The sequence below is a fragment of the Dermacentor albipictus genome, chromosome 6 (genome assembly GCF_038994185.2).
Source record: "Dermacentor albipictus isolate Rhodes 1998 colony chromosome 6, USDA_Dalb.pri_finalv2, whole genome shotgun sequence".
NCBI classification, from domain to species: domain Eukaryota; kingdom Metazoa; phylum Arthropoda; class Arachnida; order Ixodida; family Ixodidae; genus Dermacentor; species Dermacentor albipictus.
In genome coordinates, this window is record NC_091826.1 from 63,499,525 (window position 1) to 63,643,697 (window position 144,173).

Genomic DNA, 144,173 nt, shown 5'->3' on the forward strand with positions numbered 1-144,173 from the left:
GTCACTGTGTGTTTGCCAATAAGTGTGTGCCGCTCTTCACCGAACGTCTTTGTCGAGAACTGGGGTAACTAAATATGTGCCACTGGAAATGTGCCGCTCTAAAATTACACAAAGGTCCCTTAAATTTCTCCGGTGCTAAGCATAATTGAACCCACGACACAAGCGTTTCAAGGACAGCAACCCGACACATCAGCAGGCTGCGTCACCAATGGACTGGGTTCATGCTGCTTTTCAATTAATGCCTTTCACGCCAACGCTTTAGTGAACTGTGCTATCAATGCACGGAATAATTGCTGCTCTTTGATACTCGTGCCTACTTGCTTCACTTAGTATTTGCCACTAAGTTCAGTAATCAGTGGTTAAGTAATCATTTTCAGTGTTTCTAATTGGGCCATGAAAAGACAGACAGACACACAAAAAACTTCATTGAGGTCCTGAGGGGCTAGCAATTCAGTACTTTCCTGGCCGGCGCATAGACGAGTGAAAACGGAACGGAACTGGACAAGCACCACTTTATTTAATCTATTTCATAATACGAGGATGTTTCTTGCAAGGAGTGGCTGAGTGCAAGTGACAATTTAACTGAGGAGTGCTTTCGTCATAGGGCAAGTGCTTGAAGGTCCCGGGGGAGTCTCTAATCATGTCCTGCATTTAGCTCGGTTTATCGATTATTAAGGCTCTGTTCGCGATAACATTGACGCCTTAGAGATTCTCGAGCACTAATCTATCACTTTAGGTCCACTTGGTATTTTTTGTCTTTAGTGTCCCTTTAACTCTGCCTCCACTGTGCGACCTCCTCGCCTCCTCCTCGCCCCTTGCGCGTACTCTGCGCGGGAAGCAGTTTCGCGCCCGTTTTTCGGCGCGACGATTGATCTCCTTGCCGTTGCCCTTGGAAACGTAAGGATCTTGCCAGCGCCTCCTCTGTTTCTTTTCAATGCCAGGCTGATGTGCGGCCGATCCGGCCGTTCCTCACACTCTCCTATCGTGCTTTCCATAGAGTTTCTAAATAAATACTAATATGAAACTCTATGGTGCTTTCCTACTCTCCCCCGTCGGCTAAGGTTCGCATCTGCTTTACGGTAGTGGGGGGAGAGTACCATCTGGGTGGCGCCTCACGACGGAATTGGAAGACTGACCGACGTGTGATACCTGAAAGACGCAGAGAGGGAGCATCTACCGCTTTTCCACTGGAACGGCATCAGCGCACGCTCGGACTCTCGCGCGGCGTAAGCAGTCGTACCATCAAGGGTAGCGTACACTCTAAAAAAAGATTACACGCTTTGGGTTGTATTTTGTCCCCAAACAATAATCGTCATCTGTCTTGCCCGCATTTCTTTAAGAGGAAGCTTTAGCTCGGGTGCTCCTATCTAAATACATGTAAAAGGAGAATTCGTTTTTCTCGGCAACCACTACACCAAATTTGACGGAGTTTGTTGTATTTAAAAGAAAAACTTAAAAGCTAGTGACTGTTGGTCTCGAATTTTCGATTTAGCACGTCAATATTTTATTAAAATTGGCAAAAATTGCAAATTTTAAGAAAACGAAACTATCAAGTTTACAACTCCGTAACTCGGCAAGAAAAAATGATATCCCAATTATGTGAATTGTACCTAATACCACATCTAAAGCGGACAAATTCGACATCTTACACATGAATCTCAAAACATTTTTTAATATGTAATTACAACTTTTGCAGAACCCTCGTAAACAACGTAACAAATTCACGTAAGATGTAAAATGACCTATGAAATTTGTCCGTTTTGAATGATCTAATGGATGCCGTTTACAGAACCGCTATATCTGTTCTTGAGGCACGGCTATTAGTTTGTAAACTTCGTGCTTCTATTTTTTGCGAACTTTAAATTTTTGAAAATCTTTTAAACAATATTCAAGCCCTAAATCAAAATTCCGCTTCCAACAGTCACTAGAATTTAACTTTCTCTCTCAAACGCAACAAATTTCATTAAAATCGGTCCAGGGGTTATCTCACAAAAACGTTTTCGCGTTTTTACATGTATTCGAATATGCCGCGTCGGAGTTGGGCCCGAGCTAAAGCTTCCTTTTAACGCAGCGAGCCCGGTACTTCCTAGTCACGAACGGCTTGCGCGTTATCAGCTTGACACAGCATTCTCGACAGGAAAAAATAGCGAACGCCAAGTTTTCAAGAGACGAAACGCAAGCAAGACAGATAAGCCTCAAAGGGTGTAAACCTTTTTTTTTTTTAGAGTGTAACGGCTCCCATTGGGGAGCGAGCGATTGCACCGGCATTGACAAAATAGAGCAGGTAATGATCTTGCATTTTGCTCCTTCCTCCATGGTTTTGCTTATGTTTTTCTTTTTCGTTGCCGCCATTTTTGTCCTGGCTCAGCTGGCGCGGGGCAGCGAAAGTTGCACGCTGTGTTTCCTGCGGTGTTGTGCTAGCGCGATGCCCTGCTGTAGCGCATATAACTGCAGGAAGAAGCTTGAAGATGGTTGTGCAGTTTTTATGATACCACAAGGAAAGCGTGACGGCTTGCGCAAGAAGCAGTGGCTGCAGAACATTGGCCGAAAGAACTTTGTTCCGACAAAGAACAGCGTTGTTTGCGAGGTAAGGCGTATTTCTTATTGCTCGTATCAAAGCATCCCCTAATTCTTCACCTTTTTTTTTTTACTTCCGACCTGCTTATCAGCGTTTTTACTGCGACAATTTGTATGTTGCATAAAAATGAGGGTGTCCTCAGTATGCTGAATATTCCACGGGGACTCGTCACCTCATACGTCGTCAACTGTTATTCAGTCAGAAATGCAGCACTATAGATTCTGCTTTCCGCTAGGAACAGTTACGTGCGAAAATACAACCTCTCGATCGCGCACTTCGTGATTGTTAGGATCCGTTGCCTGTTTTACTGAAAATGGAAATGCGGCTTGTAGAGGAGCTTTCTTTCCAGCTTACTTCGATGTATGCTTCAGGCACTTAATTAGATGCAATTAATGCAGGCTTTGAAAAAATGAATGGTAAGTGTACCCGTGGTATTGCGGGTTATGAGCGCTAGTTAGTCCATAGAGAAAGGATTTCTCTATGGTTAGCCTGCATTATGTTTTTAATGCGTAAGGATTCCGTGGCGAGTACCACAGCTCCGTCACGCGAGAAGTGTAATGCCTTGTGTTTGCACAAAAATGCGTAATTTGCAAACTCAAGCCATTTAATCATTATAACAGTGCAAATGTACATAATTGGCAGTTTTATAAGCGATACAGAACAATTGAAACCCCACTCCCCACAAAAATATAATAAAACGAGAATGCCCATAGAGATGCATAGTGCTCCTTAGAAAACACATGGGAAAGCTTATAGTAGAGGTCGGCCAACTGAAATTTGGGGATAAGTCAAGTTGAAATCCGGGGCTGGGCCAACCTGAAATTTGGGGTGGGCCAACTTAATTTGCGGTGGTCCAACAGAAATTTGGGGTTGGGCCAACTTAAATTTGGTGGTTGGCCAAATTAAAATTTAGACGTAGGCGAACTAAAATTGGGGGTGGGCCGACTTAAATTTGGGAACAAGCCAAGTTGAAATCTGCGGGTGGGTCAAGTTGAAATTTGGACGTGGTCCAACCCGAAATTTGGGCGTGGGCCAACTTGAAATTTGGAGGCGGACCAACTGAAATTTGGTGTTACGTACGAACGTTTGGAAGGGAAGTGGAGGAAGGTTCGCAGCGAAGCGCGCAATATCACATGGGAGCATTGCATGCTGGGGACGTACTCTAGGACGATCACTTAATCACCTCCGCCATCAGGCGCGCGCTGACTGGCTGTTTGAGCACTTACTCACGCGAGGGCGTTAGTATCGCCGAAAGTGATCGTCCGCGAATGCGTACCCTATCTATGCTTACCCTTTCACCCTTGCCAGAAAGGTAGACGCGATGGCGCTGCAGTGCGTCGAGAAGCGAGCGTGATCGCCGCCGGCAGAATTTCTCGAATTTGTTAAGACGTGGCCTCCAAGATTGCGCGCGCTGGCAGGTTTTGCTCCGGCTGTCCCATTCGCGCGGAGGGAGCGAAAGTTCAGTGGTGGGCGTGGCCGGCTCCTGCTCCGCCCCGCGGCGCTCGCACCCGAGGGCTTTTAAAACCCCTTAAACTTCGTAAAGTAGCGACACTCTCCTCCTCCGCCTTAACTCCTCCTCGTTTCTCCTCTCTTTCACGCTCCCTCCTCGACCGTGGCGCCGCCTACGCTGCTCGAGCGTAGCAACGGCGCCAACATGAGCTCCTCGCCACTCCGTAGACGATTCTCGAGCAAAAATGACGCTGATGCACGGCGCGAGGGCCCACGTCATGCTATTAGGCCAATAGCGACGCGGCGGCGGCCTCGGCCAGAGCGCGCGAGGAGGAGGCGGCATTCTTCAAAGCGTGGCAGTACTTTACGAAGTGTAAGGGGGTTTTAAGGGCTTTTCATGAGTCGAGGAGGCTTTCGGACGCTCCGGTACTGTTGCTGCGGCTTGAATGAGGCGAGAAAAATGTTTTTTTTTTTTGCTGGTAAATGTCGCATATGCTATGGGAGTGCCCAGCACAGTACACCCAGACTAACACCACGACTCTCTCGTCGAGGTTGCATGAGGCTCTGCGGAGCTCCGCCCTCGACGACCAAACCTGGGCGACCCAGCACGCCCGCGAGGCGGCGGCGAGGCAAGCCCTCGACGTCCCTTCGTGGGAGGCTTAGGCCCGGCCATCATAAAGTGCTGGTTCTACAATAAAAGTTTATTCCTCCTCCTCCTCCTCCTGGTAAATGTGATTCCTTACTGACAGGAAATGAAAGCTATAGGTCCGCGAGGAGCAAAGTGCTTGCTTGCTCCGGTTTATTCTCAAATGCGTTTATTTTTTTTTCTGTACACACATTCCCACTACTTTCACTTGGGTATGCAGAACTGCATTTTCTGTGAAAGACTTCGTCATGTGTCGGAAACTCACTATACCTCAATTTTTTTGGCTTATATGTATGTTTACGATTTTGTGAGTTGATGGGTAGCTAACCGGAACTGCCTCTGGTTAACGTCCCTTCCTTTCTGTACATCATTTTCTCTCTCTCTTCTCTTGTGAGTTGATTTAAATGCTTTGATAACGAGTCGCCTGCTGGTGTCGGCACTTGCTTTCACATGTGCATTTTGCCGTCCTGATAGGGCATGGATTAAGCAAGACATCGCATGATCCGCCCACATATATCTGCCACAGTCACTCATGTACTTCGATTTATTTATTTATTTATTTATTTATTTACTTACATACCTACAGCGCCCAATGTTGGGCATTAGAGTAGGGGGAAGGAGTATACAAATGATGGAAATACAGATGATTGATGTTACAAAAGGATAGATCTAATACACAATACAACAAAATATTGATATTGAAAACACAGTACTTAACACAACATTACACTAGAGGTTATTATGAAATACAATATAAATACACTTTAGTACATAATACGACGCAATGATAATATTAATAATAATTATAATTAGAATAATGTAATGAAAAAAAAGAACAGCGAGTAAGGCAAAAAGCCGCGGACAGGAAAGGTTAATCTCCTATTCTGTCCGAAGCGAAACACATTTTAGAACTAAAGATATAAATGTTTCGACAACAAAGTTACGAACACAGATGGCGTTGCTGTAACAATTTCGAGCGGCAGTTTATTCCAATCATGTACAGTTTTTGGAAAGAAGGAATGCTTATACAGGTTGATACGGCATTTGTACTCTTGCACCTTTAGCGAATGATCTGTTCTAGGCGATATGTAGCTTGGGTTCTTTATGTATGTGTCCCTGCACAAACCAGTCTTGCCTGTGTAAATATTGAAGAAAAGTTTAAGCCGCAAATATTTCCGTCGGTTCTCGAGAAGTGGCCATCCCAAGTTAACACGTATTTGTGATGAGCTCTGAGTGAAATCATAGTTGGCAGTAACGAACCGGGCGGCGCGTTTTTGTATTCGTTCCAGTTGGTTAATGGCTGTGTTTGTCTCTGGGTCCCAGGCAGAGCTGCCGTACTCTAACATCGGACGAACGTTTGTTAAATAAAGCGTTTCCTTTACCTTATGGGGGGCTCTCCAGAAATTACGTTTTAGAAAATGTAACATACGACTAGCCTTTAACGCCACGCTCTCTATATGGTCATTCCAAGAAAGATTATATTTAAAGACAACGCCTAAGTACTTGTAACTATTTACCTCGATCAATGGTTCACTGTTTAGAAAGTAATCTTTAGCAAGTGGTACCCTCTTGTTAGTGAAGCGAATGACATTGCACTTGGCAGAGTTTAATTTCATGCTCCAGCTGTCGCACCACGTGGACACTGTTAGAAGGTCATTTTGTAAGATACATGAATCGGCAGGGGACGTAATGGTGCGATATATGCAACAATCATCAGCATACAGGCGTATGTGACTGGAAAGATGCGTTCCTATGTCATTTATAAATATTAGAAATAACAGTGGGCCCAAGACGGACCCCTGTGGAACGCCCGATAAGACTTCAGTCTCTGATGAGGTCAGTCCTTCAAGCACAACACGCTGCTTTCTACCAGTAAGATACGCCTCAAGCCATTTCATCAGTGATGCTGGAATTTTGATGGCAGACAATTTTATGAGTAGAAGGTTATGTGCAACAGAATCAAAAGCTTTCTGAAAATCCAGAAATACGCAGTCGACCTGGTGTCCGTTATTTATTGATGATGCGATATCATGGGTGAACTCGATTAGCTGAGTGTCACATGAGAATCCCCGGCGAAACCCATGTTGCGTGGGGCAAAAGAATCCGTTGCTCTGTAAGTGACTCATTAAGTTGGTATAAATTATATGCTCTAGTAGCTTACATGAGACGCTACTTAGTGAAATAGGTCTGTAATTTTTTGTCTTTGTCTTGTCGCCGCCTTTGAATACAGGTACTACGTTACCACTTTTCCAATCTTTAGGCAGGGACCCCTCTTCGATAGATGCCTGAAAAAGAATGACTAAAAATGGGGCGACAGATGCAGCACAGTTCTTTAAGACATAGTTTGGAATGTGGTCAGGACCAGATGCGGAGCTAACTTTAACGTTCTTGAGCAGTGAAGCAACTCCCTGTTCTGTTATTTCTATGTTTTCCATTTGTTCGAAGTCGGTAGGAATTGGTAAGTCTTTCACAATAGCAGCAGTGCCGGAAAATATTGATTGGAAGTAGTGATTGAAGTGCTCAGTTTTGCTGGTTACGTCATCACCGTAATTTACGTCATCTATAGTATCAGGCACAGTTACTTTGTTGTTCCCTTTACTTTTGACATACTTCCAGAGATCTTTCGGATTAGATTTTATTTTATCACCTAATGTGCGCAGGTATGTAGCCTCAGCGTTCCTCATCTCTTTGTTGATAGTCTTGCTTAGGTCTTTCATCTTAAGATACGTGTCGGAATCCGGGCATGTGCAATATTTGCGATATAATCGGTGCCTCCTGTTAATAATTGATCGAAGGTTGCGGTTCATCCATGGCTTATCAGATTGCCGTCGGGACGATACAATGCGTGATGGGACGTAAACTTGAACTAATGACAATAGCTTAGCTTTAAACAAACACCAGGCAGAATTAACGTCGATGTTTGAGGTGTGTCGACGAAATTCAGGTAGAAAGCCGTCAAGTTCCAGAGATAGCGATGAGTAATCTGCTTTATTATAAAAGAACACCTTCCGTGGCGGTGGGCTTTTTCGGCGCATAGCAGTACACGTTAGTTTTGCAGTAACGACTTCGTGGTCGCTTATACCGGGAATTACGGTGACGCTGGACACAAGATCTCGATCGTTACAGAGGAACAGATCAATTATGCTTTCATTAGCTGATCCTAACCTTGTTGAGCGCTCAACAAACTGGAACAGAGAGTTGGCTTTTATCAGCTCGCAAAATGCTGTGGAAATAAGAGACGAGGAATTGTTTTGCGGTTGAAAGTTTTCCCATTTAATATGGGGAAAGTTAAAGTCGCCACCAAGAATAATATATGTCGTGTTTAACGAGAGCATGATGTCATTAATTTGAAACAAAGGCTTCGGTGACCTGCAGTTTGGGGGCCTGTAGAACGATCCGATTGCTACAGAGTGGCCGTTTGCGAGCATCACCCTACACCAGACCGTTTCGCAAAGGCAGCTTTCTATGTTGATGGGAGTGCTGCTGAGACTGCTGTGGATCAAAACAAAAACGCCACCACCGTGGCAGTTGCGGTCTTTTCTGTAAACAGTGTAGTCTGACGGAAATAGTTCGCTGTTGTAGACTGAACTATCTAGCCATGACTCTGTGCCAATGACTACATGTGGTTTTGTCGATTCCAAAAGAGATTCAAACTCATGTTTTTTGTTTTTTAGACTTCGACAATTCACGACAATGAAATTCAGGTTGTGAGCCGTCTTCTGAGATGTAGCGAACTGTGATGGCTATCCGTCTAACTCGATTACGTTATCGGAATCAGCATTGTACTTGTATGTCTTTTTACCTATTTTGAGCTTATTGAAGATAAGCTTGAAATCACTGCCACGTGATTTAGCAAACTGAAGCAACTTCTTGCGCTCAAAGCAAACCTTCTTAGAGTAGTCTTCACTAATGCCAAATCCTGTTCCCTTTAGTCTTGAGGCGGCCTCAAGGACGCGTTGTCTTTCTTTAAATGATATGAATTTTACTATTAATGGTCTTTTCTTGTGCTCAGAGTACCGCCCTATTCTATGTGCTCTCTCCATAGATTGTAGTTCAAGTGACACATTTAATTTCTCTGCACAAAAGGACGTAATCTTTTCTTCTGATTCAGCCCATGTTTCCTTCGCGGTGTCGGGAAGGCCGAAAAAAATCAAGTTATTCCGTCGAGACCTATTTTCTAGGTCGTCTTGGCTATCACGCATTGAGGCAAGTGCAGAAGTGGCCGAGTCAACACGACATGAAATCCTTTCTATCGTGGCATGCAGTGATGTGACGCGTGATGCGGTTTCCTCAGCGAGTTGAACTTTGACACTCAAATCGTTTATCTTTTGTTCCATTGCTTGCTGATTAGCTCGAAGGCAGCGGATCTCATCTAGTATCTCGGACTGCCCTTGCATCATCAATGGAATTTTCATAATAGCTTGAAACATTTGCTGTTCTTGTTCAGTAGAAAGGGGTCCTGGATTTTGTTCTACATCTCCAGAGAGCAGTAAGTAAATCTTAGACAGACAACCAGGGCTAAAAATGCAACTTAACCCAAAATAACACAGTTTGCTTGCAGCGAACAGTAAGCATGCAATGGGATCTGACGCCGATTTTTTAAATGGCTTGCCATTCACGAAACGGTAGGAGTAACTAACCTGCATAAACAGTAGGCGTAAGTTTCTGGTGGCCATGTCGGCGCCAGATCCCAGAGTGGCATAGCGAGGCAGCTGCTTATGTAGTTTTCTGTCCGGGGCTGACCCCTGTTGCCAGCAGACGAGTTGTTCAACCATAGGTGTCGCTGTGGTGTCCAGTGTGCCTTGTGGATCCGAGAAGCGAAGAGTCGGGCAGGTGCCGTCAAAGTCGAAAGGTGTCGTGATCAGCGCTCCGCGTCCATCCGGAAAGCGAAGGGCCGTACTGTTGTCGGTCAATCCGGCGCTCTCGGCGCTCAGGGGACACGTCAAGTTGGCGAACACGTAAGCAGCGTACGTCATCTGCATAAACAGTAGGCGTAAGTTTCTGGTGGCCATGTCGGCGCCAGATCCCCTATTGGACAAATGGACAAGGACAAGGAGTCCGTTAGAGAACCTTGGGAGATTAAAATTACTCCGGAGTACCCCACTACGACATGCTTCAGTTTTTTGTTGTGCCGCAATTGCCGCAGTAACGCTTCGCCGTGCTACGCTACGGTGTTAAGCTGCTGAGCACAAGGTCGCGGGATCGAATCCCGGCCACGGCGGCCGCATTTCGATGGGTGCGAAATGCGAAAACACGCGTGTACTTAGATTTAGGTGCACGTTAGAGAACACCAGGTGGTCGAAATTTCCGGAGTCCACCACTACGGCGTGCCTCATAATCAGAAAGTGGATTTGGCACGTAAAACCCCATAATTTCAGTTCATCAACCGTAATGCGTGTCTCTGCCATATCAGTCTGAAATCTTGAACCCTGCTTACTGATAGAAACCAGTGCCATGCGTATTCACATGGCGTCAGGTAACAAGGTAAACCAATTATACGGGAGTATGGAAAGAAAAATTGTGTGCTTGCCTACATGTGTAGTGTTGGGTTTGTTAGCAAATGGACAAACCTGATCCGCTGGATTAGGTGTGTCATTCCAGAAGGAAATGTTCAACGTGAGCTGTCACTGAAATGTGCAAGCGCACAATAAGTGTTTCAGCCACGGCGCAATTATGAAGAAATATTTATTTGTAGATTAAAGAAATTTCGTGCGCTTTGCTGTCAATTTGCATACCATTGCCTGCTGCGGACCGCATTCTTAAGGCTCAAAGAAGCGAAAAATCTTGCATGAAGCGTGAAATTTGAAATAATGCAATTATTTCCTCATTTATTAGTACATGCAGATGGCCACCCACACAAGTATTAGCATAACTGTTATATAAACAGGAATGACTGAATTGTCAGTGGCACCAAATATTAAAGATGCACTAGTCGCTTGTTCGCTTGTCTGCTCAGGGCACGTTTATTTATTTCATTTATATTTATTCACAAATACCTTGCATGTAATTCATGACGGCATTGGATAAGGGTGAAACTTCGTTTATATGAACGTAAAGGAACCGTTATTTAACAAGGCAAGAAAAGCATAAACTTAACAAAACCATTGTTCGCACAACGCAATACCAGACATCAATACCGTTAATAATAATAAAAAATGCAGTTGAAATGAAGACTAAAAACAGAAAAATGTACTCTTCCGAAGGAAACCTCACGAATATCGCTTTGCTATAGGTAGTCGGCGTAAAAACGAAAAAAAAAAAGCCATATCAATTGCTGGATCACCGCAACGCTGAGAGACCGAGAGCGCGTGCGCGCGCGAGAGAGAGAGAGAGAGAGGGGGGGGGGGGCAGGCAGCAATAAACTCTGCCATTTACAATAAGTTACAAGTTCACAGACAACGAAATGTGTGTGAGCCCATGCATGATTCGTTTAGAAAAATAGCATAATTAACATACGCACCATAAGTGCGGACTATTGATGCTACAAAATCAGTCGATAACTATACAGGGTGTCTTTTTCTTAGCTGCATCAAAATTTTAATATTAGAAAAATAATAATCATGGTAACGTTATGTTTGCCATTCGAGTGTACGGATCGGCAGCCTCTAGATATAGTGCAATTTCCGCAATTACCTGCGTAATTAGCGACATTACGGCAGTTAACTTTCTAATTATCAACAATAGGTTGCTACTTTGTGGCCCGTCCTCGACACTACCTGTCTCAACAATCAAATTTTGAACAGCGGAATTCATGCGGGAGCTACGCGAACAATTAGTTCCCCTCGGAAGGCTCCTTGAAACCGAAACTGACTGGCACAAGAGCGCCTGTGTCGTCAATATTTTCCGTCAGCTTTCCCGGAGAAAGTGAATTTTGACTCAACGTCGTTCTGATCCACAAGCCTGAAACTTAAGTGCTATCTATGCTCTTGTTGTCACACAAAATGTAACATAAAACTGGTGCTACTGAGGAGCCGATGCATAAGCCCGATTTTTGCAAATAGCACAGGTCATTAAAGCTAATGGTTGCTGACTCAATGTAGAACTCAAGTATTGTAAGGAAGGCGTCGCTTCTTAGCCCCGGGGCGTTTTTGGAATCTGATTTCACCGTTCTCGTTAATCACCACACGCATTGCAAGGACAAGCGCCAGTCCTGTGTACTCTTCTCGTCCTTGTTTCTATCGCGCTTCTGTTTTCCTTCTTAATTATGGACCAACTACAGCAAGAAAATCTTTTGCTACGTCATATGACGTTTGCCCCGTGTCCTCGGTGAAATAGACAAGGCAGATTCCTAATGTTTGGTGACAGCAAGGGCCAGGTAATGGTCGATGTGTAGGTAAAGTTCAAAGGGCGTGGGTTGATTGTGGTTTTGGTAATATATTACGCACGCAAGTGCTCTGAACCGTTATGAGGGTGTTATATGAGCTACGCAGTTTTGCCTGTTGCGATGGGGGAACTAGAAATGCCGTCGAGGATGTTATATTTAGCGCAAATGTGCGTAACGCTATGACAAGTCTTTGTGCGAAGTGGATTAAATACAGTGTTTGAAAAAAAATACTCTTAATCAACTTTTAGAACGTGTCTACGGCCGCCATCAGCTATGTTTCTTTATGTCCAGACATAAATGTACCTTACACCAGCTTTATTTTTCACAGAGCAGGGATAATGCTTTCACGTTTCTCGCATGATAAGAAACCTTGGAAACAAGTGCCACACGCGCACACACACACACACACACACACACACACACACACACACACACACACACACACACACACACACACACACACACACACACATGCACACGCGCACACACACGAACACACACGTATTTAGCCGTTCGTTTTGAGTGTTCGCCGATCAGCCCCTGCTATGTATATATGCATAAAAACGGTTTGGATTAGCATAGCGAAATCACTTGAAATTGTTGTCTTCACGAACTTGGACGACCTCACCTGCATGATCAACTGTTCATTAGATGAGTTCCTACAGGGGAACAGTGCAGAAATCTGACACAAGAGGAAGAGCGGTACGGAAGGGACATACAACGCTGTGTGTATACGCTTCTCTTCGTCTTGTGTCAGATTTCTGGGCTGTTCCTCTCTACGATGAACGATCAACAAGCACAACTGGGAACACAGCTCAACCTTAAATAATTGACCTCTGAAATATACAGATTACAACTGCGTAGGGGGGGGAGGGACGGTATAGCTTGGCTTGAGGTCAAGCATAAAGGGGCCATGCCACGGCATTTTCGATGTTATATGACGCATTGCACGTTAAATGAAACGTGTCCAACAGCAAACTGACAAAATTTGAGCACATTCGATGATACAGAAAATTCGATTTTCAACATACCTATACTGCAGTTGAAGCATACAGCAGTCTGGCGACACTAACTGGCGACGAAATGAAATAACACTCCCAACATCACTTGGAGGGAAGCAAGCCAATTTCGAAGGCCATGCCTTTGTGTAGTGTAGGAGCCGGAAATACGTCATGTATAAGTCACCGTGCGCTGCTTTCTTTTCGTGTGTGGGTCTTGGCGGTCAGTCCGGGATAGACTCCGCTGGCGTTTTCTGGTTTGTGCGGCTCTGATCACGCGAGTGAGAGAATTTCGCGTGCAATTCAACGGGGATGCTTTTGCTGCGCTGTTGCGTAGTATATCCTACAGAACAGGACGTATATATGCGGTGGTTTCGCACTGCTTTCGTGCAGACGGCACAGCGGTATAGCGCCACACGCCCACACTTTCTGACATCACACGATTCAACCAAAAGTGACTGTCGCTGTAGGTGGCATGGTCCGAGAGGCAATATTTCGGGCTGAAATGTATATAGACTGAGAGCCTGGCCTATTTGTGTGTGTGTGTGTGTGTGCGCGTGTGTGTGCGTGCGTGCGTGCGTGTTTGTGTGTGTGACCATATATAGTGGACTCTCCATTCGCAGTTACAATGCTGAACCGAGGAAAATTTGACGACCGTGTCTGCCCCCCCTTTGAGCTGAAATGTACCTACGCAGAGTATACACCGAGTTCGGACTATACATGGGGGAAGATGCGGTATACTTTCGTTTGCGAGGCAACTGAAGGCCTGAATGAGAGCAGTTCGTTGAAGCGACGGATTGCACAGCTCATTCGAGGATGCGTCGTGAGGGGAAATTTGTCTGTGACACAGTAGGTTTTTAACTTCTATTTTGCACCGTGTTCCTAAATATTTTCTTTCGTTTTTCTTCGTTGAAAAGCTTGGCCAGCTACACAACGGCGCCGTTATGCGGAAGCGCAGCGCGAACTTAAAAGCGTCGGCGAACTTCCAGCGTAGTGAGGCTCGCTTAAACAGTGCAGCTGCAGCTCAACGTTTGTCGTTTGTCATACAGTTATGTACTCATTGCGCAAATTTATTAGATAGTTTTAGAACAGGGGCCCCAATAGTTTGAGGCCCCGAAGAGCTTTGCGGGTGTTATCGTTGGGGCACGCACGAGTGAAGAGTTTTAGAATAGGGCTTTGCGTTTGCGGATAGCGTCTTGCGCGACAGCGCCACTACGGCGTCAAAGAAAAGCTATTAGAAATAATTAAGTAAAATATGCCATTTTATGATAGGAATGCACTCTAAAAAAATCCTGGGGAGAACGGGAGTAACTGGGCCGTTAGTCCTAAAAAGGGCGCTTTCGTCCCTCAAAGGACTAACTGCATGAATGTGCGTGCCGTGTGCAAATTTCGGAGAATAAATCTTTAGTCCCTGGTCGGAAAGAGAGCAACGGGAGGACGAACGACAACAGTTACTCCCCATGCACTTCGCTGTTTTCGTCCGTGTCATGGAGCGATGCGGCGAAAACGGTATTGTCTATAAATCGTGAATAGTTCGAAGTTCGTGCACTGTCTATTGAACTACATGCATAGCAGCACCTTGCCTCTTCGTGAGAAAATTGCGTGAAACTGAAAAGCTCCAATGTGAAGAGCCATGCCCTCCGTGCGCACACCATAAGTGAGCGATACACATTAAACGCCTAAGTCACTGATAGACAGCTAGATTTTCTTGGTCAGTAGTACCTAAGTTCCTTCCGTTTCAAGGAGGTTACGAACTGAAGCGATGTGTAGCTCAAACAGGACACGCTAAGCGACAGAGAAATTATATAGCCTTCTCTGTCTTCTTGGGTGCCCCGTTTGAGCTCGCTACACGTATACATCGCGTAATGCCTCAGTTTAAATCAGCCTAAAAATACTCGGGCTGATTTCTGTTCGCAGTCGCCTATGGTTGCAAGTACACTCAACGTTAGACTCTCACTGCATAGCATGCATAAAATGCCAAGTTACTTTTATATTGCGGCACTTGCGTTCCGATGCTTAACTTCGTCTAAATATCCATTCCTGTCAACCATCAACCGAGCACCGTGGTGAAGTGCCAATAACGAAAAAAAAAGCACCGTGGTGATGTGGTTATAGAGTGCCTGTCTATATGAGTGAGAGGACGTGAGTTCGAATCCTACTTTAAGGCACGTTTTTCTTTTTTTCCAGCTCATTAATTTTTAGTAGGGTACAAATGCCTAATTTCATTAATTCTACCTTTGCGGAGCATCGGAAATAATTACCGTTACTCCGTTACTGTTAAACCACGCCCGGCTGCCCGTGGTGCGAGCACGAACGGGCCGATATGGCCCATGTGCTTTGGGAATGCCAACACCACGTGGAACGAGGACAAAGAGGAAGGGGGAAGACAACAGCAGAACCCTCTGAAGCGGGGCGCCTCGCTGAGAGATGGCAAGCCGCCCTCCTGAGCGAGGCACCCGAATACCAGGAGTGGGCCGTCCAGCAGGCCCGGCCGTTGCCGAGGATCTCGAAAGGTTTTCCTCGGGCGATGGACCCCTGGCAGCCTAGCCCCGGGCACCAACAGCAATAACCGTTGGACAAATAAAGTTTATTCCTATCCTATCCTGTGAGGAGCATCGGAAAAGGGCCACTGTTAGTCCTCGAAGGAGTAAGGGCATGGGGAGTAACAGTTCATACCGTGTCAGTTAGTCCCCAAAAGGACTAATGGTTGCGGCAAATCAGTTGGTACCCAAAAGGACCAACCTCTCTACCCCTTTTGCTCCTTTTTTCTTAGAGTGTAGTAATTTTGACTTGCGTGTATTCGCGTTTAGTTACAATTTAGAGGTTATTCTGTAAGCAGCAAACCATTAGTTGTGCTTAGTTTTGAGCAAATCAACTTTACGTGCCTTCACCAGCCAAGCTTAGCCGTGTTAGGCCTATGAGCCATAATATCCACAGTCGAATTCGTAATCAGCGGTGTCTAATGAATCAATCTTCATAACGCATGCTAGGTTAGAGAAAGCGATAACCACAGTCACTTCTCCTAGCTTGTGAACTTCACGCGTTACCAAGAATCGAACCCTGTTTGGTGCTAGGTTAGAGCCGTCGCTTCGATGGGTGTCGCCATGTTTGCTAACGCAAAGCTTTTGGGGCCGCTATTTGGGCTCCCGCTAAATCCCTGAAATGGCGTTTCCAACGCAAAACCCAAACGCAGTTCGCGTCTCGCGCATGCGCAGTGGCTTCGACGCTATTTCTTTGGGGCCCCAAAACATTTGGGACCGTTTTCTAAAGCTCCCTATTACTTATGGCACATTCGACCGGTCGTTTTTGAGCGATCCTGCTAAGCTGCAAAAGTGGTTTAGCAAAATACCTAAGTTATGTCGCACGCGCTGACGGTAAGCGCTTCTCTGTGGTGTTATTAAAGCCTGAATAATGCGACTAAGATACTTTCTGTCATGCAGCTGTTTTGTCACTCTACACGACAATATGTCGTGCATGGCCTACAGCGGCGCTGGAAACGGCGCTCCAGTGACGTCAGCTGGGGGACCCGCCTCTGTCGTCCGTGAAGAGCAGCGTCAACTGATTCGTTTTTCCGTCTGGGTCTAACAGGCGCGTCTGGTGGTATTTATTGAAGACCCCATTTCAATGTGGATAAACTGTTCTGCAGAGAACGAGTGTGTGTGTGTTTTTAAAATGTCGTTTAGGAAAGGACGCACGCATAAGAGCTACGGAGGAGCCAGACAAATGTTTACGACAGGCTGCAGCATTGGGCGCATGCCTACCAAATTTTGTTGGATTATTGTTTCATGAATGGAACACATACGTACAAAGCGGGGTACGCTGAAATGCTGGGCGCTTGTGTAGAACCCAAGTTTATTAGTCAGGTTTAGAGATCCAGGTCGACAAAAAAAGAAAGTGCAGCAGTACAGGAATTCAACTGTTATTCTTGGCTATAGTTGGTGACATGATCTACCGTGGTGTGCATTGGGATATACCGGCGCTGGGAACAGCCGTGTCATAGGAGGACGTATACAGTGTGATCGACTCTTAAAGGAAACGCGTAATTTGTAGTCTATCCTCGGTGGCAGCTTACTTTTGAGACGACCTGCCTGGATAATTATTTCTTTACCGAGTGGTTTCTACTCTAAAGAACAACAACAATCAACTCTTGGCAACGAATTTGCAGAAAGGTTGAAGATATGCCAGTTTGAGAACTAGTCCCATGCTTTCTTCGAAAGCGCATAACTCAGTACACTTCGCATATGAAGTGCAGCACCCCCCCCCCTCCCCCCGCTTTCATACTCTAGTGTTCCTTCTGTATCTGTAACGTTGTTAAAAGGAAGGCTTGCGTCGGGACCAACTCTAATTTTCCTATATTCAAGTACACGCGAAACGCAGAAACACTTTCGTTCGAAAAAAGCTGAACCGAGTTTGATAAAGGTTCTTGAATTCGAGAAAGAAAGCTACATTCCACCGGCTGCAGGAATAAAAATTTTGGTTCAGGGTTTAAGCTGTTTCACGATGTATGCCGAATGTCTGCAACATAATAATAATAAAAAATATACAAGGACAGAAGAAAGTAGTTTACAAATTTATAACACAGTACCAATAATAGCTATCGCAGTTCTAGAAACTTTGTCTGCAACAACGTCTTAACCGAATAAATTTATGAATGAGTTTGTTGCTTACGTGACATTGTTGGCGTCTACGAGGGGTTTTTCAAAAGTCGTGCTCACAAAGCATGCAGTGGTCTATATTATATTGCCATATAAATAATTAATTTTGTCCACTTTGGATGTCTCAATATATGCAGTTTAGGGAATCGTGGTATCGGCTTTTATTGAAATGTGACAGGGTCATAAATTATATGCTGAAGATTTTTGTAAACTTCGTGATATACAAGGATTTCTCTTAAAATATTGATTGCCGCTGTCAAAAGAGTACTTAATACAGTCAGTACATTTGAACATTTTCTTTTGAATTCAACAAATACAGTGAAATTCTGCGTATGTGGATGCCAAGAATATTGATTTCTTCATTCTCATGTACTTCTAAGAGCTTTTGGGGGTAATTCGCGTTGACGGGCTACTTGCTCTGGAAGATAATTTACACCTTTAAAATTAAGTAAGGATGCACATCGGTATACCCCCCCCCCCCCCCAACTGGCCTATAACTCACGCACTTACACCTAAGATGGTTAAAGGGTGTCAGTTACAGACCGATTTACACGCTTATCGCTTTTAAGGGTGTAAATTATTTTGCAGTATGATATTGATTCATGATTACAAATGCAGCTCTCCTGGACGAAGTCAGAGGAAGAAAACGACAGCGCTGTGTGTGTCATTTTCCTTTTCTGTCCTCGTCCAGTGGTGCTGCACTTGCAATCGGAGGTCAAATCTCCTACAAAGAAATTGAGCGCTGCTTTTTTGTCGGTTCCTTGGATGCCTATACGGTTGGCTACCCCGCGGAGGTGGTGAGCTGCTGCAGGATGACGCCGTACATGATGACCGATCCGAGCGTGTTCACGTAGAACCGGTCGTCCAGGTCGAACACGTCGAGCGCGGTGAGCGCGAACGCCTCGCCCGAGGAGGCGCAGCGCCGCAGTATTTTGACGGCGGCGCACACGGGGCCGTGCCGCGGGTCCGTGCGGCTGCTCAGCCCGGGGCCCAGCGTGGTCGCCATCTTTCGGGCCTCGGCGTGCACCGAGCACAGCCGGTGCGAGAGCAGCGCGTACACCGAGAGCAGGTAGAGGTTGCGGGGCAGGCCGGCGCCGTTCCACCAGAAGGAGCGGCTGTTTTCGACGAAGCTGCGTGACAGGGAAACGTGCATACACTTTGCTGGCATGAAGGACGTTAGAAGGCGCCGCGCCCGCTAGGTGTCTCCGCAATCACACGCGTGAGCCAGCCGAGCAGGGAGACGCTCAATGGTGTGTTCCAATTCTGGCCAGCATCGGAGACAATCTAAATAAAATAAATAAATTATGGGGTTTTACGTGCCAAAACCACTTCCTAATTATGAGGCACACCGTAGTGGAGGACTCCGGATATTTCGACCACCTGGGGTTCTTCATCGTGCACCTAAATCTAAGTACGCGGGTGTTTTCGCATTTCGCCCCCCATCGGAATGCGGCCGCCGTGGCCGGGATTTGATCCCGCGACCTCGTGCTCAGCAGCCTAACACCATAGCCAGGAGACAATCTACGCAGACAGCTTAAGGTGATAGCTTCGAAACCGTTCAATGGAATACGTCTGGAACCGTCTGGAAAGTGATGAGAAGGTTGGCTGGGTGGATTGATGCTATGAGCGTCCATATTGAAACGGGATGGTAGGTTGCGCCACCAACTTCCTTTTTCTTATTTTGCATAATGTCATCACTGTCCATTTTTTAGACTAAAAAGTACTTCGTTCGTGGTCTTCCTCTTAGTATTGAAAGGCAGTACACTTTTTTCTGTTATAGGTTTTTTTATAACTTACAATGGTGCAGATTGGCCGCCGTTTATAATGAGTAGAAAAGTCGCGCTGCGTACGCCTTCGTTTTCGATGAGTTGACTTGGCTCGTCTATCCACAGAACAACGATGACGGTGGCCAGGCAGCCATGTCATAGGCATGTGCTTGGGGAAGAACGTGGTACAAATACAAGAAATGCCTGTACAACAACGCGAACTTATTGTACCAGCTTTTTATTTTAAAAGGTGGCTAAAAAGATCAAAGTGTAGGTGGTTAACCATAGTTACACTCACTCCTGTGAACGCAGAACGATGGTAGACTTTCATAATTTGCGAGGGCGGTCTATTGACATCGCTCTCACTTCTCAGCATTGCTGGAGGAGGGACTCTTTTTAGAGGCTGGTCGAAAAATCCTGCCTACTAAATACCTACGCGCTTTTGGAAGTAACCACTGCATATGTAAACACTACCGAGGGTGAGCTTTGCGTTGCGCCATAAAAAAACCAAGCGCTTAAAATGAGGTTGTCACTCCCTTTAACACTGAACTTAGCAAACCTTTTCACAAACTGGCTCAGAACTATCTCTTTTCAGCAGATTAATGAGTGATTGGTTATCTAGTGATTCAATCATTCCAACGGATTTATTTTCGTGGCCAGGGTGACCGCCCCGCACAGTGGAGTTCAAAAGCAGACCGGACCCTCTCACCTGAGCCCTATGTGAACAGACGCCACGATGGCGAGCATGAGCTCCGCGTACCAGACGAGCACCAGAAGGGAGAAGGCCGCTTCCAGGGAGTGCACCTCCTTGAAGACGTCGAGCAGGGCAGCGCCGAACTCCTTGACTTCATGCGCGGTGACGGTCCCCACCCGTCGCGAGTTGAGGGCCAGACCGCGTATGGCCGCCTGAACATCTTCTACCAACCGCATGTAATTCAGCATGACCACCAGCTTGAGGAGTCCGGCGACGTAGAAGCAGGCGAGGTCTGCCAGCTGTCGGCTCGACAGGGAGAACATTCCGCCCGAGTTCATGGACCGCCCGGCCGAGAGCGCGAACGCGCGCATCAGGGCGTTGTTGCTGCTACTGGCTGGACTCGGGCGCCTGGACCGTGCTGCGCTTGCATACTTGAACGGCTTGAAGGACTGGGCGCAAACGTCGAGGACGGCGAAGACGATGAAGGAACAGATCAGGAGTGCTCTGCTGAGACTGGGCGTTCGGAACTGATGCTTAGCGGTGGGTTTGAGATCGGCGTGACTTTTCAGCTGGTGGGGCTGGAGCTTGCCCACCGACGACATGAAGATGTGGCCGCTTAATGTACTCGCCAGCAGGCTGGTGAGAAGCTGAAGGTGAGCGAAGGAAAGGTTAACTTTGGCGCTCTGGGAGAAAACGTCGACTGCCAGAAGGACCGCCTGGTACGCTGCCAGGACGTCGACGATTATGAGCACAAAGTAGCGTGGCCACGCTGCGGGTGCCGAGCGCTCTTGATGATCACCCATTGCTCACTGTTGTCGACCGTGTCTGGGTGGTGTCAGGAAAGGCTCACAGGGTTTTAAGCAAAACTCTTCCTAGTCACAGTTGCCGCGATGAGGCGCCTTATGTGGTATTGAGGGACTTTCTCCAGTCGCGTGATTTTAAACTGAGGCACACGGGCGAAGAATCCACACCTTCTTGAGAATGTCAGCCGGAAGAGCTCCTGTGTCCTGCGTACAAGGATTTCCTCTGTGTCCTTTCGAAAGTGTCGTCAGGGGCAACTGTGGGATCGAATAATTATGTTGAGCTAACTGAGCCAATAAGATCAACCAACCATCCCCGCGAAGGTCTAAGGGCTAGCACTCAGTGTCATGAAGAGCAGCAGTAAACAACGTGCGATGAAAGTGTGGAATCGACTACCACTAGTAAGACAGGCTGCGAATGCCTCACTCTCACTGTTATTTTCTTTTTTCCTTTCGATCGTTGTACCAGCGCCAGACATGCACTTCAGTTGTCGGACTTCCATGCTTGCTAATTATAAAATGAAATATGCAGATTCGGACATTATGGTGTGTAGGAGGATCAAAGTACAATCGATGACTACATTGTTGAGCTCATGAAGCTTCAGCAGTAATTTTTCCCAGGATGTGCAGCGGCAGCGGGCATAATGAATATGTACGCCAGATAATTAGAAGTGCCTTGTCGAGCGAAACACTCAGCGATCGGTCGCACAATTGCCCACTCGAACTAATTATTTACACGGTTTGAAGTGGGCGACCTGCATGTTCTTGACGACACTCCTTTGTTCGTTTGTTACTCACTTCGCAGCGATCATGGAGTCGATGCTTGAGCCTTTGAGCACCGTGGCATTGGTGTACTTTTCAATCGACACTGTTTTGCCACCCTACGTGCCTATCGTCGAGGCGACGGGCGCCTCCTTCCCGTCAGCACTCGCACCGCCTCGTTCCTGCCGACGATGGACCGTTAAAGGGATCCAATGCAGAACCGGTCCATCGTTGGACGAAGAGTCTCCACCGGGCGCCCCGTTGGTCTGGTGCGCTCTTACCGCTACATGCACGCTATTTTCTGCTATATGTGTACATGGTGTTACAAAGACTTTCGTTTCCTATTCGTCTGCTCCAAGACTCCGTTTCTCGTCCTCCGCCCCGAAGTCGTAACAATACATACTTCTTGAACTGTTGCGGGTCAAAGGCATAAATCTAACGCTCGGCCGCTTCACGAACTTTATCGTCGCACAGAAGTTACTCCCGCTCATCACTTTAACGAGGTCGCTGTGTCGACTTCGGCGTAGACCGTTTGTTCCTGACAGGTAGCTGATAAAGCCTGAATGTGGGCTGTTTCGTCGACTTTCTTCATTCGCTCGCTACAAGTATTGTTTCTTTTTCTTTGTTTTTTTTTTTGTTACCGCAAGCCGCAAATGTTCCACAGTTTACTAGCTCTGGTATATATGCGCTACATGCATCTTGTTACAAGCCCAAGGTGCCAAGAGGCCTTCGCATGAGCAGTCGAAGGTAACGCACACCATTAGAGTTCGTCGAACACACGATACCGACTTTTCGTAGCATAGACACAACTTACCGTCACATTCGTCACAGTTCTGGCTTCTTTTAATAGACTCAATTCACCGTTATCATTCTAGAAGCACGCCGCCTCTTCTATTACAGTTACCTCTTACTCAGCAGTGAAGAATGATGTCACACGTTTCGGAGCATTTCTTTCGCCTTTGCATCAATTCTGCATCCATCGGAATGCGGAATGGCCGATTTTCGAGTGTTTGTATCAAGTTGAACCGCACTTGTTATTCTGTTCACTTGGTGTGCTCCTATAGTGCTCAGTATTTTCGTGTTTGTTGTACCATATATATATACATATATATATATATCCTCTTGTTTTTGTCGTCGCATTTACTCTACGAACAGTGTAGCGATGTGCAGGTCATTCTAGCCACTTTTTTGGCCAGAGGCCAACTCCGCGAGTGGGCTGATCATGTCTGATTTTCTTAATTGCATGATCCACCTCCTGTTAGGCGGCTTCTTTTTTCTACTGCTGTGTATTGTTTTGCTTGATTCACGTATTGTCAAGCTGGCTCCTTATCCCGTAACCCATTTTTGCCTTTTTACTATGCACGTCCCACTCCTGCCTAAGACCTTCTGTGAGGCTGGCAGTAATTCTGAAATAAAGATTTAATAAAATACTGCTGTGGATTCGGCCGTAGTAAACAACGTCGTGTCGGGGCCAAGCTTGAATTTCCTTGCTAAGGAAAAAAAAGTGTGCACAGAGAATGTCAAGTTGAGCGTACGTGGTTACTGTATTTGGAAAGAAGCGTTTATCGCGTCACAATAAATGTTATGCAAATTACAGCACTAGCCATATCAACTGCCGCCGGAGTGCCAACATCCTTGAGATGGTTTGCTTTAGACTGCATGAACCATCCTTTGACTCAACACACTCAAAGTCGCATACCCGCCGTGGTTGCTTAGTGGCTATGGTGTTAGGCTGCTGAGTGCGAGGTCGCGGGATCGAATCCCGGCCACGGCGGCCGCATTTCGGTGGGGCCAAATGCGATAACACCCGTGTGCTTAGATTTAGGTGCACGTTAAAGAACCCCAGGTGGTCGAAGTTTCCAGAGTCCTCCACTACGGCGTACCTCATAATCAGAAAGTGGTTTTGGCACGCAAAACCCTTTTATTTAATTTTAACTCAAAGTCGCGTGCTCATTTTTTTTTTGGCATGTGCCGTGCATTGATCTCCCTATTAACACCATCAAAGTGGCCTGCGTTCCTCTACATAAGCAATCCTTTGATTTTATTTTCACTTTATTTAACAATAATAGCAAGAGATTGGTATTAACGTGGACGACCCGTCGTTCTCAATAAAAAGAAACGCAGAGAGAAAGGTACAAATATGAGGAGCAGGAACAAGAAATGATGATAACACAGATAACAATTATCACAGCTTCGCAGAACTTAGCGTCTGTCTTCGTTTCGTCGCCGGGCATGGTCGCTTGAACATCTGGCCATTGGCTCGAATCCATAGGTTCGCGACTGCAATAGCAAAGACAGTGCAACAGGCTATGGGAGCTAACTTCGATAAGCGGAACGAAATAGTTAAGGTTAGTAAACCATGCATTTTATTCCGACAGAAACGCCCGGGGAAGGATGTGCTGCCATTAAGTAGTTGGAGTAATCGTAGTACAGCACGTTACCAAATTAACAAGACACAAAAGGGTATCAGAGGGGCTCAGCGCTTTTAATGCTTTAACAACTGAAACAACGCTGCTTATTTTGATGAATATATGAATATGTGGCTGACTGGACACATTATGTTGACTTCTATGAATAAAAGGTAGTGTGCGTGTCTTCATGCTGTATTTATCTGTAATGGGTAGCCAAATAATGAACGGCACCTCGCTTTGTGGACCATGCGGTACACTTCGCGTACATTCACAATCAGTTATGACTTCCGCCAGCAAAAAAAATTTCATGTTTGCCTTTGCGTTTGAATTTTCCTGTTGAGATGCCACTTATTCACGATAATATGACGCAGCTGGTTCTGGAAGCACATAGTTGTAGTCGGCGTGAGAAGTTTGGGGATCGCGGGACTTGAGAAAAAGCTAAATTTCCGAGCTGTTTGCGAGCGCAAACAGTAAAACGGTACAGAACTATGCTGGTTGCATGTACACAATATTACAAATTGCAAATACGACTACCACGCTGCGTACATGCCCAGAATGCGGAAATGTTCAGTTCCTTTTTTTTTTGAGATTCCGTCGACTGTAACCATTTGACGAATGGCCGCGTGCCCTACGACTATTGCGAGAAGAGATGCGTTTGCAGCACGCGTAGGACGTACCGTGCTTTGTGCCGTGTAGCACGGAGCATGTGCCGTGCAGGGTGCGGACGTCGTAGCTGCCGTCCTCGTGCATGTTGTACCAGAAGGCAGCCGAGCCCTGCAGGAAGGGACGCGCACACACGAGTCGTGATTCCATTGTTCGGTTTGGCTTCATTCCATGTTGACTCAAGAACCTTTACTTGGTGAGCATAGCAGGGCGCAGTAAAACGTTAGTAAAGGCGTAATCTACTGGTGCATTTTCACTCTGACAGCAAATAGCGACCTCTCGATACTACGAACCACGCCTGTATCTCAGTGGCCAAGCCATCAAGCTGCTGAGCGCGAGTTCGCGTGTTCGATCTCAACCACGTAGGCCGCACTGCGAGAGGGTCGAGACAAAAGAACGCTCGCGTACCGTGCTGCGGGCTCACGTTAAAGAACCCCAGATGGTCAAATATTATCCGGACTCCTACCCTACGGTCACTGGCGTAGCTAGGTCGTCTGGTACCCGGGGCCCATAGGTCTTCTGTCACCCCCCCCCCCCCCGCCCCCGGCTGTAGTCGAGGATGGCGAGGATATCGACAATTTCCGGGTGTCTTCAGACGTATATGACACCCCCCCCCCCTTCTGGCCCTCTGCACCCGGGGCCCACGGCCCCCCGGCCCCCCCTGTTGCTACGCCACTGACTACGGCGTCCCTCCAGACCCACTGAGCAATTTCGGGACCTTAAATTATACAATTCACCTTTATTTTGACGTGAAACTATTTTAATATTAGTAAGAGAAGGGAATACATCTACTTACATCTACACCTACATCTACTACTGCATGTCTTTATCTGGGTGTGTCGGCCAGACCATGTTCCTCCTCTGATATATGTCACTTGCCGAGATATAGGGTGACTGTGAATGCGCCTTATCCTCTGCCGAGCGCGAACAAGGGTAATTCCTGGCTTTGGTACTTTATTCGAGCTTCGCCGCTTCTTCGATGCACGCTGTTATGAATAGCCTGGCCACATTTTCAGAGGTCTGTTCACCTTGCCGTCTTTTCCGATAAACCTTTTCTTGAATTGCTTCAGTTTCGCCTTCCGGCGTCGTTCAACTAGTCCTGTAGCCACTTTATTCTTTTCTTTACTTTGCACAATGTCCTTTCGTTTCTCTCCTTTGCAACAGGCATGCACGTCCTTCCAACGCTGCTTAGCGCCGTTTGGGTCTTTTCTTTGACACATAGCCGATGCCAAGTTTCGAGGCCCCGTACACATCGTACTGCGTTCCTAAATTAGCACATTCGTTCCTGCCCCTAACGTGGTGTACGAGTGGAAAGGGTGTATGAGGTAACAGATTACTTTTCTTCGGGACTCGTTTGTGGTGCCTGAACTTCCCATGGTTGCTGTGCACGTTTTTATGTACTTTCATGGTATTTGAAGATTTGTTGTAGAATGGTGGGCAGATTGTTATACAAAAACTGGCCACCCTGTATACGCAATGCCTCATGACTTTGAGCGTACCGGAATCTTGGAAGAACGCTAACATAATCCTAATCCATAAGAAAGGGGATGCCAAAAACTTGAAAAATTATAGACCGATCACCTTACTGTCCGTTGCCTACAAAGTATTTACTAAGGTAATCGCAAATAGAGTCAGGAACACCTTAGACTTCTGTCAACCAAAGGACCAGGCTGGATTCCGTAAAGGCTACTGAACAATAGACCTAAATCACACTATAAATCAGGTGATAGAGAAATGTGCGGAATATAACCTTTATATAGCTTTCATTGAGTAAGAGGAAGCGTTTGATTCAGTCGGAACCCCAGCAGTCATGGAGGCATTACGGAATCAGGGTGTAGACGAACCGTATGTAAAAATATTGAAAGATATCTACTGCGGCTCCACAGCCACCGTAGTCTTCCATAAAGCAAGCAACAAAATCCCAATAAAGGAAGCCGACAGGCAGGGAGATACGATCTCTCCAATGCTATTCGCAGAGTTTTTACAGGAGGTATTGAAAGACCTGGATTGGGAAGAATTGGGGATAAGAGTTAATGGAGAATACCTTAGTAACTTGCGATTCGCTGATGCTATTGCCTTACTTAGTAACTCAGGGGACCAATTGCAATGCATGCTCACTGACCTGGAGAGGCAAAGCAGAAGGGTGGGTCTAAAAATTATTCTGCAGAAAACTAAAGTAATGTTTAAAAGTCTCGGAAGAGAACAGCAGTTTACGATAGGTAGCGAGGCACTCGAAGTGGTAAAGGAATACATCTACTTGGGACAGGTAGTGACCGCGGATCCGGATCATGAGACTGAAATAATCCGAAGAATAAGAATGGGCTGGGGTGCGTTTGGCAGGCATTCTCAGATCATGAACAGCAGGTTGCCATTATCCCTCAAGAGAAAAGTGTATAACAGCTGTGTCTTACCAGTACTCACCAACGGGGCCGAAACCTGGAGGCTTACGAAAAGGGTTGTACTTAAATTGAGGACGATGCAACAAGCTATGGAAAGAAGAATGATGGGTGTAACGTTAAGGGATAAGAAAAGAGCAGATTGGGTGAGGGAACAAACGTGAGTTAATAATATCTTAGTTGAAATCAAGAAAAAGAAATGGGCATGGGCAGGACATGTAATGAGGCGGGAGGATAACCGATGGTCATTAAGGGTTACGGACTGGATTCCAAGGGAAGGGAAGCCTAGCAGGGGGTGGCAGAAAGTTAGGTGGGTGGATGAGATTAAGATGTTTGCAGGGACGACATGGCCACAATTGGTACATGACCGGGGTAATTGGAGAAATTTGGGAGAGGCCTTTGCCCTGCAGTGGGCGTAACCAGGCTGATGATGATTAGGATGATGATGATATTTGAATGGCAGTTTCTTCAATCAGCACACATCAGTCTCTTTAATTCTTGCGATAGCTTGACATTTTTTTTTTCATTCACATGCTGCGAATACTTACATGACACATCTATTGGCGGCAACGTTGACTCTGAGAGGCTCTTGAAACAACCATCCAAACTCTGAACCAAGAGCCACCAAGTTTGTGTTATGGCTGTAATGTTAAATTTCTCCTATCATAAATGGCCCCAGACTGTCCGCACCAATCGATAGGCTGATGCCATGTTTTAAATTGCTGAAGAAGCTTGTCAACAATTCTATGTCTGTTTCTTTCGATGGTCATTACAAACTCGCTCTGTGCTGGAACCTGCGTCAGGTCTTGACATATGCATGCCACTTCATTTTCTGCAACTCTATATACACAGTGTCGTCATAACGTCTGCGAACGCTAACTTCCAAAATTCGACGTTCTTGTGGATTTTAAGTCCTTTGGCTGAACATATTCAGATGCATAGCAGTGCAGCCAAGTGTTTTGAGGCCTAATGCTTTAGACACATCCTCTCGGATGGAAGTTCTCTGGCTCTCTTCATTAACGATGCCTCTAAAGCAGCCGCAACGCCGTCCAGAGATTACCCACCGCCGGAAGCTCTGCAACAAAGCTTTGGAGTCCACGCGAGGGAAGCTTGCGTACCAATAGTTGGCATGTTGTAGTTGATTACTACACTCTTAAGAAAAATTACATCCTTTGGGTCGTATCCTGTTACGCAACTATAATCGTCATCTTTTTAACGCTGCGAGCCCGTTACTTCCAATTCACGAGCGGCATGCGCGTTATCAGCATGACAAAGCGTTCCCGACAGGAAAGTAGCGAGCACAGCGCTTTCAAGGAAGGAAACGCAAGCAAGACAGATGACGATTATTGTTGTGTGGCAAATATACACCCCAAAGGGTGTACATTTGTTTAAGAGTGTACGTATTTATGTCTTGGTCGCCATGTCGGATCGCACGTGGGCCACACATGTCTTCCATTACACATATCGCAGTTTAATTTTCGCCAACAATTTCCAACCAACTGGCCACGCGTATAGTAGTAGTACAATAGTACAGTGAAAACAGCGATTGTCCTTGGTGAGCCTTTTCAACGTTTCTTCCTTGCTGAGAGACGGGTCTCAAACTTCAAGCAGCTGTTGTTCAGAGCCGCAAAAGAAGCACGTTTTCCCCTTTGTTGCAGAAGTGGACAATCCTGCAGTGGGTATGCTGAGATGTGTTCTTGCTAGTCGTACGCTTTTTTGGCAGACCCGCCTCGTTGTTCGCCCAGGACCCTTCCTTCCCTGCTTTCCACCTCCACAAGCAGATGTTCCGTGATGACTTTCAAGTTCATTCTCCGCAGGCGTAGTCCCTTAAGTTGAAGCCATCTACGATGCAGAATCAGTAGCAACGCGCCTTTTTTTTTTTTGACAGCTTCATATTTGCTACCCGACGATAGTAACCCACGGCTGGATTTGCTGGCGAGGCTTCGAGGAGAATGTGTGTCATCATTGTTGAGTAACTAGAAGGGGTGACGTTAAGTTTCCTTAATCTCCTAATGTAACACTCTACTTGGTCTATCAGCCGGCGCATTCTCTTGGAACGCCGTCTTGCGAGTAGATTGATGGTAAAGACCTCAGCTGCGACAGCTGTGTTTTTGAACGATTCGACGGGTGTCGCCAAAGAGTCTGGTTAGGATGACGGTAGCATCATCAAAGCAGCCTCCTGTCCCTTGCAAGCCGTTTATAGGTGCAGCTGCTACTGCACGTGAACAGGCACGCAAGTACCGAAACTTCTTACCTTTAGTAAGACTTTCACATTCACGTACGGAAGTCTTAAACGGTTCCCAGAAACCCAGTCATTTGCAGATCTCTAAAAGCATTGAAAGTTCATCTTGGGAAGTTTGACGGAGCAGCCGCGGCGGAACCTCAACTCTTTCCTGAGCGCTGGCTGATGGTAATGCCGTGTTGTCGAGCACATGCACTTTCGTGTACAGAACAAATGAAGTTCTACTTATCAATTAGCATGACAGGTCATGTGGTCGGCTAAGCGCGCTATGTAAGGTACTAATACCAAGGAGAAAAACGGTCTTCTTCTTACCGCTATGATCACCAACTGCGCTGCGTTACTTCGAGTTCGAGCTCCTTAAAGCGCCAGACTCTTGGCTTTTGCGAAATCGGAGGTGTAGTGATCTTTTACCTTCATTGCCACACAGTGTGCTCCGGTTAAGAGAGGCGCGGAGAGCCTTTCTTAAGCGGAGCACACTCTGTGGAGCACACTGACCCCTGGATGTCTGCAGCCACGTGCGAGACAGGGAAAAGCAAAAAATTAAGGCCGGTCATCTCGACTATGCGCGTGTGTACTCACGTTTATCACACGCGTGGCGCGGTCACGATATATCGACGTCTCAATCGGCCTCTCGCGTGAGTCTTCGATCGTCCAGGTGGCGGCCGCCGTAAGGAAACCGCCATCGATCCTGCCTATAAACGCCAAGTCCCCATTTGTCATTTCCTGCTAGGCCCGTGTTACCCGCTAATGCCTCCGTTTTTCCTTTCTTCTCCCCTGCTTTCCTTTCCCCCTTTTCCTCATTCCCATATTGTCGTTTGCGTGCGAACGTTCCAAGTCTTTCCTTTTGTGCTTTAGCGACGGGGCCGATTTGCTTACGTTCTAATTTCGCGTGCAACGTTTGCTGCTTCAATGTCTCTCGCTCTTTTTGCCGTTGCGGGTCTTTTTTGGAGTGCGTGTTTTGACAGTCACTCGTCTGCAGGGAATCCTGCCGTGCTGCGATTTTTTGTGTTATTTGGCGTCGTTACTTCCTGGTTGCATCGAATTTTAGTTACGAGGGCTATAGTTTCGATTTTAACGACGCAGTCCCTAGGCAGTATTCTTGTTGTATTTTCTTTTTTGTCTTTTGCAATAGCGTTCCATGTCCTTCAACGCCTCAAGGAAACAAAAATGACGACATTGTCGGTTAAAGGTGACAAGACATCAGGTTTATTCGGATAAAGGTGTTCACCATCTGCCACGATGCATTTTGTTACATGCATGCCGTCAGTGCTGGGTGGGAATGTGTCTTTGATTGAGGGGAAACGGGAAATGTAGGTAGATAGCACTTTCTCAGCGGCTGCCACATTGTCGAGATTGAGAGTTTGGAATGAAGTTGGCCAGGCTGTGTGCTCATCTTACTCATACAGTCCACGTAATTATTTTGAGTAGCTGAATGTGTTCTTGAAAAAAAAAATGTAGTTGAAAACGGCAAGAAACCACTCAGCGTGATGAACTGAGGAAATTTGCAAGCAAGACTCTATAGCTGACGCAAGACAAGGGTAATTGAAGCTGTCTAACAGAAGCATTTGTACTGCAGTACACTAATTATTTCAGGCTGCTAACGATGACGCCACTTTCATGTCATAATATCAGCTTGAATATATTCAGTACCTCTGAATAGTGTACTGAGATTGTTGGCTGGAGGTGAGGCGGGGGGTGGGGGCGACGGGGCGAGGAGGAACGAACGATTCTCTACTGCGCCCCTGTTTTTGCGGTATCCCACTAGTGACTAGTGTTTCATTAAGCAGATGCATTTCTTACCGAGGTATGTGGACATTCTCAGTGTTAGTTGTAATTTTACATTCCGCGCCCCCAGCGCGTGGCCTAATTTTAAACCAATTCATACGCCTACGGCAAACCTTGTCCAGTCCTAACAATTGCTCCGTTGCTTCGCGGTGCAAAAAAAGAAGAAAAAAAAACGCCGCCCTCGCTGTTGTCTTTTATTATCAACAATATGGCGGATGCACGTGCTGCGCGGACGCCGGGCCACGCGGACGAGTGCATGGGAGGGGAAAATGGTCACGTGTTACCGAGCGCACTCGTCCTCTCAACCAATCCCCTCCCCCTTCTCTCTGTCTCTCCCAACGCTCTCCCCGCTCAGTACACCTTTCTTTCCTAGGATTAATCAACTCAGCGACCGCCGCCTCCCAGCACGCCTCTTGTTTTCTTTCTTTCGGCGCCGTTTTTCAGAACCGAGGCCACCCGCTGCATGCGACGAGGGGCCACCCCCGCCCCCTGCTTTGTTCGCTGCATCTGTCGCATGTTCTGTTTAGTTTCCACCGGCGGGCGGCCAGCGAAATGGCCAGGGAAGGACGGAACGTGAACGACAACCGAATAACGGCTGATTCGGCTCTTCGTTCCATCTCTACCACTCTTGGCTTGCCCCTTTCCCAAACCCCCCTTTCCTGATCCCTCCTCCACCTCCTTCCTCATTTCCCTGCGGCGGTGACGGCTCGACGGTCAGCGCGTTTTTATATGCGATTTTTTTTTCGCGATTCGCCGGCTTTCCTCCTCGTGCGAGGCGTAGTGGAAAGAGTCTGTCGGTCGGTCCCCGCGGTGTGGTCTTTTTTTGAAAAGTAACGTCGGCGGGGACGCCACGCCAGAACTTGGCGAGAACTGACTGCTATCGCTGGCTGCAGAAACACAGCGAGTGAGACATGCGGTGGGCGCCGGGCTGATGACCGCCTCCTTTTTGTTTGAGTGTTTCGAACTGGTCGGCTTCGCGGTTTGGATAATTGCGCCTTCGTGTGAACTGAAGGCCTTTGGAAAGTGACACTGTCTTGGCGTTACCTGCTAGCGAAAAAAAAAGAAAGTGCAAGAGTGAAAGAGTCCCTCTTGGATGAACTTCGTCATGAATCTAGCTTGGTTGGCCTGCGTCGTTACAACTGGTGAGTTTCTGGCTCTTGTATACCCGCCGTGGTTGCTCAGTGGCTATGGTGTTGGGCTGCTGAGCACGAGGTCGCGGGATCGAATCCCGGCCACGGCGGCCGCATTTCGATGGGGGCGAAATGCGAAAACACCCGTGTGCTTAGATTTAGGTGCACGTTAAAGAACCCCAGGTGGTCGAAATTTCCGGAGTCCTCCACTACGGCGTGCCTCATAGTCAGAAAGTGGTTTTGGCACGTGAAACCCCATAATTTAATTTTTTTGGCTCTTGTATACCTTCCTTTTCCTTTCTTTTTTCACACGGGTAAGCAAGAATGCCATCTTAGTTAAAGGAGCTTTTGAAGCAACATGCAATGGTGGACGATAGTTGAGAATTAGCTGTCTTTCTATATAAACGCTTGCGCTCCGTAGATGTACCACTGGTTTGATTGGAATTACTGAAGCGCGCTTCTCCACGTAAAGTGACCTTTAGCAAGGACCGCCTGCAGCAATGTGCGCGCGTTAATCTTCTTACGCCTCGTTAAGTATCGTTCCGAAACTTTACTTCTATGAAGGACATTTTCGGTAATAATGCCTCTCTTTCTTAGTGATGATTTTCAGCAGCTGCTAGAGTTCAGCTCAACAGCTAAACTTGACACTCTCATTAATTTAGCTGGTAGGTTTTAACTGCACAAAGCTACACACCGGGACTTCACGTCAAAGGGTGCCGTAGACAAGGACTCCTGATTAATGTTCACCACCTAATATTCTTCAACGCACGCGTAAATGTAAGTGCATGTTTCCTTCTCACTTGTTCTGAATTTCTTAACCGTCCTTAAAGGCATCGAACCAGCGGCTTCGTACGCAGTGACGGATCACCAAAACTAATTGTTACGGTGATATCGTGTCACATTAAGGAAATCGGGGTTCTCGTCGTTTGCTCAAGTTTTTATCTTCCTTTTTTAATGGTGATAGCCAGTTAGTGGTGCACTAACGTCTTTCGCCGAGTCGGTCCGTTCACAGATGACCGTGTAGCGCTTCAAGAGGAGGCCGCTTCGGGGCACCACAAGCGTAGTGAGTAGTTAAGATGTGGTATCAATTCAACACTAGTAATACACTTAGTCAATCAATAAATATACCGGGGTGTATGCGTAAACTAGGGAAAAACCTCAAACACCCACCAATATAAAATGAAGATGGAGCGGAACGCAGCAATAATAAGACCTAGAGCACTCTGAACCTACAATAAATAGGATGTGGTGCGAAAAATTTGGAAAAGAGGAATGGCGTCAGTGCTAATGTTTGCTAATGCCATTTCCTGCTTAAAATAAAATGAAAATGTTGTCGCGAATGGGGGGGGGGGGGAATAGAGAGAGAGAGAGGGAGATGAATAAATGAAAGGCAGGGAGGTTAACCAGGACTGAGCCCTGTTGGCTATCCTGCACTGGGGGAAGGAAAAAAAAGGGGAAGAAAAGATCAAGAGAACAAAAGAAAGTCCACTGTGTGTGTCATTGATGTAGTGACAATTATCGATTTTATAACCCGCCGTGGTTGCTTAGTGGCTATGGTGTTGGGCTGCTAAGCACGAGGACGCGGGATCCAACCCCGGCCACGGCGGCCGCATTTGGATGGGGGCGAAATGCGAAGACACCCGTGTACTTCGATTCAGGTGCACGTTAAAGAACTCCAGGTGGTCGAAATTTCCGGAGTCCTCCACTACGGCGTGCCTCATGATCAGAAAGTGGTTTTGGCACATAAAACCCCATAATTTAATTTTAATCGGTTTTATGTCCCAGATGGTCCCAAAGTCCGGTAGCCTTGAGAAATCGCAGCAGCGCATTTGTGACGTACTGCAGCTGTGATATGCAAGGCCATGGTCCCAAGTTCTTGTCCACCGATAAAGGTATTCCGTCTAGGTTGTTTAGTGCTGTAGGCGGTCAAGTCTCTCACTTTTTAAAGAACGGGCAGTAGCACAGGAGATGTTCTATGGTCTCCTCGACGCTATTGGCATTGCACGCTGCTCTATCGGCCATTTCCTGTCAACAATTAGCATGCACTGATGAGTGCAGCGCCCAGACGTATAAGAGACACGGCGCTGTTTTCTTGCTTCGGGGACGACCAAGAAACCAGGATGCGTCGATGCGCGTGCCAGAGGCGCGCACGTCGAGGCATATAGTTGAGCTATATATAACGAAAATATATATATATTTATATATAAACTTTTTTGAGCCACTAGTGCCGTCACGCGTATGTTCGTGCTTGTCATTATATGTGTTCGTGGTGGAGTTGTAGCCGTGAATGTCGTTAACGTGGTATGATTACTACTTTTTGTTTTATTTCAGAATTCGAATTCACAGTCTTATTTTCAGTTTTGTTTATAAAAGCAATGTTTTTCAAATTAAAAGTCCGGGATTTCTTTTTTTTCTTTCTTTTTGAGCTGTCACAATCGGTGAAACGGCAAAGAATATACATTCCATGTCTACCAATCTACTTTCGCAGCGAACAACTCTTCTGGCAGCAAAATTGGAAAGCGAGGCGAATTCTCATTTGCGAAAACTGAGAGATGCAATTTCGTGTGCACACAGTGCATCCCGGCGCCACCTCCGTGTTCACGACTGGCGTTTCGCGCGAAAATCTCGAACATTATCCGCATGCTATTAAACTCATGGTCAGATTATTGTATTGTGCTCTCAGGCTTAATTGTCACCGAGCAGTAGAGGCCCGCGTGCAAAAAGAAATAACAATTATAAAAAATAAAAACTGTAGCGCGCATTTCTTCACGTGCCTGAGCTTAGCATCCGGATCAAGGCGGAGTTTTCTTGATCCAGGCAGCATGACAGCAATGTCTCAAGACATCTGCGTCCGTGTTATGCTTTAGAGGAGGATAAAGCAACACCTGGGGAAACAGTGTCATTCCATTGCAACTAAAATAGGTCCAATTTGTTTTCGCGTTCAATTGCTCCAAAAGTGGCCACAATTCTATTCCTACTTCATTTCCGGGCTTCCAATAAAAGTAATAAAGAAAGAAAAAAAAACGGAATGACTCCGGAATCATTCCAATTCAGAGACAACTATTTCGAGAAGCACTGGTATGTATTAAGCAAGACTTGAGAGCGGGAAAGTTGGTATGCCATGACCAACTTGAAGTGCAAGGTAGACGACAGGACAGACACGGACCATGTCTTTCGTCCTGTCATCTGTGCGGTCTAACTTGCGTTTTAAGGTTACTCGTCCACAGTGCCCTGTTGTAAGCGCATGAGGACCTCTCCCCTCTTGTACCGTCTGATGCATGGACGCTCTCGGCGGCTTTCAGCAGCATGGTCATAGTGTGTCTCTGTGTGTGCACGCGAAAGAGAGAGAGTGATAAAAATAAGTTGAGCTATAGTAGTGAATTGCGTTTCTAGAACACTGAGAACAACAAAAAAAGGACTCATTGCGAAAGAGAAGGCTCGATATTAGACAGAAAAGGCCCAAAATCGTGATGACATAGATATTGACTTCGTCTGCTGTGGCCTATATAGGCACCGACAACCGAAGAATTCAAACAAACGCCACCCACAAAAAGAAAGAAAGAAAGAAAGAAAGAAAGAAAGAAAGAAAGAAAGAAAGAAAGAAAGAAAGAAAGAAAGAAAGAAAGAAAGAAAGAAAGAAAGAAAGAAAGAAAGAAAGAAAGAAAGTGCACCGGCCTTTCACCTCTGCAAGAAAGCCGCCAGCTGGAGCCCGCTCACAGCTCCATGACTTCATTTTCGCTAATGTAAATGTTGGGGTTATTGGAAAACAAAAGCCAGTTCTTTCAAGCTAGAATGCTACATTTGGCTGAGTAAGCAAACTAATTATTTGTTGGCCCCAAATGGCATTTTACTTCCGCTGCGATATCAGAATCAACAACAAAGTTGGCGCTCGTCGTTCGCGTTTCATCCTGAAACAAGCTACATAAAGGCTGATGTGTAAAGAGGAAACAGTTGATTTAAACACTAGAAACCGCTTTTCGCCAGGTAAATAAGCGAACCTAACTATCATGTTTGAGTTGGACAGCGCATATACAACATTTCATAAAAGGAAAAGAAAATTGACATCCACCTGTAGCACTTAGGTACAAAGGTTACCTGCACTGGTTTCTCAGTTCTGCCACATAACCTCTCAATTCTTACGTTGTCACCGACTGTAGGTACCTTTTGATCTGTGGAAACAGGCTGCACTCTCCTGTAAAGGGGCCAGGGAGTGAGCTTAGCAAGTTTCGAGAACATGTATTGCGCCGCTAAAGGCCAACTACAAGAAAATTAATTTAAATCCATGACGCCACACTCACGTGCGAACGCTGGGGTTTCGGCGGAAAAAGAAAGAAAAGATCATTTGAATCATATCTTATCCTCTTATAATGAGCCTACTACAGTGAACTTAACAAAAAGATAGTGTTTAAAAGAATATTTTATCAATCTAAACTAAATTTGTGTTTCCTTCTAACGTTTCCTTCTAGCGTCCATTAAAGTTAGGCTACTATACAGTATGTGTTGAATTTCTAGAATGTCGAAATATTGGCCTTATATATACTTTTACGAAAGCTGGGCGTTCGAAACGCAAAAATGAAGCCCGTGTGGCGATTCTACTACGTCCACAGACGTATGGCAGCTCTCGCAACATTTTTTTAAGGCTACATAACATTTTATCAGCAAAAGAAAGATTAAACTGCGTTCTAGGGTAAGCATGACTCAAATTACATGTTAAAGACTTGTACTGCCGGTTATAATGACGAAAACAAGCGAACAATATACTGCACAATTATTGACATCATATTGAACGTCATTAATGCTGGCATTCGGACATGGAGCAAAAAAATTTTATTCAATTTCTTCTTCAATCATCATCACCATCTTCTTCTTCATCTTCATCTTTGATGTCCACTGCAGGACGAAGACCTCTCCCTGCGATCTCCAATCATCCTGTCCTGCGCCAACCGATTCCAACTAGCGCCCGCGAATTCCCTAATTTCATCGCCCCACCTATATAGTCTTCTGCCGTCCTCGACTGTGCTTCCCTTCTCTTGGCACCCATCCTGTTACCCTATAGGTCTACCGGTTATCTAGCCTGCGCATTACGTGACCAACCCAGCTCCATTTCTTTCTCTTAATGTGAATTAGCAGGTCGACCCGTTTGCTCTCTGATCCACACCACTCGTTTTCTCTTTACATTATGTCTGGCATTCTTCATTCCATCGCTGTTTGCGCGGTCCTTAACTTGTTCTCAGGTTTCTTTGTCAGTCTTCAAGTTTCTGCCCCATATGTCAGCACCGACAAAATGCACTAATAGTACACCTTCCTTTATACGAAGAGTTGCCACTAATATCGTCGACATCCGCGCCAAATTACCCTCATTGATTTTTCCATAGAACTATGAATGTCTTGCCGTTTTATCGTCACTATCACAGCTTTATCGCTGCTGCTGAGCGTAATGGCAAATAAACCCCTTACTCGTCGTCATCGGTACACTTCGACCTTAAATATGTGCCTCGCGCTTCGACGGACATGCGTTACTTCCAAACGTTATATATCAGTCAGTACTAAGTTAGTAAGCCTTTCTTTTTGTGTTCTATTAAAGAACTCGTCAAGGAAGGCCAGTAAACAGGAGAACAACCGTTGGGGAGTTAACCACACTGTGAAAGAATTTACACCCTTAAAATGAAAAAAGGTGTAAATGTGTCTATAACTCACACTTTTAGGGTGGCGGTTATACAAATGACACCCTAAGGGGGTGAGCTATATACACATTTACACCACTTTTTGCTTACGAGGGTGTAAATTATATTACAGTGCATGGATTCCGCACGTGCCGCCCAATCTTGGAGGCCAGGAGTTAAGCAAATAAGTTCTGTCGAAATCCGCAAGGCGGAGTCAGATTCGTAAAAATGAGAGATACGGAAGTATAGATTGAGGAAAGACTTAGAGGTCATAAACGAGAGGGTATCTCCCCGGCTGGCTACCCGGTACTGGGGAAGGGGAAAAGAGGTACGAGAGGTGAGTTAAAAAATGAGAGGTGTCAGTCCATAAAGGGAAGGCAGTCGTTTTGTTTGCAGCAATAGAGTTGGAAACTCGTAGATGGCATCTTCACAGTTTAAAGGGTATTATCAAAAAAACTAAAACAAAGACACGCTTGCACTTTCATTTGGGATCGACAGCAGGCTGCCTGTAAAGGGTACTCTTGTAACATGCTCATTCGCTGCTGCCAGCTGAATCGCTCGTTACGCTTCCAATGGTTCGCCGTGATTTCTTGAACATCATTTATGATTGTGATTGCCTAATTCGGAGGTAAGAATTCGATATTTGAGTGGAGAACCGGCCAAGCGATCTCGTTTTTTTATAACTCTCTTTCAAGCGGTGAATGTTAGATTATTGACTGTGGTACTCGAAATGGTTACAATTTCTTTTCTTTTATTTTTTTTTCATGCCTGAAGCCGTTCAATTAGTGCCTGCAGCGCTGGCGCTTCTGTCAGCTATATCCAGGGGTGAGGCTGCTCGTTTGCCGGAGAGCATTGCGCCCGGCTAGCCATGCCAGCACACACGCAAGATCAGCTGTGTTCGCATGACGCGCATGTTCTTCGGAGCCGTCGGAAGCAAGAGCTGTTGTTTTTTTCTTGGTTTTGTACACATGGCTATGCACACATGGAAACTTCAACATCCGCATAACGAACCATGAAACTAAAAGTTATAAGCGTAGCTTGAAAATACAAAGCAGCCGATATTCTAGCTAAGAATAAGCGCAAAAAGCGGAGTTGGGTACGTTATGTAATACGTAGGGCATTAGGGTTACTGAGTGGGCGCCAAGGGAAGGTAACAGCATTTAAGCATGGTAGAGAACGATGTGCGTATATATATAAATCGGTAATGCGGCGAGACTTGAAGGCATATAGAGTGGTGTCAGCTGGCGCACTTGAGGCATGTAACTGCAAATCGCTGAAAGACGAGTTCGTCCTGCAGTGGACATAAAAACCGAGGTAGTTGCACAGAGGGCACCGCATCCTCATTTTTCTCCGTTCAGACGTCAGTTGGGTATGAAAGCGAGCGGGATTACCTAACACCTTTCGTCCCGTTGGAATTCACTTATGCTGCCTACATTCTCGTTCCCCCTGTTTCGCCGCAACTCGTCTCTGCCTCTTCAAAGCCCGTGGTTGCAGCTGCGCAGAGTGTTTCCCAACAACGGCTGCTTCATTATCAGCGGAAACCATCGTGTCAAAAGACAAAGCCAGTTCTCTCCTTCCCCTGTCTCTCTCCCTTTTCCATAACCTTTTGTTTCGGCTGTTTTCTCTTTGGCATTAACGTTACGCCGGCGCTTCGGGCCAGGAAATAAGCTGACCAGGTCGCATGTGTCACCTGCGCCGTCCGTCTTCCGGTGTTTTATGACCAAACCAGGGCGGAGCTGACCTCGCTGGATGCGGCGTCACGTGATCTGTCTGTGACCAACCGCGAGGCGCCGAATCCGGGGCTCTGTGGTTTGTTGTGCTTGTACGGCGACAGCTCACGTCGCCCGGTGTTTGGCGGCCAACTCGCCTTGTTTGTTCAGAGTGCGCACCTTTTGCTCATGGCAAATTGTTTTTTAATGTTTTCTTTTCATTTTGCCCTTGCGCGATTATAAATACGTCGTCGACGGGCAGTCATTAGAGCAGCGTAGTCTCGAAAGCGAATGAAGGCCGTAGTCTCGGTTTTGAAGTGGTCGTCGTGTTTTCCAAACCATAGAAACACTCAGTCTCTATAATAATAATAATATTTGGGGTTTTACGTGCCAAAACCACTTTCTGATTATGAGGCACGCCGTAGTGGAGGACTCCGGAAATTTTGACCACCTGGGGTTCTTTAACGTGCACCTAAATCTAAGCACACGGGTGTTTTCGCATTTCGCCCCCATCGAAATGCGGCCGCCGTGGCCGGGATTCGATCCCGCGACCTCGTGCTCAGCAGCCCAACACCATAGCCACTGAGCAACCACGGCGGGTACTCAGTCTCTATCGTGCTATACGTCTCTTACGGTTCTATTCGATAAAATGAAAACGGATAATTGAATCAACGATGGAGATCAAAGAACGCTTCGTATCTATGGCTCTGTACAGCGTCTCTAGTAGCACCCTATACAGTACACTTCTGTGCCTCTCGATGAAAAAAAAAACAACAACAAATTATAGGTGCGATTATTGTCGCGGCACCAGCATGCGGTGCTGCTCTGTGCCTGTGTACAGCTGCGCTCGAAGCCCGTATCGGTCTCGCCACATCGTGCTTGTGTTTCACCAGTGCGTGCGCAGAGACGTCCGATTCCCGCTTCGCTGCGCCGGCATTTTAGGCAGGCCGCACACCGCTATTCGGCGTCTACTACCGCGTGCTTGGCTTTTCAACCAATTCTCCACCCTCCCACACGCACTCAGTGCTTACTCTCTCCCCTTTTTTCCTCTTTCTATTCGCCTTTCCCCCACCTCCAATGTAGGGTAATAAACCGGGTGCTCATCTGGTTGACCTCCCTGCCTTTCCTGTCATCTATCTATCTATCTATCTATCTATCTATCTATCTATCTATCTATCTATCTATCTATCTATCTATCTATCTATCTATCTATCTATCTATCTATCTATCTATCTATCTATCTATCTATCTATCTATCTATCTATCTATCTATCTATCTATCTATCTATCTATCTATCTATCTATCTATCTATCTATCTATCTATCTATCTATCCCTCCGGCCACGTGGAACCATCAGAACTCGCGATAGGGCCCACTGCAGTCCGACCAGTCAAGCCTTGAGGTGTGGGCAATGTTCGCACGGTAGAATGACAGCAAGCCATTGATGGTAGATTTGACTGACTCCTATACCGCGCCCCCAACTCAGTTTGCAGCGATGTGGACCACCGTCTGCATTGGTGCCAGAGAAATCCCGCCGTAGCCAAACGTTCTGCTGCTCCAAGAGAAATCCAATATATAGCCACGCTCCCAGCTCGATTGTGGGATATCGCCTCAGAGCGCTCTGAGCTCGGGCACGGTGCTGTGAATGAACCGGGCGAATGTATTCCGAGTGCTCGCTTTCGACCAACCGAATGTAAATCGTACCACCGGAGTGCCCTAGAACGCTCGAAAGCTACGAGTCGAATGTGCTATATACTCAGCGGCCATAGACGCAGTGGGATGTGTCGCCTTTCTCGTTCTTATTGTGAGTGCACGTTACAGAAGGTATTAAGGGGAGTTCCACCACTACTGTTTGTGTGCGGTGGTGTGGTCCGTATCATATGTGCTGGAAGCTCCTGCTGTGACGTTTTTTTTTTTACCATGTATAGGTAACTGATTGATTAATAGGCTTTAATCGCGCAAGGGCCACTTCTGGCCAGAGAGCGTCAAGTATAAATAACTCCGCAATAACTTCTGAAATAGACCTGACTTGAAACGGCAATCAAACTGCAACCAGCAACGAACTCTGCGTTGGAGCGCCGGAGTGGTAGTATCGCCAGGGCGTCGGTGATGAGCCATAATATTAAAAGAGCCAGTAACGAAGCCGAACCGGGCTGTCGGAATGCGTGGTCAGGCACCGGCGCCTGTAAGAACGGCAGAGTATACAGGATCACGTGTCGCGTGTAACAGAGATCAGAGAAGTACTAAGCTCGGACATTGTGAATCACTTGAAAGCGCTCGGTGACAGCGAAGGCATCGCGCCGGATGTCATGAAGCGTTTGCAAAGTATTGGGGGAGGGGTGAAGGGGCATTACAGGGACGTGGCAAAACAAACCCGTAATGCTTCCGAAGGGTGGGAGAAATACTTTATACAGCCTCGCTTTGATGAATGAGTTGCTCGGATTGGCATTGTTGCGATATAACCCAACTGAACGCGCATTCACGCAGCCGTCGTGCTGTCACGGTAATGATGGGGCATGCGCGGCCCGCGCGTGGAGAGAGAAGGAGAGGGATATAAGAAAGCAACGGATGTTAACCAGTCAAGGGTCTGGTTGGCTACTCTACGTTGGGGGACGGGAGAAGCGAATGAGAGATAAGGGAGAGAGAGAGAGAGGGTATAGAGACGTGCACAGACAGTCATTGAGTCAAAGCCGCTCGTGCAAACCAGACGTTCTCAGAAAGCACAAAAGTGCCTTCACTGCCTTCTGAGCCGATCATCGGTGGGGACGGTGCTCTAGTGGTGTCTGTTCACTCAGAGGACGATCATCTAGTGTCCTCGATGTCCCTGGAGAGGCGAGAGACGTCCAGTGCGTTTGGTTGGAAAAACGAGCGACCCAAGTGGGACGCACCGTCACGCTCAAGCTTCGCAATCGGGCCTGCGCCGGAGTTGCGGCGGCGTTCTGCCTTCCGTTGCTGCATGGCGTGAATGTTGCACGCGCAAGCACTAATGGCGAATTCGGCAAATCGCACGGAGGCGCACCGGGGCGCCACGTTGCGCCGTTTCATGCAATCATCATCGCCCCAGGGTAACCCGGTGTGCGCCGGTGTGATTTGCCGAATTCGCTGTTAGTGTTCCTGCTTTGCAGCTTGGGGGCTTGCCCCACCGCGGTGGTGGTCTGAGCGGACGCGCCAGCAGTGGTCTCAGCGGAGCGTAAAATTGAAGCTACGATCACGCCCACGGCTTTGCGTCGAATGCATCTCGTGCACCATTGCATTCGAGTGGCAAAATCTGCCTCGCACTTTGCACACGACGCCGTCGGGCGACGCTCCTCGTTAAGGCCAGAATACATGGAGCGAATATGCGACGAATAGTCGGCGTTCGACGCCCGGCGGCGTACGCGCGACGCGCGGCAGTGGAGAAAACGTCGTTCGCCGCCGATCTAGCTTGCGCAGAAAAGTTCGTTGGGCGTCGGCGATACCGGAAGCGGTGAATGAGCGGCACCCCAAAGCGAGCCAATCAGGTCTCACTATCCGCCCCGACTTCCGACTAGGCTTCCCCGCTTATCCGTGTATCCCGATCCCGCTCTATAGCGTTCACGCCGGTCTCCCGCTTTTCGTAGTCATGGCATGCAAAGCGGCGCGGCTGCAATTTAACGACAAGTTAATTTCCGCTGTTCAGAAGCGTGCCGCGCGCGCGTTGAGCCACAGAACAGAGCCGCGGAGTTGGAAGAGCCGAAAGTTGTTTACCCGCCCAGTGTTACCACAAGGCATAGCATCGCCGCTTTCTTTAAACTACATCGGCACATGAATGTCTCAAGCAGATAAAAAAAAACACTAGAAATCATTTCTAAACAATATTTTACACGTTTTTAGAGTGTTCCACAATTCAAAAGCGATAATAGTTGTCGTTAAAGTTTTTTTTTTGTGTCATGTGTTTCACTACAGCGCATTTGCCTCGTCTAGCCACACTGACAACAACGCAGCGACCCGCCAGCGGCGGCCGCCGTGTCTTCGCTCCATGTAGCGCAGCCCGACGAACATACGGCATCGCGCCGCGGCAGATTTTCTGCCGCCCGAACTTCGTCGTCAAAGTTCGCTCCATGTATTCTGGCCTTTACGCGAGCACCGTGAGACGCTGCGTAGCTTCCGGAGCGCTGTAACAGAAGCGGTTACAGCGCTTGGGACTTGTTCAGTATAGGTCACTCACTCACTCACTCACTCACTCACTGCCAGTGCTCACTTCGACGTTCACTTTAGCAACACAAGAAAGGCGCTTTTTTCTTTCACACCGGTCTACCGCTACCGTCCTGAGTACAGATAACTCAATATGGAAGAGTTCGATGTCACATATATAACGAGACTTAGCTTAAAAGGAGCACGTTTTGAATGAAAGATTTTTGCACTACGCTTACATTTTGAGCTAATGACTGATTTGCAGAAATATTTAAATCAAGTGTAAAAACGTTATACCTTAGAGTCTGTGGATGCTTAGTAATATCATGTCTCCTAACTTTGTTTCTTTTTCTCCACGGGCATTGTAATTGTAATTGTCCGAGTGCCCTTCTGGACGATTCCGTTCTTATTCAATAAAATAAGACTTAACAAAAAGAAAACAAATATGACCGCATTTCGGGAGCGTTCTGATCCGTAAAATTGACCTCATGGCAATAGCAACTAGCCATCTGGATGATACCTCTTCTTTTTTTTTTTCTATACCGTGCTGCAATGTTCCTTCGACAGCGGCGGTGTTATACATATTGTGCCCAAACAGAGATATAGATTTTTTTTTACGTACGGCTGCTGAGCTCATTTTTAACAGAATACCATTACAATTTTTCTTGGAAAATTCATTGTCACTGTTGGGCAGTCCTTTAATAGCAGTAGTGTGCTGCGACATGGTAAAAGAAATATAACAAAAATTGGAGATGATACGAAGTAACAAACTAACACTAAATAAATAAAAAATAGCAAACCAAACTGGATACATGCGTAAGACTAACAGTGCAGTCAGATTACATCCAGGAGTGCACACACGTCTTCGAAAAAAAAAATATGTCTATATATATATATATATATATATATATATATATATATATATATATATATATATATATATATATATATATATATATATACGTCATCCGTTGGACACAGAAATTGCCTGGAAATTAGGTAGTCATGTTGCGCAACGGATAGGATGGAGATCAAAACTTAACAAAATGAAAACGACCAAGACCACATTTCGGGAACGTCCTGACCCGTAAGACTGACCTCATGGCAATAGCAACTATAGCCATCTGGATGTCTTACATGACATATATGCTGTGTAGTAGCTGGTGACAGTTTTACAAAGGTGTCGTTGTCGTTAAGCAAAATGCGCGCTAAATTTATTTAGGCGAATGGACAGGGGACACGTGGTGCGTTTCTTGTGTATGAATGCAAAAAGAAAAGGAAAGAAAAAGCTACGAAATTTTCCCGATTATCAAATAGAGCTATGACAAAACAAAACGAAATTGTCCATATTCAGAAATTTTCTTTCAGTAACGTGCCTTCACCGCTGACGCCGCGCGCACCGGAGGTGTCTCTATTTTTGCGATAATGTAGTTTGCCCTTGGTCACAACAGAACCCTGGCCTGGCGTCGTATTATTACGCCTGGGGCGCGGATCGCTAAAGGTGCGGGGGAGCTGAGCCTGATGCATTAACCGCGCGTCGTATCTAAATGTGCAATGTCACGTGTGTAACGATTAAGCGCTTGTGCGTGGGCAAAGCAACGTGGAAAAGACTGCGCTGCTGGCGAAAGCACGTTAAGTTTGGTCCGAACCGCCACGACGCATCAGCAGCTGCACCGTTCGGCTTTTTGCCAGGCAGCTCTAGGTGACAGGTTCTCTACCACACCTCTATATCCCCTCTTTCCCGTCCCCCAGAAGAGGGTAGCCAACTAGACGCATTCCTGGTTACCTGCAATGCTTTCGCTCTTTCCTCCTCCTCCTCTTCCTGCTCCTCGATTCCCGACCGCGATACACGCCTTTCTGTGACAAAATCGGTGGTATAAAACGCGTGACAATCTTTCATATTTAAATGGGTCCTTTTTGTTGTTCCTTTATGGGAACAAACTTTAAGACTATGTGTTCATTAAATGAGATATTGTTGACTGGAGTTTGCGAAAGGCTCACAATCGGGCGAAAAACATGGAATGTACAAGGGACGTGCACCCGTGTACATTGGTTGCGCTGCACCAACGTCAACACTAATGCCTGCCAACTCACTCAGTTTCGAAGTTATTGAACGTTTCGTCTCAGTAGGCAGAGCGGCCGCAAAATTGTTTGAAGTAAGCCTATATCACCCCCCCCCCCCCTTCACCTCCGCAGTGGCGTATAACCAGAAATTTCTTGTTCCGGAGAGGGCGCGGAAGGGAGGGGGTGTAGATATTTCAAGGGGGAGGGGGAGGGACACGTTTCCAGTGTACCACCCCCTGGCAACGCCACTGCCTCTTTCCATGAGGCTCGAGTGGCGATAATCAAAAATAAAAAAAATAAAAAACCATGGTAGATAGCACTGCAAGGGCTGCTGCTCTGAACAGGCGATGGGTCACGTCATGCAAGCGGATATGAGGAGCTCCCCCCCCCCCCTTCCCAACCACCCTTTCCAAAAACAGAAAAGAAAAAGCGGCTATGTCGCATTCATATGTGCGTGGAAGGCGGCGTTAACTGATCCGTGGAATCGCGCATTGGCCGGCACCTCTCGGTGCTACGCAGCGCTTCCGCCTCGGCTTCCGTTCGACAGGGACCGGCGATCGCGCTCGCCGAGGTCACACAATATGTATTCACCGCGCGACAAAACGCATGCTGTTCGAAGAACACTCACCGACACATGACGCCCTGCTATACGGGAAGCGCGCGTTTCATCTACAACCGTGAAGTCAGCTCATACAAAAGCAGGACGTGGTGATCCTGTGGTCGGGACGTTGGTAATAACGTTGTGTCGTCTTTCATTTCAGAGCTCTGCCTTCTGCAATGGAAGCAAAAGAGTGATAGATAGAAAAAAAGACAAATGAAATGCAGTGTGGTTATAACCAGGAATGAGCCCGGTTGGCTACTCTGGTGATCGGAAGGGGAAATGAGAAGTGTTCAGACAAAGAGAGAAAGTCGAGGATTCATGTGCAACGACGTCGTAAAAAACGCTCGGAGTTGGGTCACGGACAGTCGCTCTGTGTGCGGCTGCCCACAGGAATCGCCACAGCGCTTTTGTCACCTTCAGCAGCTGTGATATGCGAGGCCATGGTTCCAAGGTCCTGTCCAACGAGAAAATTTATCGGTCTACCTGGTTAGAGAGAAGTGTATAGTAGCCGTGGGGTCGTACTTGCACGTCAACATCTCTTTCTGTCATGTCAGCGGTGTTTCAATAAAAGTGAAATGCAAAAAAAAATGCTCCTGTGTGGTGCATTGCGAGCACACAAACGAACTCCCGGTGGTCTAAATTATTCCTGAGTCCACCTGCCACGCAGCGTCTAATTACTTCCCGTGTTGTGGGGCCGAGCGTGAACTCTGACGTGCGTCGATCGCTGGCCTCGTGAATGCTTTCACCCCAACACGCATATTCACTCTTTTCGTCCACCTTACGCCCGTGGTTCTATCACATTCACATCGACATCGTTGGCCCACTGCCACCATACCGAGGTCCTCCCATACATACTCACTTGTGTAGACCGTTATACCCGCTGGCCTGAAGCGTTCCTCTCACTTACACAACGGCAGTTACAGTGGCTTCCGCGTTTGTCAGTGGCTGGATCTCGCGCTTCCGATGCCCCAGCGTTGTTACGACCGATCGTGGCCGACAGTTCGAATGTGATCTCTTCCGCGAACTCACGTGGCGGCTTGACGTTCGCCATGTCGACACTGCCGCGTATCACCCATCGGCAAATGGAATGGTAGAACGCCTTCACTGTCAACTTGAAGCCGCCGTGATGGCCCGCCAGATTCACTCTTCTTGGGCTGAAGACCTTCCCCTCGTCCAGCTAGGCGTGCGCTCATCTTTCAAGCATGACCTCGCCTGCACGGCCACGGAAGTGGTCTATGCGATTTCCCGGTGAATGTTTCGCACCAGCCACTGTTATCATGCCAGATTCAGACAGCTATGTTCAGAACCCCCGGTTCCTGTTTGCAAGTTTGCGTCCTTGCTTTCATACGGTTGCATCCTCGAGTAATGTTTTTGTCAGCAAAGACTCGCCTACAGGGAGCTACGTTTTTGTACAGCGTGAAGGAATTCGAACATCTCGTACGCCTCCCTACCACGGCCCTTTGAAGGTACTCAAGCGGAAAGAAAATACTTTTACCATAGACGTCAACGGACCTGAAGAAATCGCGGCGATAGACAGGGTCAAACCAGCCTACGTAACGACCTCGCCATCAATATCATGGTTTTAATGACTTTACAACCGCTGAAACGACGGATCTACCCGATCGCCTGGCATCAAAGGCTGCTTCTTGGACACCGCTGCACCATTGCTCTTCTCCGAAAAGGGGGGGGGGGGGGGGGAGGGGCTTGTGGCATCCATTGTCATCTTCCTCCGCCGCCCTTTATACATGGCGCGCTACAGCTCCTGTGTCTCGTGCCTCGTGCTGTGAAATTAAAATGGAACAAGAATTTTAAAGAACGCTTCTTGGGCTCCTGCCATCGGTCCAAACGGTTCTCACGTCTTTCGCTCGCTGACTCACACATCGTTGTAGCGGACCTTAGCTCGGTCCCTATACCGTGCATAAGGCATCGCACGGCGTCGACTTTCGCGTGACGCTGAAAAGTTATATATGCGCGTTCGACGATCGACACAGGAAGCCCACGAACGCATAAACATCGGCGAATCGATTGTGTGGATGCCCTCGTCTGAATTTATTGTTTCTGTTTTGTTGCACGTGCGCACCGCCCGACTTAATCAACGTCGCCAGACGCGACATGCCCGAGGGTGGTCGTTCGGTGTCCCGCGTTCACGAACTTCCTGGGCCCTTGTTGAAAGGCCTCCCCTACGCGTTCCATGCCTTTAACATGTTCCTCGGGGTAGACGCTCACTTTTACCGACGCAATCCGCCTGTCTCTGCGGTGAGCACCGCGTGTACCGTTCGTCATTGTGTGCCCGTATTTGTATTTGCGCCTCTCCTCATGTCTATATTATCTCTCTGTATATCATTTCGCAAAAAAAAAAATGTTGTAGAAAGGCTGCGGCGAAAGCTGTCAACGTTCTCAAAACGGCAAATAAATAAATAAATAAATAAATAAATAAATAAAAAAATAAATAAATGAATAAATAAAAATAAACAAATAAATAAATAAATAAATAAATATCTGTCTTTGATTTGGAGAGCCCTGATCTGACAATTCTTCATGCTTAAACGATAAAACCAGTGACAAACTGCGCGGCGCAGAGGCAGAGGTGTCGACTGGTCATATGGCGCGCCGTCAAGTTAATCCCTTCTCTGCATTTTGTACTGAGTCGATTTGTTCGCTGATTTATTATGTACAGAAAAGATGCATCGTTTTTTCTCAGCTGCATCTTCGGCGTCACCAGGAGCTATCACCCACGACGACGTCTAGTCACAATAGAGCGAAGCCAGCGGCGAGCACAGAAAGACGGAAGCGAGCGAAGACAGCGCAGAGTTGTTTTGCTCACTGCTGCGTATGCTTTTTTTCTCTTTTAAACTAACACTGCGCAATACGATGCCAGCTTTATTGAGTTTAATGTGCTAGCTATCCCTGTCACCGACTCGCAGTTAGAGTGAAACGGCAACATTTCCCCCTGTTACGTATGCCACAAATAAACTTTTTCCGGCAAGTAAAACTACCGCACTCCATGTAAACATGGCATTCTGCTAATTTTCATTTTCAAGACGCGCTCAAGGAGTGCAAACAGCTCCTGCGGCCACAGTGAAAAATACAACACGTTGTGTTCACGCACCAATTGACTGTTCAGCTCAGAGATAAAAAGCCTGCGAATCATGTTCGCTTCTGCGCACCGACGTATACCGAGTCCCATATTATGCTAATATTTTCAGAAAAGTTCACATCTTCAAGTTATCTCTGGAGGTGCTGCTGCGCCTACGTGTGTTGTCAGAATGTCTGAACACAGAATTTCTTGGCCTTGACGAGGATGCGTTACTCCGACGATGGCCCGTCCGCTTCATTCGGATTCTGGGAAATCAGTTAACAGTTGCTGTTAAGTCGCACTATAACCAAGCGTGTTATATTTCGCTTATTTGGTGTAGCTACAGGGGGGGTTGCAGGACGTCCGGTCATGCGAACGCGTGGACGTGTGCGCGAGTGCGCAACTGTCTGCCTCACCTTTTCATTTCTTGAATAAATTATAATGTCCGTCAAGTTCGGGACAAAGCAGTGCATTTCATTTTGCTTCTTGCTCGAGTACATGTCCGCCGTTAGGCATTGCGTTCATTTATGTACCAAATGGTGGAAGTTTCAGTTTCAGTTTATTGATGCGCTTGAAATGTTTTACAGAAAAAGTAACTCTAGGAGGTCCCATAGTCAAAGACTAGGGAGGGACCTCCAGTCCCTCCCCAGTCTGTGTGGTTATAATATTGTTATATTGCGTTTATTTGGTTATGATGCTCCCTCGGTACAAAATCAAATAAACTTCCCCTTTATGACTTTTTTGTTGTGGGAGCTCCTGTCAAACGAGTTAGAGAATGACGGGGAAGCATCCTTTCGAAGACGCTGGCACACAAGAGGTTTCAAAACAGGGGAAGGTAGTTTTTGAAATTCCAGTGATATCGCATTTAGCAGTATATAAACGCGCGCACACATAGGAAAAGCATGACGCGAATAAAAAAATTCGATTTGCGAAGAGTGCGTTACAAATGTTACATAATTCTATGCTGTTATATATGAATATGGTGCAAATGTATTGGCAAAAAGCAGCAATCTGTGAAGTGTCTGTTACATCATTATGTGACTATATTACTTTGTATAACATTGATGAAGCGTGGGAAAGAATTAAGAGTATGTGGGCTGTAAACGTGGCACAAGATTCAACAAACTTCCGTCTTGAAGAACGCTCCAATCTAGTAATAAGCTGTTTCTAAACACCCAAAACGATGTTACTCAAAAGCCATTGCTGTTGCTGACTATACTTTTCAGCAATGCTCAAGACTGACTGGTTGATCGATTCGTGAGTTTTAACGTCCCGAGGCAACTCTGGGGCCATGGGAAACGCTGTCACGAAGGACTTTAGATAGATTTTGACCACAAGGGATTTCGTAACGTAAGCCTAAATTCGAATACCCAATGCTTCATTCTAGCATTTCGCACACATTGGTCTATAAGGCCACTATGGTCGAGCATCGCTCCCGCCAACTAGTTCTAAGCAGCGAGACGCCATAGCCAACACGCCGAGTAATGGTTATAGACCAGCGGATATCGCCGACAAGGACCCTTTGGCCTGCTGGCAGGACATTCAGGAATCTTGTCACAAATTGCTGAAAAGCGCTCCGCATGTGTGTGTGTGTGTGTGTGTGTGTGTGTGTGTGTGTGTGTGTGTGTGTGTGTGTGTGCGTGCGTGCGTGCGTGCGTGCGTGCGTGCGTGCGTGTGTGTGTGTGTGTGTGCGCGCGCGCGCGCGCGTTCACCTAGTTTATTCCGTCTTCTGTCACGTTCCCTTCGACTAGCTCAGATTCAGACCTTAGCGCGGACATCTGTCTAATCCCGCTCCTCCATTGCTGACGTCAACAACTTCTCTCGCGCGTCACTGCCCTGTTCCTGTCGTCCATCAGGGAAGGCTGTCCCAATTGCTTCGCAGACTGTGATTTTTAGGCTTCGCTCATGAGGGTCCCCACGGTCGCCAGCTGTCTCGTTGAACTCTGTCGCAATTGACGTCATCAATTACCGTGATGCACTCGGAAATTTCTCCACCCTACTTTCGGGGCTGCGACGCGTGGGCGAACATTAGTTGAGCCGGTGGGCGGGACGCTGGCGGGTCGGCGTTGTCGACACCGATCGTGCCCGGCATGCCGGATCGTTTCGGCGCTACCGGCGGTACAGTCGACCACGGCGCAATGCGGGGCTACGGACGTTGGGACCCTCGATGTCGCAAGACCTGCGACGCACTTGGTTGTCGACATCGCGGCCTTATACATACATAGCTCAGTCTCTTCATCGTCGTAGATTTCGCAGAACCGCCCGGCAATTAATGACAGTCTCCGTGACCTGTTCTTTGCATGACGCATATTTATGAAGGCAATTTCCCTGCCTTTTCCAGTACTACGCGTTTGGATATCTATGATTCAGATTTAGAGCGTTTGCTGGGAAAGCTTTTTTCTTCTTTGTCTCCTTCTCGCTCATCTGTGCTTCCTTTTTCTGCTATCTTCCTAATTGAACGCAACCTACTGGTCAATGTCAACACCTTAGTGAACTTTGAGATTTTGTTCCGTGCCAAAACCCGGAGGAGGTGCACCAGTGCACGCCCAAGTGCCTGCTATGCGGCGGCGACCACGCGGTGGGTACGAGAGACTGCAAACAACGCCTCAAGTCGGCGAGCGAGCTGCGATGGGGCGCCCAGCAGCAGCTACGGCGCAGCAGAAGCCGAAGCCGAGGAAGAAGACCACGATGGTTCCGGGACGAGAGCCAGGGCACGGGCCGGAGCGGATCGCAGAGCCGCAGCCGCGGCAGGAGCCGAAGCCGAAGCCGAAGCCGAAGCCGAGGGTCCGTCCGGGACGAGTCATACCCACGCCTGGGCAACACCGACAAGAAGCAGCTGCAGCAGAAACAGCAGCAAAAGAAGAGCGGCGAAGGAGTTAAGGTGAGCTGGGGAGACGGCCCTCCCAAATCGCTTTTTGCACCGCACTCGAACAACACACAAACAACACAAGACAGACAACTAATCGAAGAAATCAAAAGTCTCAGGCGCGAACTCGAGCAAAGTCGCGAGGAATCGAGACAATTAAAAAGACAGCTAAACGACTTAATCAGGGAAAAACAAGAAATGAGGGCAGGTTACACATCGACCAGCACACCTTCTCCGCCACCCCAGACCATGGAGCTGGCACAACAAAACAACGAGAAGAGGAACCCCATTGACGACCTCAGAAGTCTCATAATGAATCTACAGAGCCAGATGCAAAGTCAAATGCAACAGATGCAAAGCGAAATACAGCAAACACAACAAAAGTTTGCCCTGCAAGAGCAGAGTTTCCGAAATTACGTAAAGAATCAGAATACGCAAAGAACCACCAACGACGCCAGAGACAGACTATACAACGAACGTAGGTTCGGCGCAGAAACCCCCAACGCAACCAACAATAATCAGACATGGCAGAACGGAAACAACACTTAGAAATCTGGCAATGGAACTGCAGGGGGTACAAGCGCAAGCAGGGCCTCCTACAGCAATTCATATACACCAGAGGAACCCCACCAGATCTAATCATGTTGCAAGAAACAAACAGCACCCCAACGCTCAGGGGCTACACATGTCAAGAGAGCGGCCGCACCGCGACCCTCATAAGCAAACAAATAGTAGCCATAGCACACAGAGAGATAGAGGATACCCAAATAGAGCACGTAATCACGGAGATAATTCCCAAAAAGAAAAGAAAAGCCAAGAGCACCTACATCGTAAATCTATATAGCCCACCCAGACAAAGAAAGGGGAACTTTATTAGGCTCTTTGCGGAGGCGAAAAAGTTAGCGGGGCAGAATACTCTAATCATTGCGGGCGACTTTAACGCCAAGAGTCCGAGATGGGGCTATACTAACGAGGACAAAAAGGGGCGCGGCATCTGCACGGCGGCAGAGAACGTAGGGTGCGAGCTGCTAACCGACGAGAACCAACCGACCAGGCAGGGGAATAGCGTCAGTCCAGACACGAGTCCCGATCTAACCTTTATCAGGGGCGCCAAACAAGCGGAATGGGAAAACCTGCTCGAGAACCTTGGGAGCGACCATCACATAATAAGGATCAGCACGGTGGCGGACAACGTCCGGAGGAAGATTGGCACGGCTCGGCTGACGGACTGGGACGCCTTTAGAGCGCACTGCAAGCAGATCGAAGGCAGCATCGTTTCGGCGGAAGAGTGGAGCCAACAACTCAGGCGAATCCAAGACCTATACACGAAGGAAGTAGACAGGACGGAACAGACGCCGGAGGTGGACAAGCGGCTCCTCAGGCTATGGGAGGCGAGACGCGGGCTCACCAAGAGGTGGAAGCGCCAGAAACTCAACAGAAAGCTAAAAAAGAAAATTGCGGACATCACCAAGAAAACGAAGGAGTACGCGACGCAGCTGGCCAGACAGGGGTGGCAGCAATTTAGCAATTCGCTAAACGGCACGCTCAGTACGGCCAGAACGTGGCAAATCCTCAAGGCCCTCATGGACCCGAGCAAAAACAAATCCGAAGGCAGCAAGTCGATACAGAGGCTAGTCCTCCAGTACGAAGGAACAGACGAACAACTCCTTGAGGAAGTCCGGGTCAAATGCTACGGCAAAGAGCAGGTCGAGAGCTACAAGGAAGAATACCGCGGCGAAGAAAACCCTACTACGGACCGACCCATCATGAGAGAAGAGGTCGTCGAGGCGATAAGATCGGCCACCAAAAACACGGCGGCGGGGGCGGACAAAATCCGGAACTCGCTAATCAGAAATGTCGGCGACGAGGCCATCGACCAACTGACGGCCTACCTCAACAAGCTCTGGCAAGAAGGAAGAGTTCCGGCGGAGTGGAAACACGCCGTCGTTGTAATGATTCAGAAGCCAGGGAAGAAACTCCAAATAGAAAATCTCAGGCCGATATCCCTAACGTCGTGCCTGGGCAAGCTGTACGAGAAAGTGATCACGAAGAGAATCCAGTCGCACTTGGAAAACGAGCGATGGTACCCGGACAGTATGTACGGTTTCAGAGCCAACCTCTCAACGCAAGACGTGCTGCTCCAACTCAAGGAGGAAGTGCTCGAGACGATGTCGAAAACGGGCGAAAACGTCGTCATGGCCCTCGACATAAAGGGGGCCTTCGACAACGTGAGCCACGCGGCCATCATGGAGGGCATCAACAACACAAACTGCGGGAAGAGAGTGCACGATTACGTCAGGGACTTCCTGAGCAACAGAACGGCGACGGTGGGGCTGGGCGAGCTGAGAAGCAACGTCTTCCCCACGCCGTGCAAGGGCACACCCCAAGGATCTGTCATATCGCCCGTCCTCTTCAACGTGGCAATGATTGGCCTGGCAAGAAAACTTAAGGAGATCCGAGGCATCCAGCACGCGATATACGCCGACGACGTCACAATCTGGGTCACCCAAGGATCCCTCGGAGAGAAGCAAGACAAACTGCAGGAAGCGGCGACCTGCGTGGAAAACTACACCAGAGAAAGGGGACTGCGATGCTCCACGGAGAAGTCGGAGCTCCTCAGGGTCGGCAAGCACCCAACGCAAGCGACACTGGAGGTGACCCTCGAGGGACACAACATCCCGGAGAAGAACATGATTAGGATCCTGGGCATGTGGCTACAAGGCAGCCGGAAGTGCAGCCACACCATTAGCCTGCTGAGCAAGGCGGCGGAACAGGTGGGCCGCATGGTCAATAGGGTGTCCCAAAAGAGATACGGAATGAAAGAAGAAGACACTCTGAAGCTAGTCAACAGTCTAATTGTCAGCCGAGTCACGTACTCCCTGCCGTACCACGTGACGACCAAGGCAGAAAGAGAGCAAGCAGACACCATCCTCAGGAAGGCGTACAAGACGGCTCTGTGTCTACCGAGAAACACGTCGAACGAGAAGTTGCTCCAGCTGGGCATCAGCAACACCTTCAGCGAGCTCGCCGAGGCTCTGCTGGGTACGCAAACCGCGAGACTCAGAGGCAACCCTACGGGACGAGCGCTCCTGAGGAGGTTGGGTCGGGATACGAGCGGACTGGCAGACAGATACGCGGACGTACCGGACCACCTCAGAAAAACCATTAATGTGGGACCACTGCCAAAAAATATGGATCCCAACTTACACGAAAACAGGCGAAAAGCTAGGGCCGAATATGTTGAGAGAACGCTAGCCCAGCTAGACAATACAGTATACACGGACGCCGCCGTATATCCACACGGAAGAGAACGCGTAGCCGCGACGGTAGTGGTTAATAGGGAAGGAAACCCTATCACGTATGCCACAGCAAAGGTCGCTGGCACAGCGGAGGCCGAGGAGATTGCCGTAGCGCTGGCGGCAGCGGAAGGTTATAGAACAGGCCGATCTCTCAACATACTGACGGACTCAAAAGAGGTGTGCAGAAACTACACGAGAGGCAGAATCAGCAAAACTGCCCTCAGAATACTCAGCGGAGCCACCTCCGCCGAGAAGGAAAAGCCCCGACACAAACTAATCTGGATCCCGGGTCACGTAGGCATAGTGGGGAACGAAAGGGCAGACAGCCTAGCTCGAGGTGAAGCGTTCCGAGCTGGGTGGTCGAATGCCCCGGAGACCCACCTACAGGCTTGCGAGGGGGGATACGCAGAGACCCTGAACTTACATAGAGGAACTAGAATTAGATATCCGCCACCACACAAAGACCTCTCAAAGGAGGAAGCGACCAGCTGGCGCAGACTACAGACAAACTCCTTCCCCAACTTACACGTACTCAATAAGATGTTTCCGACCCAATACAGGGCCACCTGCCCTTGGTGCGGTGCCAAACCTACACTTTAACACATCACCTGGGAGTGCGAACGCAATAAAGCATTCCACAAACACGAACACCCGAGTGCGGAGCAATGGGAGAGTCGGCTCACCAGCAGCGAGCTCACGGCCCAAAGGGCCCTAGTGCAGCACGCGAGCGATGCAGCGCGACTCAGTGGAGCCCTGGAATAGGGGCCCACCCTTGCTGAAGAGGTCTCCAGTCGCCAGCGCCAAGAAGATGAAGACGACGGAGACCTCATAACCGCGAAACTCTCGAAAGTTTTCCCTCCCTCCCTCCCTCCCTCCGTGCTCTACTAACGAACGTCAGCGAGAACGGACGCGTCAGAATATCCCTATCACACTTTTGCTCTGTCCTCCTTGGCTCTTTTCCACCATATGCAATGTGTCGCGGAAATGTTGTCACACTGCAAGTTCTGATACAGCTGGTCGCATTAACTGGTCAGATTCAGACTCGCTCGCCTTGTGGCATAGAAGACGCTGACGTCTTGTTAACACCATCACTTAGTCAAGCGTCTATGCTGTCGTTACCTTTTCAGCGGTGCGCTGCTTACTATAGAGATAAGACAAGTACAGGAGGTTCTAGCGTTAAGAGTTTGACGACATAGATTTCGCGGTACTTTCATCTTGCGTCCCTTTTAAACATGTAAGGTCGAATATGCAGTTCTCGTCTATTGCAAATTATAACGCATACAGCGTGCCTAAGCAAATATGTTCAGGCGTACGTATTCGAAAAGGTAATTAGTGAGGTCAAGAGGCAGTTCGCTCCTAAATACCCCAAAAAAGTCACACAACAGGATGCCTCAAACCTTTTCTTTGCCTTGGATATTCAAAATCTCGCTGGCCAAATATTTTCTTTTGACGTTTATGTCACGGCCGACTGGTAAGACTGACCACAATGACAAAATGAAATTGGCAATCTGTGCTTTGTTATTTATTTCGCATCCCTTGTTCGTTCACCGCTGTTTGCGGGCGCACTCGTTGCGACTACTGACGCTGGAATAAAAAAATGGATCGAGTCGACCTAGTGAATGAACGAGCCCTCAAAAAAACTTAGTTCAAGGGAAATTGTTCTGGCGACCCTGATAACGACCCGGGAGAGAATGAACAGGATAGGAACAGCGGCTCGCTTGCGCCCCATTATAATAATTGCCGATTACGCAGCGCCCAAACTACTACAGCGCTCTTGGGAGCTGTCCCGTGGAACCACGCCCGATCCTTGACTGCGAAACCCAGCTTCCACGGCCTCTGAAACATACAGGTTCTCTTTCTATTATTTTTTTATCTCTTTGGGGAAAATTAGGGAATGAAGAAAACAAAACGCATCTGGATAAATCCCTCTCTAGGGCGACACGCTGACCTCAATAAATAGTAATTTAAATGGAAACCGTGTAGAATTTCGTGAACTGGAGATAACGCCAATCAATCATGAGTCATGTCCACTGATTTCTTTGCACTTGCTGCCTACCCCCTCACTGAGAAAAAAACGCGTCTGTCGATCGCCAGCTGTCGTGACAGGAGAGCCTGCAGACGCCGACAAATCACAGACGTGACCGATTAAGACAGTCTGGTACACTTTCGCGAGTCGTAGATCTCATGGTCTCCCCGAGAATTTTCCCCTTTCGCAAATGCGTATGCTCAGCGTATAGATAGTTCGCATTGACGTCATTGTGGCCGCCATCTTGGGGTACTATAGCACGTCGAGACACTGCCTGTACACGAGAAGCGCGACAGCATGGCAGCACTACTGGTGCGTCTTGCGCCGGGGGACGAATTGATAAGAGAGATAACCTGGTGAAAAAACGGTCACAATGAAAAGCAAAACAGTATACTCGGGATAATTCGGCGTACCGAGGTCATCGTGGCCGCCATGTTTCGATACTATAGCAGGGTCAGAATCTGCATTCGTGACGGCACGTGATAACTACCTAGAGACAGAAGTCCACTGAAAATCGTAAAACCCTATAAAATCCGTGGGATGTTTGTCTGCAGTGTGCAGATCTATGCACGACGGTGGAAGTTAGCGGCCTTTCTTGGGCGATGATAGCCGCCGCGTGCATCGGAGAGACCACTCATGGCGGCGCCCAGTAAGGCTCCCGTGAAAATGTCATAGACGTCCTTATTTGAGAGGTGCACACGCAAACTGGATATATATTCGGGCATTTTATCATAGCATTGACGCTGGTGTTGGGCTGCTGAGCACGAGGTCGCGGGATCCAATCCCGGCCATGGCGGCCGCATTTCGATGGAGGCGAAATGCGAAACCACCCGTGTACTTAGAATTAGGTGCATGTTAAAGATCCCCAGATGGCCGAAATTTGCGGAGTATTCCGCTACGGCGTGCTTCATAATCAGAAAGTGGTTTTGGCACGTAAAACCGAATAATTCTTAATAGCATTGACACGTCACAGTAACGCAATCGATGGTGCTCGGCTTGTCAGATTTCACAATAGTAACAGGAAATATTGTTTTCGTTGACCCAGTCAAGAGCCAATGGCAAATGAGACCCCGCCTGAAGCTTACTCATGTACTTCCGTTATATGACATGCTGAGTATTTAAACTGAGACGGCTCGGTGGCCGATGCATGATGAACGAGGGACATGTATGGTTTGCGAAACATCATTAGTCAAACCTGTAAATATAACGGGTTATCATGCATCCGTCTTTAAAGAAGACAGGCGATTCTACGCGAAGATAACAACGCGCATATTACTCACAGTCGAGTAGAGCAGCCGGCAGTAACATATGTTTTGTTGGTGCAATTCATTTTCATTACAAATTTCAATTAAGTAAGTTTTTATTCACTTTTCTGAGTGCCGTTCTGTCGTTGAAGAACTTGTAGAAAATTGAAAGAAGCCTAAAACTGCCGGTGTTTTCAACCAAAGGGTTTTTGCCCGTTCATTTTTTCGGGCTCGTAAAGAAAGCCCATGAAGAAAAGAAAGATAACGTGACTCACCGTCCGCCTGCACCAATAAGCAGTGCCCTCAGACATGCTTGACAGGAGTTAGCGCACTCTTTCCACGACGCATCAACCACCGCTTTGCCACTAACTGCGATGAAGTTTGTTGGAGGGCGCTGCTTTTTTGACGCGGACGGATGGCTAAGCGTGTTATTTTTTTCGTGGGCTTTGTTTACGAGCCGAAAAAAAAAAATGAACGGGCAGGAACTACCCGGCTGAAAACATGCGAGTTTGACAGTATATATTACTGTCAAACTCGCATTGACAGCACGGCACTCAGAAAGTGATTAAAAAGTTATCTAATCGCAATTAATTATTAAATTGATTGGCATTAACAAAATAATTACTCGCGGCTATTCTACTCTGCTCTGAACAATATGCAATTGGCTATGTTGGCTTAGAATGGTCTGTATATTTTATAAAGAAGAACGCGAGAAATGATAGCTGGGACAGCCTATATCGAGTAACGCTTAAGTAATTATATACCGGAACGCCGAAGACGCAGACGAAATTAGCAGTGGTGGCAGCGACACCTAATGATGATTCATTTAATCATAACAGGTTACGAGCGACCCGCCGTGACATTGGCATTGGCATTGAGCGGCTAAAGCCTGAGCGCTCGGCATGTAATCCTGTCCGAAGCGGCCGCATTTCGATGGGGGCAAAATGCAAAGATGCCTGTGTGCCGTGCATTGGGTGCAGGTTAAAGAACCCCTGTGGGTGGTCAAATTTAACCTCGAGTGCCCCACTACGGCATTCTTCATAACCATGTCATGGTTTTGGGATGTAAAATGTAAAATCCCCAGAATTTAACACGTTACTTGCGTCTTTACGTTGCCTAAGTTATCATCGACGAGGAAAAAAAAAAAGAAGAGGACTCGCCATAACTTAATCATTAGAGGCTGCTGGCAAACGCGTTTACGTGAGCTGCTAAATAGAATACGTATAGTTGGACATAGCAGTAATACCTATACTTCTTCAGTTTGAACTGAGCTTAACAAAATGTCGACGCCAGTGCAGCTTCGGATATCTATACATCTGGTACAGTGAACTAGGTATCTGGTATTCCCGAATAATGAGTAATGCACATACGGATATACACCACTGAAACTCTCTGGCACCTTTTGATTTACAGTAAATGACGTCGGTTTTGATTTATAGTCAATGATGTACGGTAACATTTCGCCTTCTTTTCGGCGTGTGACGTCGTCTCCATCCGACTGCAAGTTCGAACGCACCCTGGCGGCAAACGTATCCGCAAAGCGCGTCGCACGGATCGGTCGCCCACGCTTCGTCCAGGGATTTGGGTATGACCGTGAAAACTGGGTGTGTCGCCGCTTCATTTGAGTAATGCGTGCTGCCCCCCCCCCCCTAACCGCCCCCCCCCCCGGGTCGGTGTCTGCGGTCTCACGGGAGCAAGCGCGCACGTTTCGGCCCCACCTCGTCGCTCACACTGCGGCATTGATTAGGTGCTTTTCCCGGAACCCGCCTCCCCGCGCGAGACGTTAAATACTCGTGTCGTGACCTTCAGAGAGACGTCGACGCCAGTCGTGAATTGGATCAAAATTATTTAGTCGAGACCATTTCGTTGCCGAAAGAGCGACGACGGATAATCTGAAAAAATTGAAACTGGGTGGAAGCAATGGGTGCGGTAGTACAGCTTAGAGCATAGATCATCATCATCATCCTTATTATCATCATCATCATCCTCACATCATCATCATCATCGTCGTTATTATTATTATTGCTACTACTACTACTACTACTACTACTACTACTACTACTACTACTACTACTACTACTACTACTACTACTACTACTACTGCTACTACTACTACCATTACTACTACATTTAGATGTGGAGATCGCAGCACAATGATTACAGAGAGCTGTCCTGACTAAATCGCGTTATGAAGGCTATTTATATGCGATTACCGGAAGTACAGTTAGAGATTCCACTGTAGAACTGCTCCCATCCAATCCAGTATCATCACATTCGCCTGGAGTAGCCCGTTAAGTGTGGCACCAGGCAAACCTCTACAGTTTTCATTAAAGAACATCTGTCTTTGTCTCTGTCATGTAACCTCATTGCATTTGTACAACCTCCGAGATGTGTTAGGCGCAACCGCTTAAGTAATCATGCCACGTGACAGTGATCTATCAGAGACGAGTAATCTAAAGCTTCTGATTTCGCGTTATCGAATACAGTGAAAACGTGCTCAGTGGTTCGCTCAGCCATTAAATGTTTGGCTCCAACGCAACGGACATTCATGTTCAGGACCTTTATTGTACTTCCTTCGACAATACCTGCAGGGGGTATACAGGGAACTGAGCTTGATGGTACATAATTCTGTGACTACTTGTGAGCCTGTTTCCTGTTAGTACCTATTGACGCACAGTCCAGGACGGCAGAAAATTATGTAGGGTGTTAGGAAAATTAGGAAATTTGCAGGCGCAAGTTGGAATCAACTAGCGCAAGACAGAAGTAGCTGGAGATGGCTGGGAGAGGCCTTCGTCCTGGCAGTGGTCCTGAAGAGATGATGATGATGATGATGACTACGACGACGATGTTGTCGCGAAATCGTTGCACGAGTGCTGCAGAAAAAATTCGCCTATCCCCCCCCCCCCCCCTCCAACAAAGCACATATATACGTTCCGCTCTCACTGCTACAGTGCTGCAAATCCAGATGCTCCTCGTGTGTTCGTTCGAATGAATTTAGCTTTGTTTGGTGAAATACAATTAAGTTTCATCGTTTCATCGTAAGGCTTTCTTCGAACACACACGAGTGCCTATTTCTCGAAGTGCCTTTCTACGCACAAATGTAGCAGGCCTTCTCTGACTGACGTGCTGCGAATAGAAGTACTTATGCAGGTCTATTGTTTCATAGCTGGGTTGTCCCCGTGTATCTCACATTTCTTTGCATTACTCTCTTCACGCCGACGACTTATACTTGTGGACATCCGACTACAGTACTCAAGTAATTCAGGATAACACAACTGTCATGTCAGATAAGTAGAGTAGCCGCTGCCCCCTACAGGCACCAACACATAATTAAGTACAGCTACAAAAAAAAGGTCAGCTCTGAGCATGCATAAATCCAAGGACACAATGAGGACAGACATAAGCTAGTGCATATACGGGTGCTATATCCACCAGCAACGGACGAACCACGTGAACATCCGATCTTCCCGTAACATTACGGCACGTCGAAGCAAGCTTTCGCTCGCTTCCACTCAAAACACAATCGCGTGCAACGATGTCGTGACAAGCCTGCAGGAACGAATACGTGCACAGAGACACACGGAAATGCAAGGCCGTCCACCATCCACATGTCGCTTCCATTACAAAATCTCATAAGACGTAAGCGCGTATCTTTCTCTGATCAGCTGGCCATGACGGTTCGCATGTCGGCGCCCAAGGGGTTTCCCGCCCTTTGAGAGCTTGACTGTCGTACGAAACTTATTGTCATGCAATCTCGGCGAGCTTTGAGAACTTTGCGACGGCGAACGATTTTCGAGTCTCGCGGAGGTCATGCCTTACAGGTCAGGGTCGAGAGCCTTCCACAACGATGGCTTGGACACGAGGGTGCACGACTGCGTCACTTCGATACGCCAAGGGACGCCCCGCGGTTTTGTTTGTTCGTGTGTAACACTGGCTCAGAAAGCGCGCCGCACGCGAGGTCGTTGTCAAGAGTCGCGAACGGCTTTGTTTTTATGCTGTGGTGCGCTATTCGTATACAGTACAATACAATACAATACAATCTTTATCATGCATAAACAAAAAACACAAATAGCAGGCCTGCCAGAGCCCCAGAGGGCCTGACCCGCAGTTTGGTGCTCGGAAGCTCTTTGTGTAGCAGAGGTTTGTCGCGACTCAATCTTTAACCGAAGTCAATTACATATTGCTAGTTTTGCTTATCGATGAGGCAACTGCAAGCTCTTATTCCCCCCCTCTCTCTCTTTCGTTCTCTCTCTTTCTCTTTCTTCTTTCTTCCTTTTAGTGTTGCCAAACTTTCATGTGTAAGTGTAGGGAATTTCAACGTTTAGAAAGGATACTTAACCGTATTGGTGTTAATTCATGTTTCGAAAAGTAACAGCACTTAACAGACAAGGACACAGGCAAAGAAAAATACGACACTGGCGCTGCCTCTCCTTTGCCTATGTCCTTATCTGTTTGGCGCTGTTACTTTTCGAAGCATGAAGGTTTAGTTTGGGTGACGTACAAGAAAATGACATCTTTCTCTTGCTTATGCAGGAGTGATGCAAATTAGTGGACGTATCGTGCAGCATTTCAATTCCCAAAATGGAGCACCGTAGAGTGCAATAAATTTTAGGGAATTTTTTACATATAAACTTAGGACCTTTAACAAATGGCGATACCAATGAATGCTTGAATTTCGGAAACATCACGCGCGAAATATAGATAGATTTTCTTGTTTTTTTTCTGTAAACTGACAGTTTGGGAGATCACTGATACCACAGAAAATATTCTTTTTTAAAAGTTTAACTGTCTAGACATGCATGGAGTGCAAACGTGCTTGTTCGGCTCTCCTAGTGCATGTTGCCGACATCGCCACGAAACGCTTGTGCACGTACCTGCTGTTGGAATGTCCTGCTTTCAACAGTTTTCATCGCGTACCACCGAGTAAGTTCGAAGAACTTAATTTTAACTCGAACGGACTCGATATGTGGATCACAACGCTGTACTAAATTTCTTTAAAAAATTACTTTCTGAGGCTTTAGGTGCCAATACCATGATATGATGATGATGCACGCCATAGTCCGGGACTCCAAAATAATTTCGTCCACCTGCGTTTTTTTAATGTGAACCTGAAGTGCACGACCACTTTTTTTTTTTTGCATTTCACCCGCATACAAATGCGGTTGTGATCAAATGCACGGGCCCGAGCTCAGCAATGCAACGCAATTTTCAGGACCACCACCCCACTTCCCGCCCCTGCCCCTCCCCTCCCCCAGGAGGCTGTACTGTAGAATTTTCATCTGTATAGCGTGCGTCTCACTGAAGATGTTGTTGACGTCTTACGCGTGCTGTTTCCAAACACAAAACACAACGTAAAAAACTTGAAGCGATACACAGGAAGCGATCGCGTATGAACAAACTGCTTTGTTTCCCGAAACGTCACTACTAAGTCTCAAGAGAACATGAATACATCTAACAACACTTTCAAGGAAAAGGTCGTTGCAGTTTATAACCGATGTCACAACATCTTAAAGAGGTAGCGCAACACGACGAAGACAGAAACCAGGATGTTCAACCCGCACCAACTCGCCCAAATGTCGATTCTTCTACTGTTGTCACAACGTTCACTACCTCCATTTAATTGCGCCTGCTAACGGTAGAGTTAATAACATTCTTGACCAAACAAGGTAATCACTGCTACTAATTGGCCTGTGCTACCAATTACACACGCAGTTAACCCCACTGGATACGATATTTCTGGCCTTTAATGCCTTTATGGAACCCACTCTGCAACATGACGGAACGGGTCTGACAAATATGTCATGAGCTGGAAAAATTGTACCCGCTGGAGCTAACTGCACTTGACATTTGTAGCTGAGACCCTTTAGTAACAGTGATTACCTCGTTTAGTCAAGAATTTTACTAACTCTACCGTTAGCAGGCGCAATTGAACGAAGGCAGTGAATGTTGTGACAACAGGAAGTAACTCTAGCGACATTTCTTTTTTTTTATGAAGTTTAGTCCTAATGCCTACCTTTAACTGAAAACAAAATATTATTTTTTTCTCTCTCTGAATTCGCAGCGGCCGCCTTAGCCAACGCCCGTGGCCCTTCGAGCTGCGAGTCCAAGCTGCACAACTGCACCGACCTGGTCAAGCCTTTCCTGAACGACCTGCGGTACATGTTCCCCACCACAATCGAAGACGTCGACGACATGTGCAAGTCAGTATTCACTGCACGCGCGGGCTGGCGACTTTGCCTGTTAAATATTCAGAACGCGCGCACGAGCACTGGCTGTACATGAATGCACCAGAATTACTTTAATTTCTCGTGATTTGCTTTCTTTCAAAGCATTACTGACTTTGGGTTTCTCCTTTGTCCATCTTTAGATCTTTGACACTGCTTGCGCGGTTAATCTGAGTATCCCGCAGTCAACTGATAGAAGAAACGCTAAGGACAATCTTCACAATGATAAGATTGAGAAAAGACGCGATAAGGACGAGCCAGCTCATTACGTCCAACAATGTATACGGGAGCAACGCGGTCAACAGACGCTTAACGTCGCACATGCAGTGCAATGCCGTTTGTCCGACTGATAAGTTTAACCCGATAGCGGAAGTATTAGAAACGAGCGTCCTCGCAATGTTACGTGATTTTGAATATGTGAAAGAAAAAGAAAGACGTCAGGTGGAAGTTATACCGACAGACAGCGATAAAGCTGTTCACCAGCACACGCGCTGTACTGATTTGTGCAAAGAATATGCAGTAAACAATGACACAACCTTTTCCCCATCGTCTGTAATGGAGCACGACAAGGAACAGCCCTCGAAATATTCGCAGCAGTCACTTCTCTACGGAGACTAAAAAGAGAGAGTGCTGGCTACAAGTCGCCGCACTGAGCATAAAGCACGTATGTATTTAGTTCTTAATCACTGCTGCAATATTAAGCGCGCATTAGTCATGAATCCGGACATCACGACCATCGAAAAAGTGATTCTTACAGCACATGTCTAATGAACATGCTCCATGGTAACATGTTCTATGGTAACAGTTCCATGGTAATAAAGTTCGCGCTGTACTTATAAATTTACGCCCTTTAGCATACTCCAGTAATTTCAGAATCGTGATGTTCCAGTGAAAGCGTTAGCATGATCTATTTCTTGTTTTAGAGCCTCACATTGGGACATGGTGGCCGCGAGGAAATGAGGCAGTAAAGGTTTCTAAGCAACGCAAGGGATGCAGCAACCGTTAACGTACAGTCGACCACAAAAGCTTACCAACCACAGGATTTCAGAAAACGTTCCATCTCCGAGCAGCCTGCAACAGTAGTCAGTAAAACCGAACATCACAATGCTGCTCCCTTATACCGGTAGAGGTTGTAAATGCGAATACTAGGCTGGGTTGTGAGGCTGTGCAGGTATTCACCTTCTTTTTTCTCAGATTCCGGGTTCCACAAAATTTTGTGGCTGACGGTACACTCCACTCATACAGTGTTTTCCTTTTTCTTTCCACAAGCTAACGCGATAAACCAGAATGTCTCGGTGTATATGTGATTGTTTATCAAGCTATTTTTTCTGATGACAAGCCTCTCTTTCATATAATGGACTATCTCAGTGTGCATCATGTCATTAATGCGATATTAGAAGCTTCGAACAACATTGTCTATTTGATTTAGTATATGACACAACGATGAAGAATATAAGAAAAAAACGTGGTAAACTACCACACATGACTGAGAAACAATGGCTTCGTAGCATTCACTATGAAATTATCTTTCAAGGGCACCCGGAATTATTTTAACCAATTTATTTAGTCAAAGAGCGCAAACATCTAAACAATACTTTTGGAAGCACCTGGGTCGAGTAGGTGTACGGCGATAGTGGAACGGTGTGAGTTTAACCTCAAAGAATGCGTTGAGCATGTATAAATGTTTGTTTTTCTGCCGTTTCCGTCATCATAGAGCGTTTGCAAAGGTCACGTGTTCCAAAAACTTGTAGTCAGTGGTAGGTAAATAACATTCGCTCACAGTACGCTACACTTGTACCGACATTACTTTTAGAAGCTTGACTCTTGAATTCAGGCATTACCGTTAACGACCAGCACGATGGCCTAAGGAATCTTCGGCAGAAGCAGGTATACGTCGAAGTTAGAGTCTACACTTTCATGGCAAAGAACATTCGAAAATTTTTATATGGCTTAGACTAGGTTTCTAACCCACTGCAGATGTACTTTGGAGGAAGTTAACCACGAAAGTAACGACAAATTTTCTCATGAAATTACTGCCAAAAGTAATTCCGTGCATTATACTCATTGCTCGAAGAGTTGGTGAGTTCTCTAAATACCGTTGCTCGTGTAGCTATTTTCTTGTTGTAGTTTTTGATCACGTGCAGGAAAGGCTTTCCCGGGGTCTATACTTTTCAACAGTAACTTTAGCGCGAACTATCCACTGCAAGTATAAAAGAAGAAATTCAAAACACACTTTCTGCATAGTGCATGCAGTTACCGAGTTTCCCGGGTTTACTCAAAAATGCATTGAGAAACGCATGCCCGCATGCCGGCTTTAAGCTTGTCGGGTTGGTCACACTCCGGTTACAGTTCGAGGAAAAAGTGTGCGCGGACCTTTCCAAAGACCGGAGAACGTGCGCGCACGGGGTTTTGCGGTAGTTGTCGTTCGCTCGTGACCACATTGGTCAAGCCCTGATTCGCGCGCGCCGCTCACGGGCAAGTCTGCTGCAGCCTTCCTGGAGACCAGCCAGCCGAAGACAGTCGTTCGAGATTAGGTCTTTTGATAACCGGCGTCCCCAAGTTTCGTCCGTAAATGAGTCAGCGGGGTTTTTTTCGACTGCTGCACGACATGGGTGTCGCCATCGGTGAGGTTTCCTCGCGAGCGCTGTGAAGCTTGTAGGCGCGTTTCGAAACGCACTTGCGCCTTGTGAGGAAGTGACGGTTGGACTGAGGCAAGCCCGAGTACACGTGACCTCCTCCGGTGATCCAGATTTCCGCGAAGCGGAAAAAGGCCGACACGTTTGGCATGTTCACGATGTCGAAATTGGCTGTTTCGAGATTAATGTATTCACGTTATGGGGCGTCAATTCTTCTTTGAATAAGTCCCCCGTCCTGAGGGGCCGAGTGGCCCGATTTGTTTTAGTTACCATGTATTCTGGCCGTACAGTCTGTTGTCTTTCTGCTGTGCGACAAGTTGTCATTTTCATCGGTGAATTGTCTGTGAATGAGTGTGTGTTCTACAAATAGAATCAGGAACACCTTAGACTTCTGTCAACCAAAGGACCAGGCAGGATTCCGTAAAGGCTACTCAACAATAGATCATATTCACACTATCAATCAGGTGATAGAGAAATGTGCAGAATATAACCAACCCTTATATATAGCTTTCATTGATTACGAGAAAGCGTTTGATTCAGTCGAAACCTCAGCAGTCATGGAGGCATTACGAAATCAGGGTGTAGATGAGCCATATGTAAAAATACTGGAAGATATCCACAGCGGCTCCACAGCCACCGTAGTCCTCCATAAAGCAAGCAACAAAATCCCAATAAAGAAAGGCGTCAGGCAGGGAGATACGATATCTCCAATGCTATTCACAGCGTGTTTACAGGAGGTATTCAGAGACCTGGATTGGGAAGAATTGGGGATAAAAGTTAATGGAGAATACCTTAGTAACTTGCGATTCGCTGATGATATTGCCTTTCTTAGTAACTCAGGGGACCAATTGCAATGCATGCTCACTGACCTGGAGAGGCAAAGCAGAAGAGTGGGTCTAAAAATTAATCTGCAGAAAACTAAAGTAATGATTAACAGTCTCGGGAGAGAACAGCAATTTACAATAGGCAGCGAGGCACTGGAAGTCGTAAGGGGATACATCTACTTGGGGCAGGTAGTGACGGCGGATCCGGATCATGAGACGGAAATAATCAGAAGAATAAGAATGGGCTGGAGTGCGTTTGGCAGGCATTCCCAAATCATGAACAGCAGGTTGCCATTATCCCTCAAGAGAAAAGTATATAATAGCTGTGTCTTACCAGTACTCACCTACGGGGCAAAAACCTGGAGGCTTACGAAAAGGGTTCTACTCAAATTGAGGACGACACAACGAGCTATGGAAAGAAGAATGATAGGTGTAACGTTAAGGGATAAGAAAAGAGCAGATTGGGTGAGGGAACAAACGCGAGTTAATGACATCTTAGTTGAAATCAAGAAAAAGAAATGGGCATGGGCAGGACATGTAATGAGGAGGGAAGATAACCGATGGTCATTAAGGGTTACGGACTGGATCCCAAGGGAAGGGAAGCGTAGCAGGGGGCGGCAGAAAGTTAGGTGGGCGGATGAGATTAAGAAGTTTGCAGGCACGGCATGGCCACAATTAGTACATGACCGGGGTTGTTGGAGAAGCATGGGAGAGGCCTTTGCCCTGCAGTGGGCGCAAGCAGGCTGATGATGATGATGATGATGATGATGAGTGTGTGTTGTATCTGTCTCGCTGTCGCTTGAAGCAAAAAACGAAAGAGATATTGTAACGTGGCAGCAGCCTTCCTATCCATCACGTGACGTGCCTCCTTTCGTTCCTCAGGATGTGGAGCCGCTTCGTGGACTGCATCCGCCGATACGTGACCGACTGTGCCACGGAGGACCAGAGGTCAAAGTTTAACAACGCCGTCGGCGATTCGATCGACACCGTGCATGCAATATGCAGCTCAGAGCGCTACCAGAAAGGTCAGAAATGGGCATTCTTTGTTTCCTTTCATTATTTGTACTGCTACAGTTCTGATGTGTGTGAGAACATGCGATCGCATACTGCTTTTTGCGATGTGTATACTTCTGGGTACCTGAAAAAATAGCTTAAAGCTGGAATAATGGGTCAATTATTATTCAATGGCCAGCAGACAGGAACAAAATGCTTCCTTGTCTTTATTGTCCTTGTTCCTTCCTTGTCCAGCATTGTCCTCGTTCACTTTGTGTTTCGCTCTCTTTTTCTAGTCTGCTGGCCATACTTGTAGATCTTCGGTACTCGTACGTGCTTATATAGAATTGCGACCAAAAGTAACGGGGCAAATAGGCCAAGAATGCTGTCGCATAAAAAGAAAAAGACAGAAAGATCTTGAGGCAAAATGGGCCCGTTTTCCGCGTAATGTACAGAGCACAAGGAACGCTCTTGTGTACCAAGTATTGTTTATTATATCATTGTTTCAAATAGACACCCAAATTCCCTGTAGTTTTCTAAATCATAATATTTAACAGTAGAGACGTGCCGCGTGGGGTGGTGTTATGATCCGTGGAACATTCAACACACGTTGATGCAGGCACTCGATAAAGCCGGCCTGTATGCAGCTGGTAGCATTATGATCCCATAGCATTCACAATGCACGGAGATCGGAATGCAGAAACTTCTTTTTTTTCTGTGTGCGGTCAAATTTGAGCTATTCAAGTTCTCTAGTCTGGTGTAATAATGTACGCACTAACGAACGTGCTATTCACTACCATTTTGTTCTGCTACCATTTGTGTCTATGCAGCATGCAAAAACAGATTTGTAGACATGATTTATAGACGGCGACACTTCTGAGTTCATGGGCCATTCGTGCAGCTGCATATGCATACAATCGGGAAGAAAGTTGTACATTTTCAGAGAATGGGGCTTGGAGTGAATGAAAAACTACTGCTATATAAAGACTTTCCTAAGAAGCAGAGGTGATGTGGTAACTTTTAAATTTAGCCGCACATTATCATGCCTTTCAGTTAAACAATTAAATATTTCAAGGTTAACTATAACTCTATCAAATATGTGGCACTGCAAAGGTAGAACACGTAGGAACGCCGCAGTCATGCCGTATCAACTAGTCCCCTATAATTTTCTAGCTAGACTTTAAATGTAGTGATAGTGTGAACACCTGAATTCAAATACAGAAACTAGATACCTCTGTTATCTTTCTCGTAAAAAAATGCAAGGAATAACTAAAAATTCTTCTCTCGGAGACATGGGCTGAAATACTAGCTAGTGGTCGCGGTTCACGCCATATCACGAAACGAAAATAAGAGGGCTGAGCACGAGGTAGCGGGATCGAATTCCGGCCACGGCGGCCGCATTTCGATGGGGGTGAAATGCGAAGGCACCCGTGTACTTAGATTTAGGTACACGTTAAAGAACCCCAGGTGGTCGAAATTTCCGGAGTCCTCCACTACGGTGTGCCTCATAATCAGAAAGTGGTTTTGGCACACAAAACCCCATAATTTAATAAAAAATAATAAAATAAGAGGGACGGAACGTTGCGATGACAGAGGTACCACGTGATGTCTCGTCATACCTATGCCGCATGTTACGAAGGAAAGAAAGAAACTGGAAAGCACGCCGCCCCGTGCGGCAGCCATCCTTCAGAAACCAGCTATCCGCAAAGTCGTTTCCTTCGCTTTTTCTTTCTTCCGTGCCTACAAAAGTCGGTCCAACACGTGACCCTGCTCGCGGCGTGTTCAGCCCAGTGTGTTCGGCTTCCGGCAGGCTTTAATCGATGCGCATTTGCCTGGCTGCTTTGTCAACCACTCTGTATACGCTTTCTACCGATATACTTACGCAACTATGGGGGTTCATTGCGACGCATACTTCTTTTATGTCCGTTGCCTCGTTGCTACGCGTAAGTGTGACAGTTGCGCGCATCTGTCGCGCGCGCTGTCTCTTCGGAAGAGCCTGCTCTTAACGCGGGGGTGGGAGGCAATAAAATCTGCCTTTACTTAATCACCTGCTGGGCCGCCTCTTTTTCTGGCCTCAATTTCAACACTCGACGTTCCCTCCTGGCCTTTTCTACTAATATTTCCTCGACGAAAGTGCCGGTTCATCGTCCCGTGTGAAACCACGCTTGAGGCGTAGAGGCGAAACACACAGATATGCCTTTGCAATGCCTTTGCTGCGCGGAGAAATCCCAGCGTTCTACGGCGAGGCCCTCCGACTTCCCAATGTGCGCGACCGAAGTGCTGCAGAAAGGCGCTCACTGCTGCGTGCCGCAGTGCCCGTGAAAAGAATCAGTCACCTGTGGACGGCGTCCGGTCCCGCTCGCAGCCGTACACGGCGGCGCGGAATGCAACGCGCATGCGCCGCGAACTTCCCGTCGATTACGCGTCATTGAAAGTGCTCGCGCTCCGTTGCGTCCTCGTCCACTTCCTCCCGGAGCCCTACGGCCAGGAATAGCGTATGTGCGCAGCCCTGGAGGGGTATTCTGTAAGTGTCCATCTAGTACGCGGACGTGTCGTCTGCTGCTGAAATGCTGATGGGCTGGGGTCACGTGCCTGTCTCCTTCTGACGCGTACGCCCGCCCAGCCAATCAGGACTCCACCAGCATACCAAGCGCTCATGTGCTTCACGTGGACACTTGCGGAATACACCCCTTTCATTTGATGTTTCTTACCTGGCACATAACGTTTGTATGGAATTCTAGGCCCGTACCTTAGTACAGCTGGATGTAGCGATTGCACACTTTTAAATGCGTAAGCATTTCTGTGCCTACACGACGAGGGAACCAGTACGTCTATCCGTCACGTAAGATGAACCGCTAAAAAGAAATAATTTATAAGACAAAATTAATTCGCAAGAAAGAAGGTCGGTGGTGGTGAGTTTAGAACCTACAACACCCCGCGCAGAAGCCGAGTGTGGTACCCACCTTCCTTTCTCTATATTTTTTTTGCCCCAACGCTTCCAGAAGGTGAATAATATCTAAATAATATGAATGTGTTGTGCTGGTGGTGCCAAATAAATTTCAAAGGAGAACGGTTTCTATGAAGGCTTACTTAAAAGATTTGGTGATCGTGGAATAAAAGCCCTCTATCGACCACGTGTGCACACGACTTGGAGCATTGTATACATTAAGGAAGTTCCGATTTTGTGAAAATTTAATGCCTAACACGACACACCCTCGACGTGTTTCGATGGTCGCTGGATGCGGCTTCCTCACCGACCAAAATGCCACTAATCTCTGAGGGCTCATGTGCTTCGCGTCGTGCCACGCAAACAACCAGTAAGTGAGTTCATGAGGATGATAAGGTGTGACAGGGGATTATGTGGGTCTCATCAAGGTTGACAGGGGTCCGACGCGGATGGATAAGGTGCGAAAGAGCGATAAGAGCCTATAATGGTCGGAGCAATTCTGATAAGCTTGATATATAAGGAGCGATAAGTTGATAAGGAATGATTGTTGATAAGGGCCGGATCATGTCCGTTAAGGTTGTTAAGGACAGATATGGGCTGATAAGGGACGGATCGAGTCCGGTAAGGTTGATAACAACCGATAAAAGTTTATAAGGCTCGGATCTAGTCCGATAAGAATCCTAATGACCGACAATGGTTGATAAAGATTTATACCGGCCGGATCTAGTTAGATAAGATTGATAATGACACCAGGCTGCATGGAGGTGATCAAGTGGCGCAACGTTTACGCATACTTCAACAACTCCAGTGGAGTTTCTGTTGTAATTTTTTTTCAAGGATAAGCACAAATCGCTAGTCATGACGTGATTGTTGCCGCCATGTGCTCTCCAACCGTTTCATTTGCCCGGAAGTTTCTTTCTTATGACTTGGGTCCCCTGCGTGACACTGCTCTGGCCAAGGTGAATGTACCTGTGCGGAGCTTCTAAAGGCTAACTCCAATCATGAACCATCATTCTCGTGCCAGGCCGCTTAAATTACTTTAGCCTTCTGCATATTAATCTCGCAACTTTCGTCTGTTATGGTCCTCAGTCATTTGCTCCAAATTATCTCCAGCGTTGCTGCAGGACAATCTAATCTGAAAACTGCAGGTTTTCACATGTTGAATATCACATGTGGTAAGCTTTGTGATATTGTTTCTGTTTTTTAAGACTGACATTTCTATGTTTGTAAAAAAAGATATGTATCTTTATGCCGCTCATACGATAAGTTGTGTATTCGATTTATTCTTTTCTAGTACAAATCTGACGCATGTTAACTTACTGCTTCATGCTTTTTACAACGCTTTATAAATTCATTGTGAACTTGTTGTGAAGTGCTCGTGCACAATGCCAGCTGTTCTACGGGTGACCAGGACCTTGTCAGGCTCTTGCCTTTTGTCTTGGCGCCATCTTTTCTTTGAAAAGAAAATAAGCTTTCACTTTCACTTTCTTGTATGTTCCCTGTTTCTGGGGCTTACGTCATCCTTCCCAGTATATACTTAGCAACCCAATTACTTTGGTATTGCAATGAGTGTTTGAGGATAAACAAAGGGTCGTTCAACGAGCGATAGAACGAGGAATGAGAGACGTAATGTTAAGAGCCAAGGAGAAGGAGGTACGAATTGGAGAGCAAAGGTGTGTAGCCTAAAGGGCGAAGCTAAGCGGGGCTAATTCATTTTCGTTCAACATGACGAGTAGCGTAGAAGACGACGATGACGACGACGACGATGGTGATGATGATGATGACGATGGTGGTGGTGGTGTTGTTGATTGTGATGATGATGATTGTCATCTCCTTTGAAACGGGGTGGAGACAAACAGCCACCTAGCCCGCTTGATTAATTCAGGTTTTTCGACATATATCACCATCTAGCCTTTTGCCTACGTGATCCCGATCTTAACGCGACCTTTGTAACTATATTGTAACCCTGCCTACACACTTGCAATGACTCCGGTTCTATCCATCTATAGTGTGCTTTTTTTTCCCACCAGTACTCTAGACACCTCTTACTTATCTCAACTGCTGACGAGCTAATCCTTCCAACTTCTTTGGATCCCAACGCTTTGGAGGGTAGACACTTCCTACGGGTCACGCTGGGTTAATATCTTGGCATGCCATTAGGATATGCCAAGTGGCTTCATTTTATTTATTTTATTATTTTTTGCAGCAGACGTATACTTCGTACTATAGAGCATAGTTGCTCCAGTATATTCATTTGTCCTCAACAAGCCAGCTCGGGTGTCAAACAGCAAGGCACTCCCCTTTGCGTTGAGACCATGCAAATCTTCACGGTCTTTTTTTTTTTTACATTCCTTGCATCCATAGCCCTGTCTCTGTTTCTCTTGTTTATGACTCCTAGTCGTCTATTAACATATTCAATTACTCTAGTTGATCGCCACCTTTCTTGACCTCTTCCTCCATTCAGTGTCTGCAGTTTCGAAGTACAGATACTTGTGCACTTTAGCCGCCCATTACTTTTCATACATGTTTCTTAATCATTCTTCAATACTCTGCGCTTCTCTGACTTAAAATCAAGCTCGACCCACGTCACCCTGCACTGGCTCACTTCCGGTTTTACCGTGGGCTCCCAAAGCCAACCGGCCTACCGATCTTTGGCCCACTTCCAACCACCACTCGATATTCGATTTTAAGCACAGAATTGCATTTTCGAACGTTAGCGCTGGAATCACTACACCTTTTCCACATTCCACGCACCAGGTTATACTTAACGTGGCCCCAAAGTGATCTGCGTTTCATTATTGCTGCATTCCGCTTCCCCTTTATTTTCAGATTACCTTGTTGGATGTTCGAGTAAGTCTTTCCTTCGTTTATACGTGAACGTTTATTCTGACTTGCTGTTGAATTGGCACCCCGTAATTACTCGTCTCTTTACCTCCCGATTCCTCTGGGCTAAACTTGAGGTGCGTCGCTGTATTAATTGTCATTTATATTCGCAAGTCTCTATAAATCCTTTAGATTGTTCGCTAGTTGCACTATGTCGTCCGAATACACAAGTTCCGGGGACCTTCCCTGGACTTTTTGTTGCACCTTTTGTCCCTAACAGGTGTAAAGTAGATGGAAATCGAATTTTATGCTTTCCAGTCGTCATTCTATGTCTTTAACAAAAAGCGTGGGCAACAATGGAGACAGAGGAAATCTTTGCTTCAGTCCTCGATGAAGACGACGGGACAAGTGAAGAGACGCCTTGTGATGCTTTGTCAAACTACAGCGCGTTTGAAATGTGTTTACGTTGCGTGAGTGTCCTCGTCCGAGGAAAATAATAAAAGTACTGCACGTTAAAGACCATGTCATGCGGTTCCTTACGTAATACTTTCTTTTTTACGGAGTATTCGCAATAACATAAAAAAAATGGAATCGAAATGCCTGGATCGACGCTTTACACGATCAGTTAAGTACGCGTTCCTGCAACGCCTTGCACTCCCGAAAAGATCAGTTATAGCCCGCAGAGCTTCCCGTTTTCTTGCATTCCCGAGAGAGACCGGTTTGACGGGCATGTGGTGACGCACTGTAAGAGAACTCGGGCGGAGCACTTGCTGGTCTAGATCGTCCGGCTGAACGCGCCTGTTGGCACGACCCGCAAAATCCACCAAACAAAAGGCCTTTGGGTGCCCCTGGTTAAGCTGTGTGCCACAAGATGTCGCTACCAGCGTTGTTGCTACCGTACACCTCTTCGGCAACCCGATATTCAGCAAACGGTAGTGGGCTGCCGAAAACTGTCTATGAAGAACAAGAAATGGAGCTGGCAGGTTATGTAATGTGTAGGGCAGATAACCGGCTGTCCATGACAGTTACCGAATGGGTGTAAAGGGAAGGGAAGCGCAGTACGCCAGAAAACACTAGCTGATGTGATGAAATTAGGAAATTTGCGGAAATATGATGCTGTCAGCTGGCAATAGACAGGCCTGGTAACTGGAGACCGCTGAGGGAGGCCTTCGTCGTGCAGTAGACGTCAAATGGGCTGTTATCGTTATTGATGATGTTGTTGTTGTTGATGATGATGTTACGTTTAGAATTGAAGGTTAATTCTAGATTTGGTGACGCTTGATTTTTGTTCTATTCCTTCATTCATTATTTTACTGTTGGTCTAAAGCGGTCTGGCGGTGACACCACGAATTATTAATAATAAAGAACTATCAGGCAAAGCACTCCGTACAGATGGCTAACCAGCAAAGCTGAAACCGGTGTTTATCACTGGGTAAAACCCGACGGTTCATCAAAGTATATTTTTCAATTATTGGTTACGTCTTTCGGTTTCTTAATGAGGTCAAACACACGTTCGGCTGCGACGGAGAGAAGGACGCCAGTGACGGTATCCCCGCAGTCCGTCGTTGTCGCTCGCGTTCGATGTCTCGAGTTGGCTCGGTGGCGTGGTTTTAACAACACACGACCGGCATTACCGCTTGCGCGCTTTCAAAATTAAATTGCTTTAAAATTACATCTGTCCGTCACGTAGGACAATGAATGGCTCATGCCCCCTTAAGCAATGGCTCATACCCCCGTCAACACGGCCTCCCCATTACGACGACAGAAGAGAGAGAGAGAGATAGAAACATTTATTGAATCATATAAAATGCAATATATAAATGCAATCTCGCGGATCGAGGTCTTCTCTTCTTCACGCTGTCTTCTCGTCGAAGGGAAGCCTCTTCAGCACGGGTGGTCCCTCAGTCCAGGGCTCCACTGAGTTTGGCCGCGTCCCTAGCGTGCTCCACCAATCTTCTTCGGACGGCGAGCTCGCAGCTGACGAGCCGGCTCTCCCAATGCTCCGCACTCGGGGAAATTCTACGCTGGAATGACGAGCCGCATCGAAGTCAGCTGTGGAAGAAGGCGACGACGCTCGAGCCATTGCTGATGATGATACATTTTTCCTACACACGGACACGATAGTGGGGAAAGTAGCCCTTAACAGCTTCGCTGTAATATTAATGGAAATTCCTTGTACAGAAATCTGGGCTTATCAAAACCATTGGTTTGCCTTGAGAGGTCGTGTCCCGCAGTGGAGGCTGTCCAAAGCACGAAATGACATGTAATTTGCACATAATCATAATTCTAATAATTCAAAACGATAATTTACGAGTGAATTAACACAAACTGAAAAATCTACTGTAAATGATAACTCGTGCGGCGTATTTATCTTAAATAGCTGACCTACTTTGTGAAGCGTTCCAACAAGCACGTGGCCAGGCAAGTCTTTAAACATATATATCATGCTCCAAGAACATGAACCATTGCCACTGACCCGCCGCGGTGGCATAGCGGCTGTGGTGTTGCGTTGCTAAGCTCGAGGTCACGGTATCGAATCCCGGCTACTGCAGCCGCATTTCTATGGGGGCGAAATGCGGAAACGCACTTGTCCCATGCATTAGGGGCACGCTAAAGAACCCCAGGTAAACAAAAGTAATCCAGAGTCTGCCACTGCGGCTTGCCTCATAATCAGATCGTGATTTTGGCGCGTAAGATCCCAGTGTAAAAAAAAGAGAAAAACGATGCCACTGAGAAGTTCCCGCAGAACTGTCGCTGTATAATAAACTGACACTCAATAATAAACCGAATGCTAAACAAAACGATGCAAGGCCCAAGAGAAGAAAAGTAAATCATTTGTCCAGTGTGTGTGTCGTCGATTCCTTTAGGCGTCACTCGATTTGGCGTTTAGGTCGCGATTTGTTTCGCAGCTCATTGGTACCGTCAGCGCGAAGGACGGGACAAAAATAAATAAAAGGAACAAACTGCGTCCGTTTGTTGCCGCTCACTGCGTTCCGGTTGTCCACTCCCTCCATTGTTTCGCAAGTCTTGTTAGCCAGTCATTGAAACCCGGCTGCAATAGTAAAGCTTACTTAAGCGCTACTAATCGCTTTTTCTTTAATTTGTTAAAATTGCAGTTCCCCTTCTTTACCCTCACACAAATGCAGGCATGCGCACTCACGCTCACAAACAAAGAAAGAGTGAAGGAGGGAAGGTAAAAAGGCCATCTACAATTAACCCACGCCACGTACCTATATAGAAACACCCCCAGCCCCATGCGGAGCTAACATGTGACGATCAGTTCGCTTGTGTGGGTGATAAAAGAAAGAAAGAAAGAAAGAAAGAAAGAAAGAAAGAGAGAAAGAAAGAAAGAAACCAAACCTGCTGACGATACTGCCGCACTGTATGCGGATTTCACCGGGCCAAGGAAAGAGGAAAGGACCATAGCTTTGCGGCCATATAATAGGGCGGAAGAAATTAGTACAGCAGAGGAAGTACAGGATGGTGAGTTTATGGAAGCGGAGATGTGTGTGTGTGCGCGCGCGCGCGCGCGCGTGTGTGTGTGTGTGTGTGTGTGTGTGTGTGTGTGTGTGTGTGTGTGTGTGTGTGTGTGTGTGTGTGTGTGTGTGTGTGTGTGTGTGTGTGTGTGTGTGTGTGTGTGTGTGCGTGTTCGTGTGTGTGTGCGCGTGTATGTGTGCGTGTGTGTGTGTGTAAGAGGCGGTACCGTCGTTTCCTCAAAGTCTCATTCAACGCGATGCAGCATAACGGTTCGCGCCGCCACATATGCAGACTCGCTGATGCGATCAGCGCACCTGTGTCTGCCGACGCGCTGCATTGTCGCGTTATGCGGATCGGATAAAAAAAAAGAAAGAAAAGAAACTTTGTCCGTGGCCCATGTAAGCTTCCGCGTTCAATGCTTCGGCCGGCGGTATGCCCGGCCGGATCGGGCTTCCGTTTTCGATAGGTTTGTTATTCGCGTCGCACTTATTTACGGGACGCCAAAATCGACAATGGGTGTTTTATAATAGACGCGTTCGACGACGGGGGGGCCCATGCAGCGTGGTGGAAGTCGGAAACGCATTCTTGCGTGGTGCTGTATGGAATGTGACCTCGAACAATGGCGGAGGCTTCTGTGTTGCCCGTTGTTGGTTTGGAGCCGACTCTAGCGATCGACGCCTAGATACGCGGTGGAACGGGCTGTTGGTTTTGTGCGGGTTGTACGCAGGCGATCTGATTTCGTTTCTTTTTATGATGTACGGCGTACACTGCCTTCAATGACTGGAGAATTCATTCTTTAAAAGCCTTAACATGTTATTGTTCACTGGCGGACATTGTCACCGTGTATTTACCCACTAGGCTTAGTGCTTTTCAGACATTTGCAACAGTGTTGCATTGTCATGCGGCACTCTCGCTGCAATTTTAATCCCTTTTTTATTTCGTGGCTCATTGTCGTTTTCGTAGCCATCGTACCACTTAACGTTCGCGGGACAGTGCACTTCGTGCTGTGGCAAATGACGTAGTCCGCTCTGTCAAGTGTGTGATGCATTTGATCGACACGTTTAGGTCCCGCAATAAAAGTAGGTGTGACTGAAAACAGGCATTTATAGCAGGTAATTACATCTAATAGCTCGCCGCATTAGTGGGAAAGATTGTCAAGTCTTTGAGTGCACATATCCGTAGCCACTGATGGGCTGAATAGCCTACTGCTGGAGATAAATATGCATATCTAAGCATAAATCAAGAGCTCAATGTCACAACACACCAGCAGCTTAAGGCCCAGGGTCCATGTAAAAGACCCTTGGTCTTTGTCAAGCTGCTGCGGCAGTTTGTCGTCCAGGTGGCCTTACAGTTCTTTGTTATGGTAAATAAATAGTCTATTTATTTATTTATTTATTTATTTATTTATTTATTTATTTTTCTATTTTTCCCTGTACTAAACAGACTGAAAAAGGACTGGAAAGAAGAAAAAAAAATGATGGGACGTGATCATTATTTTGCAGAGTAATGCATACTTTTCAACACATTTTGACATAGCGCAAGACTACTATACCTTATTGCAACAGACATTGCTTCTCCTGGCATCTCGTCTTTCACCTGCTCTATCCACTCACTTGACTTGTACTTGTTCCGTGACCTGTGGTGAATAAAGAAGAATAAAGACTAGGTGCCGGGAGAAAGCAACGGCTGCTGCATTAAACTAGAGTTCTCTTGACTTGTGTGAAGAGCTGGTCGCAACATTATCACCGAGAACTGCATCACAATTGGCGGTACATCACATTTTCTCTTTTCTCAGTTTGCGCGGGTATAGCTATATTATTGGCATCATCGTTCATTGCATCGTCTTTAAACGGCCACTAGGGCTACAAGGAAGTATAAATTAACAAGCTAACAAATGAAACACCACATGTACAGGTATCTTTATTTTAAGGGAGGAGTGCGCGGAGCGTGTTTAGCCCCGGAAGTCAATTTTATTATTATCTAATTCATTTGTTCCGAACCAGGCAGATCTCTGCCGAACGTTTATTTGTGATCACAAAATATGTTATAGTCACTGATTAAGTTCCAAAAAATAAACTAAGACACAGCAACGAATGATCTTTGACAATTGCTCCATCACAGAGTATCTTCAGAACGCGTCCTGCTTCCGCAAGGTCTCCGTCGACAACTGCGGCGTCTTCTACACAGCCATGGTGGACCAGGTGACCAACCCGGCCTCCAGGCATGACCACATTTGTTGGTGCGTAAGATAACCCGCATGATGCATTAGTTCGATCGCCTTGTTTACAGTTGACTTTGAGATTGCCGCAGCGCGTGGTTCGATTTATTGACGCCTCGGCTAAAATAATCGTGAAATGGGAAAGTGACACTCACGTAAGTGTAACACGATGGTTTTCGAGAGAAATACATGCTCGTTCTCTATACTGAAAGTCCCGCGCTTGAAAAAAACAATATTATTTTAGCCCATGGTTTAATTGCGGCGTTACTGACTTTCCAAGTATTACTTCTACCCACTGAGGCTGACCAGGGCGTCAAAGCAGATGGAAATGCGAATGACATCATTTAAATCCGAAGCCACAGGGCCATTCATTAATTGAACATTAACCATCGATGGCGGGTCTCTTTGTCATGAAATTTCATTCACATTAGAAGTTCCCGAAAAAACCTTATTTGGCTAAAGAACCTAACAACAACGCTTTTTGTCAACTTATTTAACAGTTCAGGTAGCATATGTAAGTTCTGTGCTGTCTTCTAGATAGATCTGTATTTCTCGATTCATGTTCCAGCAGTATAGTGAGAGAAGGTTAGGGCAGTTGACGTATTACTCTTCTTTCATGGCGTTAAAGTACCAAGGAAAGCCAAGAAATTTGTATCACATTTCGTTAACTAGAGCGTGTCTGGTGCAAGAAGGCACATTGTCGACGTGCTAAATTGGACTTGTATGTTTGTATATTCGAAATTTTGAATATGAATCGAATATTTCTTGATATCCTATTCGTATTCGATTCTAGAAGTCAAGATTCGAAATGTATTACTCGGTTCGTTTCAAATATAAGAGATAACAATACTTGTTGGAGACTACAGCGAGAAAGATTGGCGTAAGTAACAACTGTTCCGAATTATCGTGCCAATCGAGAGGCTATAGGGTTGGGGCACAGAGGCACCAGTTCTTGAGCAAACGCATAGAGCAGTCAACTTATTTTTAATACTTTCCAGTCGTCTAACAAGGCTTGCTTGCCTTTAGATAGATTACAAGTTTGTTGTCTTTACATAGGCAAAATAGTTTATTATTTAACCCCTTTCTTCATGTTCCTATCCCTTGAAAACGATGTGTGTGTTTCACTATTTCATTTAGCGTCTTCAGTGAACACAAAGCTCTATGTGCCGCATTCGGTGACGTGGTATTCCTTTGGTTTTTACTGTTATTGTCTTAGTGAACCAGATAGGATCCCCTTTCATTTTTTTTTCTCATCCCAAGCTCTACAGCTGATAACGCAAATGACGTAAATGAGCCTCCCTTTGGCCAAACGGATTCAACTTTTGTAGTTCACTTTGTTTGGGAACGAGAACTGATTCGACATTCGATTCGACACGCGAACGTCTTGGCTCTCGAATATTCGCATTCGACTCGATTCTAAGCGTTGCGATTCTAACGCGTCCATACGTACGAGTGACGTTTTTGAAACGCACGAGTGCGCGCGCGAGATGGCCGCTCAATTTTGCCCACACTCTCCCGTCGCCGTGCACTTCGAACGCAGCTCGTACAGCCAGTTCAAGAGCTGCGTCAGCGAGCCCCTGCTGAGGTTGTGCGGAAACCGGGCGAGGACCATCATGGACCACTCCATGGCTTTCCTCATCGACCGCTGCGGGAAGTCTTACTACTCGTAAGCGAGAATTTTTTTTTATATGCTGCGAGCAAAACGTTTCTTTGTGTGCTCGCTACGACGCGCATGATGCTATTTATTGACGGTGTAAGATCACAGCTGCTCCCTTTGCTGGCTGCACTTCACTGAAAGTTCACACCTGGACGCGGCTGTCGTTCAACGCGAGCGGCTTTGGACAAGTTCAGGCACCATAGTGGCTCAATGATTAATCCATAACGCATATGTGACGCGGGTACCGAACACCAAAGAAACATAATAATTTAGGCAATTTTAAAAGCAACCGAGCGTCATAAATAATTATTTTTGTTAAGGCGTCCCTCTTATACCCCATTCTCCAGTTTCGGAACGTTAAGCCCTACAATTTAGTCATTTAATTTTACGCAACCATGGCAGAAAGCTTGCGATTCGTGCTCGTCAAAATTGATTGTATTGCATGTATTGGGGAAAAGAAAATTTCACGTGATCGACTAGGGCGCCTGCGAGAGGGAAGGAAATGGCGGAGGCACTTGAATTGCATCAGGGACAATGCGGTATGTTGACGATGTCACTTCTTTAAAGTGCGTAATTGAGCATATTGACAGGGCACCTTTATTTTTGTAGGGAGAAAGGAAGTACGTGTAAATCTCAATTTCCGAATTCCCCTCAACAGACATTTTATTAGAATGAAGCAGTTTCCCACCCGCCGTGGTTGCTCAGTGGCTATGGTGTTGGGCTGCTGAGCACGAGGTCGCGGAATCGAATCCCGGCCACGGCGGCCGCATTTCGATGGGGGCGAAATGCGAAAACACCCGTGTGCTTAGATTTAGGTGCACGTTAAAGAACCCCAGGTGGTCAAAATTTCCGGAGTCCTCCACTACGGCGTGCCTCATAATCAGAAAGTGGTTTTGGCACGTAAAACCTCAAATATTATTATTAAGCAGTTTCTCATACCTGGTTTTGTTTCTGAAAGAGTGGCCATAATATAGCATGCAACTCAATGTTGCGGGCCTCGTATGTAATAACCGTTGTTATCCCTTCGTAAGAAAACTTGACAAGGTGAAAGAGTTAGATGCCTGATTCGCAGGTTTTGCATCAGAAGGTAAGAAACAGAGAGAATATCAAACATTGAGATATCACGCTCTTTAGTGCGTGTAGGTCTTGCCAGTGAATGCCTTTACCCTTGTACTAAAGAGTATAAAATGAGTATTTAGCTTTCTTGGAAACCTCAGTTCCTATGTTTTGAAGCTAAATACTTGGATGTTTTCAGCGTGCAACTGGCTTAAACGCCGTTGAACCAAACAGGAGTTTCTCGCGAAGCGCCCCAGATATCTTAGTTCGCACCTGCACATATTCTGAAGATAATATTAGTTATTTGTGAAAACGCCAGTACGTATATATACGGTAAAAGGGTAGAGATTTGCACCTGACCACAATTAAATTGCAGGCTTAAATATATTCAGATAAATGAAACCGGGCTACGAACATCAGCGTAACTTTTCTACTCAGTCAGCTTTACAGCACTCATTGCTTGCGGCGTCTACTGTCTGACCTAGACAATCAATCAATCAATCAATCAATCAATCAATCAATCAATCAATCAATCAATCAATCAATCAATCAATCAATCAATCAATCAATCAATCAATCAATCAATCAATCAATCAATCAATAAACCAGTCAATCAATTTTATTATTACATTGGAGGTTCATTGTTGCAGCATGCAAAATATACAGACGACGGTGTCCCAAAGTACAAAGCTGCAATGGGAAGTACAGATGAAGTAATGAAGTACAGATGGCGTAGTCGTCAACAGCTGTAGACAGTGGAAGTGGGATCTTTGCGTTATTAAAGCAGAGGTGTCCAGCTTGATGTGAATGGGCCAGTACGGGCAACGTCGAACTTGCCGGAGCAATCAAGGCAGATAAATAAAATGGCTTAGATTTACCAAACACTGGCTATGAGGAGAAAACATCGAATGCCTTAGAAGGAAGACACACTAAGTCAGAAGGGCACCTTAACCACAGAAACTCCACCATTGCACACAGAAAAAGCCATGTGCTTAAGGCATGCTCATGTTAAGTGTTGTGGTTATACTTGTACATTGGGCAGAGCTCGCACTCTCCCAATCGATCTGTCAAACACAGTTGGAATCACCCCACCTCTCTCAAAAGCGCTCTTGTCTGCAGATACTGGCAATGGCTGTTGAGCTCGCAGACGAGATGAGCCCGATGCATATGTCGGAGACGTCGCGGATACGGAGCCGTAGATATGGAGGTATGACCGCCATCCACGGCAGCACAGGAAAAGCTGACGGGACATTACCTCAAAAGCGAGTGTTGTTGCGGAAATCTGGCCCGGTTTACTGTACACATTCGCTTTAACGGCGCGAAAAGCAGGCACCTCACAGAGAACTCGGCACACACAAGCGCCATCTGTAGTTGGTGTAGCGGTTTTGTCGGTGTCGTGCTCCCTGTGTCGTACCTGTCTTTGCACCGTTAGAGAGAATGTACAGGAGCGTTGTTCTGTTCTCTTAGCACTCAACACTCATAGACTTCAGCCTTTGCTCTATGCTCGCCACATGAGTTGCGCTAGGCTTGTACTGAAGTCACTCTTATGCCGTCTTTTTTTATTGTTAGCTTTAACAAAAATTTTAAAAGTATGTGGCATATAGCAGAAAACTGTTTATTGACTTAGATTGTTAGGAGAGGCGGACCATTAGCTGCAACAAGAAAAAAAATACACACTCGAACATTTACGAAATTTTCACTAATTCCCTTTCTAACTATTTTAGAGCACATACTGGGAAAAAAGTAAGATGAAGATGAAACTTTTGGTATCGCGAAAAGGGACTGATGTCCGTAATATCTATCTATCTATCTATCTATCTATCTATCTATCTATCTATCTATCTATCTATCTATCTATCTATCTATCTATCTATCTATCTATCTATCTATCTATCTATCTATCTATCTATCTATCTATCTATCTATCTATCTATCTATCTATCTATCTATCTATCTATCTATCTATCTATCTATCTATCTATCTATCTATCTATCTATCTATCTATCTATCTATCTATCTATCTATCTATCTATCTATCTATCTATCTATCTATCTATCTATCTATCTATCTATCTATCTATCTATCTATCTATCTATCTATCTATCTATCTATCTATCTATCTATCTATCTATCTATCTATCTATCTATCTATCTATTTCAGTGCGCATTTATGTACGTGCGCCTTTTGAAGCTAAGTCATCGTGGTAGAGTCGCAAAGAGTCACTCGTTCTTTTACACGTCGTGCGCAGGTTATCCTACAAGTGCCCCCGGGCTCGAGCCCTGCCGCTGTCGAGCAACGAGGGCTCGCCGAGTCCCATCGTCTCCTCCTCCGCGCCCACGGCAGGTTCGGGCCCCGCCGGCACGAGCACGCGGCGCCCCAAGAAATCCGTGGTCTCCATCACCACCTGGTACCCGCGCACGGCTGTCTACACGCTCAAGCCGACGCCCAGCAGCCAGGTGTCCCGCTACAGTGCCGCCGCCCCCGTGAGACCCAGCGCGGCACTGGCGTCGACGCTTCTCTGCGCACCGCTGCTAATACCAGCGTTACTGGCCTGGTCCAGATGAGAGTGCGGACCCGGCCAAATCCTCGGCTGCTCCGGTGCAAGAAAGATCAAGCGGCCAGCGGGAGACCTGTTGACGCAGAAACAATGCTTCGGGGCGGCCAGTGATTATGATAAGGCTCTATTATAACGGGGGTTCTCCGTTGGTCTACTAAACGTCAAGGGGTTGGGGAATCGTAGAGGTCGACGGAGACCAGCTACCTAGAATTACTTCCTTCCATGCGGTTACAACATACGGAGGACGCCCGATTTTGCAGCAAAAGGCTACAGCGCCCGCACGACGCCGCTAACCTCCGCCGAGAAACGTATCCCCTCCTGAAAACTATCAGTGTACCCGTTTTCCCACGTATCTTGCACCCGGAGATTTTTCCTATAAAACCACGTAGTCGAGGGCTCGGGGCACTCCCAGAAGTGAACCACTGGTCTCCTGCAGCTATTCCAGGAAAGGCGTTGAAAAAAAAGGAGCACGGAAGAAAAACAGGAACGCAGATGTGATCCCTCTGCAGGCGCTTACACAGTGACTGCAACCTCTTGTATGATATTACCACGAGGCAAAGCGTTCGCTGTTTTACCGTCTCTACTGTACAGTTTGTGGGCTACGTGTTGCATGGCCTGTAGCACCTACTGAGCACGTTGCGCGGTGCGTTTGCCCTGGCAGTGCATAGCTGGCAAGTGACGCGCTGCTGGCAGGATGAAGCTGCAAAAAGTTATTGGAGTTTATAGTGAAATATGCGTAATCCAAAGGAATGCGAGGAGTATAACTTGAGATACTGTTTTCGCAGCACTTTCGGTCTTCATGTGACTCGTCCAAAAGAATAATTTCCGCGCTCTGTTATGAGACAGGTTTAAAGAGTAACCGAAATACATATAGTAGATATCATGCGTAGATGTCTAGATATCGCCCTTGCTTTGCTTGTGTCGTATGGTACTCATGTGTCAGTTTTATTTCTTAACTAACTACGCCAAATGAGGACAAAGTTTATAAGGCAAAGAAGGTAGAAAAAATGGAAGCCTCGTTTGACATTAGGTGTTGCCATAGGCTCAACAAGAACAAAAGGAAGGAAACTGAAAAAACAGGAAGGGAATTGGGACAATTGGATGGTTATAAGATAATGGAAAGATCGCAGATAAAGAGTTGCGTTGCAGTATTCGTCTGTAGGCCTTTACTTAAAGCATCTTGTTGGAGCTAGTACAGTTGTTGCCTTGTGAGTGAGTATACAAACACCAAATGTAGCCGATTTTTGCCATTCCTATATTAGTGGCATATCAGTAGTGCCGAAGCTGCGGAAAATGAAGCGTAGTTTTCGCCCTCTGCTTCGCCTACTCATGTCCCAGACGGTTCGTTAAGCACTCCGTTACGCTTTGTCTCTTTGACTGCGAGCTCGTTTAACAACACGGTCAAGGTCAAGATAATTTCATCGCAGGTGTGGCCAATGCACGCTTGCCACAGTGATGGTCACGTCTCTGTATGACATGATCGTGTAACAGATGTAGTGTGCAGTGTGCAAACCTTGCCTACGTTCATTACTCTGGCGAATGTTGCCTTGTTTGTTGTGGTCCCAACTGCGGCGAATTCTCAAGTGAAAAAAAAAGGAAGGGGGAGAGTATGGCAGGGAATATGCTATGCGGGAAATTAAAGAAAGAAAGAAGGAAACATACGTATGGTGGAGTAACGCAAGACTAGACAGAAGTCGTTGCTTTCGAATAGTGGCGCACAGCTTAAGATGTATTTGTAAACAGATGAACGCATGTGCAGCTGTCACCTTCGCACGTATGACAGGCCGCTAGATGTCTCCATTTGCTGTGTGTGTGAATCTCAATGAGATCGTTTGCGTGAGCAAGGTTAAACGTGCGAAAACGGGAATTACTAGTCGAGAGGCTGTCACTGGTTCATTAACACAGGTGAAGGTGATCGAATGCAAGGACACCGCAAGTACCGCTAATATCGCTTCAAACGAAATGTGTCAGCAAAATTTCGCAAGGTTATCGCAGCAACACCTCCTATGCTAAAATCTCGGAGATCACTGCGTGTGTATTCACTCATGTTCTGTGTTTCGCACTTGTAACATACACGCACAACACTCTTTGTTTTCCGGTTGATGTCATCGCACTGGGTATAGACGTGCTTGGAGAGCGTCTTGCTTGCTAGATGGAGCTTTGAGGTTAACATGCCCGCAGATGCGAATAGATAAGCAAGACCAAAAGAACGCACACTAGCCGGTAATGGAACTCGTCTTGGACGTTTCTTAACTTATTTGTTCCTGTTTGCAGCTGCGGTGTCTGCTTTAAACGCTTGAATGCTAGGAGAAGAAAAAAAAATACGCACAGTACCAGAACGTTGCCTTCTGTTGTAAGATCATGATACTGCTTTTTATTTCATCTTTTGGTCCGACCCTCGTGCAAGGGGAATGTTAAACGACTGTTTCATCCTGTAACGTTGTTTCAATAAAGTTTATTTTTCATTTGAAATATGCGCCAGCGTCTGCTCTGTAAACGCTCGTGTGAATTGGAAGACGAAAAAGATGAGTGCACAATGCAAGCGCTCGTTACCGTGACGCTAGCAGTGTCACGCTTCAGATGTGACAGACTTTTTTTTTTCAATCTTGTGACGGCTTGTCGGCTAAGACGTAAGGCCAGCCCTGAGAAAGGGATCCAGTGACTGGCAACGGGGCACAATCTAGCCGACAGATACCATCACAAGAGCTGAGTACTGGATAAGGGCAGTACTACCCATGCTGTTAACAGCTTAAGTAGAGGAGAGGAAACGACGCCTGAACGCTAACTTCGCCCGTCAAAGACAGTGGTCATACGTTGGTGCGCCCGAAAACACCGAAGCCCCCCCTGCAGACACCGGATGGTCATTACCTTTATGTCATTACGGGTAAGACCTAGATCAATTAGTGATTTAAAACTTTCTTTGGCCCATACCCCCCTGAAATTCATTGTAATTGAAGAAACTATGGGAGGCTGCCCCGCCACTGCAGACACCTGTTCTAGTAGGGAAGGGTCATTATATTTTGAACATTTAGCAGCATGAGCATCCGACAGGGGGATCCTGGTTCCCACGACCTGGGCGTCTAGAACCACCGACTGGCCCTCCCTTCTGAGAACCAGATCCGGTATCTTTACACCCTGGCCAGTTTTGAACCTTGGCTCCACCTTGACATTCCACCCTACCTCCCCCAGTCGTTTGCCTGCATATGATACAATATTGTCATGTCTGGTTATTCTTGTGTGATGTGTTCTATGGCACCCCTGTAGGATGTGGCCTAGGCTTTCGGAGGAATTACAACCGGCGCGGCATTGCTTGTCGACATCCCGGCCTCTTTTCGTACGGGTTAAGTTTGCTAACGAGTTTGACCGGATTTTCAAAAGGTCAATAAACTCTTTGCCCTTCAGGAAAGTTGTTCCTTCACGTATCCAGTCGCAAGAACCCGGAGCGTCGGCCACACCCTTCAGAGCGTGCCCATCGGCATTGTTATAGTAGCTGGAGTACCAAAATTTCTTGTTCTGTTTAGATGTAGTTATGTTTGTGTTCTTGTACTGACAAAGTTGTGTAGCTTGTTTTATGGATGTCCTTATGAGTCTCATGGGGAAGGCAGCCCTACAAGTTACTGAGGAGGAGTCTGCTAGTGAGGAATAGCGACGGAGTCTAAGACCAGGAATTAATGTCCGCAGACATGGGATTCCAAGTCCGCCGTGAGAAATGCCTGCGTAAAAGAGGCCTAGTGGGGCATCATGTGGTAGGGCAAGCCATCGTCGTGTGGCTGCCCGAACAGATGAATCTATTTTTAGAAGTAGCTTAGTAGTAACAGGACCTAGCACCAGCCGGTGATAGAGTCTAGGAAGTAAATATTGCCTTAAGATAACAAGTCTTTGCTGGGGCTTGAGAGCCGCTTTGGAGACGCGTTGCAGCATCTCGAGAACTTCTTTGTGGACGGGTAGGGCGCTTCGACCAGTGGCCCCAAAGGACACGCCAAGGTATTTCCATGTAGAAGTGGTTGAGGAGGCAGTTATTTGTTCGGAGCCAATGTGGAAAACCTGATCGGTGAGAATTTTCGTCTTCTTGTCCCGGGCGGATGGCTGCAGGCTCAGAGTAAAACTTTTCTGTGCATTGATCATCAACCCTTTGCTGGAAAGGAATTGTTGCAACATATTTAGACGTAATTGAAGGCCTTTGGGAGTTGAGGTCATGATAATGAGGTCATCGGCGAATGCCATACAATCCAGTGAAAGCTCGTCACTTTGGAATGCTGTTCCACAAGTGGGCGTTTGCAGCCATTCGTCGATCACCATGTTGAAGAGTAAGGGTGAGAGCGGGTCGCCTTGGCGGACACCGCTAGCGGGATGGATCAGTAAGTTGCGATTTTCATAGCTGAGAACAGTTGTTGCCGTATCGTAGAAGTCTTTAATGTAGTCGGTAAATTCGGTGCAGAAGCCTTTCAGTTGAAGGCTATGAACTATGGCGTCGAATGAAACGGAGTCGAACGCTTTTGCCACATCTACCGAGGCCATGTAGAGTGGCCGTTGTCGACGTAAGGCCTCGTCTATTGCGGTGGATAAAAGGAGGATATTCTCTGCGCAGCCATCTACCGGGATGAAGGCACGCTGACGGTGGTCAAAGTTCACCTTGCGGACTATTCTATTAGCGTAAACTTTGTGGAGCAGTCTAAGAAGAATTGGGGATATAGTGATGGGCCGGAAATCTCCCGGCAAAGAAGCTTCAGGTTTCTTAGGAATAAAAATTGTTCTAGCACCTCTTAGGCATACTGGAAGCCGTTTGAGGCACATCAACAAGTTCATCAGAACGCGTAAGACCGTGGAAGGCACCTGGCGGAGCCTTTTAGCTGATAGGCCGTCTGGGCCAGAAGCTGTATTAGTAGGTGGCATGGCGGCCTTTATTTCCTGTGCAGTTATAATTCCCAACGGATTGATTACATCAGCACTATTTTGAGGTACCCCTGGCTGGACATCGGTGGGAGTTGTCCTCTCCATCGTGTTTCGCCATGTATCTAGGAACTGATCTATATTATCCACTTTGGTTTCCGGAATGCCGTCCAGAGTTTCGCGGGCGCAGCGGCTTTGCTGCTTCTTAAACCTTTCTTGGGTTTGTGCGTATATCCGGCGTCTCTGTTTCCTATGACTAATACCTGGATCCAGGGTTTTCCTATTTGTTGTGTGTCTGTTTGGTCTATTGTCGAAGAAGGTATCTCTTATGTAGTTATTTATGTCTGTATGTATTTGTTGCCCATCAACGAAGCGTTTGATGATTTCCCATAACCTGGGAGCTTGAAATGAGCGCGGCGGTTGTTTAACAGTGAGAGCTCTAAGCTCCTCAACTGTTTCGGTAAACCAGTCTATATTATGACCCAAAGAGTCGACGGTATCCAAGCAACCATTATCCCTATGTTGATCCGTCACTGATGGATCTTGTTCATTCAAGATCGGATTCACCTCACTTATATCTATTTGTTCTAAAAACTGTCTTACCAATGCCTTATACTCTGGTTTCCTCCTATGAGACTTGATCGAATCAAACGTACGATCTTTAAAATGTTTGTGTAGTGCTTCGTTGATGTTACGAACGTTCTGTTTTGTTAGTTGAGCTTCCTTATGAGCCATGAGGGAGTCTTCCTCCTTCGACCACCGTGGTTTGACTCTGCAGGGATGTAACTATTTCATCATTAAATGCATCAAAGTGCTTGTGGCGTCTATGAAGGCCTAGGCCCGTCTTAGAAGAGAAGTGCCGTGAACACTCCGGACAAGTGTACCCCTCATCGCTAAGATCTCCTAGCGATTCAGACGCTACCACGTCAGCCGGGGCGGGTGTTGGCCCAGCTCGTGGGTTGCCAGTCCTGTCGTCAACAGTACCGGCCGTCATGGCAACACTAGAGATCCCCTGGCCCCCCCCGTCAGGTGGTGCTACTGAGATGGCAGTCCGAACAGCCATCTCCCCAGACTGAGCGGGGTTCGCGATCAGAGTGTCGCTCCCACTGTCCGAAGAGTCAGAAAACCTAACTCTCGGCCTCCATCCTGTAGACATCTGACCAGGTCTCAGACGGATCTGCTGCCGGTCCTTCAGCTTAGCGCCCACGCCGCACGAGACTGACTGCAGGAGGCCACTGGATGGGTCGGGCCCAACCCCCAGTGAAGCCTCCCCTGCTCGTGGGGCGGATGCCAGCCGGCCAGTCTCCTTGGCAATTTCTCCCTGTGTGACATGAATTCCGGAACTCCTTCGCTCTTCCCTTACACCACGGGTATTGAAAGCGCCCCCGGGTGGTGCGATAGGAAATTCAGAATCTGAGTTGTCACAATCAGGGGTACTCTTGCTAGAAGAACTGGGAGTTTCCCTTCCCTGTATGGGTTCGGTGCCTTCTGATCCCTCTACTGCAGAAGCAGTGAACTGAGGTTTGTCTTGGAAAGTTTTCGTGGCGTGCATACTAATGGTTCGCTTGGATTGCATTGTTTGGGTCATTGTTTGGGTCGTTTGGGTGGCCATGCCAGCCTCCACATCCGGATTATTGCTGTCCGGTACACGAGGAACTAGTCCCCGAGTTAGTAGAGTTGGAAGATCTGCATTAATATTTGAGTTTTCACACGAGTGTTGACCACTGTGTGTTTCTTGGGCTTTCTGAGTCCTCCCATCCAGCTGATGTTTTTGGGTGGACGATGGTTCTGAGTCCGTGTTCGGTGTATTTGAGTCCGTGTTAGTGTTTGGGGCTGGGTGTTTGGAGAGTCTGCAGTGCTGCAGCAGCCCCCTCTTGGTTTGGAAAGTTCGGCAACAAGTTGCACATCTGTTTAAGTCGGATATCGGTTCAACAGGGTCTGCAAGAGGACGGCCTCTCTGTCTCGTGCGCATCACACGCCCCTGCGTCGCTCCCTCAGCCTCCGGGATTGGTGCGGCCACCGCTCGGCGGCCGCTTTCTTTTGTCATTTCATTTGTCGATTTCGGGCCAACCCATTTCGGGCCAGGGGGTTGGCAGCCCCACAGGCCCACTTTTGCCGCCTCCGTTGCACCGCTGGCCAAGTCTGGTGCGAGAAAACCTCGCCTCTGCGTCCAGAAAATGAGCAGGGTGGCAGGGAGCACCACGAGCAGGTGGAGGTCGGACTTGCACCCCAAAAAGGAAATCATAAGTTTCATAAACCAGCCTTCCTGCATGCCTACCTGCCATATGCAAGATGGCCGAACTTCGGCCAAAAGCACTGTGTAAAACCGAGAGACCCGTTTTAAGAGCTCGGATAGTGTGTGGAACAAAGGGCGGCAGCAGTGGTGACACGATACTCTACGCTGACACCTTATTTACTGTTATAGCCTGATTTCCTCCATTTTCGTTGCGTCAGGCGAAACGTGTGGAAAGACGCACTTGTGCGTCTTTTGAGATCGCCTTTAACAGAACGGTAATCGAACAAATAGTAATAATACCTGCGTTGGGAATAAATGAGCACTATCGGGTGTTCGGTCTATAGCTACGTCACAGATATAGACTCTTGGTACGTCAAGACAAGGCTTGCTTTGTAAGAATGAAAGCTCGTTATGAAAATTTCAGAATAAGGGGACGAGGTGATTTGGCAATTATATGGTGGAATGCTTGCAGCGCACGGTTTTTCAGTGCTATTGCTCCAGCTACTAGGTAAGTAAACAGCAGTGTCTCGTGTCTTGTGTCAAGTCGCTGATATTCGTATGTTGCCCGTATGGGGATGAACTAAAGAAACTAGACTTTTCACATCGTACGTCACAGAATGTTCAAGTTATAAATGTTAAAATATTTCGGTACTAAATTTGATTAACTCCCCCGTTATGATTCATGAGAACACAATTCACTCCACGAGATATGTAACAAGCATGTACTGAACGTGTAGCACTGCCTTCTCGAGTGGCGGAAGTTAATGTTTTTCCATAGTCCAGAACTTCTTCCTAGTGAAATTTTGCGAGTCCTGGTAAACTAATGAGGTTTTGTAAGGCATCAGCACATTAGGAAGCATAGCGTGACACTGCACTGTAATTGAAGTCTGAGAACTCGACTTGAAAAACGGGAACTGCAAGACAAGCTACAAGCGCACACTGGTACGCTCCCAAAATTCACACCACCTAACAATTTATGTATACGATGAGATGTTCCTAATGATGTGAGCAGTACACTTGGGCGCAAATATTCACCGCTTATGGTTTATAGCTTACCCGCGTTCACACTGTTACTTTAACAAGGCATTGGCGAAGCGATTTGGCTTTAAAACAACCCCTTTTCTGGGAGCTGCGTCGATCAATTATTTATTACTTTATTTTTAATACCGCCACTCTCAGTGGAGAGCATAGCAGTTATAGGCACGACAAAGGGACGCTTGTGTTTTAAAGATAAAAAGAAAATAATTGACGTTTTTTCTCGATTGAGCTTGTGCGCATTGTCGCCGTGTATTTGTTCCGTAGGACTTGAGTCAGATAATTATCTGAGAAGTTAATAAGCACACCGCATTAGGCGAGTGATTGTCATTCTGCGTGACGTAACTGTAGATAAAGCTTAACGTATGTCGCCTATCTGGTGGCTTGAACACCGTCATTGTTGTCCCACAGCAGACGAGCTAGACGTCTTGCCCACATTGTAATTGTCGTGCAGGCACTGAACATGTGCTGTGCGTATTTCTGAGCGCCTTCTGTAGCGAGACCTCACATGGATGCGCAGTGTTATAACTGTGCTCGGAAAGCCGTTTTATTGGACCTTTCAAGCAGACACTATGTGGTTGTTCGTGCAACTAAAGCTTCGCTGGTTTTCGCTATACTGAAGCAGCAGGCAGACTTGCTTGACTGTGTGCAAGTCAGGAAGTTTTCGTTACCCTTATGCAGTTTCTCGTACTTTTTGTTTCCTTTCATGTACTCTTTATCTTTCTTATTCTTCGGAAGACACAAGCTTGCAGGTAGCAGGGTTCAAACTTTGAGTTGACGCTTCGTTAGTCGCTTTTGTGGGGACTTTCTCTTTACCTACGATAAATGACAAGAAATTTTGTATACAGTTCCATACACTCCATGAGACTGTGCCTTCAGTTTTGATACAACACCGTGTCTTTTTTCTATGAAGGATGTCATCTAATCATTTCGTGGTCGCTCTTGTGCCATTCTTTTTTCGATTTGTGAAACATGCTCAGAGGCACAATCTTCGTTCGTGACACGCCCGGCAAACTGCTACCGATCCGGCTTTCTGGTCAACACGAAACGCACAAGTGCATGATGCACAAAAGAAATGTACTAATGTTAAGTTGAATGTAATTTACAGGCGAAATAAACTCGTGCACATGATTAAGGGCACACAAGTAGTGACAAAGACCAGGTTTTCTGGCTTCCAGGTAAAAGAAGCCTGCTTAACAGATATTAAGATTTAAAAAAAAAAACAATCTTGACCGCACAGAAACCACCTTCTTTTATAGCGTTGGAACGAAATTGTAACACTACACCATGGGCGTTTAAGGTTAGGCGTGCTGTTTATGTTGCGCCAAGTGCAGCCGAGTAAGCGACACAGACCACGTGGTCTGGTCTTGCAAGCGGAGCCGACTGCTTGACAGCGTGAGAGTTGAGTTCATTCATGATTGCGTGCCGCACCTGCTCCGCGAGCGACCACGCATTGTATACAAGCGGTTCACACACCTTCTGCTTATATTTGTCAGAGAATTAACGTATAGGCACGTGGTCGTAACGCCCGATAAAAACGTTAAAGGGGAACCACAGCTGGCCCCAATGCGAGGCTATTTTCGTGACCTAGTCGCAGTCGCCTTACATTCATGTGTTGAGCCAGAGCCGTTAACTAAGCGACACGTTCTTGAGCTCTTCCTGGTTCCGGAACACTTTGTAGCCGAGTCGCGTCAAGATTGGAGCGCACGCGGTCTGAATCTCCTTCACGCGATCCCAGTTGAGCTTCTTGGTCCACATGAACGCGGCGGCACTGGATCGTCTCACCGTCGAGTAAGGGTTCCGAAGAACTTTGGTGTCGTTCACCACCGTGTGAGTTCTGAGAAACTCAGTCACGCCAGCCGAGAACTCCAAGCCGAGAGCGCGAAAGAGAGCCATCGACTCGTTGATGGGCCGCTTCGCAATGTCCTCGTAACGCACGCGCACCGCCGCTTCCGGCAGAAGTTCTCTGAGCTCTTCGAAAGCGTCCAGGTCTTCCTCCATTTCCCTGCAGAGGTTCGTGGCCTTACTGCAAACGGCGGACCTTCTGCACCAGGACATGAAGTTCCTGGAAGAGATCATTCCACGCGGATCGCGAACAAGGTACACGACTTTCAGGCTTCCTCTTAGAGGAGCATTCAACCGCAACCACTGCAGCACTTGGACAACGCTGAGCCGGGTCACCTTGGCAACCTGCACAGGCGAGCGTCGGCACACGTCCGCCATGAACTCTGGGTTGAGACACACCTTGACCTTGCGACCGCACAGCCTCATGAGAAACGAGTTCGGAGCGTAGTGGTTCCAGCGCTTGGGGGCCACCGCCAGATAGTCGGACATGCGCGGGAACTGGCACGTCAGGTGGTTTGCGAGGATTTCCAGACCGCGCGGAGCCTTCTGAGGGTCCAGGCGCTCGGCAGTGCTCAAAAGGCTGAGCGGTTCGTAACTGAAGAAGGTCATGTTGCTAGCCGATGACAAAAGCCCTCCGAGGAAGGACGAACCCGACCGGAAGTAGGCGAGCAAGAGGATTAGCTTTTTCTTAGCTGGATCGACAATGACGTAACTGTCTGGAATCTTGGGCAGCACCGTTTCGTTGGCACCTGGTTTGTTGCCTCTTGCTTCCGCAACTCTGTCTGGCACGACCTTTGCCTTGACTGAAGTGTGGTTTCTCTGGACGATGCTCGAGTTTCGTCTAATGTCAACTTTGGCCAATGGCTTTGAAACGCGTTGTAGGCTGGTTATCGGAGGAAGCTTCCTGATACCTGGATGTCTAAGCATCACGTTTGCATAGTCGAGGTGGGGAGTTTTCAATGCAGGTACCTTACTGAGTGAGCCGAGTACATGCCGTTCCGTCGAGTTTTCCGAAACACCGGCTTGTGCGCTTGCTACTCTCGATTGCTTTTCTGTCTTCGCGGCAACGTTATTCAATTCACGTCGTAGGATGTCGCCTTCCGTATTTACTTGAGGAAACAAAGCAAGAGGCAACTCCACGGGCCCGGCATCTTGGTATGCACGCTTGGTGGCAATCCGACGGCGGCTCTCAATGCCGGCTGATTGAGAACCTCGATTCACGTAGATGGCGAGGTTCTGCGAGTGGTACGATATGATCGGGCTCAGTTGACCAATCAGAGCGACGCAGGAAAGAGCGACCAATGAGCCCAGAGCTGCTCTGGGAAGGAGCCTCACCCACAGTCGAGGTAAAATCAGCATTGTGGCTTTCCTTCTCGCATGGTTTAGGAACCCTCAGTGTGCCGCATATCAAATTCCACTGTTCGGTAAGTGCGATGTCACGGCGTTGTGGTGATCGAAAACTACACATCGCCGCACACGTACAGCTAGACGACAAAAAAAAAAGAAAAGAAAGAAAGCAAGAAGGGCGGCCCGGCCCATGTCCTTTGTCGAGGGCTTTCGCAGCCGGTAAACGTACGATGCCGCATTCAACTTCGTCCAGCGCGCGCTCGTGTCGTTCGAGGTGCGGTACGGACACAAGAGAGTTAAACTTGAAGGTCCTCGTCTATTTTTTTTTTCAAACTTCTTGTTGTCATTCTTTTTTCTTTCTTTCCCGGTGGTCGTGAACCAGCTTTCGGTTTGTAATGGCCGCCGACGTAGAGCGCAAGGAGAAAGAAAAAAAGAAAATACAAGACATGCAAGTTACGCGTGTTCGCCGCACAATATGGTCTAAATACCTGTCTCCGACACGTTCTATTCGTCAGCGAGGAGCGGGCCTGCAAACGCGCCTTGTGCGAGAGCGCCTCCGCGAAGTCGTAAAACTTGTTTTATTTTCCGCGAGCTTTCGATGCATTTTCTATGCCAGGCTGCAGCTGTCAGTGCTGCTTGCATCAACGCTAAGAAACCGAGAAAAAAAAAGGGCACCTTGCGTGCGTGGCCGTGTCCATATGTTACTCTATGTTTCTGCGCACACTTTCGTGCTAATCCTGTTCCGAGCCACTCTGCAGATAGAATGCGAGACCTAATCAGGCACAGAAACAAACAGCCCGCAGCACACGAGGGCTCCATGTTCTACGCATGCCTATCATATTAACAGACAGATCATATGTAACTGAGGTGTTGGCAGTAGGCAAGAAAACCCGGTGTATTCGTTCACCCATTTGAACCCGTGATCGTCTCGGACTTCTTTGCGAGCTCTCTATTTATGCTGAGAAACTTCGGAGGTTTTGGAATGCATGCTAACTTCCGAAAAATGAAGTGCGCTCGTGATTTTCACTTTGTTCGCAAGTCTATACACGGCAGTGCGACAATGCCAACGAGGTCCGGCAATAGAAAACAGGCAAAGCGTGCTTCTTGACGAGGCCTATATCATTAAACGCTGCCTTTAGGTGATACATTGGAGAGCTGTTTTAATAAACTTTACGCTCCAGTCTCAACCTGCACCACTCAATCCCCCAGGTTGAGTTTGGTGAGCTTGGTCTCCTACTGCTCCGGTGTGGTGTGGAGGGGTTGCGGGGGGATATCGCTGTTTCGGTCACATTCCTACATCATATAGTACTGGATGTTTGGGGTGTGGCAGAATTTGCCGGGACACACCACTCATCTGCAGCAGAAAATAAAAGAAAAAAGTAGAATCGACCAGGGAGTGTTAAATCTGACTTAATTTCTGCTTTTTTCTTTTCTTTTTCGCGTTTTTGCACAAGGGAAATAATCACACAAAGAAACCAAGCCGATTCTTTATCTGTTCCAAGAGACCGAAAGCTCTGTCAAACGCTGCCGGACTACTTGGTCCAGTGAGACACGAGCAGAAGCTCCGCCCTCGTAGCTTTCCCTTCATTGCCACAGAAAGTTGTCCGCAAATGTAGCTCAACACGGACATGGTACACGTGACAGTACTCAGGACTGTTACTTGGCAAGTACTCATTTCAATTCTTTAGTGGAAAAATTGCTGACGAAATTCTGAGAATTGTCGTCTAATGCGTAAGGATTTATTGAATTGAATTCTGGAGTATAACGTGCCAGAACCACAATTTGATTGAGGCACACCGTAGTCGGGGAGGGCGGATTAATTTCGACCACCAGGGGATCTCTGACGTGTCTCCAAGGCACGGGACACGGGCGTTTCTGCATTTCGCGCCCATCGAAATGCGGCCGCCGTGGCCGGGATTTGATCCCGTTACCTCGTGGTTAGCAGCGCAACATCGCAGCCGCTAAGCTAAGGGTAAGCGTTCTTTGGCTGGGCTGGTACTTCGCTTTTGCTTACTTGTTTAGCTAACTTATTCATATCTGCCCATCGCTACCATTCATTTACTATTGTACTATTATAATAATTACATGCGTTGGCATGACCAATTATGCATTTATTTTGCAAATACATTGTATAAAATGAGCCGAAAGGCCGTCACAACCACTTTTTTGCCACACCCCAGCTTTTATTTATTATCTTCCTTTCTATTTTCCTTTTATTGCGATAGCATCTATATGGAAACTCCAGGCGCATTTCTGCTGTCGTCGCCGTCGCGCGGGCCCTATCTTGAAAATGATATGCGGTAGGGACAATGTGTAGGCGCATCGAGGGCCGATAGCTTCGTGTGCACTGTGTTCTTACCGCTTAGTTCACGTTGAAACGAGACGCAGCACAAAGGTCAATTCGCTCGCTGCTGCTGCCGCATTTCCTCGCTGCAGCATTTTGACAGCGAGTTTCCGCGGTGATTGAGTAAGACGAGTTCATGTTTGCTTGTGCGCGTGTGACACCGTGCTTTCTTTTAATTTTGTTAGAGAGCGAATGTTTAGAATTTTAATGGCAGATAAAACTAGCTACGATCCTTACTTCGTATAGCTGTCTACTAATTTGCTGTCGCAGTCGATGCTTCGCCTATTGGGCTAAACTGCGACTGTTTCTTTTCTAACGCTACCAACAATCTATACTTACCCTGCTATAACGATTAAATATGTTGACCAATCACGCATTTATTTTGCAGATATAAGGCGTCAGGGGAAAAACAGACTTTGCTGCACTACTCGCCAAAAACGCCTACGTATGAAAACTGCACATTTCTCACGCACCGTCAGAAACAACATGCGACGCATTTTGCAGGAAGTTTGCTAGCCAGCATTGTTCAGGATTCCGCAAAGCGTTCGACCAAAGCGTTTGTGCAAAGATGATAGCTGTGTGCGTGACGCGAGCGCACGTGTGCGTGACGACAGCAGCAAAACGACAAGACTATGACGATCCAGGGAAAACACGGGGAATGCGGGAGATGGAAATTCAAGACGATAGAGCAAAACATGAGCAAGGTGAATGCAGGAGCCAACGTTTCGACAAGTGGACTTGTCTTCTTCAAGACAACCTCAGAGCTTGTGCAATATCGGGCCGACCCGCGGCGGAGGTGAACCAGGCTTCAAGCACTCAGCAAAGTGAAGCGAAAAGTGCGTACATTCTTTGGAGTGACGCATACAACGTGCAGAACAGCATTAGTTTAAATATAAAACAAGCACAAAACAAGCATCCGAACCGTATATTTGATGACTAGCCTGCGAGAAATTCATAAGCTAAAATGTACGTCGCTTTCGGCAGTACGACCGGAATCAATTACTGGTGCGAATTTCGGAGTCAACGTTTGAGCCGCGGCTCTGTCACTCTTTTATTGGCAGCGCGCTAGGCTCAGCCTTATTCATGCGTGACACGTTCCACAGAACCGCGATCGAGGCGCGCCAACGTCCCGTGGGTGTTTTCATATTTCGCACAATTTCCTAATGGCGCGTAAGAAACAGTTGCGTAGTGGACACGAATTTAAATACTACGCAACCGGACGTTTCCTAGAGCACTCTATAATTTCCTCACCGTAAGTAGTTCAGTAAACATCAGACTAGAGGTGAACTGTTGACTGTTTAGTCTCCCCTATAGTCTAGCAACTAAAGAAAGTGCCAAGGAAAATTGCATGACTTGTTCCGCGTATCCGTGGCTGACAACATGTCTTTAGTAACGTCCTCCTATAGTAAACACGAATATTTTTAAACCTTGCCTTGAAATATTTACTTGAAATGTCAATTTTCTTGCATGTAAACATATTTCGGTACATAGCTTGAGCAAGCCTGTATCGCGGTTCGTAAAATATGCTTGTAGTTCTTTGGAGCGCCTGTATAAGTAATTTTCTGCTAAGGCTGTAGTTAACCGACGCAGTTGAAATTTTCTTTACTGGTCGCCCGTAACATGGCCCCTGTTCTTTCCAAATATAAAACAGTTATCACATGTGATTCTACTATAGGGAAGCAGAAAAACTTTGTAAGCGTTTGATATATCAAACGCTTACAAAGTTTTTCAGAAGTTTTTCAGAAGCGTTATATATAACGCTTCTGAAAATCGAAGCAGAACACAACAATTTAGCCGTTTTTATTTAGCCGCCATTAAACACACATTTCCAATTTTCACCAAACATGGCAGCTAGCATGCTTCAAGTTTCCACTAAATGTGAACTCTGTGAAAAGGGGGAAAACGTGTTTTTTTGCGGACACAGTGAGAACGCGCATTTACAGTTTTCGAGTCACAGTATCGGCTCCACTGCAAAAGCATGGGAGTGGTGGCGCTGGAGTTACAGGAATACGTACTAACGAATAACAGCAATGAGGTTTTGATGAACAGAAAGAACATGAAATAGATGTACGCACAATTCTTGACTCCCAGAGGCGTCGTAAAGCCTGATTAGCTGAAGCAAGTCCGGTGACTATTAGCCGCCGCCTCTCTTCAAAGGGGACGCTATCAGACTGTCACCATCATCATGACTGCATCATTGCCTACGACCACAAGCGGCTGATGTGGGAATCTCCTTAGGCGCCACATAGGTCACGGAGATGGCCTGTCAGAAAAATGTTATCGTGGTTGAACGCGGGTAAACCAAGTTTGTCGAGCTATAGCACGGGTTTGCTTGCTTTGGGAAAGGGCACAGACGCTGCTCGGCGCCGTGAGCAACTACTGCACCTGAAATTGCACCACGAGACAACACGCATGCGCTGTAGGGTGCGGCAGCAGCAGCGAGCGAATTGACTTTCGTGCTGCGTCTCGCTTCAACGCGAACTAAGCGTCGAAAGCACAGCGCATACGAAGCTACCAGCACACGGCGCACTTTGTACGCATCGCAGACTGCTTTCAAGACGAGGCCCACGTGACCGCGCACTTTGTCCACATCGCTTTCGGTATATGGGAGCCCACGTGGCGTACGCAGCAGCCTGCCAATAGTGGCATGCTAAGTCCCGGTTTGACCTTGGCTGAGCCTGGAGGTCGGATTTACGGAACCAGGCGTTTTCTGGGTTTGTATCTGAAGTAGAAGAGCTATCGCTCTAAAAGATGACCGCGCCTTCCCCGACGCAAAACTAGAGCTATAGCACGGCGCGTACATGGTACACGTGGGAGCTTTAAGGAGTGTTACTTTGTCAAGGGCTCACTTCATTTCTTCAGACGGAAAATCACTTAATGAAACAGCGGCTCTGTAAAAATGTTCAGTGTTCGATAACTCCACAGACTGCGCAACGAAATTTGCTATTCTTGCACAACCCCGTTAGTTGCTTTGGTAACTTGCGTGAATTTTGTCTGAATGGTTCTGCGTAGGTCGTTATTATTACGAAAGGCTAAAAGCGTTGACAACGAATTATTGTGGAAGCGTATTTCGTTTTACGTAATATTGCTGTATGCCACAAAAGCGCGATTCTGTACTCGATATCGTGTGCTGTGCCATCGCGGTGTAGGTGATCCTAAAAAGTTGCCAAGATGCGACTCAAAGACGCCACGTGGTCAAAAGACAACTTTAACGGAACTGAACGCACACGCCGTCCTTATTTATTATTTATTGTTCTTCAGTTACCCTCAGGGCGCATTAAAGAGAGGAGTGGGTACAGTGTAAGTAACACACACACACGCACACACACACACACACACACACACACACAAATATATATATATATATATAATACATAAAAATAAAAAATATGTATCAAAGCATGACTAGCAGGTGATTTACCAAGTTCCTGCTAATACGATGTTTGCCAATGCCTCGAACACATAAACGCAGTTAGTCCAATTGTACAAATTACTACCATTTTTTGACGGGGAGTACATTCGCAATGTTCCTGCTAATACAATATTATCCAACGCATCATGAACACGTTCTTTGTTATGGATGGTTACAATATCGGCTGAAAAGTCGCTCCAATCTTGCGAAGTGTGAGGCAGAAATGACTCAAAGGATGACTTAGTAATAAATGCGTCAATGCTTACCTTATATACACGATCACAACGTAGAGAGATGTAATGCGGCGAAGATTGATTGATTGATTGATTGATTGATTGATTGATTGATTGATTGATTGATTGTTACTGTCTTTCGGCGCAAGGGCCAGAAGTGGTCAAAGAGAGCCATAAAGTATCTAATGTGTACAAGTCTGGTATAGGAATAACATCACTTTATAGTGCTGGACAGTACACTCTAAGAACAGTTTACACCCTTTGGCTTGCCCCTTCTGCCACACAAAAATAATCGTCATCTGCCTTGATGCGTTTCCTTTCTTTATCGCTGCAAGCCCGGTACTTTCCAGTGACGAATGGCACGCGCGTTATCAGAAGGGGCACTCCAAAGGGTGTAAACTGTTCTATGCTGATAATGCGCGTGCCGTTCGTTACTGGAAAGTTCAGGGCTCGCAGCGATAAAGAAAGGAAACGCGTCAAGGCAGATGACGATTATTTTTGTGTGGCAGAAGGGGCAAGCCAAAGGGTGTAAACTGTTCTTAGTGTGTAAAACAACTTGTGAAACACGGTTGAACGTGAAATTTTACGCCCAAGCGATAGGCTGGGTATGTTGAGGCATGTTTTCATTGGGGTAATACTTGCGGTACGCTCATAATTAGAGTGTATGAAACGTACGAATTTATTCTGAACATGTTCTTGAGGTTTCATTGGGTTATAATGACTAAGGTCGCACACTGAGTCAGCATAGTCAAGTTTTGAACGCAACCAAGGCTTTATAAAGTAGAAGTTTCAGCGAAGGAGGCGTGCTGAAAAAGTTACGGTGCAGGTAATTCCTAACATGCAGTTAGCGTAGTTAATTAGGTTATCGATATGTGGTGACCAAGTTAGGTTCGATGCTATGTGAACACCTAAATATTAGTGGGAGTTGACAGCTTCTAAAGAAGCGCTATTTAAGCAGTGGGTACAGGGGCTGCTAGAACTACGGGATACACGCATAACCTTACATTTTTTTATGTTTGATTCCATGTACCACTGTACACACCAGGCATATATAACATTAAGGGCGGATAGCAGAATTTTTTTAGCTTCTTCGTTACATATTTCGCGAAAAACTATACAAGCATCAGCAAAAAGTTGAATGTTGGAGTTTATTGAAATGAAGAGGACCGAGTGCAGGTCCCTGTGGTACGCTTGAATTAACTCCACTGAAAAGGGTTAATAAGTAAATTATTAATGCATCCTAATAGGTTAGAGCCAATATTTAATTGGTTCAGTTTATGTATGAACGAGCAACTGATGACACATTTTACCAAATGCTTTGGAAAAGTGCAAAAATATACAATCGGCGAACGATGGTCGATCAAGAATACAATACAGGCGAAAGATATTAGCTGTGTTTCACAGGAGTACGATCTGCCAAAACCACATTGTGCTTAGGAAAAAAAAGAATCTGCCTCGAGAATTATTGCCATGTTACTAATTCTGATGTGCTCTAGTAGTTTACAGCTGGCGCCTGTGAGTGAAATGGGGCGGTAATTATCAGGAAAGCTTTTGCATCTGTATATATAGATATACACCACCTTACAGATTTTCCGTGGGTTAGGAAGGCTAGATGTGTCGAGAGATAGCTGAAAGATTTTTGTCAGCCTTATAGAACTAACGACACAGTTATTCTTCAAAATATTTGCATCAATACAGTCTTAACCTGGAGAACTCGTTTTCATAGCGTCATAAGTCGACCTACACCAGGTGTTTCAACGACAATTGGAGGCATAGCTATGTGACGTAAGGCGTTGCGACAAGTAAAACATGATTAAAAGCTAAGGAAAAATTCATAACGAAAGCATCATTCAGAATGCTTGCACAATGGTTTGCCGGAATATTATCGCCTGATGGAACCAACTAAAGACAAAGAGTCACTAGATGAAGGATTAATGATGCGCCAAAATTTTATGACGTTAGTTTTAAGCATAGATGGTAGTACGGTAGGTAAAAAAATATTTCTTTCCGTTTTTAACCACTGATACTTATACATATGACGCCAATTTGTAGGCAGCCCATTACAAGTCAGTTGGCGAACGTTTTGCCGAATAGAAAGACGTCTTTTTCTTGTTTTGGTAGGCGCTTGATGACAGGGTTGTACCACAGAGCATGCGTATTGGTTTTAATGGTGCGATAGGGATTGCATATTTTTATGAAATGATGAACCTAAGTTTAAACCACGTCCGAGTTAGCTTGTACAGAGTGGTCGTCAAAGTTATTTTAAAAAGGCATCAAGAAATAGTGATAGTTCATTATTAGTTGCCTGAAAGCTGGCTTTCTTGGAGCCTCTTGCGTGTGATCTTAATTTCTTCATAGGGTTTTTTCAGCGGCGGGGGGGGGGGGGGGATATTTAAATGAATATTAAGTAACAAATGATCGCTAATCCGGGTAAGTATTGAATGGCAGAAGCAAAATCTGGCCGTGTGGTTAAAATAAGATCGACGATACTTGAAGTATACTAAGAGTAATACGTGTAATACGTGAGGTTTACGTAATACGTTACGTAAGAGTAATACGTGTAGGTTTCGTTACTAGTTGCGTGAAGGAAAAAAAAAGTCGAGCAATAATCAAGAACATCGCAAGACTGCACAGGCTACGTTAAGGAAGAAGGTGATTCGGCGTTCCATGCTATATGCGAATAATTAAAATCAGCCAAAAAACCTGTAATTATGGAGAACGTCTGTTAATATGCGTTGACAGCGTCGCGTGGTTCATTAGCAAACGTAGGAGACGCTTGTACAGGAAGCGACATTACACTGCCGTTAAATAAAAGGACACGCTTTGGAAACGGTAGGGACTAGTTCGCACGCTAGACCAGCGGCAGGTAATGCGACCATTGATGCCCTGTACAGTTTGAGAACTGTCGACGCCAAATTGCGAACGTTTTGCAAAATTTGAGCAAGAACAGTGTAGCGGTGAGCGCACGATCATTTTTTTTTTGAGCACGTGCAACCAAATATTCAGGACCCTGTACAATGTATGCTCGTGCGGCAAAACAGAAATGAGTCGTGAATATGTACATTTAATATACACGCATGGCATTGCTGCCAATGAAAACCAACCAATTTGCCTGCCTAAACAAGGCAGGCCGAAAAGAATCTTCGTGCAGCCGTCTGAGACCAACACCAAGGGGCATGACCACTGCCGGAGGAATTGCTCTTCCTTGAAAAAAGAACTCCTTCGACAAGACAGATAGGAGCTCGGAATCGCAGTTCTTTTCTCCTCACCATAAATAAGGAAAATATTGTTAGCGCCTACTCTATAATGTAGCCCTAAAATTGACATTAACGTTTATTGTACATGTATTACCTTCTCCTTTATTTATAAAATGTCCTTTACGAAATTTTCTTCCCTTCTCCAATTACTACAGCCCGATTCCTTGCCGATTCCCCCGTAGCGGATTGTGGCAAGCCACTAAGCACCAAACGAAATCAAACTCTGTAATGTGAAAGAGAACCTCAGCAATCGTCTGCAAGAACTGCCTCGCAATGGTTGCGTCATAGGCATAAGGATACCGGCGATAAGAAGAAGCCACGCGAAGCGGTCCCGCAAACAATGGTCAGAAGCTTGACAGAATGTGAACTTGGACGAGTCAGTAATCTATTTCAACTTGCTAAGGGACGTTACTGACGGGACTTAGATTAAGCGCCGTATTTAACTTACATGTTTCATCATAGAAGCTCCGTCAGTAACTAGCTTTAGCAAGTTAAAATGCCCAGAAGAAATGAAACGATCTATTCTGCATGACGCCGTGAAATCCGACATGCGCGGCTCTCCAGGGGACCCAAGCAACGGCACTTTGCCTCAGAACATGCTGATTCATCTCCTGAAGAAGGCAGTTCGGACACGCTGGTGACCGGACCATTCCCCACCGCTCCGGACGGTCGAAAGGAGGGAGAAAGCACCGCTCATCCGAGGCGCCACATGTAGACACGGAGACGGACAGGTAGAAACAAAAAATCACCGACGATTACGATATTACGATTACGATTACGATGGCGAAATTTGAATGCAGCTCTATCCGTGTTTTCATTTCGCGATATACCGGCTGGCGTAAACAATCTGTCTCGTGCGGCACGTTGCAAACGAAGCGTAGTGCGGTGCGACTGCCTCGCTAATCGAGAGCTCGCGAGAGGCAGCCCGTGGGTGACGCGTGGGCCCGATTTACGCCGAAGACAGACCTTCGCTCATTCAGCGGTTTGTTTCCATACAGACGACGAACACTACTCTGGCGCCATCTCGTAGCCGTCGTCTCCGCACAGCCCGTCTTGCGCGGCACTAGGCTCATCTTCTCACGCTTTCGCCATACGCTCCTCCTCGGCTTTCCGCCTCGTGGTTATTCTGCACCCTCCTCCTCCGTTTTTCTCCTCGCGCTTTCTTCGCTATCGCCGTCTTTCATCTCCCGCTGCGCTCCGCGTTCGCTTTCATCCGGTTACGAGATACGACGCCGGCGCTAGCCGCAGGAATGGGTGTCCAAGAGCTGGGGCTCTAATATGCCGTTAGGGCTCCCTGTGACACGTGACTGGAGCGAGCACGTGGTACCGGAAGCACTAATGGGAGCAATTAGTCAGCTTGTGTGTAAACGACGGAATAGTTAAGCGCGTCTACTCCGAGACAGATAAACTTTATATGGCAAAAAAAATGCGACAGCTTTTCCATAAAACGCAGGGACCATTAGCGATTGCAGGCCCCTGTTGAGATGCACGGTGGGCATCAGCTGCCAAAGATACGTGCCCAGAAGATAATACCAGAGTCATTTAATACTAATGATAAGTATTAAAGGACTCTGGTAGTACGCGAGTACTCGCGCGGGGCACGCATCGCCTTGCACTAGACGTATCAGCAAGCACAGTAGTAGTAGTCGACCGCGGACAGACACAGAAGGAAATGCAAAGCCACCTTGGGAACGCGGCTATCCTAGTGACGCATGACAAAAGAAAAAAAAAACGAAACTCGGTTTTACGTGATCATAAAAAATGAACACAGAAGCGACTGCATTGATCTTATGATGCGAAAGAGCGTTGCGCTCCGTGGCGGAGATACCAAGGTGCGGCGACAAAAAGATCGCCCCTGCGAGGTATCTCCGCTCAAGAAGCAGAAAGTCGAAGCCCCACGCATCTTGAATTTCTCAAGCGAACCTTGTATTTGCCTCACAAGTGGCGTTGTAGTGCTCATGCAAAAACCCAGTTGCTCCCAGAGCAGAGCAGCTGCGGGAAAGGGCGGTTTGATAAGTTGACAACTGCGCTGGCACCGGAGTGCGAATCATTAGCAAAAATTCCGCAACCAAACAGAACCGTTTCGCTTCCGCCGGGGAGGGAAAGGGCAGGAAAGGGTATCGCGCGCGCTGTGCCGGCTTCGTTTCCGTTCATTCTCGGAAAACAGATGGGACGGGCACGCGTTGTGCGTTCCCCCGAGGAGCTGGCAGCGTTCGACGAGCGGCGGCGAGAACTTGCCCGTGAAAGGGCTCACCCTCAGTGCGCCGATCCAGCCGTTAAGGCCTAAATATACTCCGACCACGGCCGCTGGACCTCCTTTTGTCGATCCAGCGGCCGCGTTCCACCGTAGCGCGAACGCGCGCACAAGTTACGTCACGTTGGCGAGAGCACGGAACGCCGAGACGCGCTCGCCGAGTCAGCACGGATCCACATCTGCTCCTCGAAGTTTTCACCCTATCAACGGAACCTTCTTCGATAGGACTCCACACTTGTGCTAGGATGACGTCTCAAGGTACCCACCTTCCGGTGAGACGAACTTTTCAACGTTTCTCCGCAATTAATGGAAGAACTTGGCCGGCTTAGCCGGCCGCCGGCCACTAAGCCTAGTCCTTGGCTGGACGCCACCTCGACACCACCGACGCCACGCGCGTTCGTGGGCTTCTGAAGCATGGAAATCCAGCAAGCAGCGGCGTCCGCTTCGACACTCGGCCACTGGCGCACCGTAGGGACAACGCCGCGTCAGCCACAAGCCACCACTGTGATTGTTAAATTCACAGCATGCCTGAACCTTGCTGCAATCGATGTCGGTACCCTCGGCAACGCTATCCGCTCGGCGGCAGGACTCAACACAGTGGAACGCAGCGACACGTACATCAAAATCCGCACTACACAAAACCTGGTGGCCGTTGACACCTATCGTCGATCTGCTGCCGACAAGCTCGCGGAACTCAAGAGCATCACTATCAACGATGCAGCTTACGAGACAAACACCTACGTGGCCGCTGATCCTATGAACGCACGCGGCGTCATACATGGAATACCCACCTCGGTCTCCGACGGTGAGCTGCAGAGTATTGTGGAAGTGGAACAAGCGAAACTCCTGAGAATCCGCCGAATAGGCACGTCCAACACCGTGATGGTGACGGTGGAAGGCCCACGTTTACCCATATTTGCTCTTATTAATCGCGTTGTCCAGCGCCTCTACCCATTTCGACACAGAAGTTCGCTGTGCTCGCACTGCTTCACGCTCGGTCACGCCACCGACGTATGCCCAAATCGTTCGACGTATTGCATGTGCCATCAATGCAGTAGAACATTTCCCAGTGCGCAAAGCATACCTCCCCATGAGTGCTTCCCCTACTGCCATAATTGCGGCGGTGAACATTCGCCGACTTCGAAAGACTGCCCAGCAAGAAAAGAAGCGGACCGCGCGGCGCGTTCGCGGGCATCCAAGCATCGTCACCGACGGATACGCAACACGAAGCCCTTCCAGTATACATCAGATTTCCCTGCATTGCCACCGGGGACACACCGTCCCCGTCAGCAGGACACAAGAGTCACTATAAGTGACAAGACCCCAAACACCCCCATCGCTACTTCCAACCGGTTCTCCGTGCTTGGCCAGACGAGTCGCAGCCGGAGTCGCAGTCGCGGCCGCAGCCGCAACCGCAGTCGCAGCCACAGTCGCGGCCGCAACCGCAGCCGAAGTCGCAGTGCCAACCAAACCATCACAAAAAAATCTCCAAATGGAAGCCCGCCGTCTAAGGCCGCCAAGCGATCTACCACTCCGGCGCCAAAACGTCCCAGAAATGACAAGAGCCAGCCAGCCTCTGATAACGGTGAGCCAGTCCGTCCAAACCTCCCTACTAATTCCTCACAATCCTCACCTAACACTTCACAGTCAACCCGTTCTATTTTACGGACTCCAGTCCTTCATTACTCGTACTCTCAAGCTCTTCAGCGCCCTATGACACCATCTACAACACCATCGCACATGCCGGACCAAACAAGCATGCAGCGCCTTGAAAGAGCAGTCCAGGTTTTAACGGCTAAATTAGACAGCCTCGCGAATGAAGTTGCAGTGATTCGCACGGTACAGGCTGAAATGCAATATCTAAAACAAGAAATTGCACGCACTGATGTCGTCGTTCAACAGCTGTAGCCAACGCGCAAATATTCGCGCGTGCACAGACATCCACGCAGTCCAAGGTCGATGAGCCCTCCGGCTCGGGAAATCTGTAATATGGCAGGCACTAATCGACCTTTAGTAATATGGCAATGGAATTGCAGGAGCCTTCGAAGGAAGAAGGCTCTCTTACAACAATTCATCTGCCGAGAAGCGCAGAAACCAGATATCATTTTAATTCAAGAAGCTTGCGGACTTATATCATTACCGGGATATGAACACTTTACCCAAGGAAGTATTACTAAACGAGACAAAAGAACTCCACAGGGTGTGACCGTTCCCATTACCACTGTAACATACGTGGCCAAACATATTCCAGCTATACAAATCGATACTGATTCTATAAACAATTCGATTCAGGAGCACGTTACTGTCCAGTGCCGCTTCGGCAACCGTGACGTTCTAATTATCAATGCATACTGGGTCCCAAGGCTCGACTGTCCTTCTCTGAAATGGTTGGACACGTACACAAAGCTACATAAGGACAAAGACATCATTTTAGCTGGGGATTTCAATACACATAACATATCATGGGGCTACCAGCGCACAACTAAAGCAGGGCAGCGCCTCGAAAGGAAAATGCAAGATAACAAGTATACGTTTCTTAATGACACAACCGAGCCCACGCGCCAAGGAAACAGTGTCGAACGTGACTCTAACCCCGACTTAAGCTGGTACCGCGGAATCGGGAATGTAACTTGGGCGAATCTTCACGAAAGTCTTGGAAGTGACCATTACATCATTGAAGTTACTCTAAGTATTCCTCGCTCTAAGGCTCACCTTGCTAACGCAGCTTCTAGAACACAACTTACTGACTGGCACCGATTCCGATCAGACCTAGGCAGGGCCGACGAACAGCCGGACCTACATTCATGGGTGAAGTATATTAGCGAGACGAGGAAAAAATACACCAAAATGATTGCGCGTACTGCTGAAAACCCACACATAGACTCTCATCTGCTTAACTTATGGGATAAAAGACACAGGATAGTGCAGAACTGGAAGAAACATAAACAGAATCATAGCCTTCGCAAACTTATTGAGCAAATTACAGTAGAAGCACAAGAATACGCGCAAAAACTTTGCACTGAGAACTGGTTAGAAACATGTGACAAGCTCAACGGCCGCCTACATACTGCGAGAGTGTGGAATATCTTAAGATCACTTTTGGGCCAAGGAAACCCACGACACACCATGGACAAGATAATGATGAGCTCTGGCCAGACACGCGAAGAAATAACTGATGAAATTCGTCAGACGTTCTATCCCTTGGACCAAAATGCAGAACAACTTCCGGATTACCCAACTGAGTCACTCGAAGAGAGTATACAACAGGCATAAACAGCCTGTTTACTTTAGCTGAGCTACATAAGGCTCTATCTTCGCTGAAACGAAACACAACGCCTGGCAAAGATGGGATTACTTATAGTACACTTCGTAACTTACCCTCTTCTCAGTTAGGACAACTTTTAGAATACATCAACAATATTTGGGAATCCGGAATCCTTCCAGAGGAATGGAAAACAGCAATAATAATACCAATCCCGAAGCCCGGCAAACCGGCCAACTGTATCACAAACCTACGTCCTATATCTTTAACGTCGTGTGTAAGCAAACTGATGGAACGCATGGCCCTTAACCGTCTCAACTGGCACTTAGAAAACAGCAGTGCTTTTCCTTACACAATGACAGGCTTTAGATCACATGTTAGCACTCAGGATACCATGCTTCGTATCTCGGAAGATGTGTATCAAAATCACAGTCTCGTACAAACCAGAGTAATCGCAGGTGTAGATATACACAAGGCGTTCGACCACGTGAAACACTCCGCTATCCTCAAGAACCTCTTGACCTTACGAACCGGCGCCCGCCTCTACAATTATATTAAAGATTTTCTTACCGGTCGCTCTATACAAATTCAAATCAATGGAGAGCTGTCAGCGCCATACCCTCTGAGTATAGGAGTCCCTCAAGGCTCAATCCTATCACCCACCCTCTTCAATATTGCTTTGCTCGATCTGCCTGCCCGGCTCTCTTCCATCGCACTACTCGAACACAATATTTATGCAGACGATATTACTATATGGTGTTGCAAGGGGTCCCTAGGTGAACAGGAGCACACCATCCAGTCAGGCTTAGATACCATTCACGAATACGTTAACGGTATTGGGCGTAAGTGTTCTCCAACAAAATCAGAGTACATAGTAGTAACTAATCAAATAGGCCGCCGCGCCGAAGAGTAGCGCCAAAGCATCAGTCTCCATATCGAACACAATAAAATACCGCGCCGATCTAACATCAAAATACTGGACTTCATACTTCAGGATGACGGTAGAGCTGAAGTATGGTTGGAAAAAACGATCCGACAACTCAACCAGATATACCACATGTTATCTAGAGTAACACGTAAACACAGAGGACTAAAGGAGCCAGAACTTCGAAGGATTATTGAAGCGCTTGTCTACTCCCGTGTGCTCTACCAACTTCCATATCAATCTCTCACTAAGACCCAGCACTCTAAATTAGAAACGGCGCTCCGCATATATACGATATTAGCTTTAGGAGTACCCCAATTCGCCGCAAACGACCTTGTGGCCGCCACTGGGCTTTTCAACACACTTGATGAACGCATTACAATTTGCAGACAAGCGCAAATTCAATGGCTTCAAACATCCCCACAAGGGCGCAAACTGCTCGAACATCAAGGATACCAGACAGGTGCCCTACCGCCTTTTCCACCGTTGTATTCACCACCATGGGACTCACTACCCAGATTCACGGTCCTACCCATACCACAACATATGCAGCCGCACAAACACGAAGCTCGCCGCTCCCAGTTAGTCAAACGAATAAATAGGGAAAACCCACTACCAAACACTACGTATTATTATACGGACGCTAGTCACTCGGAGGGTAGATGTCTAACTGCAGTAGTCGGCCCTGACTACGAGCATGTTAACGCACACATAGGAGTCCCAGACCCATCCGACACAGAGGCTCTTGCTATTCTCGAAGCAGTCACCCGGCCTCATCATCCTACCCAACGCATCTTAATTCGCACCGATAGCCAAGATGCATGCCGCATGTTTCGCGACAACTTGCTACCTGAGCATATACACAGCCTACTTCAATGTCACTTGGATGCACACCCTTCGCTCTGTGTTACCTTGCAGTGGATACCTGGGCACCAAGGCATGGGGGGGAACTCCCGAGCTCATGAGCTCACCCGCGTAGTTAGTTTTCCGGGTCCCCCGTGCCTATGGCCATCCGAATTTAACCCAAGGGAACACAGAAAGACTTTGCACAAGGAGCGCACATCACTTTTAAAGCAACTTCGCGCCAATGCTGTCACCTTTGTTACCCCCCCTGCTAACCTCTCACGAGAAGACAGCGCTATTCTCCGAAGACTTCAAACAAACTCAATAGTGACTCCTCTTTTCCGTCACTATATTCAAGGCCTACCTGGGCCACCGAAATGCCCGAACTGCATGGAATATCCGTCCCTAGAGCATTGTCTATGGCATTGCCCTCACACTCAACCCAAACTGCAGTCAGCCCTCTCTAACATTCCCACTAACATCAAGCCACGGTTATGGACGGACTGGCTCACTCCACCACCCCATGCAACTCACATTCTCCTGCCGGTGCTTATCCAGCACGTCAGAGACGTGTTGGGTGAGGACTGGTAGCTGACCGACCAGGGTTGAGCGCCGGACGCTGGCGTAAAAATAAAAGTTTTCTCTCTCTCTCTCTCTGGCGAGAGCACGCATCTGTAGTTGGACCGCTGGTTCGACGCTGTGACGCCGCCAACGTAACCGGATGCAGCCAGCGCTCTTCGACGCGGCCGGCGTCTAACGAAGCTCGCCCGCGCGCCGATGGGGTCGGACTATAAACGTGTCGGAGGCTTACGAAAATAGTTCTACTCAAATTAAGGACGACGCAACGAGCTATGGAAAGAAGAATGATAGGTGTAACGTTAAGGGATAAGAAAAGAGCAGATTGGGTGAGGGAAGAAACGCGAGTTAATGACATCTTAGTTGAAATCAAGAAAAAGAAATGGACATGGGCAGGACACGTAATGAGGAGGGAAGATAACCGATGGTCTTTAAGGGTTACGGACTGGATTCCAAGGGAAGGGAAGCGTAGCAGGGGGCGGCGAAAGTAAGGTGGGCGGATGAGATTAAGAAGTTTGCAGGGATGAGATGGTCACAATTAGTACATGACCGGGGTTGTTGGAGAAGTATGGGAGAGGCCTTTGCCCTGCAGTGGGCGTAACCAGGATGATGATGATTATGATGATTATGATGATGACGATGATGATAAACGTGTCGTTAGGCCACCCGAGCCCAGGCAATCCGACAGGAACAAGAAGAAGATCCCGAGCTGAGGGAATGGGTGGTCGAAGCAATCCGGCGCCGTTACCTGTGGGTCACTTAACCGTGACGAAGGTAAGGTGCACTCAGGACAAGCTTCGCTTACCCTCACTTTCCGGTAAGGGAAGGTTCGTAATTTTTTTTTGCCCTTACTTTTTCAAGATCCGGCCATCAACCAAACTCTCCAAGACCCATCAACCAAACTCAGCCGGAAATGCCATATTTATTTTACACATAACCTAAAATACGAAGGCATGTGCCTGGTTCGATAGCAAATACTCAGTAAAGTTTAGATCCCGAAGGGTCAATGAACAAACATCGGCATTTAAGAATTCAAGAGGTGCGCCCGAAATGCAGCCATTTGACTACGTAACGGCCTGTTTTCATCGACAAGGCACAGTGAGTCACAGGGGAATCACAGTTGAATTCCTTTCTCTATGGGCGAACTCTTCCGCGTAATAATTTACTTTGGTGGAAAGTTGTCATCGCGCCTACCTTCAGGCATTACAAAACTACCTAGGTTACAAAACCACCATGGATGCTTTGCCTAACTGAGTTGTTATTCTCTTAGTTATCTTGTGTAAATTGTACAAATTGTATTAGGCTGCAATGATCAAAAAGCATTTCGTTTCAAGCCTATTTCTTTTAACTTAACGTTACTCTTCTTTTGTTTGTGGATTCAGATTTTACAGTGAATATTGTGTCATCGCATTAGGAGCTATTCTGAAGGGTTGCCAGTAGGCGAGCTACCAGGCAATATTCCCAAGGACGGGGTCGAACGTACGCGTTCATATCGTAAACAATGCAACTTTAATTCAAAAATTAAAAGAACACTCTTGCTATCCCATCTACCGGGGGACTTGCTTTATATTAGAAAAAAATATTTTGAAAAATAAGTTTTCTCCGATGCGAGGATTCTTTTGCCAACACTCGTCCCTTCAGTGCGGCACACAGCAGGTGTGTGAGTAGCCGTCGCAGTCCGTTAGCGAATTGACTAAAATTTCTAAATAACCTATAAATTTATGGTTTCGAGGCACATGTTGCAGAGGCTTTATTATAGCGGGGTGCGGTGGGAGGTAAGAGCTATTCACGCGATTTTAGAACGCCAACCGTTATTTAGATATTCGTGGAAAGGAATTTATTATTATTTTTAACTCGTATTCGGAAGCAGGTTACGATCCAAGTGTTCTAAACATGGTTAGAACAACTGAAAAGTCTACGCTTTCGAAGTCCACCGATGACAATTAAGGATGTCTTTCAGTCTGGCAACAGAGTCAGCGCGACTTCTAGCAATTGTTAGACCACATGGCTTATACCGAAAGTTCAGGCGTTTAAAAAGATCGCGTTTCGAGGCTAGTCGGTGACGCGTTATTTCTCTTTTCTTAAGAAAGTAATCCAGCGCTATTTCTTTTAGTCGAGGACACAGAAAGACATGACAGGACAGGCGCTACTCCAACTATCGGAGTTGGACAAGCGAAAACGTAGCGCTCAATTACTTTATTAAGAAATGAAAAAAGATAGTTCATGCGCTCGAGCCTCACTGGGGACAAGGATGTGCTTCAGTATGGCCCGACCGAGTCACGGCAGTGGAACTCAAATGCCCTTCGGTACCCTGCGGGAGGCCCTCAACCGCTCACGCTCATTTTTTGTATTATACGAACAAGCGAAAAGCTATAGCGCTATTGTGACCCAGCATTGCCTACTGCAGCGACTGCACCCACACTTCGCACTCAGCATGGTATGTAGTTTACTGACGTAACACGTTAAAGCAGACGGGAAATCGCCATCACTGTAACCCTAAGAATTTAAAAGGTGTAATGGTGTTGTAGCACACTACTACGTGCCGCAATGGTTCGGTCACAAAAGACGACAACACGCCCAGCACGCTAACGGTGCGCTTGCAGTGGAATCGGGCTTCCACCTGATTGGGCGAGCTCGGCTAAAAATATAATTCGAGGACCCAAGCGCCAGTGTCTGTCTGGTTTTCTTCTCCCCCCCCCCCCCCCTTCTTCCGCGCAAATGAAATTGTGAAAGGCTGACTCATTGTCGTAGCTGCCCTAGCCCTGAATGAGCCTGGCATCTCCTACACAAGTCCTACATCCCCCACCAACTCCCCTTCCTACCCCGCTCTTGCAAGCAAGCAAAAAGATTTGCGAACTCGTTTTTTCAAAAAAGTCTGACCCAAGTGAAACAAGTGGCGACGCGTAATTGGTGTCATGTAGCACTGGTGAAACGAAGACCGAGGTGCGATGGCTACGGCACTGTGCACAAGGGAATGCTGCTAAAGGGATACTAGAGAGTAACACGGAATTCATCTTAGGTAACACACTTAAAAATACTCGTCTAAATTTTCGTTCGTCAGGTGGTAAAGTGTCGAATAATACATCGAGAATAACGAGGCCAAACTTCACCTTGTTCGAATTTCGCCCCAATATCAGGGCGCCTGTACGTCAACGTGAGGTCCCAGATTTTTAAAGTACTTGTCGCGCTCACGGGCCGGTTTCGACGCACTATGAGAGCATGAAAACTTCCTGGGGTCTCTTGGTTTCTTTAGAATGCAGTGTTCGAAGTGCTGTCCGATATCACTAGGCCTTAATGCGCGTCAAAACACACGACGCCAGGTGAGCTGGTACAGAAGCTTTCAAGTTGGGCTAGTTGGTGAAGTTCATCTTGTAATACTGGGATTACTGCGCTAAAACACACGGACAACAGAAGTAGAACAGGACAGGACGCGCACAGCCTCATAACTGAATTTTGTTGGGTGAAAGATGACATATACATACAGTAATCAAAATGACGTCATCATGCTGATAGGCCATCCAAAATCGCTGCCGTCACAATCTTGTGTCCAGAAATTGCACCTCACAAATGGCAAGCACAATGGAGGGATCGCTAACACATACACGCGCTTTCTTCTTTATAACATACGCCTCGAACAGCTGCCGTGTACGACAATCCCTATGACGGATTAAAATTTTTTTATAAAAGCGGAAGGCACACCTTTGTCTCTTTTTCACAATCCCTGCAATGTTTTGCTGCGTGGGAATGCTCGTGAGATGACTTACTCTTAAAATGTTCTTTTAGACGGATATCAGTACAGTGTCCGGTCTGACCGACATAAACACAGCCGCAGGAGAAAGGGAATTCGTAAACAGGTATGGTTTCAGACGGTATAGCGTTGCTGTTTTGCTGTTGCGTAACCATGGTTCACAATAAAGCCTAATGCATCTCTCCGACTTCTCTTTAAATCAAAAGGAAAAAAGAAAACAGCGGACAGCCATTGGATTATGCGCCAACTAAGCCAACAAAGAGTTCTCCTTTAATACACTGTAAATTGTCGACTTGAGCTGAACACAGCCAGAATAAAACCAAACGTTCTCATCATCAAACGTTTTATATACACATTTCTTTCTTGCTTAGAAGAAAGAGGAAGGACGCGCAAGGCGTCACTTCTGCTAGCCGCAGACCGCTCTCCAGGCTAGCTGGAGTGATAACAAAAGGAGCGCGACAGACGAGGTCGCAGCAGACGTCACCGGTGCTGCCCCCTGGCCGGCGCCCCAGCGAGCGAAGTAGAAGGCCGAGATGTCCATGAGCTGGCGGCGGCGCACCATGTTGGTGAAGAGGAGCTCGTTGGCTGCCAGCTGGCGGCACGTGGAGGCCGGCACGATGCGCGAGACGTTCTTGAGCCGGTATCCCACCACGTCGGCTCGGTACACGAACTGCGGCGGAAACACCTTGTCCGCCGAATCTTCCGAGTCCACGCAGTCGCCGTACATAGCCATGCGCATCTTGCGCAGCGCGAACACCTGCAAGAGTAGACAAATGAGCGCACCCTTCGTTAAGAGAAGGCCCAATGTAGTAGCGTGTTTGTCTGTCCTGAGAAGCAATTGCTGACACCGTGGAGGTAGTAAACAAACGAAGAGGAAGGATTACGCTACGCAGCCTGTCTTCGCAAGCTAACTCTGCGTGTTGAACTGCTGCGCTACGGTCACCTTCACAAATTGGGACAAACTTCAGGAACTGAGGCAGAATATCACTCACGCTGGACCTGACTTAGGCACGTAGGCTAAATGCCTCAATAGAAACTAAAACAGTAGTTACAGACGTACATGCAACTTCAGTGCCGGCAGATCGGACGTGACCCGCGTTCCACACGCGTCTGGAAAAAGCGCAGGAAGCTTGTGAGAGCCTTTCCAAGCAACCGCATAACAAACGGTGACGTAAAAGTGTAGACGATAGAAAAATTCAAGCGATTAATCATGCCCGGGCGCTCGAACAAACAGAATGGAACCATATTTGCGACAGCATCTAGAATACGTTACGCAAAAAACACACGTGGCATCTTTTGCGTGCCCTGCTCGGCACAAGGAAGCGCTTGGTCCCTACAATAGAGAAACACGCAAGCACAAGGTAGAAACAAAACATTCGAGGAACGTCGGACCATTTACATACCTGCGGTACATCAGCCATTGTACACAGAACACAAACTACATGCACCTCCCTCACCCCCCAAACAACGACATTGACGGTGACTTCACTATGACAGAACTAGACATAGCATTATTACAAAACAGTAGGATGACGTACGGCGCTGGGCCCTGAAAGCATCACATAAACTCTTCTGCGCAATCTGTTCAACGGGGACAAAGAAACGCTGCTTTCGCACATAAACAAGCCTTGGAACACAGGCGCCCTCCTAGCCGAATGGAGAACGCCAAACATTACCATGATCCCAAGCCAGGGAAGAAAGCCACGGTTTGTAACCTCAGACCAATATATCCTTAACATCATGTGTGGGCAAAACAATGGAACGGCTTACATTGAACATACTTGAAGAATACCTGGAGGACCCGAATCGTTTTCCGCTCCAGCTCATAGGGTACCGCAAGAACATTTCCACACATGGCTTATTTCTCATACTGTAGAACACGTTTCTGTAAGATTGTAAGATTATAAAATTGCAGGCCTTCTAGTGATGACAATGGACAAGATGACAAGATGACAAGATGACAATGGCCAGAAACTCAGTCCCCGCGAACCGCAAATCAACCTGAAGTCGCCAAAAAAGACCTCGTCTTCAAAAAGAAAAAGAAGAAGCGCGTAAAATGAGCGAGACTGAAACACCGGCCGACGTGCTATGCAGTGAAGGCGAAGCAAAGAGATGCTCCGCGCAACCTTGTGATTGTGCAATTCAAAAATTTTTTTCTCGCTTAAAAAAAAAATTTAATCTTTTGAATCTTTGTACATAGATAGCAAAGCATACTATCCGATGCCGACTATGCCATATTTTTACTTGGAACGCTACATTGCGAAAATGAAGCCACAAATTGAGTCAGAACGTAATTTTTTTCATATTTACCATGACATTAAGCAAAAGTTTAGGCTTTATTTCTCATACAAATATTTTTATCATCTAGTATACACGCATATCAAGCCCCTATTGTGAATATATTCCTCGTGGAAACGTTACTTTCCTTTATAAAAATATTAAAAAAGGGGCAATTGTCGACTTTTTCTTACGGCTAAAATTATGTAAATTAAAACAAAATGTAATAAACGACAATAGTCACGAAAGAGCACCGTCTGGCGACTATTTCAAAAAATATTCGCAGTAACAGGTCAAAGCAATAACTTTGTAGAAATTTTTATACCTGGCATAGTTTCACTTGTGTGCGCCATCTTCAAAGCGTCCTCAGGGCATTAGAAATTTTTTTTTTAAAGAAAAATCGCTTGAATAATTACTTCGCACTTTGAGGTAAAACAGTATGATTTTTTTCAGCAGAATCGCAGATGGTCGATAAAACACCGAGTACACTTGAGATGGAATGGCCCATATATATATATATATATATATATATATATATATATATATATATATATATATATATATATATATATATATATATATATATAGTCATATCATAAGAAGCCAACAAGCACTGATACCAAGGACAACACAGGGGAAATTACTTGTGCTTAATAAATGAAATAAAGAAACGATAAATTATTGGAAATTAAAGTGGATGAAACACTCCCAGGGTTCTGCTAGGACACATAAATACCCAAGAAAGTGGACGGGGTAACAGCGCCGCGGTAGCTCAATTGGTAGAGCATCGCACGCGAAATGCGAAGGTTGTGGGTTCGGTTCCCACCTGCGGCAAGTTGTTTTTTCATCCACTTTAATTTCCAATAATTTATCGTTTCTTTATTTCATTTATTAAGCACAAGTAATTTCCCCTGTGTTGTCCTTGGTATCAGTGCTTGTTGGCTTCTTATGGTATGACTAATAAAAATCGGGCCCCTCGGTTAACCCCCATTCTTCTCGTTCACATGTATATATATATATATATATATATATATATATATATATATATATATATATATATATATATATATATATATGTATAAAGGCATTTGATAAAGTATACACACGATCACATACTCAAATCGATTCACGACATTCGATGCGGCGCCGATATGTACAGTTACATACGTAGTTTCCTCAAAGGTAGGACAGCACGCTTCAAGGCCGCGCAGCCACTTTCCTTCCCCATCAATATTAGCCGTGGAGCACCTCAAGGATCGATTATATCTTCCATCTACATGACAGCAATATCAAGGCAGCTATCCACAATCCCAACCCTTCATCACACATTCTGCGCCGACAATTACCCTATGGTGCGAAACCGGATGTCCAGGGGACGTCGAAACAATCCTTCAGGAAGACGTAGACACCATAGCTGACCACTTACACAAACTCGGACTCCAACCATCAGCAGAAAAGTCGGAAATCATCCTCATGAATCCAACGCGATACCAAAAGAAAACAAACGCCCTGACATAACTCAGATTATTAGGCAAACGTATATCAAAGGTGACATCGTGCCGAATGCTCGGATTTATCATAAGTCACAACAACAGTGCAAACTCCAGCGTTATACCATATTAAAAATATCGCCGAAATCTCACGAACGCGACGGATCATTAACAAAAAAAAAAACACGGGCTTAGAGAAGTACAAGCAACACAGCTCGTCTCTGCGCTCGTGTATAGCAGGCTTCTGTACACCGCCCCATTCTTAACGCTAACACAAACACAAACTCGAAAACTCGAACATTCACTCAACACCTTTCACAAGCTCGTCCCGGGTCTACCGATGTACACCTCAAATCAGCGCCTCTAACACGCATGCCTCTTTCACACTCTCGCACCTCTCAACGTTGCGAATAACAACTTGTTGAAACTATAGGTCGAGCTTTTGACATATAATTTTTGAATGTGCTGCCCATTGAATTACTTTAGTATGTCTTGGTGAAGTTCAACAAACTGCCGAAAGGGCAACGCCCAAAATTCATGAGTATGAGCGTGACGTAACCGTGAGCCTGTGCTTGACGTACTTTGTCCCGTGCGTTTGTTCCCAGTTTTAATCGATGTGCCATTGTTTCGGCGCTTCGCTAACCATTCTGTGCACGATTACTCCTGATAAGTTTTTGTAACTTCCTTCACTCCTTGTAATGTATTCACTTAAACTTCACTGTAACTTGCTATTGTGGCAGTCAGGCATGTTGTCTTTTCGTCAACTTGCGCCATGAGGTGGCTGAAAACGGCAACGGAAGTCATTAAAAAATGAACCGCTTCGTGATAACGTGTTGGGCCGACTTTTTGTGGCTTATTTTGCATCACTTCAAGTCCGCTTCTACTTTTCCTTCCTCTAGGCTCGACACAATGAAGCAAGGGTTAGACATTGACAAATTTCGTTATATTGTAGGGATGTGACGAACATTCGAAATTTTAGGATAATGAATCGAATATCGTGTTATTCCATTCGGTCCTCGATTGCAAAAGTAATTATTCAGTTTGGGTTCTCGGATCGATAAAAAATCCGGATAGTTTTCTAATAGTTTTCGTGTACTTTGTGTTGTCTACTATAGATGATAGATCACGAAATCCAAGCCAAAATGCGATAACTTTCATTAAAAAACTGAAATCCGGGGTTTTACGTGCCAAAACCACATGATTATGAGCCACGCCATAGTGGGGAACTCCGGATTAGTTTCGACCACCTGGAGTGCTTTAACGTGCATCCAATGCACGATACCCACAGGCGTTTCTGCATTTCGCCTCCACTGAAATGCGGCCGCCGCGGCCGTGATTTGATCCCGCGCCCTCGATAACTTTCATCCCATTCACAGTGTGCATAACTGTGGACAGCATGCTGTGTCACTTAGGCAGCAAGACATTTCCGGCCAAACACGATAACGACAATAAAATATTACTGCATGGTTGGCCCTCGGTGTTTTGTGTTCGTGCAATTAATTGTCCAGTCTTGTTTTTTGCTCACAAGACCTTAGTGAGACAATAAACCGAAGCAAAACGTAGCAGAAATTTACTTTTCTTTCAATTTTCGATTGCAATGTACGATTACTTACAGGTTAAGGTTAACTTTATCATGAAAATTATGTTCCAAAGAAGGGAAAAACCAAAGGAGAGCTGAAGAAAATGCAACTCTGAGAGCGCTGGGAGCCGTTCTCGCGAGCGTGCTGCTCTTCGTTAATGATTGATATTTAGTGGTGGTGAGAAAAGTTGGGAGAAGAGGGGAAAGAGCTGAGGCAGAGGTCCCTCGCCACCTCCTTCGTGCCTCTGTTTGCGCCATGAGATTGTCAGGTAAACGCCAACCACCATGCCTACCAGGCGATGCGGCCAATCAACAGCCCCTATCGCCATGCCATACCCTTCCATGTACATAGAAAGTGCGGCGGGCGCGCGCGAATGAAGCTACACTCACAGCACGCCGAGTCAAAGCAAGGCGAGTAGAAGTCGAACGCAAGCACAAACGCAAACAAGTGCGGCTGAATAATGTATTCTAAGAATAATGGCAATAATATAAATTAAGAATATGAAAAAAAAAGAAATGTTTGGATTACTGTAAGAATTATAAATTCTGCAATATAAGGTAACGTTTTATTTATATGCATAATTATTTTTACTTTATGTTATTTTTGATGTATACAAATTATACACATCCAAATCAAGCTCCACTTCAAGCCCACAAAGCACTTAATTCGTATCAGATCTCATACACTAAGTAAGACGTATGAAATGACCTATAAGCGAAAAAAAAGCTAAAATAGTGTTCTTGACACGCTGGAGCGTGCTTTCAGTTGTGGAAGGCTCAGCAGACAAGTCATGAATAATTACCGTGTCAAATAATTCAGAATATACCTAAGACTTCTATTATTTATGTTTTTACGAATGCAATTTTTAGTTCACCAAAGTTATTGTTCCAATTTTTTCTTCGTGTAGAATCGTGTTCGCGCTTTTGTGGTCCCAAACACAGAAGCAGTAATTCACCGTAACTCGTTTGAAGGAAGTTATCAACGACCAAGTCTTCACAGTTACGGCAAAGAGTGTAAATAACCAGTCGTTTTGCATGCGTGGTTTGGCGGGTGCGCGTGCAGCGTACACGAGAGCTGACAAAGCAACGAGCACGCGCCCGCCATCACTCGTGTGCACTGCTTGATGTTGTCCAGTTACGGTGATGGTTAACGAGTAACAGAACACGAATTCGCAAAACGGTTCTCGCGAGTCGTAACACTGCATGCGCTTGTCTCGCGCACCTCCTCCTTCATTCGCTCGGCGCCAAACGCTGCGATCTCCTCGAGCAGCCTGCTCTTGAAGAAGCCGTACAGCGCCACGTCCACGTAGTTGGCCGTCAGGATGGCGCGACGGGCCTTGTCCGGGATGCGGCTCGGTAGGAACTGCGAACTCCGCGCGTTCTGCTGGAAGCTCACCTGCGCGAAGTTTCACAGTGACGTCACCACAGGTGGCCAACCTTGCGGCCAGAGGAATCAGACCACTATATAAGGGAATAAGGATGGTCGGGAAAAACTTCTTAAAGAAGTGACCACGTGTCACTCTAGGACTAAAGAAAAAAAAAGATTAAAGAAACCTGCTGGAAGCTCACCTGCGCGAAGTTTCACAGTGACCTCACCACATGTGACCGACTTTGCGGCCAGAGGAATCAGCCCACTATATAAAGGAATAAAGATGGTCGGGGAAAAACGTCTTATATAAGTGACCAACCACGTGTCACTCTAAGACTAAAGAAAGAAATATTAAAAAAAACATCATGCTGGCGTTACCATGAGTCGATCTGCGAGGTTTCGCCGCCACGAAGAATTGTCAACGTTTCATGCCGACAGCATTCGTTTGGGTCAAAAAGTTTGAGCTCAATTTATGGGCATATACTAGCTATAGCCCGCTTTACCAGAAATTTTGAATTCATGACCGCCTATTGGGATGTTGAGATGAATTTGTCTTCTCACCGGTAAATTCGGAACTGCGGGAATTTAGCCTCCATATGGAGGTATCAGAAAAACGTTCATGCTTAAAACACCGCAGGTCAGTTAGGATGAGCCTAACAATTACACCTTGATTATCACAAATCTCTGCGGGGGCATTTGCATGGGGCCTGCGTGGGTGGCAAGAAACGTTTTGTACTTGTGTCATCACGGGCCTATATATATACAGAAGTTTAACCCCAACAGACATGGTCTGAAAAGCTCCGTACTGGCATCGCAGCGAGCAATTTTGGAATTGCAAATGAAACCGTACCGACTCATGTTTACTTCAGCTATGGAAATATGCTGATGCACTTTTTTTAATGGTATTCTAGTCTTGAAGATAAATCTAGTAGCCGCTTATCATCGTGTAGCAGATAAACTGACACAAAAAAGGCAAATGGTTAACACGCGCTTTTAGTCTAATCGCAGAGCGAACTAACCGGTATGTAACTGAGTAACCGTATATTCCACAAGCCTGGCCTCGCGTAACGTATGCAGCTGAGCTGTTTATTTTTTAATCGATTTCTTTCTCCCTACAAGCATGGCGAAGTTAGTACAGCAACCTATTGCGCTGTACAACAACCTGGACCCACAGTAACGTTATGAGGACTATATTTACATATGAAGGGTTAATTTATTTCTGGGGTTTTACGTGACATAGCCACGATGTGATTATGAGACACGATGTAGTGGAGGACTTCGGATTGTGTTTGACCACCTGGGGTTCTTTAACGTGCCCCAAATGAAGGGCACACGGGCGTTTTTGCATTCTATCTCCATCAAAATGTGGCCGCCGTCACCGCTATCCGATTCCGCGCCCTCGGGTAATTAGCAGCGCGACGCCAAAGCCCCTACGCCAACCCGGCGGGTCTTGACGGGTTAGCGTGCATTTTCTTGAAACGAAGTCTCATAAAAGTTAAGTTTCTTTAGGGGTGTTTTTCAGTGCATTTAGCACAGAATCTAGATGGAGTGCATTTATAAACTTAAGCCGGGTAAAAAATGCAACGATGTCTTGCGCTCGCGGATGCATTATCGCGCTCAGTATGAGCTACAACGCGTGACGCGTTGTAGCTCATACTGAGCGCAATAGTGCTCTTGCAGAAAGGTGAGAACGAGTTCGCGTCTTCCATTCGGACACCACAGACTCACCGATGCAACCAAAAGCAATATCGCATCTAGATACACAAATTTATGTCGCATTGCACTAGCTGGTTAGAATACTATCGCATTTCATGGGACAGAGCCAAGATCGAGTCTTGGCAAGGTTGACAGTTTTTTTTTCTTATGTTTATTTTAGTGTGCGTCTTGCGTACAACGTGAGCTTAGTTTCAAGAACAAAGCCGTAAAGAATGGTTCACTGGCTTGAAACGAATCAGAGTTATGTGTGCTGCATGTGTGCTGTGCTGCTCACCACATCCTTGGTGGTCCAGCACATCGCGTGCTTGAGGAGCACCAGCGACTCGTCCATGAGCTCGGCAATCAGCACCAGGTCGAGCTCAGAGTTGAGGCGCCGGATGAAGTTGACGACGACACGGGATTCGTTCATGACCCCGGTGGGCAGGCCCAGGTCGAAGGACATCTGGTTGGTGCCGATGCGACCGTAATCGGTGCGCTTCCCCGACAGGTACGACATGAAGTGTCCCTTCCCACGCGAGTCCTGCGTGAAAACCGTACACCGTTAGGCAGAGACGCCACGAAAGAAAAGAAAATTGTCATCCACTCGAATGTAGCAAAGAGATAGCTGCATGAACCATCAGAAAACACACCTTGTGGGAGTGCCCTGCCAACACCGCCTTCAGAAAGAGTACACTTTCTAAACTATCATCCAACGAGCTTCCCGGCAGCTGAGAGGAGCGGTCAGCTCCCCCACGAAAGTCTGAAAAACTATGGTGGCCGATTCTGGTGCAGCACGTCAAGAACGTTCTGCACCGGGCCTCCTGGCACCAGTCTGGGCCAGGAGGCCCGGACTGGGGCTTTAGTTCCTTTGCTATTTATTATTTGTTATTTTTTGTTATTTCTCTCTCTCTTCCTCCACCTGACGGAACTCCGCGGAAATATATCATCTGCCATATTCAGAGACGCCATTTTGGGTGTTTACGCGGTACAGCAGGGATTCGAAACGTTTGAATTATCAAATAGAACATTAAGGAAGGGGGTTAACCGAGGGGCCCGATTTTTATTACTCATCATCAGAAGCTAACAAACACTGACACCAAGGACAACATAGGGGACATTACTTGTGCTTAATAAATGAAATAAAGAAACGATAAATTAATGGAAATTAAAGTGGCTGAAAAAACAACTTGCCGCAGGTGGGAACCGAACCCACAACCTTCGCATTTCGCGTGCGATGCTCTACCAATTGAGCTACCGAGGCACCATTTCCCCATTCGTTTTCTTGGGTATTTATGTGTCCTAGTAGAACCCTTGGAGTGTTAGCCAGCGCCACCACTCACAGACCTTGGCGGCGGACGTGGAAGGTCATTTTTGCCGAAGGCGTCACGAGAACGTGATATTTTTGGGTGAAGGCAACTGATCACGGCAGCGGTAGTGTTCCAGGGAGCAGAGTTGCGCATAACTTTTCCGGTGCCGCTCGCACCGCTATTGGCCGAGCGCGAAAAATGACGTCAAATGATCCTGCGGGAGCATATACAGGAACACTAGGCAGCGGCGGCGGCGGCACCGCCGCCGCCGCCGTTGCCGCTGTTGCTGCTGCCGATGATGATGATGATAATGATGATGATAATGATGATGATTAGTGCGACTGGGTTATTTTTTTGTAGTTTCTATGTTAGCATGTTGGAACCATTTGGACAATATTGCTGAAGAATCGAGGACGCCGCATGCCACCGACGTCCTGCGCGACGAGAGACCGAGGAGCAGCGAAGCTCAGCAGCAGCTAAGCCTAGTGTGGGTGAGATAGAGCAATACGTATCGCGCGCCGGCTTCCGAGAGCGAGAGGGCGGCACCTGTACGCGCGCGTCACGCGACTGCCTCGCCGACGACCACCCGTCTAGGCCCGCGGCGAGGCGGCGCCTTATCTGCTCCGTTGAGGCGCGCTGTTGACGTGGCGTCGCGGCGATGCCCTCTCCCTTCACTGAACTCCTGGCGCGCTAGTGCGGCAACAGGTGTTCCGATTAGCCCGCTCTGCTCCGTCGAGGTGCACTACTGATATGGCGTCGCAGCCAATGGGAATTTAGGTGCCGTTTCGCTGCTACAGACGCCGGCTTTTTCGCTCAATGGGCTATTTGATGCTTTCGCACCAAAATGCGAGACGCGTTTCAGCAGCATGTCAAAACTCTGTGAACATAAGTGAAAGGTAAACATGGGAGATAAGTATACATCAGTAATTACTTGGCTGGAATCAGACTGTGCTGATTTTTCTTGAAATGGTTGAAATTTCAAGTTTGGTGCTTCACTAGAAATTTAGTCTTACGTATTTTCAATGTAGATTTGTTTGTAATTTAGGCGGCTAGTTTAAACAAAAGTTAATGAGTAACCTTGTGCCACGGCTGTTGCTGAAACGAAAGAGGCGTACATTGGAATGCATTTGTTCATCGGCTCGCAACACAGCTTTTTAACACTGGCGAAATTTTCGAAGATTTAGGGATATTAAAAAATTTGCTAAAATCGTGGGAAATCTCGCGCTAGGACGTTGAAATGGCTAAACTGCTGACGTGATGGTACGTTTTTATGCCAGTGACCGCACAATACCTTTATATTAGCATGTGAAATATTACTTGATCGTAGAACAGCGCAGTGAACATATATTGCCAAGCAAGCGACACGGTGTGAATGCCCTTCGTCCTTTATAAAAGTGCTACTAAACAATTTGGCCCTTTGTGCCTTTAGCTATGCTGACAATGTTCATGCACTCTAAATTAATTTTCTATCTGCAAACGGGGAAACAAACATATAGGGGAACGTTAAACAAAGCAGCACGGACACACACAACCTACAACCGATTACCACCCTTCACATATCCCCAACTGCCACTTCGGAGGAGGCTGAAGAGGCTGCCATTGCCCTATAGCTATTACGCGCACGGAGGCCCGGTATATATTATCGGACTCTAAAACTGCGATACTAAATTTTGCACGCGAGAGAGTTCACGTCCCTGCATTTCGCATACTCGACTCCCTCGCTGCACATCCGCCCCGCCACATGGAGCTCATATGGATGCCTGCCCACTCTGGGAATCCTTGAAACGAGGCTGCCAACGCTTTAGCCCGAAGTTCTCTGAACCGGGCACCGGCGGCCTCTGATCCAGGGTTCTCACGGGAGCGCATGCATTCATTCAGTGAACTGACGCAAGCCTGCAAAGCCGAGCGTCGGCTCTACCCCCCACCCCATCCCTCCCTCGACAATTATCACCAGACACTTTGGAGGCGGCTCCAAACACGCACCTTACCCTCCCCTTATATACGCTCGCGCTATCACCACGTCCACACCGACCCCTCCTGTACCCTCTGCCAACACCCCAAAGCCACTCTCGATCACATCCTTTTCCTCTGCCCGGCGGATCCTCCCCCGCGGAGCCTGGAGCACCTTACTACTTGGGAGGCTTGGGAGACCCTACTGCGCTCCGAGGACCCGGCCAAGCAAGCCATCGCCACAGACCCGCCGTGGTTGCTCAGTGGCTATGGTGTTGGGCTGCTGAGCACGAGGTCGCGGGATCGAATCCCGGCCACGGCGGCCGCATTTCGATGGGGGCGAAATGCGAAAACACCCGTGTGCTTAGATTTAGGTGCACGTTAAAGAGCCCCAGGTGGTCAAAATTTCCGTAGTCCTCCACTATGGCGTGCCTCATAATCAGAAAGTGGTTTTGGCACGTAAAACCCCAAATATTATTATCAAGCCATCGCCACAGGCCGGGCTGCCAGCGTCATGAGCCTCCGGAACATGAACGTTTGAGTGCAGTGGGACCTTGCGGGGGCCCAAAGACCTGCGTGTCCGCAACTCCCCTGTGTACAATAAAGTTATCACCACCCCCACCATGCATAACACCGAGCTAGACCATGTGGTTCGTACGTCTGGCCGCCCGTCCGTCCCTCCATCCATCCGTCCGTCCATCCATCCATCCTCGATGGTGCATTAGATGAGACCGACGGGAATACGTCGGCATTAGTCAGTGCCAAGTGAAAAATTAGATAACTCTAGCTTGACATTTTCTGCCTGTTCCGCTCAGAGTAGCGCACATACACACGGCAGATCAGCAGGAACGCGCTAGTGTGCTTACAGTGGCGAGCGCCAATTGCTCACGCCAGCAGGAATTAAGGCAGAACACTGCCGTGGCTCCGCCACGGAGGTGATTGAGCATAGCGTTCGCGGCACATCGACTTCGCTTCATCTTAAATTTTTTTTCGTTGAGTTCACTTTTTCTCTGGAGGCCCTCTCATGCTCCGCCTGCGAGCCGCGCATACGCCGTCGAGCGGGACAGCACGACAACGGCGACGGCGGCGCCGACGGCATTTGTGGGTCTACCGCAATAAATTTCGCACTCCGACGCAGGTCGCGCTTCTGCTGGTTGTTCCCTTTGATTGACACCTGATGCAGAGTGCGCCAATGCACGCTATAGTCGCACGAAATGCTTGGGGTGAAGGGGGGGTGGGTAGTCCCCTCAAGAAATTCGCTGTGAAAGGAGCACAATGCAGTCAACGAACTACTTCCATTATACCGGCATTAGTTGCGATTTCCCGCTTGTTCTGTCCTCTTCGCTGCAGTGTGTCGTTCTCGTTTGCGCGATACAAAGTGCAAAGCCTGCGCAGCTGCTCTCAGTTCCTCTACGGAAATGCAGCGTGCGACACCGTTTGACGCCCACCTCGAAGTCGTCGATGTGTATGCCCTTCAGCTTGAGGGTGGCCGCGAGCGACTCGAACATGGCCATGGGCTCCCGGAGTATGGTAATGATGAAGACGTCATTGCCGAGGAGGCGCGCGTACTCCTGGCGCGTCGAGAAGCGGTTGTGGTGTGCCAGGATGTGGTACTGACGACCGTAGCGAGCTAGGTCGGGAACCATGTCGTGGCGGAACCTTGGGAAAAAAATGAGAGGACATTGCCAGCAATCTGTGACATGAGGGGGCCTTAAAACCCCGTACTAGTTCCGCCTACAAAACCGTACTGCATCTTCCATCTGTACCTCCGCCGCCCCAAAACTAAATTTCCCTGCACAGAGACACAAATTCATTACCAGCTTGACGTCGTGAAAATGGAGCGAGCGCATTGGCTGGTTCATCTACGCAGACTGCGAGCTGAACAGCGTTGTACTTACCGCTGCATTCTTAGGTATTGCCACACACTATATAATGAAAGGCATGGTCTCGCGATTGAAGACAAGTGCACCGTAGTCTTGATCATGCAATGAGTGAGGGTATAGCAAGGGTGATTTTCATTGAAGTGGTGCATCTTCACGCTAAAAAAGTAAAGGGGGCTTCCTTCACCTTAAACAAAAGCAATAGCCGCACAGGTTTTGATGTTATCATTTCTTGTTAGGTTTAAAGCTAGCACTGACATTAAAATTTGTTGTTACGTACCATTGAGTTGATTTCAACTCCACAGTGGCAGAACGAAAATATCAACGCCCATGATATCTGCCTACGACAGATTTTTTTAGGCTCACTGAGACGCTTGCCTGTGACCTGAAGAATCCCATCTCTAAATATATCTCGTGCACTTGTAGCATCCGTTAAATCTTACCTTCAATGTTATTGAGGATTAATTTATGTTCCGTTGAACCACCATCCAGCACAACATGACGAATAATTAAGAAAACTTTAGTTTCATAACCTCTGATTCGAAGCAACATTCAAGTTTAATCTCACTTAGGGCTTTATAAAACATTGGTTCATGGTATGTTTTACAGTCCACACGTAAAATTTATAGAGACAATATGGGCACTCAACTTCAGTGCGACGACTCATGCTATAGTCATGCTAAATCATTGGTACATCTGTGCGTGACCATCACTGCTTTTCTGTTATATGTACCCACGCTTTCGATACGGCGAGTCCTTAAGCCATATTATCTTTTACATTTTTGCCCTTGGAACACTGCCACGACCCATGCTAGTCATGCTAAAGCCTTGGTCATTTGTGCGTGACCATCCCTCCTTTTCTATGTTATGTGTACCTGCGCTCTCGATATGGCGAGTCCTTAAGCCACATTATCTTTTACATTTTTGCCCCTGGAACGCCGTCAACTGGCTGGTCCCGTCTCTTAGCGCACCACATACCTTGTCGGGTGTCCGAGGTAGACGTCGCGGGGCCCGATGGCAAAGGTCAGGTTACGCGAGTAACCGAAGCGCATGACGATGTTCTGCACCGACGTACCCGCGCACTTGTGCGTCTTGATGAAGGCCACGCGGTTGCGCTCCGAGCAGCCGGCGCCAACTCTGCGGGTACGCGATGAACGCGAACGCGCCATCAGTTCGGGATAAGGTCCCTATAGATTGTGTATAGGGACTGTACTTCGGAAAGGACGCCAGCGCCTTTCGTCGACCTCTGCAGTCCGCTTCACTAGCACAGTGTCACCAGCGGCAGGGAGGGATCGAGGGAGGGGAGTGGGTTACACTGTCCAGTTCCGCCGCGTTGGCGTTTTTTAGCCAATCGGAGTGACTGCGTATAGCAGTTCTGTGAGCCCATCGTAGCGACAAGTTTGACAGTGCTGCGGAATTCGACAACGTTTGGAACAGGGGCGCAGTGTCGCAGACAACGCTGGATTTCGTTGGATTGAACGTTGGAATCAAATCCGATCCTGTATGCGCACTTGCATTCACTCTATTTTTACGGCCGATTGCAGTCACAGAGCAACAAACTGATACCCGAAATCGTATAGTGTTGTAACTTCCCCGTCACATTTACTAATGACTCAGAAAGCGACGCTTAAAATTTTCATAATATACACAAGTTGGTACCAGCGTAGAGAGGGACGGGCTCAATAAGCTCACGCTCGCCTTGGGGCGGTGTCTCGTCCTGTTACGGCCTCTCCGGACGCCGAGTTTTGTCCCGAGATGCCTGCATGCCCTGTGGTGCCGAATCGGCTGTTCGCCTTCTTGTGTGTCGTTGCACCACATTCAAATAAGAGTCCAGAGGCAGCCGGCAAAGCGCAACACTTTCGGATGGGAGGCAACGGCGCCTGCGATTCTATGACGGTTCGGAAAGCGAACCGTTCCCTTGCCTTTGTGCGATTAGTCACAACAGCGCTCTTGCTGACGAAAGTGCGGTTCAGATTAATCACGCCAGTGCAAGCGAAATGTTCGCTTACCGAACCGTTAAAGGTTTACACTCTTCCTGGAACGCATGAGCACTTACGGCTCCTACACTCTCTCGATGCAGCTTTAATAAGCAATGCTCTATACATATGCCCTGGCTAAAGAACCGTACAAGCCATAGCGCGTTTCGTGTCGCACGCATATGGCGTTAAAAAGATGTGTAACAATACCGAAACGCACATTTTAATTTACTGAATAGCGTGGCAAATAGTTTTCGTTCACATAAGCAAAACTTGGCATAAATCTTATATCTACCTCTGACGCACCCCACCCCCCCTCCCCCCTTCTTTTTGCTTTGGCGTCAGATGAAACAGCTAGGTTACTTTGCCCTTCACAATGGTGGCGGAAAGCCACCGTGGGTACAGGGTTGTCGATACTTTGCAAAAGGTCTGTTCACGTGCTGTAGGCGCCGTGCGTATGACGCGAAAGCGCAATTGATTGTGACGTCACTAACGCGGCGTCCCAGGGGTTCCTTCAAAAAGACCGCATCGTGTTTTCTTTTTTTTCGACATTTCTTTTTTAAGTTTGAACTGTTTTCGCAACATATACATTTTGGCGTAATACTTTGCAGACGCGATAGTCGCCGCGAGATTTATGCTCTGCTTGAAATGCTCGAAACTGGTGACTTTTTAGTTGAGTCAGATGGTCACTGCATGGAGCCTGTGGCTTTTGTGAATTCCTGAAAACACCGCCACATTGGGCAGCATCGTTGTAAGGTTATATAATAGAACGTGGCCAGTTACCCAGCACAGCTGAGGAACAACGCGATGACCGCAGCGCCAATGAAGAAAGCCGCGATGACATGAACGGGTCCGCGACGGAGCAGCAAGACCGCCTGGTGGTGCCGCAGGCGGAGGAACATAGCCTTTTGCGAACGTGAAATGCAAACAAAAAAGGGAAATCGATCAAGCAGCTTGTACACTGCGCCGAAAGAGCAACGCTGTAGTTTGATGAAAGCGGAATAAAACGCACCGTATTTACCAGGACCATGCTTGGGATTTTAGGCAAGCGCGAGAAAGTGGGACCGGAGGCACCTGAACGTCAGCCAGCTGGGCCCGCGCTCCTCAAACTTCGTCTTTATCGTCTGCGATATGGCTGGCTGCTTGGTTGTTTTAGCGGAGTTTTCTCTGGAAGACCGGTTATGAATAGGATGGTAGGAGCGTTTAGCAAAATAAAATTGTGTGTATATATATATATATGTATATAGCAAAATAAGTTGAAAGGAAACTAGTAATTGAAATATTGACGTTAACAATACGTCAACTGACACGCACAAATACGGGGGGAATAATAACTAAATGTTACAGTAACGAAATATAATGATTCATATGGAGAAAAAAAAACAAGAACGTTAAACTATTCTTGACTGACAGAGAAAACTGAAGGTGACATCGCAACCGTTCCCGTGGCTAAAACAGAGAGTGGTATAGCACCAAAGGAAAGGACTACCGAAATAGTCAAGTTCCGGAGAAGTCACCAACACTGGTTATATAGGCGGACACTTCTAACCCTTCCGGTGCCATGGCAGATAGCAAAAATAGTTTGCTTGTTGACATCCAAGCAGCAATTATAATAAAATGGGCCCTAATAAGCCAGACAAATTTTCATATTCACTTGAATGGCATCCCCATCGAGTCACTATGTGGAATCACCTGCAATACATGTATATATATATATATATATATATATATATATATATATATATATATATATATATATATATATATATATATATATATATATATATATATATATATATATATACGAGAAGAAAGGGGGATAACCAAGGGGCCCGATTTTTATTAGTCATATCATAAGAAGCCAACAAACACTGGCACCAAGGACAACATAGGGGAAATTAATTGTGCTTAGTAAATTAAATAACGAAACGATAAATTAATGGAAATTACAGTGGATGAAAAAACAACTTGCCGCAGGTGGGAACCGAACCCACAACCTTCGCATTGCGAAGGTTGTTTGCGAAGGTTGTGGCTAACACTCCCAGGGTTCTACTAGGACACATAAATACCCAAGACCCCGCAGGGGCGTCTGAGTAAGCAGGCGTTTGGTGTGTTGCGACACCACGTACCCGAGCACACGAGGGTTGGACCCTCCCGCGTGTAGCCGTGCGCGGCTTAGCCGTGTCTGGGGAAAAGGGGATCCTGGAGGTTGAGCTGATGCTGGGTGTTTGGACCTTTAAGGCCCCCCGGCGGAGGCAACACACCTCTTCGGCCTCGGCTTCACATAGACGGCACCTCCAGGCTGACCCACCTGGAGGAAATCGGCAGTCACCTTTTCCTGTCCTCCTCTTCAATCTTCGTCTTTCTCTCTCACTTTCAATCTTTCCTGTCTTCTCTTCGCTTCTTCTTACTTCCAGACTTCCAGGTGGCGAGGGTTAACCTGGTGTAGTTATCCAACCTTGGGTATCGTATATTAGGTTATAGCGGCGATGCATGGCTGGCGTCTTCAGGCTTCCAATCCTGTAGCGTCCCCTTGTTGGGCTCGGTGGTGGGTGGCCACCATCGCCGCCGAATTTTCCAATTTTTTATGGCAGAAGCTTTTCCCCCATTACCTGATCGCTCCCTGAAGAGGGGGCGCACCGATGAACAATTCAACTTCTTTATGCAACCGAAAGTGTCCTTCCCTCAATACCACGTTGTCCACAGTCAGCACGAAAAGAAGACAGTCCGAATGATATCACCATTTCTTGTAGCAAAATCCATCACTGAAGCAATAGGCCCAGGTTATAAAGTAACGAAGATGGGAAGTGGCGATCTTCTACTCGAAGTTCGCGACAAGCCACAGTACGACAAACTTTCAAAACTTGTAGCATTTGGGGACATTCCCGTTTCTGTAGGCCCACACAGGTCGATGAACACAGTGCGCGGTGTCATCTCAGAAGATGACCTTCTCGAACTCACCGAAAGCGAATTATTAGAAGGATGGCAAGAGCAGAACGTCGTCAAGGTACAAAGGATAAAAATACGGCGAGATGACAAAGAAATACCAACCAGGCATATAATCATCACTTTTGGAACTAGCAACTTACCAGATGCAATTGAAACAGGATACTGCAAACTGCGGGTAAGACCGTACATTCCTAACCCACGCCGATGCTTTAAGTGTCAGCGGTTCGGGCACGGTTCGCAAAGTTGCCGAGGGCGCACTACTTGTGCAAAATGTGCATCAAAGGAGCACTCGTCCGAAACTTGCACTTCCGCCGCACGTTGCGCTAACTGTGAAGGGGATCACCCCGCATACTCTCGTTCTTGTCCATCATGGAAAAAAGAAAAACAAATCATCGAAATCAAAGTAAAAATGAACCTTTCCTTCCAAGAGGCGCGCAAACGCTTCTCCATCAATCACTCTAGTCCATCCTACACCGATGTGGCGCGCCGGGGGGCAGCGCTACATCCTTCGGCGGCCGCCCAAGTCACACGGAGTGTGACGGCGGTCATGCCATCAGCCCCCCCGGCTGGAACAGCCAGCGCTGTACCGGCCCCCACAAAGGAGGACCAGCAGACCCTCGGGCCTGTTGGACCCAAGGCCACTGCAGGTGCAGATAGGCCCACCACCACCGCGAACGTGCCCGCTGCGCAGGCACTTTCCACCGCCTCAGACGAGATGATGGATACAAATAGCAATCCGGCGTCTCAGACGCCGAAGGAACGGCGCAGCTCCCTTGAGCGCGCCCGGAAGATAGAGAGATCTCGTTTCACGGGGCCTGGAAAGGTCTCGTGAGATAATCTAATCCATATTTCTTAGACACACAGCGCAAAACACATACATTATGGATACACAAATAATACAATGGAACGTCAGGGGTTTACTCCACAACCTAGACGACATTAAGGAACTTTTACATAAGTACAGTCCAAAGGTGCTGTGTGTCCAAGAAACACATCTTAATCCTTCACGCACGAACTTTCTCCGGCAGTATACCGTTTATCGAAAAGACCGCAACGACTCCCTCACCTCGTCTGGCGGCGTGGCAATAATAGTAGATAAGGGTGTCGCTTGCCGGCAACTACAGCTTAAAACAACTCTAGAGGCAGTTGCAGTCCGTGCGGTACTGTTTAATAAACTGATCACAATTACCTCTGTATACATCCCCCCGAACTACCAACTTTCAAAAACAGAATTTCACACCTTTATTTATGAACTGCCCGAACCATACATTGTCGTTGGAGATTTTAATGCACACAACACCCTCTGGGGAAGCCGTCGCTGTGATGCCAGAGGACGCTTAGTTGAAAACTTCCTCCTGACTACAGATGCTTGCTTGCTTAATGGGAAAGAACCTACATTTTACAGTATCGCAAACAAAAGATTCTCATCTATCGATTTAAGCATCGCATCGAGTTTACTCTTGCCACATCTGGAGTGGAACGTAATTAAGAACCCCTACGGGAGTGATCATTTCCCCATTGTCATAAAACTAACAAAAGGTGATGAGTGCTCTCCAAATGTCTCCCGGTGGAAAGTCGATTGTGCCGACTGGACACGATACAGGGAGCTGACACATTTGACTTGGAACGATATCGGTAATCTTTCTATCGAAGATGCAGTGGCATATTTCACGGCGTTCATAGTTGATGCGGCGTCAATATGTATCCCCGCAACAAATGGATCGCCCAGTAAGCGACGTGTTCTATGGTGGAACGACGACTGCAAAAAAGCGCGTAGAAACCAAAATAAAGCTTGGAACAACCTTCGAGACCCTCCAACTACAGAGAACTTGATAATTTTCAAGAAAATAAAGTCTGAGGGTAGAAGAACGCGGCGCCGTGCCAAAAGGGAAAGCTGGCAGAGATATATTTCTAGCATCAACTCTTATACTGACGAACGGAAAGCCTGGAACAGAGTGAATAAAATCAAAGGTCGGCAAACTCATCCTCTACCGTTAGTAAACACGCAAGGAAATACTCTTCAGGACCAAGCGGACTCTCTAGGGGCACATTTTGAAAACATTTCTAGCCCATTACATTACTCCGATGCATTCCTTAGACACCAGAAACAAGCTGAGAGACTGCCTCTGGACCTAAAAGGAAAGAGCAATGAATCCTACAACCGTCCTTTCAATATGGCTGAATTTCAGGCTGCACTACATAGTTGCAATAAATCAGCTCCTGGAAGCGATCGAATAATTTACGAGATGATTCAACATCTGCATCCCGAAGCACACAAAACACTCCTCTCCCTTTTTAACGCCATATTCTCTGCTAGCTACATCCCGTCAGCCTGGAAGAAAGCAATCATAATCCCTATTCTGAAAGACGGCAAGGACCCGTCTTTGGCCAGCAGCTATAGGCCTATAGCCCTAACGAGCTGCCTATGTAAGTTTTTCGAGAAAGTTATTAACCGTCGCTTGATACATTTTCTTGAAAGTAACAAGATATTAGATCCCTTGCAGTGTGGCTTCAGGGAACATAGATCCACAACAGATCAACTCGTCCATATTGAGACAAATATCCGGGATGCCTTTGTGCACAAACAATTTTTCTTATCGGTATTTTTAGACATGGAGAAAGCATATGATACTACTTGGCGTTTCGGAATTCTTCGTGATCTAGCTGGAATGGGCATCCGAGGCAACTTACTAAAGGTGATTCAAAGTTATCTGTGCAACCGCACATTTCATGTTCGGATTGGTAACGTCCTATCTCGTCTATTTACTCAGGAAACAGGTGTGCCACAAGGTGGAGTGCTGAGCTGTACTTTATTCCTTATAAAAATGAATTCGCTCCATACTATCATACCACGTACAATGTTTTACTCCGTATACGTGGATGATATCCAAATAGGTTACAAGTCATGTAATCTTAATATCTGCGAGCGACAAGTGCAGCTTGGCCTGAATAAGTTGTCTAAGTGGGCAGAAGAGAACGGTTTTAAACTAAACCCTGAAAAAAGTACATGCATTCTCTTCTCCAATAAGAGAGGCGTAATACCGGACACCGCTATTGACCTTAATGGAGAACGACTATCTGTGAGTCATGAACATAAATTTCTAGGCCTCATTTTAGACTCCAAACTAACTTTTATCCCACACCTAAAATACTTGAAACTGAAGTGCTTGAGGACAATGAATCTACTGAAACTCTTGTCCCACACATCTTGGGGAAGTGACAGAAGATGCCTCTTGAGCTTGTACAAAAGCCTAATACGGTCACGCCTTGATTACGGAGCCATTGTTTATAACTCTGCCACGCCTAGTGCTTTGAAAATGCTTGATTCCGTCCACCACTTGGGTATCCGCATCGCTACTGGTGCGTTCAGGACTAGCCCCGTGGAAAGCCTGTATGCTGAATCTAACGAATGGTCCCTACATCTTCAAAGAACATATTTAAGTCTCTCATACGCCCTCAAAGTGAAATCAGATTTCCATCATCCATGCCATTCAGTTATTTATGACCTGTCTACGGCTAGGCTTTTCCGTAACCGCCCAGGCACTAGACCTCCTCTGTCCCTCCGATTGGAAGCATTGTCCGAGGAAACGGGCGCGTCGATTGTAGAGAATGTTATAATGGCAACTACGGGCCTTCCATCAGCCTGGGAGTGGAAGACTATCGAATGCAGAAATATCAAAACGAGCACCTGAGGCACACATACGCTCACATTTTCTTGAGCTTCAGGAGAAGTATTCTTGTGCTGAATTTTACACGGATGCCTCTAAGTCCCCTTCTGGTGTTGCCTACGCAGCACTAGGACCAGCATTTTTATTATCCGGTACATTGAACCCACATACAAGTATTTATACAGCGGAAGCGTATGCAATACTCTCTGCAGTAAAGCACATCAAGCAAACGAATCTGACTAGGGCTATTGTGTTCACAGACTCATTGAGTGTAGTCCGAGCCTTAATGAATGTTCGTATACATAAAAACACTGTCTTTAATGAACTGTATACATTGTTATGCTCAGCTTATAGTACTAAACAAATGATCATCCTATGCTGGTTACCTGGCCACTGTGGTATAAAGGGCAACGAAGCTGCTGACGAGAAAGCTACTTCAGTAGCTTTTAGTGACACGGACATAAACCTACCCATCCCAGCCACAGATGTTAAAGCATACTTGCGTCACAAGCTGAAAGTACACTGGCAGCAACAGTGGAGTACCCAGATATCAAATAAATTGCACTTGATAAAACCCAAATTAGGATATTGGGTATCGGAGAGAACATCACGATATAACGAAGTGCTTCTTTGCCGATTAAGAATAGGACACATTTACGGCACTCACTCTTACCTCTTGACTGGGGGGCATCCCCCTACTTGTAGTAAGTGCGGCCAAAACCTCAGCGTGCTGCACGTCCTTATCCAATGCCCTGCAATAGAAGCACAGAGGAAAAAGTATTTCATTTCTGCATATCGAGAGAATATTCCTCTTCACCCGAAATTTTTTCTTAGCAATGAACCGCTTTTTAATCCGAAACTAGTTTTAGAGTTTTTAGCTGAATCAGATACGCTGGAAATCATTTGGCGAGGGAATTTTTAGCGCGCGTATGCCAGCCCTGGACTCAAAGGCTTCCTTGAAGCTAACGTGTCTATGTTATGTTGTATCGCATCATGCATTTAACGAAACCCCATTACCATAGCTCACAGCACCACTTGGTCAGTGTCATTATTTTAACAACTGTATATTTTACGCCATCCACGGCAACAGATTTTAGGCCTTTTTACAGCCATGTCACATATACCATGAGAAATGCATTGTATAATTCATTGTCTACACCATTCACCATGCACTGTTAACATTATCTTTGTCATGGCGCTCTTTGGCCAAACCTGGCCCTTGCGCCATAAAGCACCACACATCATCATAAATACCTAAGAAAGTGGATGGGAAAACAACGCCGCGGTAGCTCAATTGGTAGAGCATCGCACGCGAAATGCGAAGGTTGTGGGTTCGGTTCCCACTTGCGGCAAGTTGTTTTGTCATCCACTTTAATTTCCTATAATTTATCGTTTCATTATTTATTTACTAAGCACAATTAATTTCCCCTATGTTGTCCTTGGTGTCAGTGTTTGTTGGTTTCTTATGATATATGTATATATATTTCATGTCGTCTCTGTGGAAAGACGTGTGGGGGTATCTCATCAACTTTACTGAAGACGCATATAAACACCACCACAGTTTGAGGGAATTCGATCTTCATGACAACCTGATGATGGAACATCATCTTGAGCCACGGCTTCATAGCCTCCACAGAAAATCTGCATTTCATGTCCTACCGCTTTAACGGTGCTCACAGCGCATCAAACAGCTGTCTTGATTGCACAATTTGGCTGCCCGTCGCGATAGAATCATCATGAGGCATGTAACTCTTTATAATATTTCGGTGGCCTCCTCGTGTTCATTGCAGTTTATCTTGCTATGATCCGTTTATCAGAAACAAAAGATAAAGATTATATGTAAATAAAAGCAATATATATTGACAAATAATATTTCTGTCTAAATTATACAAAGGGTTAAATTTGCCCCGAATACCAGATATATATGGCATGTGTGTGCGTTTGTGTGCGTGAAAAATTAGCGTTACAGAGTAGTGCCAGTGGTTCAAGACAAACAGGTAACGTTTTATGGCAGATGGTTAATTAAATAATAAGGTTAAATGCTATTCATACCTGATCACGCCATACCAGAAACACCTATTGTTTGAGGACTAAAAATTAGAACTATCCCAACATTATTATTAACTATTTTGTTGTTTCTGAGGTTTTATTCAACCAGTATTGGGACCGACTGGCATACTGAGTCCCATCAAAACTAACTGACTTTTAGTTCCAATCGCAATACAAATTCGAATACATATATGCATAATTTTAATTTGTTTGCTACGGCAACTAACAATTCAGGCAATAAAGCTTCACCTGTAACAGACGTAATCAACAGTGGGCCTAATACATATTTATATTACTCTATCAGCAAATACCATAAAACCGTATAGGCTTCGATACGAATTGCCTTTACAGACAAATAAGTATTCAATGAAAGTTCCTATTTGATTAGCTGACAGGAAACTAATGAATAATTGTACTAGATTAACATAAAGTTATATCAGACTAATCAATATCTTATACATCAAATACAACAGTTATTAGACTAGTACAACATAAATAGAACTGTAGCTGGAGACCCCACCACACACTCAAAAAAAAAAAAAAGAATGAGACGCGATGTGATTTTCCATTAAGTATACTCTCTGTTAAAGCTACCGGTGCAGCATGGCCTCGCTCCCGGCAGTGGTTCAGAAAGAGAGAGCCACGAAATTCGAAAAAATAATATATATTAACTGAATTCCAATATTGATATATATTAATAATATTCGAATATTAATATATATTCGAAAATTATATATATATATATATATATATATATATATATATATATATATATATATATATATATATATAAAGTTATGGCTTCACATATCTTATATCGCAATGAACACATACTGAAATAATATAAACGTACTGTGAGTTGAAGGAATATCTTGCTTGGGGAAACCTTCTGGTATATCGGTTGACAGGAATAACACGAGCTCGTCGCGTCGATTTAGATTTTATTGCAATGATTTTGTATTTCGTCGGTAATATCCAGGTTCTTTTTCTCTGTCATATTGTTGAATTTCTCCGATTGAGCGAATCAGAGAGGATGTGACCCCTAAGTAGACGAAATATGCGTAATTTGATAGCGACGAACGCTGGCGACGATACTGTTTTTGGAGATACATTGATGTATCTAAGTCGAACAAAAATTAAAACCAACAGAATCGACCAGTGCAATTATGCATATTCTAATTCTTTGTACTTAGAACGTCTGTCCATAAGTCAGCGACAGTTTCAAATCTAAAAAGAAAAAGTATGTGCGTAAAGATAAAACTCCTTAAACTTCGTAAAGTAGTGCCACGCTTTGAAGAATGCCGCCTCCTCCTCGCGCGCTCTGGCGGAGGCCGACGCCGCGTCGCTATTGGCCTAATAGCA

At 46.7% G+C, this 144,173-nt stretch overlaps 3 protein-coding genes and 1 non-coding gene across 4 annotated transcripts; 2 read left to right on the top strand and 2 right to left on the bottom strand.

Annotated features, from left to right (window-relative positions):
* The first annotated feature begins 31,993 nt into the window (after positions 1–31,993).
* On the top strand, positions 31,994–88,887 carry LOC135912348 (uncharacterized). Its single transcript, XM_065444773.2, has 6 exons — positions 31,994–32,311; positions 65,062–65,200; positions 69,567–69,709; positions 81,046–81,163; positions 82,683–82,808; positions 86,107–88,887. The coding sequence occupies exons 1-6, from the start codon at positions 32,263–32,265 to the stop codon at positions 86,420–86,422; spliced, it is 891 nt and encodes a 296-aa protein (XP_065300845.2). The 5' UTR covers positions 31,994–32,262; the 3' UTR covers positions 86,423–88,887.
* A 7,318-nt stretch (positions 88,888–96,205) lies between these two features.
* Positions 96,206–97,348, bottom strand: LOC135912347 (carbohydrate sulfotransferase 1-like). Its single transcript, XM_065444772.2, has one exon. The coding sequence runs from the start codon at positions 97,346–97,348 to the stop codon at positions 96,206–96,208; it is 1,143 nt and encodes a 380-aa protein (XP_065300844.2).
* Positions 97,349–118,948: 21,600 nt separating this feature from the next.
* On the bottom strand, positions 118,949–135,312 carry LOC135912300 (galactosylceramide sulfotransferase-like). Its single transcript, XM_065444691.2, has 7 exons — positions 135,158–135,312; positions 134,929–135,050; positions 133,148–133,306; positions 131,738–131,948; positions 127,328–127,573; positions 125,191–125,364; positions 118,949–119,379 (listed from the first exon to the last, which is right to left on the bottom strand). The coding sequence occupies exons 1-7, from the start codon at positions 135,173–135,175 to the stop codon at positions 119,029–119,031; spliced, it is 1,281 nt and encodes a 426-aa protein (XP_065300763.2). The 5' UTR covers positions 135,176–135,312; the 3' UTR covers positions 118,949–119,028.
* Positions 121,661–121,733, top strand: TRNAS-CGA (transfer RNA serine (anticodon CGA)). The gene has a single exon. It is a non-coding gene; the product is annotated as a tRNA-Ser (tRNA).
* Positions 135,313–144,173: the final 8,861 nt, after the last annotated feature.

Coding starts and splice junctions, on each gene's coding strand:
- LOC135912348 (XM_065444773.2), top strand. CDS start 32,263: ATGAACTTCGTCATGAATCTAGCTTGGTTGGCCTGCGTCGTTACAACT. Junction 65,201..69,566: donor GACGTCGACGACATGTGCAA/GTCAGTATTCAC, acceptor TTCGTTCCTCAG/GATGTGGAGCCGCTTCGTGG. Junction 69,710..81,045: donor CTCAGAGCGCTACCAGAAAG/GTCAGAAATGGG, acceptor GCTCCATCACAG/AGTATCTTCAGAACGCGTCC.
- LOC135912347 (XM_065444772.2), bottom strand. CDS start 97,348: ATGCTTAGACATCCAGGTATCAGGAAGCTTCCTCCGATAACCAGCCTA.
- LOC135912300 (XM_065444691.2), bottom strand. Junction 133,307..134,928: donor TTGTTCCTCAGCTGTGCTGG/GTAACTGGCCAC, acceptor GCGTACCCGCAG/AGTTGGCGCCGGCTGCTCGG. Junction 125,365..127,327: donor GCTGGACCACCAAGGATGTG/GTGAGCAGCACA, acceptor AACTTCGCGCAG/GTGAGCTTCCAGCAGAACGC.